The sequence below is a fragment of the Lineus longissimus genome, chromosome 13 (genome assembly GCF_910592395.1).
Source record: "Lineus longissimus chromosome 13, tnLinLong1.2, whole genome shotgun sequence".
Classification (NCBI taxonomy): domain Eukaryota; kingdom Metazoa; phylum Nemertea; class Pilidiophora; order Heteronemertea; family Lineidae; genus Lineus; species Lineus longissimus.
Genome location: NC_088320.1, coordinates 4,725,515 through 4,829,270, shown reverse-complemented (window position 1 = coordinate 4,829,270; position 103,756 = coordinate 4,725,515). Strand labels below are relative to the sequence as shown.

At 40.0% G+C, this 103,756-nt stretch overlaps 9 protein-coding genes and 1 long non-coding RNA gene across 13 annotated transcripts; 7 read left to right on the top strand and 3 right to left on the bottom strand.

Moving 5' to 3' along the window:
• Positions 1-1,905: 1,905 nt before the first annotated feature.
• On the bottom strand, positions 1,906-6,398 carry LOC135497652 (coatomer subunit zeta-1-like). Of its 3 annotated transcripts, none has more exons than XM_064787482.1 (8): positions 6,047-6,398; positions 5,328-5,396; positions 5,042-5,123; positions 4,653-4,744; positions 4,256-4,389; positions 3,978-4,068; positions 3,507-3,527; positions 1,906-2,341 (listed from the first exon to the last, which is right to left on the bottom strand). In XM_064787482.1, exons 1-8 carry the CDS (start codon positions 6,062-6,064, stop codon positions 2,294-2,296), a joined length of 555 nt encoding a protein of 184 aa, XP_064643552.1. In that variant the 5' UTR covers positions 6,065-6,398; the 3' UTR covers positions 1,906-2,293. The 3 variants fall into 3 exon arrangements, with proteins under 3 accessions (XP_064643552.1, XP_064643554.1, XP_064643553.1); XM_064787484.1 differs by lacking the exon at positions 6,047-6,398 and adding an exon at positions 5,728-5,944; XM_064787483.1 differs by lacking the exon at positions 3,507-3,527 and having other exon boundaries at positions 6,047-6,168.
• Positions 6,399-6,620: 222 nt separating this feature from the next.
• Positions 6,621-16,377, top strand: LOC135497651 (SWI/SNF complex subunit SMARCC2-like). Its single transcript, XM_064787481.1, has 20 exons — positions 6,621-6,802; positions 7,337-7,456; positions 7,677-7,762; positions 8,201-8,515; positions 8,867-9,074; positions 9,210-9,435; positions 10,224-10,309; positions 10,456-10,664; positions 10,972-11,085; positions 11,418-11,688; positions 11,877-12,198; positions 12,327-12,500; positions 12,965-13,009; positions 13,294-13,382; positions 13,470-13,613; positions 13,889-14,032; positions 14,193-14,327; positions 14,493-14,625; positions 14,787-14,945; positions 15,094-16,377. The coding sequence occupies exons 1-20, from the start codon at positions 6,668-6,670 to the stop codon at positions 15,195-15,197; spliced, it is 3,219 nt and encodes a 1,072-aa protein (XP_064643551.1). The 5' UTR covers positions 6,621-6,667; the 3' UTR covers positions 15,198-16,377.
• Positions 16,378-17,321: 944 nt separating this feature from the next.
• On the top strand, positions 17,322-25,481 carry LOC135498211 (uncharacterized). The gene is made up of 7 exons (XM_064788415.1): positions 17,322-17,380; positions 17,507-17,680; positions 18,185-18,263; positions 18,760-18,871; positions 19,160-19,309; positions 19,757-19,878; positions 23,804-25,481. Exons 2-7 carry the CDS (start codon positions 17,523-17,525, stop codon positions 24,077-24,079), a joined length of 897 nt encoding a protein of 298 aa, XP_064644485.1. The 5' UTR covers positions 17,322-17,380; positions 17,507-17,522; the 3' UTR covers positions 24,080-25,481.
• LOC135498349 (uncharacterized) lies at positions 24,646-25,563 on the bottom strand. Its single transcript, XM_064788605.1, has one exon. It carries the CDS (start codon positions 25,561-25,563, stop codon positions 24,646-24,648), a length of 918 nt encoding a protein of 305 aa, XP_064644675.1.
• A 2,404-nt stretch (positions 25,564-27,967) lies between these two features.
• On the top strand, positions 27,968-31,429 carry LOC135498055 (uncharacterized). Its single transcript, XM_064788205.1, has 4 exons — positions 27,968-28,209; positions 28,793-28,914; positions 29,446-29,673; positions 29,859-31,429. Exons 1-4 carry the CDS (start codon positions 28,199-28,201, stop codon positions 30,779-30,781), a joined length of 1,284 nt encoding a protein of 427 aa, XP_064644275.1. The 5' UTR covers positions 27,968-28,198; the 3' UTR covers positions 30,782-31,429.
• A 570-nt stretch (positions 31,430-31,999) lies between these two features.
• On the top strand, positions 32,000-36,622 carry LOC135498348 (uncharacterized). The gene is made up of 6 exons (XM_064788604.1): positions 32,000-32,073; positions 34,505-34,577; positions 35,211-35,234; positions 35,596-35,805; positions 36,381-36,392; positions 36,585-36,622. Exons 2-6 carry the CDS (start codon positions 34,514-34,516, stop codon positions 36,620-36,622), a joined length of 348 nt encoding a protein of 115 aa, XP_064644674.1. The 5' UTR covers positions 32,000-32,073; positions 34,505-34,513.
• A 298-nt stretch (positions 36,623-36,920) lies between these two features.
• LOC135497658 (uncharacterized) lies at positions 36,921-38,241 on the top strand. The gene is made up of 3 exons (XR_010448949.1): positions 36,921-37,185; positions 37,448-37,657; positions 38,230-38,241. It is a non-coding gene; the product is annotated as an uncharacterized LOC135497658 (long non-coding RNA).
• On the top strand, positions 38,236-91,436 carry LOC135497657 (uncharacterized). The gene is made up of 96 exons (XM_064787490.1): positions 38,236-38,241; positions 39,578-39,817; positions 40,165-40,227; positions 40,593-40,688; positions 40,938-40,967; positions 41,244-41,276; positions 41,885-41,996; positions 42,333-42,458; positions 42,884-42,999; positions 43,347-44,099; positions 44,506-44,610; positions 44,989-45,018; positions 45,437-45,772; positions 46,292-46,573; positions 46,937-47,054; positions 47,337-47,635; positions 47,903-48,133; positions 48,467-48,748; positions 49,112-49,229; positions 49,512-49,810; positions 50,078-50,308; positions 50,642-50,923; positions 51,287-51,404; positions 51,693-51,991; positions 52,271-52,501; positions 52,835-53,116; positions 53,480-53,597; positions 53,880-54,178; positions 54,446-54,676; positions 55,010-55,291; positions 55,655-55,772; positions 56,061-56,359; positions 56,639-56,869; positions 57,203-57,484; positions 57,848-57,965; positions 58,248-58,546; positions 58,814-59,044; positions 59,378-59,659; positions 60,023-60,140; positions 60,423-60,721; positions 60,989-61,219; positions 61,553-61,834; positions 62,198-62,315; positions 62,598-62,896; positions 63,164-63,394; positions 63,728-64,009; positions 64,373-64,490; positions 64,773-65,071; positions 65,351-65,581; positions 66,017-66,037; positions 66,468-66,491; positions 67,152-67,193; positions 67,520-67,603; positions 67,949-67,978; positions 68,282-68,314; positions 68,631-68,648; positions 69,244-69,360; positions 69,743-69,772; positions 70,019-70,057; positions 70,597-70,665; positions 71,166-71,189; positions 71,420-71,536; positions 71,921-71,950; positions 72,197-72,235; positions 72,768-72,836; positions 73,591-73,707; positions 74,087-74,116; positions 74,357-74,395; positions 74,922-74,990; positions 75,746-75,862; positions 76,243-76,272; positions 76,521-76,559; positions 77,086-77,154; positions 77,914-78,030; positions 78,409-78,438; positions 78,687-78,725; positions 79,251-79,319; positions 79,821-79,844; positions 80,076-80,192; positions 80,573-80,602; positions 80,843-80,881; positions 81,408-81,476; positions 82,233-82,349; positions 82,730-82,759; positions 83,000-83,038; positions 83,564-83,632; positions 83,991-84,128; positions 84,403-84,432; positions 84,861-84,884; positions 85,271-86,127; positions 86,273-86,345; positions 86,638-86,856; positions 87,644-89,119; positions 90,368-90,435; positions 90,699-90,917; positions 91,291-91,436. The coding sequence occupies exons 9-90, from the start codon at positions 42,924-42,926 to the stop codon at positions 85,297-85,299; spliced, it is 11,976 nt and encodes a 3,991-aa protein (XP_064643560.1). The 5' UTR covers positions 38,236-38,241; positions 39,578-39,817; positions 40,165-40,227; positions 40,593-40,688; positions 40,938-40,967; positions 41,244-41,276; positions 41,885-41,996; positions 42,333-42,458; positions 42,884-42,923; the 3' UTR covers positions 85,300-86,127; positions 86,273-86,345; positions 86,638-86,856; positions 87,644-89,119; positions 90,368-90,435; positions 90,699-90,917; positions 91,291-91,436.
• Positions 91,437-92,749: 1,313 nt separating this feature from the next.
• Positions 92,750-97,368, top strand: LOC135497874 (uncharacterized). Its single transcript, XM_064787855.1, has 2 exons — positions 92,750-94,033; positions 95,233-97,368. The coding sequence occupies exons 1-2, from the start codon at positions 93,192-93,194 to the stop codon at positions 95,810-95,812; spliced, it is 1,422 nt and encodes a 473-aa protein (XP_064643925.1). The 5' UTR covers positions 92,750-93,191; the 3' UTR covers positions 95,813-97,368.
• A 1,322-nt stretch (positions 97,369-98,690) lies between these two features.
• On the bottom strand, positions 98,691-103,433 carry LOC135497886 (major facilitator superfamily domain-containing protein 6-A-like). 2 transcript variants are annotated; one of them, XM_064787875.1, is made up of 7 exons: positions 103,377-103,433; positions 102,066-103,126; positions 101,465-101,772; positions 100,761-100,964; positions 100,325-100,444; positions 99,816-99,931; positions 98,691-99,407 (listed from the first exon to the last, which is right to left on the bottom strand). In XM_064787875.1, exons 2-7 carry the CDS (start codon positions 102,869-102,871, stop codon positions 99,282-99,284), a joined length of 1,680 nt encoding a protein of 559 aa, XP_064643945.1. In that variant the 5' UTR covers positions 102,872-103,126; positions 103,377-103,433; the 3' UTR covers positions 98,691-99,281. The 2 variants fall into 2 exon arrangements, with proteins under 2 accessions (XP_064643945.1, XP_064643946.1); XM_064787876.1 differs by lacking the exon at positions 103,377-103,433 and adding an exon at positions 103,255-103,271.
• Between the last annotated feature and the right edge of the window lie 323 nt (positions 103,434-103,756).

The window sequence follows — 103,756 nt, the reverse complement described above, 5'->3', positions numbered from 1 at the left end:
TGATCTACTGCTAACCAGACCGCTAACATTCTATCCTCCCTGATGTCCAGTATGAGCACAATCCAACCAGTTGCCCTGTATAACTGTACGTAAAACCCAGTTATCGGGTGGTATCAGGATTTCACAAGTTACTAAAGTAAGTAGGTTGTCAGGCAAATATCGAGATATCCCTGGTGAGAGGACTGGTCAGTTCAGAGTTGCCATTTGTCCTGCACGACCCAACCAGCTGTCCTCTCATGAGACAACTCGGGTCAGTTCAAAGTTTTGCAAGACCATTTGTCTGACATCAGGTAAAAACCCAACTGGTTGTTTTGTATCAGGTACAACCCAAGAAGTAAATGTACTTCAGAAGCAGAACTTGAAAAGTTGTCAGGCAGATATTCGGACCATCAGTCTCAGAGAACAATGTATCAAGTTGAGTTTGTATGAGGTACAACCCAAGTACAAAGTGTATTTCAGTTGTCATTAAAAAATGGGTTTGCAGTGGTCATTCGTTTCCCATGGGGGAAGAGGCTAACGAGATACACTCCATGTACAGGCGCCAGCAAGACCATTTGTCCAATATCAGGTACCGGTACAACCTAACCAATTGTCTTCTGGTATCACCCGAATGGAACTACTGAAGAGTTGTCGGGCATTGGGAGTTTACCAGTCTCATGTGACAGTTGTGGCCGTTTCTATGTTTGCAAGACTATTCCTTCTGTATCAGGTACAAGCCGAGTAGAGGTCTTGTAGTACATGAAGAGTTGTCAGGCAGATACAATGGGGATTTTAGCAGTCTTTATGAGAGAATTGTGATCACATTTGTCCTGCACATCCCAGCCAGCTGTCTTCTCAATATCTCATGTATGAGGTACAACCCAAGTAGAACTTCAGTAGTCTTTGAATAGTTGACTCGACAGGTAGATATCGGAATCTCAGTGGTCATACTTTTAAGTACATACCCTTGGGGGAAGGGGCTTACAAGATAAAGGCGTCAGCAAGACCATTTGTCCTATATCAGGTACCAGTACAACCAAACTAGTTGTCTTCATGGTTCCAACCTACTGAAGAGTTGTCAGGTAGATACTGGGACTTTACCAGTATCATGAGACGATAGTGGTCACGTCTAAGTTTGTAAGACCATGCTCTGTATCAGGTACAACAGATATCTAGTGTCAGGTACCATCCGAGTAGTACTTGAAGCTAAGAGTTGTTTGGTAGATCATAGGCCCATGAATGCTAATTAGCGGGATTATCGGGCTAAACAATGGGATTAGCTAGGAAATAATATATAGGGAGTTAAAAAAGGTTGCATTTAGGCGATGTCCTCAGGTATCAGGTACAACAGATGTCATGTGTAAAGTACGATCTAATTTGTACTTGAAGAGTTGTTTGGTCGATATGGAGATTTTAGCAGTCTCATGAGAGTATTGGACAGTTTAGAGTCGCCATTTGTCCTGCACGACCCAACCAGCTGTCTTCTCATGAGACAACTCGGGTCAGTTCAAAGTTTGCAAGACCATTGTCTAACATCAGGTAAAAACCCAACTGGTCGTCTTGTATCAGTACCACCAAAGTAGATATTTCAAACAAGACGCATAGGCCAGTGTATTTATGGCATTTATGCCTTGCCAAAAGGCCGCTTGCCCAGCCTCGAGGCCGACACTCCAGTAAGAGATGGGGTGAGTTTTGGTCTGCCATCAGACGTTCTTACAGTGGCCTGGATGCAACGCCTTGCCTCTTCAAATGGGATTTCACCATGTCAGGCAATTCCCAGACGCAAGGGAGGGCCCCATTGCTACGGGGCACAGGGGTTCACAGAGAAGGGTGTCCTGAATTGTGGTTGGGGGCTATCATTTAAGTATGTACGCACAATCTCACAATATTTTCTATCATTACAAAAACAACCTTACTGCCGGTATCTGAATTTTCAATACACATTTATTTTAACATGATCATAACGTACATGTACAGAATATAAATAAACATTTACTGTACAGAAAACCGTGACTTTTTCAACTAAAATTGCATTTACAGCCGAAATTTATTGGTTAATACATCACTGTTGAGCTTTTAGGTTTGCGTTTGACAGTGTATTCGCAAAGAAAATTTAGCAGAACGGATTACTGTGAGCCAGTAGTACGAGTTAACGAATCAGGATTTGTTTGTCCGTTTGAAAACAGTTTATTGTCTTTGACTGATCCAAACTCTGAGGATATGTTATCCAATGAAGATCCTTAATGATGAATTGATGTTTATGATGATAAGTATAGTTGATGATGCTCTCCTCCATTTTGAATTGATGCGTCCCTCACTTCAATAACGACCATTTTAACTGCTCCTTTGCCGACTGTAGAACCTGAAATGATATTGATATAAAGATAAAATAGAAATTTGGAGAATATGAATAAGAGATATTTATGACATGCATAATATCAAACCATGATGTTTTATGTCACGTGAAGATGTTATAAGTTTCGATTAGAACAGCAACCATGAGTTGATAAGTCTCATGCCAAATTTTGTTTTCTTCGATTTCCGAATTTTTTTATTTCACACTCCCAACATCAACCGTTTTGGCATATTTCAACTACATATCTTTAGAAGAAAAGGACGGTGCAACTAAAGATAGTAAGATTGATGATTCCACTATTAGCTGAGCCTACTTTAGGCAAAAGCAAGGCAAAAAGCAAGGCAAAAGCAACTCTTACAGAAAATCGACTATTTTATAATAAAATAATGAATGATGACTGAAGTGCTATGCATAGTTGATGCTACATGATAAAACTTAATGGTCACTCTCAACATTGGAGAACGTAGGAAGAAATGTTTGTTTCCAGGTCAATGGAGTGACGGACCATGTACCAAAAATGAGGTAAGAGGCCAGAAACTCCACAATAGACAAGAGGCTTAGCAGATGACATTACAGAAAAGACACCGTTTTTGATGTCAAAAATTTGCCATTGACCCATGCAACACACTGTTCTTGGCACAAAAATGGCCGTCATTAAGTGTGGTGAATTTAACCAGGATGTTCTTCACACATAGCGCATATTGTTGGCGATATATGCAGGGTCAACAAGAGATGGGGGTAAAAAATTAAAGGCCAACAAATTATACGTCCCCACACCACCTCAATTAGATAGCCCCAGGATATAAAACTGGACCTTTTCCGAGGTGTCACATACCAAGAGGGGAGAGACCAGAGTTAGGAACCACTTCCTGAACAACCAACATATCATTCTTTGGGATGAAAAAGCTCCTGTTTGAATTTAATGTTAAACACCTGATGTTGTCAGTCAGCCAAAATCTCGGAGAAAGTCTAAATGACCAAAAAGGACTTAAGATATTTTTCATTGAGATTTGCCAAGAATTGATCAAGAATAGTCTTTATTAATTCTTGCATTCGCTTATTTGAGGTATCTTATATTTTTGAGTGGGTGATATAGGTCTCGAGTTCCTGATCAAGTTCCAACTGATGTGTTGGTTGTCTATTTCACGTTGGGTAACCACGGATACCATACCTGGAGTTTTTGTTGCAGGTGCTTGAAATATCAAAATTGGCCAAGTTAACGGTATGCTTTCTATTACAGTTGAACCCCTCTATTAAGGACACCCCAAGACTGACAAATACTGTCCCTAATAGATGGGTCATATTGAATGGAAACAAACAATTAGGGACCAGAACTAGTGTCCTTGATAGAGCGGTGTCCGCTGAGGGAGGGTCCACTGTGTATGATAAAATCAACCTGATAATTGGGTAAACTGGGTGCATAATGATTGAGAAATAAAAAGATCCATGCACCCATGATAAATGATTCTACCTATAACAGTGCTGATGTCTGTAAACATTTCATAGCATACCTTCACTTTAAAAAAAAGAGAGGCTAAAAACGTTGAAATGTATCATCATACAAATTGAGTAAACTTCAAAACTGAAAGAAAGCTGCAAAATTGGAAAGCTTTGTTTTTCCGTAAAATTTGGATCAATTTACCTGTGACACAGTCTGTTCGCCTAATGGGACATCGTCCATTCTCACGGCCACTCGAGATGCAACTGCATTGGAGTCTCCCTCCAGAATTATACTGAAAAGAACATTCGAATGAAAATCAAATTTGATACTGAGGGGGGTCATCCTAAACAGCGTCAACTGGTGTCTCTGTTATAAAATCTAGACAGTCGAGGGAGCGCCCAGTCTTGTTTTTCGAACAGAGACCTGCCAGTGCGGCATTGATTCCTTAAACAAATAGAAAGTAAACAAACAACACTTACCCTCCATCACAGATCTCATCGACAGCCAAGAAAACAGCGTCTAAGTTGTCCAACAATGTCCGCCGCTCCACATTTTTGCGTAACATCTGGCTTATGGAATCGTAGAGACAATTTAGTACACTCACCAAGACCAGCTGAAAAGTTAACCGCTGAGGTGTTAATAAAATTGAATCACAATCTTCCCAAGAGGAGGTGTGAAAGCACAACAAATTGTAAACAGTACACTTTTCATGCCTATTTATGAAACAATTCCGGGTTGAGTGTCTTGCTCAAAGACACAAAGACAAAACAGCAGTGAGCTTTCCGAAAGTCAAATCATGACCTCCAGACTATGAGCTCAGGGCTATGCCAGTGGTCTCGTTTTACGTCACATTAAAATGACGAGATTGCGACATACCTCATTTCCCTGTTGACTACCGACAACGTAGAAGTACAAGTCTACATTACTCCTATAGACACATGTTAGACCTTCTAACATTATAATTTCAGCTGAAATGGAAAAAGAAAGTAATGGAAAATCATCAGAGGAAGTCTGAGTTTAGATACATACTGGTTGCATACTGGTTTGTTGTGTTTTAATACTTTTATGAGAGAATTATGGATTCTGATTAGTTTTTTGATAGACGAATTCGAAGAAGACGAATCAGTGCCAAAATAAATCAAATGTGCACACTCAGAACACGTAAGAAGGCCTAAGCTGACTTCGGACAATACCTAGAGACACGGCGATCCTTTGTTCAAATTTAGGTCATAACCACTTTTGAAAAAGCCCGCCTGGAAACTCACCATTAGCTCTGTGTGTTTTGTTGAAAAGATTCTGTTCAAATGCCTTTTCTTCTTTTACCGTAGGGAACGTGTTATCATAGTACTGGAAGAGAAGACTTAAGAATTACCCTGCCTTTTCTCAATTTTCTGTTGTTGCCCTGCCTTATTTCATCCTAATCCAATGCATTTTTCATTTACGGCACTGTAAGTAGGGCACTGCACCCTGCCTTTTTTAGGCTGGGCCCTTGTCTGTCCTGTATTTTTCTTATTTCTGCTGAAACACTACCAATAGTTAAAATCTAGGTACCTTTGTCAATATCCGCTTTCCATCGTTGTCCATGATCATGATAGCCTTCACAGTGTAAAGAGAGGGTTCCTGAAAAGAGGAGAGAGATAGGAGTCTTTTACGCTTGGTATATACTCCAGCTTACCTAAAATCAATCCCAAGTGAATGGAACAAATTAATATCCAGTGTATGTATAGCCAGAGTACAGCATTGCCATTGAAACATGACCAAAGGATACCAGCTACCTCCGGTGTATAGTAGGAAACTATTCTACAGCCTTATTTTGAAGATCATTGACAAAGAGAGAAAGCTCTGGTGTCTCACTGTCCGGTGACTGGTGACTTTAAGTTTATTGAAAAATTCACTTCATCTTTGAATCAGATATAGGCCTATCATGTCTCTTTCATTATGATCTACTTACTTTAAAGAAATCTAGGCCGAAATCTAACACGTCAAAAGCCACGATGTGTCAATTTCAGCTCAAATGCCAATATCATATAGATTGTTGAAGCCATATACAAATGTACAGCTCAATACACAGGAAAATGTACAGGGTGATAGGACAGATTAGACATTCGTGTTTCGATGCATTTTTAAACAACAAGTTCACAAAATATATATCAACATGGAATATATTTAGTTTCGGAAATATAATTTCTTCATTTTCGTCGAATTTAACAAAAATTGGAATTAACTTTTATCCTGAAAAACATGCTTTTGTTCAATAAAATTTTACGTACTGGAATTGGGGCGTCCATCTTGAAATTGACGTGTACCGGGATACTGGGGTGTATTCGACTCCCCGTTGTCGAACCAAGAAGGCGCCGAGAACAGGCGAATACGTTCCCGAGTCTCGAACGGGTAAGTACTGATGTCAAACCCGACCGGCAAGTTCAACAAACAAGGCGCGATAAAATCTATTTTCCGTCTTACGTCTCATCAACTACGTTAAAAATTTAATTCGTACAAGTGTATATTTACATTTTTTAGTTGTAGAGTGGGTTAAAGCTGTTCAAGAAATTGTTTTATTGTTGAAATCGCACAAAAAATAACGTAAAAAGCAGACTGTCCTTGTCCGCCATCTTTGTTCTTCGTTCGTTTCGCTACACCAGCGTGTTCGACTCCTTCGAGAACACCGTGCTTGGATCGAGAGCGGGGAGTCGACTACACCCGGAGTTGTTCCGCACAAAATTTATCGAAATTCTTATTTCGATTATAAACTTCAATTCTAAAATATTTAAAAAAAAGACTTTTATTTCAGGTAATTTTATGAAAATATGTTTTAGAAAAATCTGCTGAAACTTACTGAAATATGATTTTCTAAAAGGTGTTAATTCACCCCGAGGAGCAGCATTTCCAAAATGGTGCATGTTGTGAAAGCGCAACCTTTTCAACGAAAAAAGGACGGTGGGCCAAATGTGAAATATTTCGAGTCTCCTGAGACAATATCTCAAATTGAAGCAGTGCGAGCATGGCTCCAGAAGAATTGCAAGAAAGTACGTGAAGTTTTATGCAATATTCGCTGAGATAGAGGGGTGTTTTTGAGGCCGGTTTTCTATTCCGATTCGGAAAAATAATCGCCTAACTCTTTGTCTTTTCGGCCGACTCTCGGCCCAAATTACCCCTAATTGTGGTGTCATTTTGTTAGTTGTTTTGCGTTAAAGGTGATATTTACTAAATATAGAGTCATATATTGTGTGTAGTATATAGGTTTATGGCGAAATATAGGAAGAAATCGAAGATGGAATAGTGTGCACAAATTTTCAATGGGCGATCGTGGCGCCGCCTTTATTCGGCATGATAAACTGATTATATTAAAGGGTGACTATTGGCAGGAGCAGAGGGGCTAATTTGGCCATCTTCAGGTGACCAGTATACAGTATGGGCCCTGGGTCACGTCAGAAGATAAGTGGAAAGTGTACTTCGTGTGACCTTTTTATTGATACATTATTTTACAAGATTCTATTCTGACTAAAGACTATTCAATTTCTATTCCAATTTTCGTTCAATTTGCTTGTGCTTCATTTCAGTATGTCCAAGCCGAGCCTCCAACCAACAAGTCGATTGCCAGTCTGACCATTCAGCTGCTGCAGTTCCAGGAAGAGGCTTTTGGTAAACAGGTCAACAAGCCAGCTTTCACCAAATTGCCTGTGAGTTAAAAATTACTCTTTCAGTCGAATCTGTACCTATCAAAAGCATAGATTCCCATGCTGGATGAATTTTGCCCCCAAACATGTACTTTTTAAACTGCAGCACCGGTCGATTCTAATGGCCAAGTCACTTTAGTGTCATCTTAACCTAATTGTTATGGTACAGTTAAGATAATTCATAGTCTTACTCCTAGTTCACAGTTTCATTTTTCACCTTCAGATGCGATGTTTCCTTGACTTCAAGAGTGGTGGCGCTCTCTGTCAAATTCTGTACGCTGTCTTCAAATTCAAATCAGACCAAGGATGGTAAGAGCACTGTAACAATCGATGAGTCTGCTTTTGTTATAGGAGTCACTCATGGGTGCTCCTTGACATAGTTGCAGCACCTATGGAAAGAGATGTGATGACATAGGCCTACATATAACTCTTCAAAGCGATGAAGAAGTGGGAACAGGCAACACTGTGTACAGTTTCTTTTAAACCTAAACATTCAAGCGACCTCCAGACATGTTTTGCCTCCTTTATTTTGCATCACATGGACTCATAGATCAGTTGGTCTAGCATGTGAAAGTTTGATGGCTTTGTTCAAGTACCTTTTCTGACGTCACCAGTGACTGCCCTTGTTTTGGCGACGTTACGCTGATAATGCCGTCATCACGAAGCTGGCCTGGGGTGGTTTTGGAACGAATATATTCATAAAACATGCAAGAAAACAATTTTCACTCCAAATTTGTTTATATCCAGGCGCCGATTCGACTTCCAGTCACCGTCTCGTATGGACAGGAATGTCGAAATGTTTATGCAGATCGAAAAGACCCTCGTCAACACAAAGTGTCTGACCCTGCCCTGCGTATTCCTAACACCAGAACTCGACAAAAGCTTGATGGGAAAGCTGAAGGACATCGTGAAACGGCACCAGGGGAGTTTTACTGACGCTATCGAGGACTGTTCGCATGTGGTCTACCCAACACACTCGCCGCCACCAGACGATGAATTGGTGCGACCGGTATTGAAGAGAAATAACGACACCTTGGTACATTTTTGGTACTATCCTGATAGGTGAGGATATATGTAGAAATAAACAGGTCACCGTGTCAAATCGAGTTAATTTGCAAAACCTACAAAAATGGAATGGCTGCAAAATTTGTCGGTTTACCGTATAAAATATTCATCTTCTGCATGTTCTGATTCCAGTTATGACACGGTTTACCGTATGAGATATTCATCTTCTGCATGTTCTGATTCCAGTTATGACACAGTTTACCGTATAAGATATTCATCTTCTGCATGTTCTGATTCCAGTTATGACACGGTTTACCGTATAAGATATTCATCTTCTGCATGTTCTGATTCCAGTTATGACACAGTTTACCGTATAAGATATTCATCTTCTGCATGTTCTGATTCCAGTTATGACACATGGATGATCGACGGCTCTGTCGATTACGATGAATCTCAACGCGATCACTCGCAACCTTGGGAAGTCACGGCAAGATGGCTGCTGGATCTCGATGAGTTTAACGAGTGGATGAATGAAGAAGATTATCTTATCGAGGATGAGAGTGACGGAAAGAAAGCAAAGAAGACTTACAGGGTGCCCAGGATGACTTTGGAGGAGGTGAGACTATTTTGAATAAGTTAAAGGGACAGCTTGGGAGATACATTGGGAGGTGCAAAGAATTAAAATTTATCAAATTAGGTTGTCAACTTTTCGTTTAGGTAATTTGCTTCATTCATGTCACTTCCATCATAGGTTCAAGCTTGCCATGATGCCAGCAGAGGCAAGAATAAGGCAAAGAGGAAACGCTCCCCGACACCTCCCCCTATTGACAGAAAGAAGAGGAAGAGTACTCGCAGTCCGGCCGTCACAACGTTGAAGCGCGGTCGTTCTGCGCGGGAGGAGGAGGACGACTTAACAAAGGATATGGAAGACCCTGCCCCCGAGCCAAATCTACAGGAGGTGCAGATACCAAAACAATGTAAGTGTGATTTTTTTTCTCGACGTCTAGGTCATATTGCATAATTCTTTTCAGCATCTTTTTTCTGATAATTTAAAAAAAGAAAAGTTTTTGGGATCTTTGAAGTTCCAACTTCTTAGTCTTTGTTGGTAATACCAAGAATATATGATCGATCTAATGCTTGTGTTCCAAAAATGATCATATATAATCGATCCAACGCTTGTATTACAAAAATAGTCATATCAACATTAGCTCGGGTTGTAATTTTAGATTTTGATGTGTGAACTTAGGATATGTAACATCCCTAAATGTGTTAATTCATCAAACAAAGTGCTTGTGTAATCATATTTAACACCTCTCCATATGGGATGGTGCGGAGATTACTGCCTTGGAGGCCCTGTAATTAGTTAGATACTGGTTCTTGACAGTTGCAGTGTTAATTTTAATCATGAAGAAGGTATTTGTGTGTCAATATTTTTCAGAAAATGGTAAGTATGTTTCAGTGTGCTGCTTATGTGAACATGTAAGCCTTGCGATTGATCACCTGAAATCGTTTCGTATGTTTGTGAGTCTGATTTTTAGAAGATTTCCACTTTCTACCAGAAGATCTCAGCTTAGAATAAGCCTCACCTCTGTAGAACTCAAAATTTTCAGATGAGACAAAAAATAAGCATTTTGTTGCCTTACTTTGCAAGTTAGGAAAGTTCTAAGGTCAGAAGTTTCCCATGGATATGTTTTCAGTCGTTTTGTTTTGAGCGATGTCACAACCCTATGTACTACATGTAATTCTATAATTCTTCTCACTTCAGCGACGACGTCGAGAAGTCAAAAGGATCACGACATGCAACCAGTGAAGGGTGGGACTCTCATGGACTTGGATGAAGATGAAGAAAAGGTACTTAGTCTCTTGACAATCAGGGGAGGCATCCACTCCTTGAATGATTTGAGGGGCTTTGGGCATGTTCCCTGATGAGACCTGATAGTGGCAATAAAGCAGGTGACACAAAATCTAAAGTTTACATACCCTCTACTCTTTTCTAGGTCGATGACAAAGCAAGTGACACAAGATCTGAAGACACGGCGATGAAGCCAAAGAAGGATGAGTTTGAAGACAACATAACCGAGCAGACGCACCACATAATCGTTCCTAGTTACGCCGCCTGGTATGATTATAGCAGCATTCATGCCATCGAGAGGCGTGCGCTGCCCGAATTTTTCAACGGCAAAAATAAATCGAAAACTCCTGAAGTGTAAGTCATGATATGTCCCCCCAGGATGTCTTTGTTTGGTTGTTAGGGGCCTGGTGCACATGATGGGCACATATTCTTTGCATTGGATTGGTGAGCTGGGAGAACATCATTACATGTACAATCATAGGCTAAAGCATGTACTATGTGACTAAAAAATACTTTTGTTCTTGAATAACTCTCAAAATACAAATTTCATTGTTTTTTTTCCATACCAGACATCAGACCCGTCAAGTGCAGCGGCAGAAGATTGGCTATTGCCTTTTTTTGTGAATTCCTCCTTGATCTGATTCGAATTTCTTATTTCCAGATATCTAGCGTATAGGAATTTCATGATTGACACATATCGCTTGAATCCCCAGGAGTATCTCACTAGTACCGCCTGTCGACGGAATTTGGCTGGTGACGTCTGTGCAATAATGAGGTAAGTGTTAGTGTAGTCTGCCTAAAGTGACTTGGGGATGTTCAAATAACTTCATCAAGTCTCTGACGAAATATATGATGTTATGTTGATAATGTTTCTTGGTGATAGACTCAAAACTAAATCATTACAACAGTTTCGTCCAGCCGCTGAAGGGCCTCATCAGTATTACTAGTAGTGTCACCTGGTGTTGGGCCCGGCCTTTCACCCTTGAGGCAGCCTGGGACCCAGGAGGGAATCGCATGTTGGCGATAGTCTGTTGGAGTCGGTGTCGTCTCGTTACTGCTATTACGTATTATGTATAAGAGTTAAAACTGATGTCAAATTCTTTTCAGGGTGCATGCATTCCTTGAACAGTGGGGCCTAATCAACTATCAGGTCGATGCTGAGAACTGCCCCACTCCAATGGGACCACCCCCGACATCGCATTTCCACGTCCTGGCCGACACGCCCTCAGGCCTCCAGCCAGTGAACCCGCCAAAAACAAACCAGCCCTCGGCGGCACAGACGCTGATGAACTTTGATAAGAAGGAAAAGGAGATTGAAGAAAAGAAGGAGACATTCTTTGGTCTGAGGACGGATCTTTATGCCAAGAAAGCTCTCAAGGTATGTGGGTCAGGGTTTGAACTGGGGCTAAGTCTCTGCCAAGAAAGCTCTTAAGGTAGTTTAATTGGGCAAGTGTTCGGTCTGAGCATGGATCTTCATGCAAAGAAAGCTCTCGAGATGGGTGCACAAAATAATCTTCTGCTATGGACTTTTATGTGTGTCTGACTGAAGTTTGATGTTTTTTTCAGGACAGGGGATCTGCTGCTAGAACCCGCGAATGGACCGATCAGGAAACGCTCCTGTTGCTGGAGGCGTTAGAAATGTACAAGGATGACTGGAACAAAGTCTGTGAGCACGTGGGGAGTCGAACGCAAGACGAGTGTATCCTACAGTTCTTAAGGCTGCCAATAGAGGACCCTTATCTCGAGGAAGCCCCCGGTCATTGTGGTCCGCTTGCGTACCAGCCGGTGCCATTTTCGCAGAGTGGTAACCCGATTATGTCGACAGTTGCGTTCCTGGCGTCTGTTGTTGATCCGAGGGTGGCTGGTGCTGCTGCAAAGTCTGCTCTAGGTGAGTTCAGCTATATTTTTGTTTTCTTTGTTTTAAGATACCAAGGTTTTAGCTTATTAGAAGCTTTAGCGGTTGAAACCAGTTTGATTTAGAGCTACTGACTTATAGAAATGCTGCGTATTTTCCAGAGGAATTCTCGAAGATGAAGGATGAGGTCCCTGCAGCGCTGATCAATGCCCATGTCAAGAACGTCGAGGTTGCAGCCAAAGAGGGCAAGCCGGTTGACGAGAGCTTTGGTCTCGATAAGAGTGGTATCGCAGGAACGGTGCCGCTACCCAGTGAGGAGAAAGAGAAGGAAGAAGGTACTTTCACTTTTTGACGGTAGTGGGCAGAAATTGAGTTGCGCCATTCTAGCAAGTTGTGTTGGATGCCCTGCAAATCATTACCTGGCCACTGAATATTACTTCTTCATAAAATCCAATGTAAATTCTGTTCTCTATGACCAGATGGGTAACGGAATCAGGAAAAACTTGTCAAAAGTCGAAAGTTTTCTAACTCCCCATGCCACCTTCCTCAAGGAGGAATTTGGGACTTCTGATCGGTATTGACCAATCAGAAGACTGCTATCAGACTTGTTTGGCTCAGACAGCATGGGCCATGGAGCTTAACACAGCTTCTGATTGGTGGATAGCGGAAGTCCTACATTCTTGAGGAAAGTGGTGAACAGATTTTACTGAAGATTTTTGGTAGGTGCAGTCTGATTTGAGGTATTTTTTGCTTCTGTCTTTACAATTTTTTTGACCGTGGATTTGTTCTGTTGCTTTAGAATTAAAGAAAAAGGAGGCGGAGGAGACAAAAGAAATCAAAGAAGGTAATGGAGTGGGTAGTGTGTGTGCATGATCACCTGAGATACAACATTAGTTTGAATTGAAAGAGTGGCTTCATGGCTGTCCTGGCATAGGCTCCACACAGTGAAGAAGCTATAAGTTTGATGTTCAGTCAGTAGCTTTACGGCTGATATTACCATAGCACAGTAATTTTCATGCTACATCTCATTACATGTAGGTCTGCTAAAATGAATGGTTTGCAGTATTCACAAAGACAAGTCAACAAGAAGGTATGCTACAGCTCTCACTGTCTTTCTCTTTTTTTCAGAAGGCAAAGAAGAAGAGGAGAAAGAAAAAGAAGATAAAGTCAAAACTGAAGAGCCAATGGAAGAAGTCGAGAAAGAAGTCAAGAAAGAAGTAAGTGTAGATCATCATCATTGTCATAATCATCATCATGGCCACTTTTCTCGCTTTACGGTAAACCATACCTTAATTTTCATTCAGCCTGAGCCAACAGAAAGTGAGAAGCCGAAAGAAGATGCTGAGGCTGAGAAGACCGAAGAGAAGACCGAGAAAAAGGATGACGGTGAAGAAAAGATGGAGACAGACGAGAAAGAAGGAGAGAAAGAGAAACCTGAGACATTGGAGGTAAGGCAAAGTTTTCTTAATTGTTTGGTTTTTGCACAATGCATAAAAAAATACTGAGAAGCATTTCCCATGTTTTGCGATGAAGATATTGACTTACACCCTTCGCTTCTCTGAGAGCAGAGGTGGCCAACAACTTTCCTCCAGTGTCTTCTGCCGCCAGTTTCTTGCCAGGAGTGAAGTATGTTCTTCATGTCACTCTTGAGGTCCCGCTGCCATCCGTTCAAATGCGAGGAAGATAGACTTGCGTTAATCTTTCCTGATTTGTTGTCCTCCAGGAACCCAAAGAGCCAAAAGAAGAGAAGGCTGAGGAGGAAAAAGAGGAGGAGAAGACCGACCTGGTCAAAGAAAAGGTCATCAATGATAAAAATGTGGCAACGGCTGCTGCGTCTGCCCTTGCTTCAGCTGCAGTGAAAGCCAAGGTAAGTAATACCGGTCTTATGACACCATGCAATGTATGTAGGGGCATCACAAAATGCATGATGTCACATCGTTGCCGAGAAGGATGATGTAGAAAGCTAGAGCAAACCTTGTAGCGAAGTGGCCTGGAATTTATCTTACTACCCTTTGTGTTCCTTTCAGCATCTCGCTGCAGTTGAGGAGCGCAAGATACGCAGTCTGGTGGCGATGCTCGTCGAAACGCAGATGAAAAAACTCGAGATCAAATTACGGCATTTCAGCGAATTGGAGACAATCATGGATCGAGAACGTGAAGCGGTAAGTTGCTCTTATGTTCATGAGACTTCCACACATCTGTCAGGTCTACATGTTCTTGATGAACTTAGATTCCAGGTGGAATTTGAGCTATTGTTCATTTCATGCCTATACCCCTGTGTGCTACTAGCTTCAGGTTCTTATTTTCAATTCAACCTTTTATTTCAGCTCGAATATCAGCGCCAACAGCTCCTACAGGAGAGGCAACAATTCCATATGGAGCAGCTGAGAGCAGCCGAATACAAGGCAAGGCAGATTGCAGCCCAACAGCTGCAGTCGGAGAACAAACTACCAGACCAAGGTAATGATAGTTATGATACTTTAGGCCTGAAAAAAGTGGTTGTTAATCATTCCCACCCAAGAAAGAGGCCTACTCCTAAAAGTTTTTAAAATGCTACTTGATAGATACTTGCATTTACCATTCCCTGCAAACTTTCAAATGATGATCATTATACGCTCCAGGCACTTCATTCCCTGCTGGTATTCAGCCCTGTGGTCCATCAGCTGCCAGTCAGAACCCGAACTTGGCCGCAGCAGTGCAGACGCCCGGCCCCGCACCATCACCTGGTCCTGCGGGAGACAAGATCTCGGCTCCACCAACGCCACAACCTGGCCCCGGAGGTAAGAGTCCGAATTTCTATCTTAGTTTGTCAATTTCATTGTTTTGTGTCCACCGACTACAGGGCATTTCCCCCTGTCCCCCCCCACCCCCCCAGCTACGGCCATGCTTGTTTTACTGTCAGCTCACTATCATCCTTAATCATTTCAGCTGGAGGCTCCATACCAATGGACCAGTCGACGCCACAGAAACCAATGTTTGGAGAGCACATGTCGGCAGCATCGCCGGCGGGTGCTGCATCACCCAAGCCTTGAACAAACAAAAAATTAGATAGACATTTTTGACTTGTCACAGCAAAGAAGTGAAGTCCATGAAGATTGTGCCGTATTTATGCGTATTAAGGCGCACTGCACTTATTTTCAGGGTGCGCTTATCTCCCGAATATTAGCGCATGTGCTTAACAATGAGAAAAAATAAAGCGTAGATAACTTACAAAACCTGGGTTGTTTATTGTTCCAAGTACACGAATGCTGGTTATATTTAATCTAATATCTACTGTTTATAATCCAAAACGAACACATGTATGTGTAATAATCCCACAACCTGGTGCCAGGTAAAGCACAGTTGCATCGGCCATACAAGAATCCCACACTTCTGGGACACTGCGCAGTCACATGCACACCACGCAGTATAAGAAACGCATTTACCCCACGCATTTACCCCATTTGCGCCTAAATATGCATAAATACAGTATCAAGACTGCTCCTTGGTTTTCCATCTTTCGGGCATCTACTGGTTTCATACCTGTTGATGAGTGAAATGAGTTGTTGTAGCCACTTACCAAGCCATCTAATACATCAAATCATTTGTCCGTCTCCGTAGCAGTGAAATACTAACACAATTTATCCTTTAAAGTCCTGTTGAATATTTCTTCTACTGCTGCCTTCCTACTAGATAATGTAGAGAACCATTCCAGAGGATGCCAGTCTCTCACAAAGCTAGATATCAGCAGCCTGCTTCTTATTTATGAAACCCTTTTTCCATGTCGTATATAATCAATATTGTCGTTGTATAAAGTGCTTAGTATGTCGGCGCATCATATGATAATAGTTATATAAAAGGCCTAAGCCGTTTGTGTTCATTGCATTATATTGGCTCGGAGAAAAGAGAGATAAACATTGCCGTAGTCCAATTTTATGCAAACAAATTTGTTGAAACTTGGCATTTTTTAGTAGCTGTGTATCAGTCTCTTCATCAGTTTGAAATTGAACAATTTGGTGTCGCTGCCTCATTGTCTACCCAAATTAGCATGTTATTGAATGACCCAAACGACCATATTGTTTATAAGTCTTGCTTGAATTGAGTATTCAGAAATGGTCTTAGATTAGGTAAACTAGAGTATATCAGCAATGAAGAACTTGTTTATTTCTATGTGTTAAGTCTTGAGACGTAGCATAGACATTTTTGTAAAAAATAAAACCATTGGTGTAAAAATATATTTGTTTAAGTCTTCTTTTCCTGCCATGCAAATATTCCTGTAAAGTCTGTTTTTGTGGGCAGTGAGAAAGATGCCTGCTCCTTCTTTCTATTCCTTGAGCACCCTAGAGAATCAGTTTACCAGCTTCGGGAGAATCAGGCTGGCCTCCCCACTTGGCGAGCTGGCCTGTCCTGGTAAGTTTTTCAATTATGTTGGAAAAACTAACTATTGCTAAAGTCCTCAAACAAAATAACGCACGGGATTTCGCACAAGAACGTGTCGGCCTACTTCTTACATTTTCTCGGGCGGTGAAAATGAACCTCATTTCCTCCTGTTCATAAGTCCGTCGCTGATCAGTTAGCGAGATACGGCCTGATGAACATGCGGGCAAAAGGGCCTGCAATAGGTTCTATTCAGATAATCGCGTAAGATTTCATGATGTATTAATTCTCTGATACCTACTGAGGCGCGATATCTCGGGCCGCTATCCAGGGTTAGACTCCCGGTGCAGTCCATTGCATCATCCTAATTTTTTTTGGGGGAGGGGGGGGGTGGCAGAACGAGGTCAGTCCAATACGTCCGGAGTCTACTTGGTAAGTTGAAAGGCCAACCTTGGGTGTTTCTACTACATCCGTGGTATGAGTGAGTTTGTCTCTCCATCTTTGGGCAAAAAAGCCGTTGTTCGGTGAGCCGGGCTTACCAAACAGTCACTCATATACTAACATGTATTCTGGATGAAAACGACATAAAAACAGTTGCAAATGCGTAGACACCACACATCATGGAAGTTGTTTCAAGTAACAATTTAGAAATAATGACTACTCTGATTGCATCGGCATTTTGATATAAATGCTCTGTAATTGACAAAATCGCCTCAAATTGACAAATCAATGTGATTTGGAATGTTGTTCTAGTTTAAAATTAGCCTAAGAATCCAAGGACCGGACCGAAGCGATCAGTCTCGCCAGGTTTATTCGTTGTTTTGTCAAAGAGAGATACGGCAGTTATAGTTGATTTAAGGTAAGTTAACGGGGTACGCCGTTAGTAAAATTTTGTGGTCCAGGAAAATAGAAATTCAGGTCTATACAACACCAGAGTTCAGCGATTATACTTACGAATTTGCTAAATATGCTATTTGCTTTTCAGTTTCACTTCCCGAGCCATGTCACTCGTCCTAGGCCTCGTTTGCATCTTTGGCTCAGTGGTCGCTCTGGTAACTCCCTGCTGCTTTCCCGACCAGGCATCGTTCGATTGGAAGTTGGAATCCAATTCGACTTTCAATAACAAAGACAACACGTACCCGTTTAAGGCTTCAGGAAGGTGATATATGTACTGCATGAGTCGGTTTTCCATTGTTGATTTTTTTTTGTGCGCATCAAGGTTATAAATTTGAAAACATTTAGATTTTTAATGAACCGCAGTTTAGGGATTAAATGCATTATGCGCCTATACGAATCCTCGTTTTGAATGCAGCGGTTATGGTTGGGCTTGACATTTTGAATGGCTTATTAGTAGTTCTCGGATGTCGAGGTTGGACTTTGTCATCGGAGTTTTAAAACTAGAACATGTAAGGTAAAGTGGTACAATGATAGCCCCCCTTCCAACTGCATCCCCTCCTGTGCAGAAAACAGGTGATTGTAGGCCTACACCCTAATTAACTTACTTATATGCTATAAGGTACCGGGAATAGAATTGTACCGGGATATAACTGTAACCCTTTACCTTACCAATAAGTATGAAATGGAATCACTTCAGGGATCGCAGGGCGCCTCACGCATAGCTGATCACGCGAGATGCAACAGCCGCCTCTTGTTATACTTTCAGCCTTGCGTTTGATTTCAAGAACCAATTGTTCGCCATACAATTGGGGGACAGCGAAAAGTATGTGCTCAACTTGGGGAAGGTAATTATTTAAATAATTGCGTTATTCGGCAAGTGCTCAAATCTGATGATTTTCTCCTGCCTCTTGTCGCAAACTAAACTGCCCCTTTTTCGATGTAGGTCTATATATGGCCAAGCGGTGCTAGGAGCAAAGGTTTTGCTGCTCATGACGACAAAACATACGTTTTGGGAAAGGTCAGGCAGTGATTAATTCCAACGTGGACACTCTTCCAATAAAGCTTTTCTAGAAAATCGACCGGTTTTTCGCAAAATGTCTTCCCGTATTTCATAAAGAGAATAATTCCAGCTCTATATAAGAAGCCTTGTAGGCACGAATTAATCGGCTTTATTGAAAGCTGAAAGAGATTCCATATTTTTTCCATGACACCTCCTCTAATATACGCGCCGGGCACCCATCCAGTTCATGACCGGCGCGCGTGCTCAACGCTACTTCACTTCCAGCTATTATCTGGGGCCAACGTGTTAGTGAACGGCCTATCTACAACCTTTTTTTTCAGAAACTCAGCTCTTCTATCAAACAAGAGGTTCGCAAGGGGAAAACGAGGGGGGAAAGCTGCATTGGTACGAGTACCAGCGGAAGTGCTGGAACGCCGTGGAAATGCGTCTTAGGTAAGGTGCATGATGTGAAGCAATTGGCTGCCTTTGCCAATATTACGTCAATATTGGCCATTTCATAACTCGACGACTGTCCTCTGAAGACGATACGTCGAAATCCGATTATAATAAACTTTCTTACTGTACGAAGAGTTAGTTTTAAATATCTTGACCTGTCAACAAAGTCCCACGATGATTTCGGCGACCAACTTCAATGCATCAAATAAACCAATTTTATCATTAAATCATGTAGATGAACAAGTAACACGTTAAAATGATAACAAATAGTAATCTTTTTTTCAGACAATACAAACATTTTCATCGAGATTGAAGGAGAGGCTGGTTATCTTCTTTTTATCCCCGGGTTGATGTATGGGCCAGTCACCATGCAGAAGGACGTGTGCATCCCCCAGTCGGGCGATTTTGAAATAACGATCAATATTGGAAGCCGTTGTAAGATACATATTGCTTCTCCAAGTGTTCAAATTGGGTTGTTGCTGCTGCCGTATAGCTTTTTTCCACGTAACTTTTTTGTGACCACTCTACTTCTTTTACCTTGCTTTCAGTATAAAAACTCATAAATAACGAAAATGACATGAAATAAATGGATTTGAATGGTGATTTCTTACAAAGAAGTCCCCGAGAAAGGGGGGTAAAAATTTAGATGGCAATCCCATAGAAAGGGGGGTCATCTCGGAATAATGGTACGAGCACTGCCCCCCCCTTAAATTTGCCGAGTTGGAGCCGGGGTCAGTCGCGGGCCTGTAATCGAAAAACGTTCAACGTGATTTCTTTTGGCAATTACCGTAGGCCCTGCCGGATGTATATTCTACTAATGGATCGCTATTATTAGTCATATGAGATTTAAATACAGATTATTTTCCCCCTTGATTGCTTTAGACACAATGACCATGACCGTCAAAGTTGAAGTCAGCAATGTGAGTGAGAAGGTCGATCCCTCCATCTTTAAGGCACCTTGTGAACCTGATCCGGCCAGATTCAATCCATCCGACTCTCTTGAGGTAGGTAACATTGCATTTAAGGAATTGACCACCCCCTGGAGGTATTTGTTGTCTCACCAAAACCGCGAGGGTGGAGCTGAAATTTAGACCAAAACCTCGACGTAGAATTTCTATTCTAAGATAACGAATAAGTGCTTTTTGACTGCTTCCATATTTTGCACCAACCCAAGCGGTCATGGTTGCCTAACCATAACCGCTGAATTCAAAACGAGGCTTCGTTGGTGCATAATGCATTTACACTGTAAAGTGCGGTATATTCTAAACCCAGGCAGTATTTTTAACCATATGTTTATAGACGACAGGTTGGGCACCTGCAGCGGCTAACCCACGTGCACGCGTCCTCCGGGTGAAATATCTGTTGCAGCCTGTGTCCATATTCAGCCCTTAGCTCCTTTTTGAACCTCTGAATATTCCCCGGACAACGCGTGCCAGCGGGCAGCTCATTCCAGATGCCCCTAATACGATTGAAATACGACCGACAAAAAGTCTCTGTGCGCACCAGATGAACATTCATGAAAAATGGGTCACCTCTTCTCTCCCTAAATGATACGAAGCGATTGACATCCAAGTCCAGGTTACCTTGGAGACAGTTTTGCAAGAAACACATATCTAGAATTTCCCTACGGTAGGACAAAGGCACCATGTCTAAAACTTCTAGCCTATCCTTGTAATTTATATCTGGGTTTCCAACCATATGTCTAGTTGCTCTCCTCTGTACTTTCTCCAACTTAATCAGATTTTCCTTAGTTAAGGGATCCCACGCCACAGAGTTGTACTCCAGTTTGGATCTCACTAATGCATTAAACAATGTACATGTACGCATCATAGTGGGGTGCCTAGTCCGGTCGAATAATCTCCTTATCATTGCCCATCTCTGATTGGCTTTACCTACAATGTAGTTGATATGTTTATTAAAAGTTAGGTCCTTACTGACTATGATGCCCAGATCCCTTATTTCGTCAACTCTAATCAAGACTTTACCCTGAATGTTATAATAAAAGTTTACAGGATTAAGTTTTCTTGTAATACACATGAACTGGCATTTGATGGGATTTAAGCTCATACCCCATTTGACACACCATCTATCTATCTCCTCAAGATCTGCTTGTGACAAGTAAGTAATTTGTAACATCAGACTATCCTGAACCGTGTTTATCACTCTTGAAATTTTAGAGTCGTCAGCAAATAACGACATAAGGGTGTCTTTGTCGACAACGTTGGGCAGGTCATTTACATACATCAAGAACAAGAGGGGGCCTAGTATTGACCCCTGGGGCACGCCGGAAGTCACATCCCGAGCTTGTGAGCTGACACCATTCATGACAACCTTTTGCTGACGATTTGTAAGATAACACTCAAACCACTTCAACAGTCTACCACTAATGCCAAAACTTTGTAGTTTGTGGACTAAAAGTCTATGTGGAACAACATCAAAAGCACGACTGAAATCCAGATAAATTACATCCACTTGCTTACCCTAGAGCTTCTCCCCACTGATGGAGAACATCAACCATTTATATACCCGTGGAGCGTTTTGCTCGAAACCCGTGATGTGCATCATTCAAAGGATGTAGGATAGCAGGATAAACTTTATTATGAATTAATCTCTCTAGGACCATTGAAACAACAGGTAAAAGTGACACAGTCTGTAATTATTTACCTTGCCCTTATCCTCCTTTTTATGTACTGGAGTTACATTAGCCAGCTTCCATGATGAAGGCATGCTTCCTGACGACATGCTTATATTAAACATAAATGTACATGAGTCAGTAGGTCAAATGCAAAAGACTTTAAAAATTTTGGAGATATATTGTCAGGACCACTGGCCTTGTTTACGTCTAAGGCACTCAAGTACTTATAGACCTCATCGAATTTGAATTCTATTAGCTCAAGAGATGGATCATTGACAATAGGTACATCAGGCAACTCGTAATCAGCAGTCGAAAAAATGGAATGGAAGTAATCATTGAACACGTTAGCCTTGTCAGTGTCGGCTATAGCAGTCACTCCATTGGAGCTTATTCTCCTTGGGATCCTATCAGCTTTGACCTTAGACTGGTAAAACGACCAAAAATGCTTTGGATTATTTTTAACATCCCGACCTAAAGAGCCAATGTACTGTCTATAACTCGCTCTCGTTTAATCCCTCAGCCGATTACGTATCACCTTGTATCTATTCCAAGAGCCCTGCCTACCATCCCGTTTCGCTCTTCTTAAAGCTGAATTGACTTTGTTTGACAAATGCCGGACCTCACCGTTCAACCACCGTGCACGGCTAGACCTTTTAGTCACTCGTTGTGGGACGAAAAGGTTAATGCCATGCCTTATGATATCGTACCAGCTGTTCCAGGCCACCTCAATATTCCGACCCTGATTTAATTATTTAAAACCTGAACCTGGGCCAAGTTGTTCATGAATAAAGTTGCGCAATCCATTTATGTCTGCGCGCCTCCAATCCAGTACTGGCCTTGACATTTGATCTGCCCTATAAGCATGTGCGTCAAACTGAAAAACGATTGGAAAATGGTCAGAACAAAACGCTCCAGGCCAAACGTCGAGTTCATTCACAAGCTCGGGTTTATTTGTTTTTTTTATATTTATTTCCGGCTCTATTGGTAGGTTCATGAACAGCTTGCCACAGCGAAAAATCAAACAATAGATTACAAAAATCTTGCGTAACATCATTTACCGTCAGTGCCATAGCATGCCAATCAATGCTTGGAAAATTGAAGTCACCCATAACACACATAATGTGAAAAATTTTGTGAACATTTTTGAATGACGTCATGCAGGTGGACAACAAAGTCATGCGCAGGCAAAATCTCGTTTGGAGGGCGGTAACACAATACTATTCCAAGCTTTTTGCTGTCACTAAGTCCTACTTCAACAACCAAGCATTCTAACGCATCAGACTCAAATTCCTGCCTCCTGGTGGATGGGATACAGGCTTTAATAGCTAGAAATACTCCACCACCACGCACGTCATTCGGCCTATCCCTTCGATACATTTCATAACTGTCTGGTAAAATTTCACTGTTTAACAAACTAGAATTTAACCATGATTCTGTCATCGCAGCCACATCAAATTCATTACATAACACTAAACTTTGAAAATCCAGAAGTTTGTTTTTCTCATCATCAACTGTCTACTACGGCAGCAGATTAGTGCCATAAAAAATAAAATATTATCTCGTTATTACGAGATCTTTTCTCGTTATTACGAGATGTTATCACGTTATTACGAGATCTTTTCTCGTTATTACGCGATCTTTTCTCGTTATTACGAGATCTTTTCTCGTTATTACGAGATGTTATCACGTTATTACGAGATCTTTTCTCGTTATTACGCGATCTTTTCTCGTTATTGCGCGATCTTTTCTCGTTATTACGAGATGTTATCTCGTTATTACGCGATCTTTTCTATTTATTACGCGATCTTTTCTCGTTATTGCGCGATCTTTTCTCGTTATTACGAGATGTTATCTCGTTATTACGCGATCTTTTCTCGTTATTACGCGATCTTTTCTCGTTATTACGCGATACTGGAATAAACACGTGCACGCATCAGGGAGAGTGGGCAAGTTAGCAAAGATCGCGTAATAACGAGAAAAGATCTCGTAATAACGAGAAAAGATCGCGTAATAACGAGATAACATCTCGTAATAACGAGAAAAGATCGCGTAATAACGAGATTACATCTCGTAATAACGAGAAAAGATCGCGCAATAACGAGAAAAGATCGCGTAATAACGAGAAAAGATCTCGTAATAACGAGATAACATCGCGTAATAACGAGAAAAGATCTCGTAATAACGAGATAATGTTTTATTTTTTATGGCACTGATCTGCTGCCGTAATCCTCTACTGATATAAATATAATCATAGAGAGGCGATGCTATCTGACCTGTTTTTACTCTCTTTTTAGATTTTAACGCCGGATGAGTTGGTTCAGTTGGCTCTCTCTCTATTCAACACTCCCGCGTTTACCACTCCCGCGTTTACCACTCCAACATATACAGGAACCTACGACCCCAGTGGTAACCCTAGTTTTGATACTACCACAACTCAAACACCCGAGACAGAGTCTGATGAGGTTGAAGTTGAACAAGAAAATAATGAGGACGGCGAAGATGAAGTAGAAGACGACGACGATGTAGAAACCGAAAACGAAAACGACGAGGATGACGAGGAGGATGAATAGGAAAACATAGACGAAGAAGACGGAGAGGCCGATTCAACTAAAACCTCTGATGAAACTCGGAGACGAAGGTGTCTATCGTACCTGGAGCAATCACAAATCTGCTATATAGAGGAGTCGTTGACAGAAGTGTCTGCCCAACGAGTCGTACAGCAATTACTTCCTTGACTGTCCGAAGTGTCCTGAACCCATAAGGAAACAGTACGACACATAAGCCATGATTCTGATATTACGATAGTCTGTCCCAGAGCAATTTTTACATGTATAAGGCTGATCGGTTATTTATGTTATCCTCAATCTGTCACAGAACTTCATATTAGAAAGCAAGCCTTTTTAAGTGTATACCTTCATTCAGCAGCCGCCCAATAACTGTTCATGTATTCGTATTGTCCTTGCACCTGCGTCATCTTGTTCATACACTGTATTGTAACTTTGTGTGTTGAAAGCTATAATAGGGTGGATTACTATCCCATTCAATAGGCAGGAACATAAAATTGACTTGCATCAAAGATTCTGTTAGCCTTGTTTCAAGTCGTATATATACTACAGTATACAAAAACCTTGATTTCTTAGTCTTGTTTCAAGTCGTATACTACAGTATACAAAACCCTTGATTTCAGCGTTAATGATTCGTTCACGTTGTTACTATCTGCCAATGTTGTACGGTTTACCATGGCGAAGTACGGCCGGAGTTCATCACAGGGCAGGGTGTGAATATGCCGTTCAGGATGTTCCTGTTTATGATCATACCTGTTGGTGGCGCATTTGGTAAGATCATACAAGCCAAGTATCGCATCTGTCTTTCTTGGAGCATAAAACCAATGCCCCTCAAATGGTCTTTTTGTCAAAGGGAATACCAGGTCTTTTTTGAAGAAGTACTTTTTCCACGTGGTATCGAAGTCGTAAATGAACTCTTTGTCTTCTTTGTAGAAACTGATGTCTATGTAAGGAAAACGAAACTCCCGGTTCGGTATTATTGAATCGTTGGTCCTATAGAACTTCAGTCTCTTGTTGATGTAGTAGACTGTGTAATTAGATCCTAATCGCTGTAAAGCCTTTATGGCCCGTCTTCTCTCGGCATAGGGAATAAACACATCCACATCATCGTCCCAGGGCACGAATCCGTGGTATCTATATGACCCTAAAAGAGTCCCTCCATACAGCATGTAGGTCACGTAACTCTTCACACATGTATCGTGGAATAATTTGAGAAGGAATATGAATGTATCTCGATCTTTCGTCTCCAATTTTCTCTTGAAATGTTTCATCGATCCACCTTTAATTTCCTGATCGTAATTCTTCGCCGTCGGCAGTTTTGGTTCGTCACGTGACCGGAAGTGCAAGCTTGACACGGCATCCTGGATGACTTGCGTGGACGAAAGATACTGCTCGCTGCTGGCTGATATGGTTGGGCTCGAAAGCAGTACCGGCGACCAGTGGATCGGTTTCAATTCTTTCTGTGAATCAGACAGCCGTTGGTTTGGCATGATAGGTGAAACTTTGTTATTTTCCGAGCGAAGACTTGGATGAAATGACAAGATCTGTTTGGAAAAGTCAGTCTTACGTTCCTTGACGGAATGTGCCACCGCTCTGCTGAGTGGTCGGTGAGTAATTCCGAATCGTCTGAAAACACATGTAAAATAAATTATGAAAGCCATGCAGAGAAACACAATTACATATAGTATTCGTGACTGCCATTGTCTTAGTTTGATCGCCGGCATCCTCGCCTCCGTACTCCACCTCAAAAAGTGTACATGTAGATGTCGCACTAACATCAGAATGATCTGCGTGACGATGCTATTCAAAGATAAGTTACTGCACCTGCATGTGATCCATAGGGCTCGTGAAAGAAGTTTCGAGGACCACATGTTTATAAACACTGAAATGTATGACATGTGTGAAAAACCGATATTGAACTGTTTCGGAACTTGAGCTTCAACCAAATGCAGTGAATAGCAAAACGTACCAGTATAAAACTTATTGGATTTCGTGCAATAAACCCAACCAACGCCATGGTCCCTATGTTTTTTCCTATTTATGATACACATCCCGACCCAGTTATCCTTTAGGCCGTGGTTTCAGAACTTTTTTTCATCCAATAATGTACTTTTTGGAAACAATTATTTTGTATTCGAACCCGCATTTTTACTTATCAAACCATCAATTTATTTCCAAACCAGGAAAGCATACACAAATTATTTCCATACCCTAGTATTAGTAGTTGTGAAAATCCATTGTTTGGAAAACACGCAAGGTTGGCGTTTTTATACTTTCAAACCGTGTTGAGTCGCACTGTAATCGTACTGTAATTATTTAAACCACAGAATTTGCTTAAGTTCATCGTTAACAATCAACGAACATCTGGGAAAAAAAACATCATATTCATCCCATGGACAAATGCACCCGCTCCCAACTTATGGTATACATATTATTATTTCTAACGCAGTCACTGCACAGTGGGCTAACAATGTCTTTTCTGGTCTCTACTCTGACTCTATTCATGGGATGAAAACCATGATTTTTGCAACTGTTCCATCGGCCATCATGGGATGCATACCGTAAGCAAAGGCGGTGGTTCGATATAATTACGATGCAACTCCAGACGATTTGAAAGAATGACAACGCCACTTTGTGTTGTTTTGAAACTCTGGATTTGTACAGATGTCTGTGCCATACCTGAGACAATGCCCCAAATCCAACACCCGGTGTAAAAGAAATGCAAGTCCCCCGGAATCTAAGTCCGGTCCTTTTGTTAAAGTGAATAGAGTCGCCGAGTTCCTTTGTTGTAGCTAACCCTAACCAAACCAAACAAAAACTACAGGGGCCAAAAATAATGGTCGCTCCCCCATTTCGCTTGTTTCGTTGCGTTGGACAGACTCCAGTAAGCCTCAGTATAATGCATAAATCAATCTTTGGGCACCGAATGGCAGCTGTAGAAACACAGTAGAAACAGGTCAACAGGACAACTTCAAACAATGATCGAAGTCTTCGTTTTACTATGAAATATGAAACTGTCAGTATTTATTCTGAAACCACTGGGAATTTGAAACCGAACCAATGGGGGGGGGGGGGGGGGGGGGCGAAGTCGAGATTTTGTCCACAGGGACTGTGCACAGAAAAGAGGAAAGGTGAAAATTCGGAAATATGGTTAAAGTTTTTATTCAAAGACAATCCTCTATGAATGTGAACGCATGCTGGGACAGAGCCAAGCTTAAAAGAGCCAAGCCGAAAATTGAATGTTTAGGATTGAGCCTCGAATGGTCTTCAAAAGTGACGAAAAATGTCTGCCTCTTCTAGACACAGGGCCCAATCCAAAATGCATTAGTGGCACATATACAAAATTTGGTAAATCGATGATTTTTGATGCTTCTTACAAGTAACGCTTCGCAGACACAATATACAATAGAACCTCTCTTAGCGGACACCTCTCTATAAAGGACAACCTCTCTATTAAGGACACTAGCTTTGGTCCCAACTTGGTTGTTTCCATTCAATTTGACCTCGCTAATCAGGACACCTCTCTATTAAGGACAGCACTTGTCAGTCCCGAGGGTGTCCTTAATAGAGAAGTTCTACTGTACATGTATGTACAACACGTCATCGGGATGTTTGCATTATTCTGGACGCTTTTTGTCTGTATCCATCCTAGATATAAAAATTAGAAATCAGGAATTCTTTTTCTGAGTAACCCGATAGATACGGTGTTGTCAAATCCTATGAACATGGAAGGTATTGTATTAGCACTCGCGCGGTTGGTTTACACGTCCTTCGTTATTTGCACTGAACAGCTGGTAATAACAACAATCACGCGATAACCTCCGTTAAAATTCGAAATTCAAACAAGCCTTTGAATATAATCCAGCACAGCGTCAAACAGCCATATGTGCTAGGCGCGTCTCGCTGACAGTTGCGGTGAGATTGGAAAGGAAGATATCGCTTCTTAGCTTTAGAATCTCGGGCATAAGTACTGTTTTTACCAGATCAACAAATATAAAGTAGTGGCTTTGGTGTCCTGGGTCGTAGTGGGATACAAAAACTTTGGGTTATGAAAGTAGTTATCGCTATAAGGTGCAAGCGCGAGTTAAAAAACACACACTAATTTCGGACCTAACGTTCTCAGTCATGGAAATGAGGTGAGTTGTCACAATGTCATTAGTACAATTTTTTCTGTTTTGTCCTATGGGAAGCGAACAAATTGTAAAATATGCATGGATGGATTTTGTGCGTGCATCACGGAGTTCCCCGCTGGTTAATTTACCTGAAATTTAGTGCATATGATGACATTTTGTCCATGTTTATACCAGATGGACACAGTTTATTTTAGAAAATTTACCAACGAGCGCACATTTTGGATGTTTTTCTTGCGAGGCAGCTATTATATCTGCCTCAGTTGTGAAGATTATTGCATGGGCTGTGTAGTGTGTAGCGTGTACACTTGCCTCAGAATGTTCTATAAAGGGACGACTCAAAATGCAATTAAGAAGGCAGACTGTCTGCTATGGTTACCAAAACTATCATAACTGTCCGCTATGGTTACATTAGTGAATGGAGATATTATTGCGAAAGTCAGTCGTGAGTTCCATTCACTACAAGTGTCACCGATGCGGACTGTCAGGGCAATGCATAAAGCTTGCTTTCACTCCTAACGTTATCTGAAGACATCCGAGGGCAACACTTCTTAACATGTTAATTCAGAAAAATGCCTTTCCCTGCCAGGAAATTCTCTTTGGTGCAAACCACTTGCAACGATGAAGAAAACAAAAGCGAGGAAAGGATTTTCTGCCAGACGTTACGCCGGAATGGGTGTGGTGGATGGTGCCGCAAATTCTTCTGGCAGGGTAGGTCAGGAAATATGATTTTTTATCTGGATCTTATAACCATGATGCTATATTGAAAATGCTATAATTGTAATGTAATATTAATAGTATTACATACACTACTACGGGAAAAAAGCTTAAATACGTGGTACTTTTGAAAAAGGTCTATAGTTAAGAGGATGATTAAAATGACAATTTTATTATAATGTTATCATAGAAAATCTTGATTACTGAGGGATTGTGAAGGACAGAAGCTTTGTTGCGATTGAGAAAATTTCAAAATTCATCAGATAATAAGCCCAATTAAATTGAGAAATAAGAGCGGATTTTCGGATGATGTATCGGAAATTGTCGTTATTGTAATACAACAAAGAGAGCATATATTTTTGCTAATCTGAACACAAAATAGAATGATCTTAAATCCTGATCAAAGTATTGGAGATAGTATTTCAAAAGTTCACACCGCCCGGCTAATAAAAAGGTTTCTCAAATTTGACAATGCTTTGATTTGTCCACGAAAATAAGGTTCTGATTTTGATGTCATATTTTCAGGTCAGATCCCCAACCAGACACAGGTAGAGGAGCTAAAAAATCTTTCCGATGACCTTCCACTACACCGGAAGTTGCTGTTGAAATACCGCCGATTGATTGCATTTGCGATACCGGCCCTGATTGTCCACTTCTTGTGGTGGGCTACCTTTATCAAGTGGAACATGTGGCACCTCTTTGAGACGGGTTACCCTATGTCAATCACCATGATTGGAGGGTCGATCATTGCAGGTTCGTGCAATTTCAACCATGCGCTGTGAACCTACGCAATCATACTCATCATAGTCATACTCATCATAGTTGAACTTTACCCCTAGAATATGATTTCCACGATGTCATTTAATTTTCATCAAACAACATATTTCCATTATTTATGTGTTGTCTCCACCTAATCACTGCCACATCTTCATTTCCAGGAATGACCAGCGAAGGCGGTGGTTCTGTAGCTTTTCCCGTCATGACCCTAGTCCTCAACGTGAATCCAACCATTGCCCGTGACTTTAGCCTGATGATACAAAGCTTTGGAATGACCTGCGCTGCCTTTAGCATCATTTTCATGCAGATACAACTTGAGTGGTATTCTATCATATTCTGCTCGATAGGTGGCATATTCGGCATGATATTTGGCTTCCATGTTGTTGACGCCGCCATGACAGGTCCACAAAAGAAGATGTACTTCGTCAGTATCTGGTTCGCATTCGCATTTGCACTCTTCCTACTCAACTGGAACTACAAGCGCACAACATTTAAGACAATTCCCAACATGAACTGGTGGAGGATTGAGGTGCTGGTGTGTACGGGTTTCGTTGGCGGGATTTGTTCAGCTTTCTCTGGCAATGGACTCGATGTCAGCAGCTTCTGTGTTCTAACGCTGCTGTTTAGGGTCACAGAAAAAGTGGCAACGCCTACCTCGGTAGTCCTTATGGCGATTGGAACTACTTTTGGTTTTTTCTGGAGAGAAGTTATCATGGATAAAGGGCCCGATATGTTGGCTTGGGACTACCTGGCCGTTTGTATTCCTGTCGTTGTACTCGGTGCGCCGTTTGGCGCCGTACTCGGTAGCCATTTTCACCGCCTGGTTCTCGCCGCTTGGGTCTACGCCTCTGATTTAGTCGCTCTGTTGGGAGGTTTCATACTTGTCAAACAGACCCCCATGCTCGCCGGCGTATCTGCCGGCTTAATTATCGTTGGATTTGGTTTCTTTATTGGCATTACCTTCATAGGCCGGAAGCTTAATGAAGGCGTTGCCGAAGAATCAGAACAACAAGTAGACCATGTAGACCAAGCAAAGGAGGCGGTCAGTGTTGTGGAGGTTACACCAGATAACACCGATTTATAAGTTTTGAGCAGATAGAATTGGCTGAGGGAGAACAATCTAGTATAAACCGAGGCAGTAGATGTTACCTTTTTTGTTACTTGAGAATTATTGAAAATCACCCTCTGTTGGGCCTAGTATGGGATGGGCGGGGTCGAATATCGATTATATACATTTTTGCGCTGCAAGTTTAGAGCATGTCATATGAACTGCTTTTGAGTCGGGTACACCGTCTTCCTTTTGCTAGCTATCGCATTTCCAATGGCTGTCTGGTTCTAGATCGACAAGCTCATCTCCCTCTTCAAGACTGACGGGCATTGCCCTCGAATGGAGGCGTTTCATACGCTAGACCCCGAAGGTAAACAGCTGTATAAAAATATCTTGAGGAACCTGCAGAACTAAAAATCCAGATGGCAGCACCAGTACTAATCAGGGACTTCCTGGGACTCGGGGACAGTATGGACACTGATAATAAAGCAAGGGTAAATACCATTCTAGACTTCCTGTGCACACAATAGATCTCATAAGCACTATCCTATCTTATGGTTACTGGGGGACCGGTTTTTTTAGCACTATTGTAAACATACAAATTATGTTATGCACGTTATTCTTTTTGTGACCTTCCGCTCTTTTGTTATACGCACACCACGATGTAATCGATTATTACATGAATAAAGATGCATAATAAAAAAAGGTACACTTCTGGTACATTTTTCATTGAAATCAAGTTTTGTTAACTCGCTTAGTCGTGAAAAGGTCCTTGCATTACATGATCGATCAACGTTTGCAGAATTGCCCTTCATCGACCTCTCGAAGTTCGGGAAACTCACTGTACTTGCATGCTGTCACTAATAGGCAAGTCGGTTCATCAGCAACTAGATCTAACTCCAGCATTTGCTTATCATTTTTTCGCGATGATTCATATTTTACCAAACAACGATCATATCGAAGTCCTGGTCAGGCGATCGGAACTTAATATGTATTTTTTTCGGTGGTCTTTCCGATTCCAGTCGATAATGAAAGACAACATGGACGAGGAATGCTCATATAGATCTCATAGTCATAATAAGCACAGTACATGGCACCCAACTGGTGTTTATTTTTTTTAAATTGTTTAGCATCGGATACATGCATCACTTAATATACAAAGTTTACATACACGTATATAGGCATCCTGACGTCATAATGCGACTATTATTTATTAATAAAATACTCGTTAAATTATCATTTTGCTCTATAAAATTGATCCGTTACCAATTATTACCTGCACAAGGCCTTTTGCTCCCGAAGAAGGCACAGAGACCAGTTTGATTGGGGTAGGTACCTTTGCATCCATCCATAGATTTTCTAATTTTCGCAGTAGGCAGATTGAGATTTAATTTTCGGGTGTCTCAGCTGGGCGTTTGACACAATTAGTAGAGTAGGATGATAGTTGTACACCTTACCGTACCGATGTCTCCCTGTTTTAAAATGGCTTTATGTAGATGGGAAACTTGAATAGTGTTTTATCATAAAAACAGAAATCTAAAACCACCTAATTTGGGAAGATCAGCACAAAATGAATTTTAATGATAATACCTAAGGGCGTAGCTAGCCTTTTTGGCTCTCAAGGGGCGGAGGCAAAATCACACTTTTCTAAATCTGTCGACCAAAAGCAAGGTCAAAAATACTATTGGGGGGGGGGGGGGGGGGTGAACTCTGCGGGAATTTGCATTTGCAATCTTTAGCCCGAGGGCGTCGTCATGGGTATCACAATGAAGGTCTATGCAAGTATACTGTCGAATAAAACAGTTTTTATCCACCTGTACTGCCCTTGAAGCGCGTAGGAGGGGTCGAAGGTACCATTTTTTCCATTTTTGCCCCTTCCAGGGGGCCCCGGGTTTCGTCAAGGGGGTAGAAATCTATGCCATCTCAAAGTACTATCATATAATTGACGATAATTGTGATACCCATTTTGCCATCATTCGATGGCATCAACATCAAACCTCTACTACCATTTTAAGGCTCCCATTTCGGGTAAAGTAATGTGCAACTTTATGAGCGGGAAAATTTATTTGAGAAATCTGCACCTCTGTATTGCTCAAAAACAACTATTTTCCCATTGCCCACTAGTTTGTCAAACGGAACTTTACAATTTTCATACTTGGCCCACGGCCTAAACGAGGACGAGGAAGGCCACCATATTCGTACGGTAGTATGTCATTGTTGAAACGAGCCAAATGAAATAAGCCGATCTAAACTTTCCAAATAAACGTTTTAAACCTGAAGTGAAAGATCAAGTTTACATGGTATTCATTGCAGGATTCGGTCAAGTTTGTTTATGGCTTAAAATATAATATCATCCACATAGTCCCATTCGATTTGGTTCATTTTAGGTTTCGCATGGTGCACCATGGAACGTTTCATTTACTCGTTTAACTTAAACGTGCGAAGTTAAGTGGGCCTGGGTGAATAAAAGTGCTTTATCATTTCATGCAAATATCAACTTAAACGCTTGACAACATATTACAGCTGAACGTGATCGTCAATTTCATGTTTAGAATGTTTATTTGTTTAATTTTTTTGGCTTGTTTAATTTTTTTGCTCGTTTCAACATTTACATGATACCATTATTCGTACCCAATACTCGAATTGGATACAATACCGACTGTGAGGTATCAAGTCCTATTCTGAAACATCTCAATTTAAATACCGAATAAGGACCCCTGTGGTGAAAACGATTCTATATACATTATCCATTACAAAAAAGAAATATTCTCATTCAGGTGTTTATAATAGCCTACCTACAGTTAGTCGGCGCATTGACATATTCTTATCCACCTGTTGTCAATTGGTATGCTGTCAAGTTAATGAATTTATGCTAATTATCAAATAGACTAGTGCGGCAGATGTTGTGGCAATGTCGGACAGAATATAAAATGATGTGATCTGCCGCAGACATTTTTGTGACATGATAATAATAATGATAATAAAAAATAATACCATATTTCATTTTATTATTACATCACATTATTTACCGGAACATCTTATATCACTATGCGTGCTTTCAAAAAAAAAATTAAATTTGAACTTGAATTTGAAGATTTCTGATAACGTGAACACACATGGAATACGAATTCTACCAATACCGTGGTGTAGACAGATGTACAAAAATAATAATACAGACGATCCCCGGTCGGCGACCACCCCTCTATGACGACAAAGAATCGCCGGTCCCGGCGATTAACATCTCGGCGCAAAGCTCTTGATTGTTATAACACCACGGACATTGGCTATCATGAGAATCCATATGAAAACGTTTGTACCAATAAACTGCATTTTACTGTCGTTTTTTGACTCAATTTATCCCTGTTTTTTTCCATCATTCAGCCCTGTCAGTCTCCGTGGTCAGTATTAGACATGCTGGGTACCGACAGCAAAAAATCATGTGATTTGCATTAAGTTAGGTTGCGTTTATCACCGAACACATTGGAGCATTCTAAAATGTGGAATGTTGAGAAAAAGACGAATGCTGCCATGATTTCTGTTTTGGCTTTGAATTTTTTTCAGAATTTTGAACTTATTAAAAAATTCAAATCTGAAGGATGAGAAAAAATTTCTGAGTCCAAATATTTTGTTAACTTGTTTTTTTCTGCTCAAAATTAAGAAACATCCTCAACCCCCTAAAAATTTGGGAAATGACGTAGTAATTTATAGATAAAACACCTCGGGCAGCGAAGGTGTTAACCCTACATCTATTGTTTTCAGGGTTCTAAAATGGGGACATTTTCGTCTCCAACGTTGTTGATTCTGTGTGTAACAATAGTAGCGGTGAATACAGGTAAGTCAATCACAAATAATTCATTGCGAAATATAATCATAAGGTCGTTAGGAAGATTCGGTAACCAAAGCGGCTGGCAGACGACAGCAAATAAATTGAAAGCACAGGAAGATTAGACCGCGAATATTTCCTGTCTTACTGTCCGAATCCCCACACTGTTGAAGTGGAACGGGGAGTCTGTCCACCGCCGCCGTGGAATCGATTTTTTCACAATTTTTAAAAAATAATCCAAATTCAAATTTACATTTACATAAAATTTACATTCACATGGCAGTTTATGAGGTCATTTTTTCACAATTTAAGAAAAATCATCCGATCCTATTTCAAATTTCTTTCTTCAATATATTCATCTCGTCTGTGAACACCACCTGCAAGTTCCCCATCCTAAACTCTTCTTTTCTCCAGCTGACGTCATTGATGACGTGGTTATGTTAATTCGCCTCTGCCATGTCTGCTGTGGATGCAACTAACTCTCGAAAACATGGTAGTCGGCTTCTCGTCTGCTCTCTTTACGAATAACAATGTCCGTAAACATCTATCAGACATTAAATTTTTGTTACCCTCCAAAAACAGCCTCATCAATTAAAGCAGTCAATTTAATTAAGTGAATGCACTAAATTGTTTTTACTAAAGGTCGGCCATCAACGGTGCAAAGAGGTAAGTTTTCCTTTCATCAAATGAAACATCCTAATATAGCCTTTTGTATCATGAAGAGACCACAACAAAGTGTATTGCTCTTTTCCATACGCAGGCACTGGTAGATCAGGTATCAATGTAAACATTTCCGAATACTTTAGAGAAACACTAAAAATATCTTTTTCATATTTTTCCATGATTTTTCAGGATCCTGCATTAAAAAGAAATAAATTTTTAGACTGTTTACTAGAACTGAATAAATCTCGACTCATTTTTAGAATGCCCAACGCTCTTACTGAATACACTTCTCTGTATAAAAAAAAAAACCAAGACGTATTCAATTCATGCAGAAATGCTTTCTATGTGATGTGCGTTGTTTCAGTTTGCACTTACAAATATGAAAATGCAGACTGCGAGGGAAGAGATCTTAGTCATAGCAAAAAGACCAGAGCAGCTTGTAGAGACGCCTGTACCAAACGACCTGACTGCAAATCCTTCCAACACAGGGGGTACGACTGTTGGCTAAAGAACCGTGTTTGTTCAAAGAAACAGCTAACATTCAGAGGACACCCGGGATTTGCTCAATACACTAGTAAGTTAAAGTGTATTATACCATTAATTCTACCATGCAGATATTCCAGAAAAGTAACTTTATAGATCAAAACCCAGGCGGATAAGATATTATCGATGTGACTCTAATAATCTCTATTCATGCTCGTATACATGTGCAGTTTTCATGATTCTTGTAAGATTACTAGTTACTTTCATCTTGGAGGAATTAAAAACTCCTCCAAGCTTTCATGTAGGATCTTAAAAATCTTACCATGTTTTTGTCAAGATTTCACCTGCGCGTGTAAACGAAAATGAATAAGATCCTTACTAAGAATCGTAAACGAATCTTACCGGGGTTTTCGACCAGGAAGTTGCACCTCCTACATTCGCCAGTCACATGACTCTTTCACGTGAACGCTAACTAGGCACTCAGCAACAAGGTACAATGGAGGTTTTCACTCCTCTATCAAATTCAATGGTCTATGCAAACGCTTCTCATGATCACAAAACAATGTATAAGGTACAGGGTAGGTTAGCCCTTTGATATGGTCTCAATTGTTCAGTACGTATTATCCTACGTACGAAACATTAATTATTGCTATGATTTCTTTGCAGAACATTGTTCAGGTAAGAGACACAAGAACAATATGCAATATCATGCAATTTGATGTTCAAAATAATTTAATATTGGCTAGTGCTCAGTGAAAATGTAGTGTGATTGAATTCTACCTGCATTAAGTAACTTATTGATCTGTTGTAACGAGGATTCTGTTTTCGTAGCATTAGATCCTACACAAAATAGATACAATATGACTTCAGATGAAGCAATAGATGACAAGTTATTGCATTATCAATGAAATTCGATGTGATAAAAGTGTTAACAAAAGTCTACCGAAATCTCAAGATTATAGTCAATTACCTTAATAGACTTAGCAGGGTGACTGAGAACGACTCATCCAAATGGTTTATCGGGTTGGTTATGTCACAAACTAGCTAACTTCAAGGAAGATGATTTAAGTCAGGCGATCATTAATGAGATGATTATATTTCCGCAAAGACAACTTGGCAAGCGATCATGTCGCTCCAGAATTTGTCAAATTTCCCGTTGTAATTCTACTGCTGTTAACCGAGCAGTCCGTCGTATGTCACGTCGTCTTCCTTCGGCTTCCCGCAGTTTACGATTGGAAACTCTACGAAAATCGCATGAGACTTGGCGGGAAAGAAATCGACTGCAGCCGGCATGGACGTACAATGGAAGGTTGCAGGACTACCTGTATCAGGTCAAGGACATGTCACGCCATTACCTGGAACAGAAAGAGACGTGTCTGTAACATATTCAAGTCCGCCATTGGGACGTTGAAGGCTGATAGGAATGTCAATTACTGGGTCCGCGTTGGAGTGGTTGTTCCACGTCATCCCGGTATGTTGATTATAGTGGAATTGATACCGAACTTAAGGGGTGGTAGTACTAAAATTTAGACCAAAACCGAGGCGTGGCTTGGCCAATACAATACCGACAGTGATGCATTAATTTCTATTCTAAAATATCTCAAATTCAATACCGAATGATATGGTTTTAAGAAATAAAAGTATTTTTAAATGCTCCATATTTCACCAACCCAAGCGGTTGTTGCCTAACCATAATCGTACTAAGGCTACATCAAAGGCTTCATACTTTTCAGTCTGTTCATATACCTACCAAAACGCAGATTGCCCAGGACACGATATCCATCACACCAAGCTGAGCAGACCAGCTTGCCGGGCGGCATGTACCTGGAGGGCGGACTGCAAATCGTTCCAGCAGCGGGGTCGAAACTGTTGGCTAAAGGACCACGTGTGCACAAAGAAACAGCTACGCCGCGTTGGGCGTCGTCACTTTGCTCAATTTACTAGTGAGTGCTCGTATCTGAAAAAAAATGTAGTATATCTTTTCTTTTAATTTGAATTCGCAGTCTCGGTATGCTTCTTCCACCACACGACCATCACACCCTTGGTCGGAAATTCCGATAAAATTAATTTAAGCTACAAGATTTAAAGCTTACCTCACAATCTTACAAGTAACTTGTAATGATTTAAGATGAAACATGGATAGAAACTATCAATCATAAGATCTTGAGGTGAAACTGTGACTCTATTTTTCCGATCTAAGAAACACCTGTCGAGAACTCTTTCAAACACCATTAATCGGGCAAGATATTGTTCGGAGACCATGAATGCCAAAAGTGACGAAGTCATCCGAGTGATATATAAATACCTTTACTTTTTGTGGATTTTAGATATCACCAGATAGTCCCTGTGCATAATAACTACAGTCCCAGAGAGCATCATAAAAGAAACTCCCATTTACTAGTACAGTACATGTATGTGATTTGTGATTCCTGTAATCGGCGGTACTCTCCACTGCTTTAGTGCATCATTCGAGAGAGTTATCACAAAACTAATATCACTTAATATTTCTTTCCAGAGCATTGTTCAGGTAGGATTATTTTCAATTAATTTCCTTTAGAGGCAACTTTAATTCTCTATACAGAAACCAATTCGCCCTAAACAAGACGTACACGCTAAACTTAACAGAGATACTACTATGAAGCATCATGACTTTGTATTTTCGTACAGGATTAGGTTATCTAACGTAGATAAACACAATTTTTCTTAATTAAATACCGTAATAATTAATTACAGCTAAGTTTGTTCAGTAATTATTGCGTCGACCACTAAACCCAAGAAAATGAAATCCGAAACTGGTTGCCAGCCCCATCTGCCGGCGGTGACGTATGAAAATGTGCCCACCTTTGCTATCGCCCTGAAGAGGCAAGACCACCATTGATTTTTTAAGCCTATTAGCAGTTCAATTGTCAATGTTTGACCGCGACGAATCAAATACTGCGTGGGGTTGTGAATCTGAAATTTTGATATGATATTCCGGACAGTCGGGCAAGTAAATGGTGAAAAGTAAACTTGTAGTTGACCACGGAAATTTTTTGATAATCGACAAATTAGACAGACATTAATACATGTATTTCCACTCTTTTCAGCAGAAAAATCTCAAAATTACCAAATTAGCAAAATTCGAAATTAATTTTTTCATCAAATAATTTCTATATATCTGTAGACTTGCCACACAAATATTTTTTCAATACCTCTCCAAATATGTACTTGAGAGTTAAAAACATGCACTCGTCTAATTGATAGGCCTCGACCTCCAACCTATGAATATAAGCATGCATTGTGTATTGTAGACGCAGCAAACATGGATGAGTACAGCAGCTGTAGTGATATACGAGATGTCCTCGTGAATAGCGGTAGCCTATCCTTTCTGTACTATAATGGTCGGACCATACATTTCTGAGGTCCACAAAAGGGTACCAGTAGGACTAAGTATAGGCCCTGGTCCCGCCTTTATTGACTAAAAAACCATTAGAAATCCCCGCTCGTGTTGCTTATAGATCTTCAGCCAATGACTGTGACGACCCGTGCTTATAATAACATTTGAATAACACTGTCCATGGAGTATAAATAGCCAATTATAATACATGCGATATATTGCACCCCAAGAGGCCTCTTCAAAATGGCACCCGATACCGATATTCACGAGGACGACCTGTATATCGTAGATTCAATTGGTGACCATGCCTCGGTTGCCTCGTCAATTGTTTCAACTGACAGTCCAAACTATAATTCTGAAACCGTTAGTCACTAACCTTATACCCAAAAGACAAATTGTGGTTGCCGGGTTGCGACCTAGTTTTCGTGTCGGCTTTCTTAAAACAAAGGGATTTAATTGGAATAAGTTGCATCAATTTCTATTATAGTGAATAGCGTTGTTGGCTATACACACCGTTTCGGCAATTGTAACGAAGCACGGTACAATATCGCACATTACCGACGATCATCGAGGGGATATTGCATCGAGCAGTGCAACCGCCGCAGAATCTGCAGGTCTTTGATTTGGGTGGATAGGGGCCGTGACAGCTACTGCTGGCTGAAGAGAATCTCCTGCCATCATCTGGTCAGCACCGGCGACAGAACCTACCACTTCTACACAAAGATAGGTAAAACAATATAGTCATGTCTAAAGGTTTTTTTGTCTCACGCTTCATTATCATTGCCAAGCTGATACATTTCCATTCTTTGATTCATGGCATTTGTAACACCATTTTATCAACAATTTAGTCTGGGATTGAATCCGACTTAATTTAGTTCCAAATGTCTGAGGGGAAAACAACTATGCAATGCAATGCATATAACAGGGTTAACCGTCATCTCACACCACCGCGACCTTTATGATGAAAACGGATCTCTTTTATCTCTTTCCATGGTAGAAAACATTTGTTTTTTGATCAGATTGTCATCATGACGCAATTGTATCCGAAATTATTGCATAACTATTACATTCCAGTCCATCGTCCAAGCAAATCGCTTACGTTCTACATTAGGGACAGGCGATACATATTCAAGCAGGGTAAGAATCATTTGCAGATACATGTATGTATCTATATCAGGTCGATAACAAAACCGCACCCCTTGGAGCTAATAATCGGAGATCTGTATAACTTTGCAGCATTGTTTGGTGGTAATGATGAGTATCGACGTTGGCTCCAACCTTTTGAGATGCTGCTATATCGCCACAATTTTAGAAAGTTGATACAGGATAGTAATTTGGTACATTGCAGAGGAATTTATGCATAGCTAACATAATTAAACAATAGCCCTCCTCATTATCCATACCCTTTGTATAAGATTCTCTCACCCCTGGTTGCAATATGACGAACTAGTTCGTGAGACGTTTTGTAGAAACAATATAATGTCGAGTTACCATTCTTGCAGATCGTGTGTATGAGAAGACGTTATTCCATTGGCGCCATGGATGCCTTCCTGGAAGTAGAAACTTCCCTAACAAAAGGGACGCAAGTCGATGCAAAAGTAAGCAAATAGTTAGGAACCTAACTAATTGATCAAATGACTACAACTGCTAAATTTAACAACGTATTATTAAACTTGCATGCTTCTAATACAATTAATGTAATCTTTTTTAGCATATGAAAAGCCATTGGAGGTTTTTTGGCTAACACAAATATTGCATCCTCTAGGTAAAAGTTGTTTCTTTTGTAAAATAAAAAACGGCTTTTCAGTTTCTTTTTCTGAATTCTGTGTGTTTTCTTCTGATTTTAGTTTTCAAATTCGAATTTCTGCGAAAATGGCGTGAGTATTATAACAGTTGTAACCTGCACCAAATCAAGTCATTATTGATTGTAGTATATTCATTGAAATCACTGAAATAGATTACATGTACATGTATTGAGTAACTTAGCTATACATATCCGGCCGATCGCACTCAACAAAACCTGGTTATAAATACATTATACAATTCTTGTTAACATTAAAATATTTACCAATTCGGTAATATCATTGCCCACAAAAATGATTTCTGGCTGATCATTCTATTAACTATGCCGATTTGACATTTGCCTTTTTCAGTTCTGCGAAATGCTGACAAATTCCGCATTAATTGTAAGTTAATCTCAGTTACTTTCCCATGCAAATACTTACCACGCTCATTGTGTGTCTCGCATCTATAACTTCGATCGATCATAAGAAACTTGGTGTTCAGTATCTTTGAATGAAACTAAAAAGGGTTGGGTCCAAATACTATATTGGTTGCATGATCACGTCTCACGTCTATAAAATAGGGTATTTCGCACCTTTTGACAAAAATCGGTCCAAATTTAATCTTTGGCTTTTGTCTATTTTTGTCGCACTAACTGCACATGGTTCCCTGTCACACGAACAAGCTTCATCCCAAAGCAAAATGTAGTCCCAGTATGAACGAAGACTTTAGACTCCCACTTCCAATAGTCCCGCCTGCCGTATTCAGGGAGTTATGGCTGGCGAGACAAAAAGTACTTATTTTGGAGGCGATGATCGCAATACATCGCAACAGTTACATTGTTAGAATATGCTCCATATAGAAACGTAGGCCAATGTGAAACGCTAAAGGCTGAACATGAAAGAAAATGCCCTTTTTTATCGAAAATTTTTTTTATTCGACCCTTGCTTATTTCATGTTCTCTCTGCGTACGCATTCTTGTATTGACATATTTTCTTATTTTGTGCTGCAGTCATTGGACGATTTAAGTACAGTAGGCAACTGAAATTGAACTTCAAAAGTGGTGGATGGCTAAATCTAAAGTGGTTCCTCACGCTGAAGCGTTGTCCTAGTGGAACAAGAAGGTAGGTTAAAATTTGAAAGGTTTTTCTCCCCCTAGCCTTTTTTCAATGGCCTTTTGACAAATTGCTTGACAGCCCCCCCCCCCCCCAACCCAACACACCATACATACACTGTATAGTGCCAAGTTGCAGCACTCAGAAAGAGAAAAGACTTTCATAGTAAAAATCATATACGCGTTTCATTCAATTTTCCAAAACACTTAATTTAGGTATGATTCTCCATGGGACGGATTTGAACATCTTACTTAATAATTTGAATTTATTTTTACATGCAAGGAATCATGAAAAGTGCTTGTCAACAAATAAATTGTTACCGTCTTAAACTTCTGTATTTTTCAGTTTTGGCAATCGGCACTATTGTAAAGTCACGAATTTTACCCTCTACCGGAACTGGCTGAGGCGTTACGGGTATAGATACGGTATCACCTATGACCGTTTTAAATGGATCCGAGGATACAAATTCAAGTGAGCGTACTACATCTATGGACACAAAGTGCACAATATGTGCATATTTCCAGCGGTTGCGACGATTGCGCGATTACGATTACGATCCGGCAGCAAAAACAAAATCACAAGACGCCGTACCTCCATTTTATTATGTCGTTCATTTGTAGTATACCTGTCAAATGTAGATAGTGATTTGTTCAAATTGAAATCGGTTAGACTGGATGGGGAGGCTGCAGAGTGTCTTTTAGTAGTATTTCAAGCCAGTCTTTTTAGCCATTAAAAAAACCCCATAATGTAGCATTCTTTTTTCGTTTTCGATCTCGATAGCACACGTACGTTTTTTAATCATTTTCGTCGACATGAAGGATTATCTCTTTGCTCATTATTGTCGATGTTTTGCGGAGGATTCGGTAATGTATAACATCGTCTTCGTCTAACTGCAGATTCTACAAGGAAATCAGACATAACTTTAGAAGAGGCGGTATGTTCAGAATCAAGTGGTTCAGAGGCCTGAAACACTGCATGCCTGGTGCTAAAGCATTCGGCAGTAGATGCAAGAGTAAGTGCCAAAGAACTGCAAGCGAGAATGTGTGGTGTTGAAGCTAACTCGACTTATCATTATTAATTTTATCTGGTAAAGATTAATCCATACGTGCTTTTATCAATACTGGTAGTGATAACGATGATGTTAAGAAATATTATTTGTAGAGCACTCCTCGGAACGATCTGTTATTAAAGTCCAACTAATAGCTGGTTTCTTGCAAAAACGTACCTATGATAGCCAATACTTAATATTAATAAGTGTTTCCTAAAATTACAGTTTGTGACATTCTCTAATCAACGACTCATTCGGAAGCTGATTTCTAGTGAGATTTGTTTGAGCAATTTATTATTTTCTTCTACTAGTTATCAACCTGAGACTTGTCAGAGAGTGGATAAGACATCACGCCCGTCGATTCCACATCAACCTGAGGCGTATCGACGGAATCCCGACCCTCATGCACTACTTTAGTTTCGGTGGCCCAGGCCACGGGCGCTGGGCTATTAAACTACACGGCGGAGCAAAGTTCTATAAGAAGAAATATCTCTACTTGCCGGGGACTCGAGGCTCATACGCCACCTTCCGCCGTATACCACTCCATGGCAGCTTCACCATCAGCTTCTACATAAAACCCTTGAGAGTAAGAGGAAGACAGACCGTGATCGGAAGCTGGGCGAAACGACGTTGGCTTTACAAACTCCACCTTGTCAATGGACGGCTCGGTTTCTGGCTGCGTCGCGGGCCAAAACTCGAACAGACTATGGTCAACATACCAGCAGTGGGACATATCAAACCAAACAGGTGGTACAATATTGCTGTCACATGGAACGCAGAAACTAGGTATGCGAGAATCTTCGTCAACGGGAAACAAGTCGGTGCAGAGAAATCTAGGTTTGGTCGAAATGTCAAGTTATATCCAAACCCTGGTCGGACCGCCCTCGGCTATAAACAAGATGGCAATGACGAGAACCTCAAGGCTTACATGGTCGGTCTTCGGATCAGCCAAGGCGTCGTGCCAAAACACAGGTTCGTCATATATGCAAACCGAATCAAGAACTTTAATCTCAAGCTCGGAGGATTCAAATATATCACGCTTTTGAGGGAAAACCTCAGGCATGGTAAGTAAAATGACATGCCATACCTTGGTCACAGTGTAGAATAGTTTTCAGTCCATAATGCGTTAGTCCACGCTGCCGTCTGCAATGGTCTTGGTGAGGCGAATGTACCGCGCCCATCCGAATATCGGAATATTCCTAAATCTATTGTTAAAATTTATCACTAATCAGGTTTAACAAATTAACCTGTCAACGTAAGTTATATGCCGACTTGGCAAAGGAAGCGCAGCCCACACACACAACGAGTCGATACCGTACGGTGAGACCGCTGGGAAGAGTCACAATGGTCACCGGACGGTCCAGTCTCCCAAGATGCTGACAAGGCTAACCTCATTCTAAGTCAAATATTGAGGTAATAAATATAGCTACTTTTTTTTGAACATTTGCTCGAACATTTTCCGTTTTTCAGGCGGACTTATCTTCCTAAAATGGTTCAGACGAGGAAGGAAGAGAATGCACAAGTGTCCGCGGGGAACCCGACGAATAACAGGTCACGGTGGAATTCGGTGCCGAGGTAGGTCATCCTTGTTGGAATTTTAGTTTACCTATCTTCGTCTAAACTATTTCAACTACTGTATGAACAAGTAAACTGGCTATCAGTTGCACCTCATTAGATGGCGTGGAGCACAGCGTCAAAGGCGGTTTGTTTTCAACCTTTCCAATGCCGTGTTGGTTTTTCTGTGCAAATATCGTTATCTGATGAACTGAGATCTGGCTTCTTGGTGGAGACCAATGACTCGGGTTCGCCGGGCTCTTTTAAAATGGGAACTGCCAATCACGGGAGAGATCAAATTACGGATCATTGCCTACTACCACTCGCGTCTAATAATACAATTGATAATTTTATATAAGGGTGATTAATTAACTATGTTACCTTTCTTAACATTTTCAGTTATAAACCTGAGCCTATTTTATCACTGGGGTAAGTAACGACCAGAAGCGCGGAATTCCAACTGTTACGAGCCAGCAATATCTTTACCTGCTATTTCCACGATGGAAGATGACAAGTTGTCATAGGTCGTGGACAAAACGCAGTTGAGAGAGATTGATATTAACTATAGCCAACAGGCACAGCTCAATTGAGGTATGGATATCATAAAGCAAATTAGGGTTATTTTTAGCAGGAACAAATAAAAGAGGCCACCAATCAAACGCTCATTAATCTAATTATGGTTCGCGCAAAATGATCTCGCCAATTCTCTAAATTCGGCAATACTACGAAACTCCTTGTAGACAATGTGTCACTCGAATACATCTTGAAAATTGATCGAATGCATGCATGTTGTAAGTCATGTTTCACTTTTTGACCTGCCAGCATTAACTCTTCTCCCACATTGTAGTACGAAGGCATGGTCCTAGATTCAACATTAACGTGAGCAGACTCCCCAGACCACGCTTCTACCACTTCGCTCCTGGCACGAGTCGTATGCATCTTTACATCGGTTTCAACGCCCGTGGTGGTGTCAAAATCAGGGGAGGATTCACCTCAGCCAAGTGCCGAAACTGGTGTGCACGCGTCAAGTGGTGCCGTGCCGTGGATTATAATGGGCAAAGCCATCGCTGTTACTACCACAGGCGGCCATACAAGAGGATAAGAGCCACCAGGAAAAGCTCGGGGACAAAAGAGGTCTGGAAAATTGCACAATACGCAAAGATATCAAGGAAACGTACCGCAAGTAAGTCATTGGGTCGGCAATCCCTTTAAGATCTTAACAAGATTCTTGTTAGAGCCTGTTTTGAGATATTTTGATGACAAACAAAATCATCAAAACTATTTGCAGAAATATATGTCATACAGTTTGTGTGCTTATATATTATTGACTCGTATTAAGTATTTTACATCTGAATGAAATTTGTTATTTACAGCCAGGGTAGTGGTCATGCAAGAGATATGAATTGCATCACAAAATCATCCTAATCAGGAATATCACTAATGATAATGAGAGAAAACGTTTAAGCTCAGCTGATATAAAGCCATGATAGAATTATTTGAAAATGAAGTAAAGCAGAGGTTGTTCTGTAAAAAAACGAGAAAAAAACGCTCAAACGGTTTGGAGATGGAGATTGTGAAATATTTCAACAGGTTTCACACTTTGCTGAAAACCTCTAAAAGGTGCATATTTGTGTAGTCCTCGGAGTTGTTTGATACAGACTTTGACAGGTAATGTTATTTCCACACCCTGATATCATTTCAGAGTTCTTCGTTCCGGGATTTAGCCAACGCTACGGGGATTGCCCTGGAAAGAACAATATTGCACACTACACCAAGACCAACGTGAAATTCTGTGCCAAACAATGCTGGCGCTTAGCCGATTGCGAGACCTTCATATTTGTGAGTCGTGGTAAAGCCAGCTATTGCCTCCTGAAGAACTCCGCCTGCAAAGGCCTGGTCTACACTAATAACAGAAACTATCACTTCTACAACAAGATAGGTGCTTTCCAATACTCGACGACTCTGAAGCGAAACTTTAGAAAAGGTAGGCTAAACATGACTTACAACATGCATGCATTCGATCAATTTTCAAGATGTATTCGAGTGACACATTGTCTACAAGGAGTTTCGTAGTATTGCCGAATTTAGAGAATTGGCGAGATCATTTTGCGCGAACCATAATTAGATTAATGAGCGTTTGATTGGTGGCCTCTTTTATTTGTTCCTGCTAAAAATAACCCTAATTTGCTTTATGATATCCATACTTAAATAGAGCTGTGCCTGTTCGCTATAGTTAAGGGTAGACTGATTAAAAACTTAAATGTCACGACTAACTATAATGAGAAGATCAAAAAATGAAATTTGTATTTCGCGTATCACAATTGATAATTCACGTTCGTTATTTCAGGTGGTATCATACGCCTCAGATGGTTCCGCCTCAACAAGTGCATGCCTGGAACCAAGAGAATTGGCAAGAGTAAAAATTGCAGAGTTTTCAATGTGAGATTCTTCCGAAAATGGATAAGGTATGCTCTGTCCATCCATCATTGCAACTGCATGCTTGATTACATGTAGTTTTAGAAATAGACTTTGTTTTGGATAATATTATAGTTTGATACTAAATATATAAATGACATGTTTGTGGCCTATTGTAAGTTGGATTTTGTTCCGCCGTCCTCTTTTGGTAATGAAAAATGCTTGCGTCACATGTATATTGCTCTTCCTTCAATCTCCTCGCAAAGATCAAGTTTACTGTATTACAGCAACCGAACGTGTACAGAAATATAACGATTGCTTTTGTGTTGTAGGAGAAATGCTGGCAGATTCAGAATTAACCTGCGCAGCTTCCAGCAAGTCGCAGTTGCGGTACCAAAACATTTGGTCGACTTAGCACTGCATAAACCAGCTATGCAATTTGATACTGCTTATGGTGGTGTAGCTTCTCGGGCCGTTGATGGAGTCATCAATCAAAACTACGGGGCCAGACATTGCACATGCACAAACGTCAATACGAGGGACCGAGTCAACAAAAACTGGTGGGCGGTGGATTTATCGAGAAAATCATCCATCCACACAGTCGTAGTCTACAACAGAGCAGACTGTTGCGGTAAGTTAGGTCTCTGTATAGTTTGTAGAATCACAATGGTTGTGTAGTAGATTGAAGTTAATAAATGTAAACAATATTGCACTAAAACCTCGCAAACGTTTGACCTTCTTTGGAATGAATTAATATAAAGAAACAGTAAGTAGCGAATACATCATAAACAATCTTTAACAGTGTACAGCAACAGTTCTACATCGACAAAGTGTGTAGTAAAGTTTCATTGAGTATCTTCCTAGATTCCGATACTAACAGAAAGTTTGTTGATTGCAGGTAATAGACTGGCAAATTTTGATGTCGTTGTATCCGACAGAAGACCAGCACCAGGAAGAAAGCTCGTGTATAGCAGGTCTGAGGTGTGTGCTCACAAGACTGGTGCTGTGAGACAAGGTGGACATGAGGCATTCAGATGCCAGAGAGACGGCAGATATGTAGCTATTGTTCAATCCAGAGCCAATTACTTGACACTTTGCGAAGTGGAAGTGTTAGGATACCCTTCAACTGGTAAGTTATCAAATGCATTGAGTTGACCCAACAGACGCATTATTATTCAAAGATCAATATTTATTCACAGCCTCACTCTTAGAAGTAAAGGTTTTTAGGTTTCTGAAAAGTGTTTAGATTTATTTTTTGGCCAGCACAACTCTGCCGAGGTTGTTCTGTAAAAAAACGAGAAAAAAACGCTCAAACGGTTTGGAGATGGAGATTGTGAAATATTTCAACAGGTTTCACACTTTGCTGAAAACCTCTAAAAGGTGCATATTTGTGTAGTCCTCGGAGTTGTTTGATACAGACTTTGACAGGTAATGTTATTTCCACACCCTGATATCATTTCAGAGTTCTTCGTTCCGGGATTTAGCCAACGCTACGGGGATTGCCCTGGAAAGAACAATATTGCACACTACACCAAGACCAACGTGAAATTCTGTGCCAAACAATGCTGGCGCTTAGCCGATTGCGAGACCTTCATATTTGTGAGTCGTGGTAAAGCCAGCTATTGCCTCCTGAAGAACTCCGCCTGCAAAGGCCTGGTCTACACTAATAACAGAAACTATCACTTCTACAACAAGATAGGTGCTTTCCAATACTCGACGACTCTGAAGCGAAACTTTAGAAAAGGTAGGCTAAACATGACTTACAACATGCATGCATTCGATCAATTTTCAAGATGTATTCGAGTGACACATTGTCTACAAGGAGTTTCGTAGTATTGCCGAATTTAGAGAATTGGCGAGATCATTTTGCGCGAACCATAATTAGATTAATGAGCGTTTGATTGGTGGCCTCTTTTATTTGTTCCTGCTAAAAATAACCCTAATTTGCTTTATGATATCCATACTTAAATAGAGCTGTGCCTGTTCGCTATAGTTAAGGGTAGACTGATTAAAAACTTAAATGTCACGACTAACTATAATGAGAAGATCAAAAAATGAAATTTGTATTTCGCGTATCACAATTGATAATTCACGTTCGTTATTTCAGGTGGTATCATACGCCTCAGATGGTTCCGCCTCAACAAGTGCATGCCTGGAACCAAGAGAATTGGCAAGAGTAAAAATTGCAGAGTTTTCAATGTGAGATTCTTCCGAAAATGGATAAGGTATGCTCTGTCCATCCATCATTGCAACTGCATGCTTGATTACATGTAGTTTTAGAAATAGACTTTGTTTTGGATAATATTATAGTTTGATACTAAATATATAAATGACATGTTTGTGGCCTATTGTAAGTTGGATTTTGTTCCGCCGTCCTCTTTTGGTAATGAAAAATGCTTGCGTCACATGTATATTGCTCTTCCTTCAATCTCCTCGCAAAGATCAAGTTTACTGTATTACAGCAACCGAACGTGTACAGAAATATAACGATTGCTTTTGTGTTGTAGGAGAAATGCTGGCAGATTCAGAATTAACCTGCGCAGCTTCCAGCAAGTCGCAGTTGCGGTACCAAAACATTTGGTCGACTTAGCACTGCATAAACCAGCTATGCAATTTGATACTGCTTATGGTGGTGTAGCTTCTCGGGTCGTTGATGGAGTCATCAATCAAAACTACGGGGCCAGACATTGCACATGCACAAACGTCAATACGAGGGACCGAGTCAACAAAAACTGGTGGGCGGTGGATTTATCGAGAAAATCATCCATCCACACAGTCGTAGTCTACAACAGAGCAGACTGTTGCGGTAAGTTAGGTCTCTGTATAGTTTGTAGAATCACAATGGTTGTGTAGTAGATTGAAGTTAATAAAGTTAAACAATATTGCACTAAAACCTCGCAAACGTTTGACCTTCTTTGGAATGAATTAATATAAAGAAACAGTAAGTAGCGAATACATCATAAACAATCTTTAACAGTGTACAGCAACAGTTCTACATCGACAAAGTGTGTAGTAAAGTTTCATTGAGTATCTTCCTAGATTCCGATACTAACAGAAAGTTTGTTGATTGCAGGTAATAGACTGGCAAATTTTGATGTCGTTGTATCCGACAGAAGACCAGCACCAGGAAGAAAGCTCGTGTATAGCAGGTCTGAGGTGTGTGCTCACAAGACTGGTGCTGTGAGACAAGGTGGACATGAGGCATTCAGATGCCAGAGAGACGGCAGATATGTAGCTATTGTTCAATCCAGAGCCAATTACTTGACACTTTGCGAAGTGGAAGTGTTAGGATACCCTTCAACTGGTAAGTTATCAAATGCATTGAGTTGACCCAACAGACGCATTATTATTCAAAGATCAATATTTATTCACAGCCTCACTCTTAGAAGTAAAGGTTTTTAGGTTTCTGAAAAGTGTTTAGATTTATTTTTTGGCCAGCACAACTCTGCCGAGGTTGTTCTGTAAAAAAACGAGAAAAAAACGCTCAAACGGTTTGGAGATGGAGATTGTGAAATATTTCAACAGGTTTCACACTTTGCTGAAAACCTCTAAAAGGTGCATATTTGTGTAGTCCTCGGAGTTGTTTGATACAGACTTTGACAGGTAATGTTATTTCCACACCCTGATATCATTTCAGAGTTCTTCGTTCCGGGATTTAGCCAACGCTACGGGGATTGCCCTGGAAAGAACAATATTGCACACTACACCAAGACCAACGTGAAATTCTGTGCCAAACAATGCTGGCGCTTAGCCGATTGCGAGACCTTCATATTTGTGAGTCGTGGTAAAGCCAGCTATTGCCTCCTGAAGAACTCCGCCTGCAAAGGCCTGGTCTACACTAATAACAGAAACTATCACTTCTACAACAAGATAGGTGCTTTCCAATACTCGACGACTCTGAAGCGAAACTTTAGAAAAGGTAGGCTAAACATGACTTACAACATGCATGCATTCGATCAATTTTCAAGATGTATTCGAGTGACACATTGTCTACAAGGAGTTTCGTAGTATTGCCGAATTTAGAGAATTGGCGAGATCATTTTGCGCGAACCATAATTAGATTAATGAGCGTTTGATTGGTGGCCTCTTTTATTTGTTCCTGCTAAAAATAACCCTAATTTGCTTTATGATATCCATACTTAAATAGAGCTGTGCCTGTTCGCTATAGTTAAGGGTAGACTGATTAAAAACTTAAATGTCACGACTAACTATAATGAGAAGATCAAAAAATGAAATTTGTATTTCGCGTATCACAATTGATAATTCACGTTCGTTATTTCAGGTGGTATCATACGCCTCAGATGGTTCCGCCTCAACAAGTGCATGCCTGGAACCAAGAGAATTGGCAAGAGTAAAAATTGCAGAGTTTTCAATGTGAGATTCTTCCGAAAATGGATAAGGTATGCTCTGTCCATCCATCATTGCAACTGCATGCTTGATTACATGTAGTTTTAGAAATAGACTTTGTTTTGGATAATATTATAGTTTGATACTAAATACATGTATATAAATGACATGTTTGTGGCCTATTGTAAGTTGGATTTTGTTCCGCCGTCCTCTTTTGGTAATGAAAAATGCTCGCGTCACATGTATATTGCTCTTCCTTCAATCTCCTCGCAAAGATCAAGTTTGCTGTATTTACAGCAACCGAACGTTACAGAAATATAACGATTGCTTTTGTGTTGTAGGAGAAATGCTGGCAGATTCAGAATTAACCTGCGCAGCTTCCAGCAAGTCGCAGTTGCGGTACCAAAACATTTGGTCGACTTAGCACTGCATAAACCAGCTATGCAATTTGATACTGCTTATGGTGGTGTAGCTTCTCGGGCCGTTGATGGAGTCATCAATCAAAACTACGGGGCGAGACATTGCACATGCACAAACGTCAATACGAGGGACCGAGTCAACAAAAACTGGTGGGCGGTGGATTTATCGAGAAAATCATCCATCCACACAGTCGTAGTCTACAACAGAGCAGACTGTTGCGGTAAGTTAGGTCTCTGTATAGTTTGTAGAATCACAATGGTTGTGTAGTAGATTGAAGTTAATGAAGTTAAACAATATTGCACTAAAACCTCGCAAACGTTTGACCTTCTTTGGAATGAATTAATAAAAAGAAACAGTAAGTAGCGAATACATCATAAACAATCTTTAACAGTGTACAGCAACAGTTCTACATCGACAAAGTGTGTAGTAAAGTTTCATTGAGTTGTTATTAAAGCATCTTCCTAGATTCCGATACTAACAGAAAGTTTGTTGATTGCAGGTAATAGACTGGCAAATTTTGATGTCGTTGTATCCGACAGAAGACCAGCACCAGGAAGAAAGCTCGTGTATAGCAGGTCTGAGGTGTGTGCTCACAAGACTGGTGCTGTGAGACAAGGTGGACATGAGGCATTCAGATGCCAGAGAGACGGCAGATATGTAGCTATTGTTCAATCCAGAGCCAATTACTTGACACTTTGCGAAGTGGAAGTGTTAGGATACCCTTCAACTGGTAAGTTATCAAATGCATTGAGTTGACCCAACAGACGCATTATTATTCAAAGATCAATATTTATTCACAGCCTCACTCTTAGAAGAAAAGGTTTTTAGGTTTCTGAAAAGTGTTTAGATTTATTTTTTGGCCAGCACAACTCTGCCGAGGTTGTTCTGTAAAAAAACGAGAAAAAAACGCTCAAACGGTTTGGAGATGGAGATTGTGAAATATTTCAACAGGTTTCACACTTTGCTGAAAACCTCTAAAAGGTGCATATTTGTGTAGTCCTCGGAGTTGTTTGATACAGACTTTGACAGGTAATGTTATTTCCACACCCTGATATCATTTCAGAGTTCTTCGTTCCGGGATTTAGCCAACGCTACGGGGATTGCCCTGGAAAGAACAATATTGCACACTACACCAAGACCAACGTGAAATTCTGTGCCAAACAATGCTGGCGCTTAGCCGATTGCGAGACCTTCATATTTGTGAGTCGTGGTAAAGCCAGCTATTGCCTCCTGAAGAACTCCGCCTGCAAAGGCCTGGTCTACACTAATAACAGAAACTATCACTTCTACAACAAGATAGGTGCTTTCCAATACTCGACGACTCTGAAGCGAAACTTTAGAAAAGGTAGGCTAAACATGACTTACAACATGCATGCATTCGATCAATTTTCAAGATGTATTCGAGTGACACATTGTCTACAAGGAGTTTCGTAGTATTGCCGAATTTAGAGAATTGGCGAGATCATTTTGCGCGAACCATAATTAGATTAATGAGCGTTTGATTGGTGGCCTCTTTTATTTGTTCCTGCTAAAAATAACCCTAATTTGCTTTATGATATCCATACTTAAATAGAGCTGTGCCTGTTCGCTATAGTTAAGGGTAGACTGATTAAAAACTTAAATGTCACGACTAACTATAATGAGAAGATCAAAAAATGAAATTTGTATTTCGCGTATCACAATTGATAATTCACGTTCGTTATTTCAGGTGGTATCATACGCCTCAGATGGTTCCGCCTCAACAAGTGCATGCCTGGAACCAAGAGAATTGGCAAGAGTAAAAATTGCAGAGTTTTCAATGTGAGATTCTTCCGAAAATGGATAAGGTATGCTCTGTCCATCCATCATTGCAACTGCATGCTTGATTACATGTAGTTTTAGAAATAGACTTTGTTTTGGATAATATTATAGTTTGATACTAAATATATAAATGACATGTTTGTGGCCTATTGTAAGTTGGATTTTGTTCCGCCGTCCTCTTTTGGTAATGAAAAATGCTTGCGTCACATGTATATTGCTCTTCCTTCAATCTCCTCGCAAAGATCAAGTTTACTGTATTACAGCAACCGAACGTGTACAGAAATATAACGATTGCTTTTGTGTTGTAGGAGAAATGCTGGCAGATTCAGAATTAACCTGCGCAGCTTCCAGCAAGTCGCAGTTGCGGTACCAAAACATTTGGTCGACTTAGCACTGCATAAACCAGCTATGCAATTTGATACTGCTTATGGTGGTGTAGCTTCTCGGGCCGTTGATGGAGTCATCAATCAAAACTACGGGGCCAGACATTGCACATGCACAAACGTCAATACGAGGGACCGAGTCAACAAAAACTGGTGGGCGGTGGATTTATCGAGAAAATCATCCATCCACACAGTCGTAGTCTACAACAGAGCAGACTGTTGCGGTAAGTTAGGTCTCTGTATAGTTTGTAGAATCACAATGGTTGTGTAGTAGATTGAAGTTAATAAAGTTAAACAATATTGCACTAAAACCTCGCAAACGTTTGACCTTCTTTGGAATGAATTAATATAAAGAAACAGTAAGTAGCGAATACATCATAAACAATCTTTAACAGTGTACAGCAACAGTTCTACATCGACAAAGTGTGTAGTAAAGTTTCATTGAGTATCTTCCTAGATTCCGATACTAACAGAAAGTTTGTTGATTGCAGGTAATAGACTGGCAAACTTTGATGTCGTTGTATCCGACAGAAGACCAGCACCAGGAAGAAAGCTCGTGTATAGCAGGTCTGAGGTGTGTGCTCACAAGACTGGTGCTGTGAGACAAGGTGGACATGAGGCATTCAGATGCCAGAGAGACGGCAGATATGTAGCTATTGTTCAATCCAGAGCCAATTACTTGACACTTTGCGAAGTGGAAGTGTTAGGATACCCTTCAACTGGTAAGTTATCAAATGCATTGAGTTGACCCAACAGACGCATTATTATTCAAAAATCAATATTTATTCACAGCCTCACTCTTAGAAGTAAAGGTTTTTAGGTTTCTGAAAAGTGTTTAGATTTATTTTTTGGCCAGCACAACTCTGCCGAGGTTGTTCTGTAAAAAAACGAGAAAAAAACGCTCAAACGGTTTGGAGATGGAGATTGTGAAATATTTCAACAGGTTTCACACTTTGCTGAAAACCTCTAAAAGGTGCATATTTGTGTAGTCCTCGGAGTTGTTTGATACAGACTTTGACAGGTAATGTTATTTCCACACCCTGATATCATTTCAGAGTTCTTCGTTCCGGGATTTAGCCAACGCTACGGGGATTGCCCTGGAAAGAACAATATTGCACACTACACCAAGACCAACGTGAAATTCTGTGCCAAACAATGCTGGCGCTTAGCCGATTGCGAGACCTTCATATTTGTGAGTCGTGGTAAAGCCAGCTATTGCCTCCTGAAGAACTCCGCCTGCAAAGGCCTGGTCTACACTAATAACAGAAACTATCACTTCTACAACAAGATAGGTGCTTTCCAATACTCGACGACTCTGAAGCGAAACTTTAGAAAAGGTAGGCTAAACATGACTTACAACATGCATGCATTCGATCAATTTTCAAGATGTATTCGAGTGACACATTGTCTACAAGGAGTTTCGTAGTATTGCCGAATTTAGAGAATTGGCGAGATCATTTTGCGCGAACCATAATTAGATTAATGAGCGTTTGATTGGTGGCCTCTTTTATTTGTTCCTGCTAAAAATAACCCTAATTTGCTTTATGATATCCATACTTAAATAGAGCTGTGCCTGTTCGCTATAGTTAAGGGTAGACTGATTAAAAACTTAAATGTCACGACTAACTATAATGAGAAGATCAAAAAATGAAATTTGTATTTCGCGTATCACAATTGATAATTCACGTTCGTTATTTCAGGTGGTATCATACGCCTCAGATGGTTCCGCCTCAACAAGTGCATGCCTGGAACCAAGAGAATTGGCAAGAGTAAAAATTGCAGAGTTTTCAATGTGAGATTCTTCCGAAAATGGATAAGGTATGCTCTGTCCATCCATCATTGCAACTGCATGCTTGATTACATGTAGTTTTAGAAATAGACTTTGTTTTGGATAATATTATAGTTTGATACTAAATACATGTATATAAATGACATGTTTGTGGCCTATTGTAAGTTGGATTTTGTTCCGCCGTCCTCTTTTGGTAATGAAAAATGCTCGCGTCACATGTATATTGCTCTTCCTTCAATCTCCTCGCAAAGATCAAGTTTGCTGTATTTACAGCAACCGAACGTTACAGAAATATAACGATTGCTTTTGTGTTGTAGGAGAAATGCTGGCAGATTCAGAATTAACCTGCGCAGCTTCCAGCAAGTCGCAGTTGCGGTACCAAAACATTTGGTCGACTTAGCACTGCATAAACCAGCTATGCAATTTGATACTGCTTATGGTGGTGTAGCTTCTCGGGCCGTTGATGGAGTCATCAATCAAAACTACGGGGCGAGACATTGCACATGCACAAACGTCAATACGAGGGACCGAGTCAACAAAAACTGGTGGGCGGTGGATTTATCGAGAAAATCATCCATCCACACAGTCGTAGTCTACAACAGAGCAGACTGTTGCGGTAAGTTAGGTCTCTGTATAGTTTGTAGAATCACAATGGTTGTGTAGTAGATTGAAGTTAATGAAGTTAAACAATATTGCACTAAAACCTCGCAAACGTTTGACCTTCTTTGGAATGAATTAATAAAAAGAAACAGTAAGTAGCGAATACATCATAAACAATCTTTGACAGTGTACAGCAACAGTTCTACATCGACAAAGTGTGTAGTAAAGTTTCATTGAGTTGTTATTAAAGCATCTTCCTAGATTCCGATACTAACAGAAAGTTTGTTGATTGCAGGTAATAGACTGGCAAATTTTGATGTCGTTGTATCCGACAGAAGACCAGCACCAGGAAGAAAGCTCGTGTATAGCAGGTCTGAGGTGTGTGCTCACAAGACTGGTGCTGTGAGACAAGGTGGACATGAGGCATTCAGATGCCAGAGAGACGGCAGATATGTAGCTATTGTTCAATCCAGAGCCAATTACTTGACACTTTGCGAAGTGGAAGTGTTAGGATACCCTTCAACTGGTAAGTTATCAAATGCATTGAGTTGACCCAACAGACGCATTATTATTCAAAGATCAATATTTATTCACAGCCTCACTCTTAGAAGAAAAGGTTTTTAGGTTTCTGAAAAGTGTTTAGATTTATTTTTTGGCCAGCACAACTCTGCCGAGGTTGTTCTGTAAAAAAACGAGAAAAAAACGCTCAAACGGTTTGGAGATGGAGATTGTGAAATATTTCAACAGGTTTCACACTTTGCTGAAAACCTCTAAAAGGTGCATATTTGTGTAGTCCTCGGAGTTGTTTGATACAGACTTTGACAGGTAATGTTATTTCCACACCCTGATATCATTTCAGAGTTCTTCGTTCCGGGATTTAGCCAACGCTACGGGGATTGCCCTGGAAAGAACAATATTGCACACTACACCAAGACCAACGTGAAATTCTGTGCCAAACAATGCTGGCGCTTAGCCGATTGCGAGACCTTCATATTTGTGAGTCGTGGTAAAGCCAGCTATTGCCTCCTGAAGAACTCCGCCTGCAAAGGCCTGGTCTACACTAATAACAGAAACTATCACTTCTACAACAAGATAGGTGCTTTCCAATACTCGACGACTCTGAAGCGAAACTTTAGAAAAGGTAGGCTAAACATGACTTACAACATGCATGCATTCGATCAATTTTCAAGATGTATTCGAGTGACACATTGTCTACAAGGAGTTTCGTAGTATTGCCGAATTTAGAGAATTGGCGAGATCATTTTGCGCGAACCATAATTAGATTAATGAGCGTTTGATTGGTGGCCTCTTTTATTTGTTCCTGCTAAAAATAACCCTAATTTGCTTTATGATATCCATACTTAAATAGAGCTGTGCCTGTTCGCTATAGTTAAGGGTAGACTGATTAAAAACTTAAATGTCACGACTAACTATAATGAGAAGATCAAAAAATGAAATTTGTATTTCGCGTATCACAATTGATAATTCACGTTCGTTATTTCAGGTGGTATCATACGCCTCAGATGGTTCCGCCTCAACAAGTGCATGCCTGGAACCAAGAGAATTGGCAAGAGTAAAAATTGCAGAGTTTTCAATGTGAGATTCTTCCGAAAATGGATAAGGTATGCTCTGTCCATCCATCATTGCAACTGCATGCTTGATTACATGTAGTTTTAGAAATAGACTTTGTTTTGGATAATATTATAGTTTGATACTAAATATATAAATGACATGTTTGTGGCCTATTGTAAGTTGGATTTTGTTCCGCCGTCCTCTTTTGGTAATGAAAAATGCTTGCGTCACATGTATATTGCTCTTCCTTCAATCTCCTCGCAAAGATCAAGTTTACTGTATTACAGCAACCGAACGTGTACAGAAATATAACGATTGCTTTTGTGTTGTAGGAGAAATGCTGGCAGATTCAGAATTAACCTGCGCAGCTTCCAGCAAGTCGCAGTTGCGGTACCAAAACATTTGGTCGACTTAGCACTGCATAAACCAGCTATGCAATTTGATACTGCTTATGGTGGTGTAGCTTCTCGGGCCGTTGATGGAGTCATCAATCAAAACTACGGGGCCAGACATTGCACATGCACAAACGTCAATACGAGGGACCGAGTCAACAAAAACTGGTGGGCGGTGGATTTATCGAAAAAATCATCCATCCACACAGTCGTAGTCTACAACAGAGCAGACTGTTGCGGTAAGTTAGGTCTCTGTATAGTTTGTAGAATCACAATGGTTGTGTAGTAGATTGAAGTTAATAAATGTAAACAATATTGCACTAAAACCTCGCAAACGTTTGACCTTCTTTGGAATGAATTAATATAAAGAAACAGTAAGTAGCGAATACATCATAAACAATCTTTAACAGTGTACAGCAACAGTTCTACATCGACAAAGTGTGTAGTAAAGTTTCATTGAGTATCTTCCTAGATTCCGATACTAACAGAAAGTTTGTTGATTGCAGGTAATAGACTGGCAAATTTTGATGTCGTTGTATCCGACAGAAGACCAGCACCAGGAAGAAAGCTCGTGTATAGCAGGTCTGAGGTGTGTGCTCACAAGACTGGTGCTGTGAGACAAGGTGGACATGAGGCATTCAGATGCCAGAGAGACGGCAGATATGTAGCTATTGTTCAATCCAGAGCCAATTACTTGACACTTTGCGAAGTGGAAGTGTTAGGATACCCTTCAACTGGTAAGTTATCAAATGCATTGAGTTGACCCAACAGACGCATTATTATTCAAAGATCAATATTTATTCACAGCCTCACTCTTAGAAGTAAAGGTTTTTAGGTTTCTGAAAAGTGTTTAGATTTATTTTTTGGCCAGCACAACTCTGCCGAGGTTGTTCTGTAAAAAAACGAGAAAAAAACGCTCAAACGGTTTGGAGATGGAGATTGTGAAATATTTCAACAGGTTTCACACTTTGCTGAAAACCTCTAAAAGGTGCATATTTGTGTAGTCCTCGGAGTTGTTTGATACAGACTTTGACAGGTAATGTTATTTCCACACCCTGATATCATTTCAGAGTTCTTCGTTCCGGGATTTAGCCAACGCTACGGGGATTGCCCTGGAAAGAACAATATTGCACACTACACCAAGACCAACGTGAAATTCTGTGCCAAACAATGCTGGCGCTTAGCCGATTGCGAGACCTTCATATTTGTGAGTCGTGGTAAAGCCAGCTATTGCCTCCTGAAGAACTCCGCCTGCAAAGGCCTGGTCTACACTAATAACAGAAACTATCACTTCTACAACAAGATAGGTGCTTTCCAATACTCGACGACTCTGAAGCGAAACTTTAGAAAAGGTAGGCTAAACATGACTTACAACATGCATGCATTCGATCAATTTTCAAGATGTATTCGAGTGACACATTGTCTACAAGGAGTTTCGTAGTATTGCCGAATTTAGAGAATTGGCGAGATCATTTTGCGCGAACCATAATTAGATTAATGAGCGTTTGATTGGTGGCCTCTTTTATTTGTTCCTGCTAAAAATAACCCTAATTTGCTTTATGATATCCATACTTAAATAGAGCTGTGCCTGTTCGCTATAGTTAAGGGTAGACTGATTAAAAACTTAAATGTCACGACTAACTATAATGAGAAGATCAAAAAATGAAATTTGTATTTCGCGTATCACAATTGATAATTCACGTTCGTTATTTCAGGTGGTATCATACGCCTCAGATGGTTCCGCCTCAACAAGTGCATGCCTGGAACCAAGAGAATTGGCAAGAGTAAAAATTGCAGAGTTTTCAATGTGAGATTCTTCCGAAAATGGATAAGGTATGCTCTGTCCATCCATCATTGCAACTGCATGCTTGATTACATGTAGTTTTAGAAATAGACTTTGTTTTGGATAATATTATAGTTTGATACTAAATATATAAATGACATGTTTGTGGCCTATTGTAAGTTGGATTTTGTTCCGCCGTCCTCTTTTGGTAATGAAAAATGCTTGCGTCACATGTATATTGCTCTTCCTTCAATCTCCTCGCAAAGATCAAGTTTACTGTATTACAGCAACCGAACGTGTACAGAAATATAACGATTGCTTTTGTGTTGTAGGAGAAATGCTGGCAGATTCAGAATTAACCTGCGCAGCTTCCAGCAAGTCGCAGTTGCGGTACCAAAACATTTGGTCGACTTAGCACTGCATAAACCAGCTATGCAATTTGATACTGCTTATGGTGGTGTAGCTTCTCGGGCCGTTGATGGAGTCATCAATCAAAACTACGGGGCCAGACATTGCACATGCACAAACGTCAATACGAGGGACCGAGTCAACAAAAACTGGTGGGCGGTGGATTTATCGAGAAAATCATCCATCCACACAGTCGTAGTCTACAACAGAGCAGACTGTTGCGGTAAGTTAGGTCTCTGTATAGTTTGTAGAATCACAATGGTTGTGTAGTAGATTGAAGTTAATAAATGTAAACAATATTGCACTAAAACCTCGCAAACGTGTGACCTTCTTTGGAATGAATTAATATAAAGAAACAGTAAGTAGCGAATACATCATAAACAATCTTTAACAGTGTACAGCAACAGTTCTACATCGACAAAGTGTGTAGTAAAGTTTCATTGAGTATCTTCCTAGATTCCGATACTAACAGAAAGTTTGTTGATTGCAGGTAATAGACTGGCAAATTTTGATGTCGTTGTATCCGACAGAAGACCAGCACCAGGAAGAAAGCTCGTGTATAGCAGGTCTGAGGTGTGTGCTCACAAGACTGGTGCTGTGAGACAAGGTGGACATGAGGCATTCAGATGCCAGAGAGACGGCAGATATGTAGCTATTGTTCAATCCAGAGCCAATTACTTGACACTTTGCGAAGTGGAAGTGTTAGGATACCCTTCAACTGGTAAGTTATCAAATGCATTGAGTTGACCCAACAGACGCATTATTATTCAAAGATCAATATTTATTCACAGCCTCACTCTTAGAAGTAAAGGTTTTTAGGTTTCTGAAAAGTGTTTAGATTTATTTTTTGGCCAGCACAACTCTGCCGAGGTTGTTCTGTAAAAAAACGAGAAAAAAACGCTCAAACGGTTTGGAGATGGAGATTGTGAAATATTTCAACAGGTTTCACACTTTGCTGAAAACCTCTAAAAGGTGCATATTTGTGTAGTCCTCGGAGTTGTTTGATACAGACTTTGACAGGTAATGTTATTTCCACACCCTGATATCATTTCAGAGTTCTTCGTTCCGGGATTTAGCCAACGCTACGGGGATTGCCCTGGAAAGAACAATATTGCACACTACACCAAGACCAACGTGAAATTCTGTGCCAAACAATGCTGGCGCTTAGCCGATTGCGAGACCTTCATATTTGTGAGTCGTGGTAAAGCCAGCTATTGCCTCCTGAAGAACTCCGCCTGCAAAGGCCTGGTCTACACTAATAACAGAAACTATCACTTCTACAACAAGATAGGTGCTTTCCAATACTCGACGACTCTGAAGCGAAACTTTAGAAAAGGTAGGCTAAACATGACTTACAACATGCATGCATTCGATCAATTTTCAAGATGTATTCGAGTGACACATTGTCTACAAGGAGTTTCGTAGTATTGCCGAATTTAGAGAATTGGCGAGATCATTTTGCGCGAACCATAATTAGATTAATGAGCGTTTGATTGGTGGCCTCTTTTATTTGTTCCTGCTAAAAATAACCCTAATTTGCTTTATGATATCCATACTTAAATAGAGCTGTGCCTGTTCGCTATAGTTAAGGGTAGACTGATTAAAAACTTAAATGTCACGACTAACTATAATGAGAAGATCAAAAAATGAAATTTGTATTTCGCGTATCACAATTGATAATTCACGTTCGTTATTTCAGGTGGTATCATACGCCTCAGATGGTTCCGCCTCAACAAGTGCATGCCTGGAACCAAGAGAATTGGCAAGAGTAAAAATTGCAGAGTTTTCAATGTGAGATTCTTCCGAAAATGGATAAGGTATGCTCTGTCCATCCATCATTGCAACTGCATGCTTGATTACATGTAGTTTTAGAAATAGACTTTGTTTTGGATAATATTATAGTTTGATACTAAATATATAAATGACATGTTTGTGGCCTATTGTAAGTTGGATTTTGTTCCGCCGTCCTCTTTTGGTAATGAAAAATGCTTGCGTCACATGTATATTGCTCTTCCTTCAATCTCCTCGCAAAGATCAAGTTTACTGTATTACAGCAACCGAACGTGTACAGAAATATAACGATTGCTTTTGTGTTGTAGGAGAAATGCTGGCAGATTCAGAATTAACCTGCGCAGCTTCCAGCAAGTCGCAGTTGCGGTACCAAAACATTTGGTCGACTTAGCACTGCATAAACCAGCTATGCAATTTGATACTGCTTATGGTGGTGTAGCTTCTCGGGCCGTTGATGGAGTCATCAATCAAAACTACGGGGCCAGACATTGCACATGCACAAACGTCAATACGAGGGACCGAGTCAACAAAAACTGGTGGGCGGTGGATTTATCGAGAAAATCATCCATCCACACAGTCGTAGTCTACAACAGAGCAGACTGTTGCGGTAAGTTAGGTCTCTGTATAGTTTGTAGAATCACAATGGTTGTGTAGTAGATTGAAGTTAATAAATGTAAACAATATTGCACTAAAACCTCGCAAACGTTTGACCTTCTTTGGAATGAATTAATATAAAGAAACAGTAAGTAGCGAATACATCATAAACAATCTTTAACAGTGTACAGCAACAGTTCTACATCGACAAAGTGTGTAGTAAAGTTTCATTGAGTATCTTCCTAGATTCCGATACTAACAGAAAGTTTGTTGATTGCAGGTAATAGACTGGCAAATTTTGATGTCGTTGTATCCGACAGAAGACCAGCACCAGGAAGAAAGCTCGTGTATAGCAGGTCTGAGGTGTGTGCTCACAAGACTGGTGCTGTGAGACAAGGTGGACATGAGGCATTCAGATGCCAGAGAGACGGCAGATATGTAGCTATTGTTCAATCCAGAGCCAATTACTTGACACTTTGCGAAGTGGAAGTGTTAGGATACCCTTCAACTGGTAAGTTATCAAATGCATTGAGTTGACCCAACAGACGCATTATTATTCAAAGATCAATATTTATTCACAGCCTCACTCTTAGAAGAAAAGGTTTTTAGGTTTCTGAAAAGTGTTTAGATTTATTTTTTGGCCAGCACAACTCTGCCGAGGTTGTTCTGTAAAAAAACGAGAAAAAAACGCTCAAACGGTTTGGAGATGGAGATTGTGAAATATTTCAACAGGTTTCACACTTTGCTGAAAACCTCTAAAAGGTGCATATTTGTGTAGTCCTCGGAGTTGTTTGATACAGACTTTGACAGGTAATGTTATTTCCACACCCTGATATCATTTCAGAGTTCTTCGTTCCGGGATTTAGCCAACGCTACGGGGATTGCCCTGGAAAGAACAATATTGCACACTACACCAAGACCAACGTGAAATTCTGTGCCAAACAATGCTGGCGCTTAGCCGATTGCGAGACCTTCATATTTGTGAGTCGTGGTAAAGCCAGCTATTGCCTCCTGAAGAACTCCGCCTGCAAAGGCCTGGTCTACACTAATAACAGAAACTATCACTTCTACAACAAGATAGGTGCTTTCCAATACTCGACGACTCTGAAGCGAAACTTTAGAAAAGGTAGGCTAAACATGACTTACAACATGCATGCATTCGATCAATTTTCAAGATGTATTCGAGTGACACATTGTCTACAAGGAGTTTCGTAGTATTGCCGAATTTAGAGAATTGGCGAGATCATTTTGCGCGAACCATAATTAGATTAATGAGCGTTTGATTGGTGGCCTCTTTTATTTGTTCCTGCTAAAAATAACCCTAATTTGCTTTATGATATCCATACTTAAATAGAGCTGTGCCTGTTCGCTATAGTTAAGGGTAGACTGATTAAAAACTTAAATGTCACGACTAACTATAATGAGAAGATCAAAAAATGAAATTTGTATTTCGCGTATCACAATTGATAATTCACGTTCGTTATTTCAGGTGGTATCATACGCCTCAGATGGTTCCGCCTCAACAAGTGCATGCCTGGAACCAAGAGAATTGGCAAGAGTAAAAATTGCAGAGTTTTCAATGTGAGATTCTTCCGAAAATGGATAAGGTATGCTCTGTCCATCCATCATTGCAACTGCATGCTTGATTACATGTAGTTTTAGAAATAGACTTTGTTTTGGATAATATTATAGTTTGATACTAAATATATAAATGACATGTTTGTGGCCTATTGTAAGTTGGATTTTGTTCCGCCGTCCTCTTTTGGTAATGAAAAATGCTCGCGTCACATGTATATTGCTCTTCCTTCAATCTCCTCGCAAAGATCAAGTTTGCTGTATTTACAGCAACCGAACGTTACAGAAATATAACGATTGCTTTTGTGTTGTAGGAGAAATGCTGGCAGATTCAGAATTAACCTGCGCAGCTTCCAGCAAGTCGCAGTTGCGGTACCAAAACATTTGGTCGACTTAGCACTGCATAAACCAGCTATGCAATTTGATACTGCTTATGGTGGTGTAGCTTCTCGGGCCGTTGATGGAGTCATCAATCAAAACTACGGGGCGAGACATTGCACATGCACAAACGTCAATACGAGGGACCGAGTCAACAAAAACTGGTGGGCGGTGGATTTATCGAGAAAATCATCCATCCACACAGTCGTAGTCTACAACAGAGCAGACTGTTGCGGTAAGTTAGGTCTCTGTATAGTTTGTAGAATCACAATGGTTGTGTAGTAGATTGAAGTTAATGAAGTTAAACAATATTGCACTAAAACCTCGCAAACGTTTGACCTTCTTTGGAATGAATTAATAAAAAGAAACAGTAAGTAGCGAATACATCATAAACAATCTTTAACAGTGTACAGCAACAGTTCTACATCGACAAAGTGTGTAGTAAAGTTTCATTGAGTTGTTATTAAAGCATCTTCCTAGATTCCGATACTAACAGAAAGTTTGTTGATTGCAGGTAATAGACTGGCAAATTTTGATGTCGTTGTATCCGACAGAAGACCAGCACCAGGAAGAAAGCTCGTGTATAGCAGGTCTGAGGTGTGTGCTCACAAGACTGGTGCTTTGAGACAAGGTGGACATGAGGCATTCAGATGCCAGAGAGACGGCAGATATGTAGCTATTGTTCAATCCAGAGCAAATTACTTGACACTTTGCGAAGTGGAAGTGTTAGGATACCCTTCAACTGGTAAGTTATCAAATGCATTGAGTTGACCCAACAGACGCATTGTTATTCAAAGATCAATATTTATTCACAGCCTCACTCTTAGAAGTAAAGGTTTTTAGGTTTCTGAAAAATCTTTAGATGTTTTTTGGCCAGCACAACTCCGCCGAGGTTGTTCTGTAAAAAAACGAGAAAAAAACGCTCAAACGGTTTGGAGATGGAGATTGTGTAATGTTATTTCAGTATGGCGGCAGAGATTGTCTTTTTGAGACTACTCGTCATAGCCTTCACAGAAAAGAACATCGACTTGCTCTATCGTACTCTTCTTTCATATTTCACAGTGTATCAATCAGCTGAAGATTTTCAAACGAACAAAATGATAATGTCTGTCTTCTATTTCCATCATTATGTCGTCATGATGATACTGATACAGTATCCTAATATCCTTTATATTTTCAGGAATAAATATTCTGCCCAAAGGTAGGCGTGAAAAGGAACATAACATTTTTAGTTTCTTATATAGATATTCTCATTTCCTGCTGAGACCTGCAATGTTGTTGTAATTTTTTAAAAACCACTTAAACTTGTAGTCATTGACGACTTCGAATCTATGATTTTGCAGGTTCTTTTGTACCACATGACATGTAACGTTGAAAACTGGAGTGGCTAACCATAACCCATCCAATGCTTCTTCCAACTCACTATTCATAAAGCTTAATATTCAAGGCTCTGTCTAATCAAGCACACTAACTATGCCTCGAAAAATAGAATTCTCCGGTGTTGAAAAATCCTTCCCAATTAAAAAACAGTGAAATATTTTGTTCGTAGACTTCTGGTGGCAGCATAGTTTATTCGATGACCCTGCCAAAATTTTCCTCATTATTTTGTTTTTTGAATATTTTTTGAATAGTTGAAAATAAACCACCGGCCAAACGTAAGTATCCCGTGCCGACTATAACAGTAAATGTTGAATAAGCCATAAGTAGTGCCCTGCAGCTATACTCTACAGTAAAATAGCGTTTTTTTACGGTTGGAATTCGCAAATTTGTAAATTTAATCTAGTTGCGAACTGTTAGAGCAAGACAGGTTGCGGTAAATAAACATACATGTAGTAAAGAAGACATGTTTCACTCGTATCGATTCTGACATTGTTCAATGGCAATCGTTTAGTAGTTGTCTACAGTCCTCACATCGAGCTTTAAATTTTTGGTTCGAAAAAGTGAAATGAAATATCAAAGGCAGCTAAAACATATTTGTGATCAGTTAATTTCTTCTTGAAATTTTCACGAATCCCAAATATTTTATTAGCTCGATTTTTCACTGTGAAGGAATTTTTAACAAGAAATTTGGCCATCGGGTCCTCGAAACCAATCACATGTAATCATCCTGCTTTCTCCCAATGTCGTAAGATAATGATGAAGTAAGACTGTTAGTAAATATATGGAGTCTTTTAGTCGTACATGCAATGATTTCAAAGACTATATCCAAAAGCAGATCGACAAACCGCGTAAAACACTCAATTCAACACCGGCAGTTCTTTTGTAGTTGTTCTTTTTTAACCTTATAATGTAAATGATGCCTCTTTCCTATCTAGCTACAGCCCCAACGAAACTAACAAAGTCCAACCTTAAGAAAGGTATTTTACTCAATACATAATTCATATTTTTGTGAACAGTCATCTCCCTTTTATCGTGTCTGAAAAAAGGTCACGTTTACATAGTTGTAAGTAATCGATATGTCAGCTCAAGTTTACGAAAACGATGCCGTCAGTGATTATGAAAAATTAGTGCAACTGTGCGAAGTCGCTTTTATCAAACGCTAACTTTCTTATTATTTCACCTATATAGCCATAACATCAATTACTAGCTTTCTCATATCTTAGCTTTCTTAAAATTGGTGTTTTCTGTTTCTATTCTTTTTGTTTTGAACTCACTGTTTATCATGCTAGTTTTATTATTGCAGGGGGTAAATTTGACTTGACATCTGTCTTCAAGGGACTGACATCGTGTCCTAAAGGAACAAAGACAGTTGGAGACGCCTGTGAAAGTGAGTATTAAACATAGTATTGATTTTTGAAATTGAATTATTTCACTGGCAGAATAATATATGAAGTAATGGTTTTTTTGTACTTATTTTCGTGAATTGTCCATTGTTAGCATTCGTCGAGTCATGAGACGATTATAGGTATACACGTTCAAATTAATTGTTGTTGGTGCCAAAAAGTGACCAGATAAAGTGAAACTGACATTTGATAACCAAGGGGGTCTATTAAACTGTCCTTCGATCCACGAGAGAAGCCTCCCGCTAGCCGTAAGTGCATTATGCTACTAGAAAGTTCTGAGAGCAGTACCGCCTGCATGTAATTAACGTCGTAAATGCTTTCAATTGCAGTTACTCACTATCAGTTTTTCATCACTTGGTGTAAGTACAGTGGAATATTTCATTTTCATCGTTTCAGTTCACTGTATTTGGTATTTGACATAGGTTCTTCTCGTTTTGGACATCGATAATCTAATATATATATATAAAAGTTATTTCGTCAATTCCAATGACATTCACGGCGCGGTGTATTCTTTCTATCCTTCACAGGTATTTTTGAACAAATTCGCATGACTTCGTATGCCAGAACTATTTGTATAAGAAACATCCTGGTAGAGACACCAGCTCACCAGGATTATATCAGAGTAACTTCTTTCTAACCATATGTTGATTTCTACTAAACAGTGAAAGAACACGCGAAATCCTACCATATAGACTGTAAGTACAATGAAGCTACCTATATATTCAAGTGAGATGAGTGTCACTCTTTCAAAAGTACGCCCACTCTGGCTGGAACTGCATCCAATAACCCGTACCACCGGAGAACTGACAACTTCCTAGCTCAACATTATCATATCGCATTACCAAACAATCAACGATAAACTATGACCTACTTAAAATGTTCGTAAAAGAAGTCACCATGTATAATTCCCCAAAGGTGAGAACAATAATTGTGTATAGTAATCATGGTAACAATCGAAGTTGCTCTTCAGATGATAATCTGTAAACAAACTTTTCGTGTCGTCATTTTCAGTTGAAAGGCTTCCAATTGGTAAGAAATCCACGACCAAATTGTAACATATTCAGCAATGAATTGTCTTTACGAGAAGCAAAGAAAATAGCAGAGGCATGTGACGAAAGACTGCGTGATAAGCGTTAGGTTTTTACGGTGTAAAAACTTATTGTATAAAATGGTGTTGCCACTTCTTACAACTTTGTTCTAAAGGCCAAGAAAAAATCGTGAAGATTTATAAAGTGTGTTCAATTCCGGGCAAAATTGTAACATCACAGCATGCTACTAAAAACGTTCTAGTGTATTGGTCTATTGATTTAACCAAGTCGACAATCCCAAAACGATTTAGTTCAGACCTTTTTTGTTTCATAAGATTCTTGCAATATCTATGTAAGATTCTTGTATTCTCTCCTTGTAAGAATTCTATAAAATTTTTGTAAGAAAATTTGAAGAGTCTCAGTTAAAATCTAAACCATGAATGTAAAGATTTGTCTCATAAAAATCTCATAAGAATTAACAAAAAGACCTTAGCTAATCCCTCATGAGAATATTATCGATATTTTCGACCTGGGTATGAATGCTTGTCGAGTTTACGCTCAGTCTGTCAATGTTCGAACAAAACATGTATTTTCAGTCACCACCACGACAACGACCACGTCCAACCAATTCTCCGTGGGCCAGCGATTTGGTATTGGTATGTTTAGAGGTCACTGTCCAAGCGGTACCAAGACCGTGGGGAAATTCTGTGAAGGTAAACACCCTAGAACATGCAGCGTGCACACACAGCGTTGTTCCGAACATTAAGTACCACATTGTTAACTAAGGGTATTGAAATACACTCTGAATTCAAACAGTGCTGTTTGGCAATCTCAAATTAACCAAAAAAATTCTACTGGAAATTGGTGGTTAAGATTTTGCTAGTAATAATTGTATGGGTCAATAAAAGATTATATTGTACCAATAGAATCACTCGTAGCATAATGTAAGTCATAATTTCAAAATAACTTTAACAATAAATAATAACTATTCTAACCATCTTTATTTTTATCATCATAACTTTTTGATAGGAATCGCCGATTTTGCTACATAAATGCAATACAACTTATTCAATATTTACTTATCTATATTTTCAGTCAATGATGTCAACAAGTTTCTTGCATGGTGTAAGTAGTTTTAACGAAATCAGTTTTTAATTTTTGATAATTACTCCCAACTCAATGGAGAGAGAAAATATAAAAATGAATATTGCAAACGCGGATACGAATGGTCTGCAATAACTGTCCGCACAGAAGTAAATTATTCATGTGAGTGTATTTTTACGAGGTTTTCATGGTCCTGTGTGCTGGATCAAGTCACTTAGGGTGATAAAATGCCTGCCCCTTAAATATTATTTTGTTTTCTCTCTCCAGTAAAGGTGAACGCCAAGGCTTACGATATTGACTATCAGGGTATGTAAAAGACGACTTTCTTATTCAGTATTCGGTTGTTGTCACCAGAAGGATAATAGATGTATGATGTGTTTCGTAACTGTATCCCGGATGATGGAGGGTCTGAAACGACATTTAATTGGCACTTAACATCTTCAAAAGCAAATACTCGAATCATACGATCCCAAAGAAAAAACAACGTGTGCACACTATAACCTCAAACTGGCCATAATGTATCTTATAAATGAAAGACGAGAAGAAAGATAAAAAGCGATTCTTCAGAAGTACATAGTACATGTACCTACAAATGGCATACTGAACTTCCAGCGGTATTGCCTCTGTTGCCGGCCTTCGCCCATACCACTGAAGAAAAACGTGTTAATTTGCTGTATATCGCATGCCTCACTTTATGGTGCACCACAACGAAATTTGAGCTGATTCTGCCGTATGCAATGTCTAATATCTCTATGCGGTAAATGAAGCAGCATAATATTGTGAAACCGGCTTTATAGTTTGCCAATTTAAGCCTGCCTTCAGTTGATTTTCATTTTTTACCGCAGTTGAGAGTGCTGAGGAACCAGAGAAATCTGAGGAATCTGAGAAATCTGAGGAAATTAAGGAGCCTGCTGGTATGTTTGTATGAACTGTAACGTGATTGGCTTCTTGATTTGTAACTGTACCTGGGACATTCCGCAGCCACAATCAAGCCTTATGAATCACGTTTGACCACCCTGCTATGACGTGCGTACTTTGCATTAGATAGCTAAGCTTTTGGTGGGTAGACCCAAATTCAGACCTCGATCAGCTGATTTTGCACGAACGTTCCGTTGAGGATAATGCTTATTGCCGTTTTTTTCGGGACTATTATGGGCTCATTTTTAGCTTATTCTAAAGCAATGTCTACCCATCTGGGGTGTCAGGATTCTTATTACCTTTTCAAAATAATCTTGTAAACATCGATGTTCCTCTCTGAATCCATGAGTTCTAATAAAGTACTATGCATTTAAGTGCACTTTGCTGGTCCAAGAATAATTCAACGGTTTTATAAGTGGTGTGATGAATTTATCAACTGCATTGCACGTGCCTATCTTTTGTTGTGTTCGCCTGTCAATTTTTCCTTTTATTGCAGTTAAAGGTGGCAATGGAAATTCAGGTGATGAGTTCACGTACATGATGTAAAATAAGTTATACCTGATTTGCCGCGAGTAATTCTTTTATCACAATCATTATATTGTATTCGGTGTGTTAGTGCAAATCATAATTTCACGTTGAGACAGAAGAGGACTCTCACTGACTATATTATCGATATTTTCGACCTGGATATGAATGCTTGTCGAGTTTACGCTCAGTCTGTCAATGTTCGAACAAAACATGTAATTTCAGTCACCACTACGACAACGACCACGTCCAACCAATTCTCCGTGGGCCAGCGATTTGGTATTAGTATGTTTAGAGGTCACTGTCCAAGCGGTACCAAGACCGTGGGAAAATTCTGTGAAGGTAAGCACCCTAGAACATGCAGCGTTCACACACAGCGTTGTTCCGAACATTAAGTACCACATTGTTAACTAAGGGTATTGAAATACACTCTGAATTCAAACAGTGCTGTTTGGCAATCTCAAATTAACCAAAACAATTCTACTGGAAATTGGTGGCTAAGATTTTGCTAGTAATAATTGTATGGGTCAATAAAACATTATATTGTACCAATAGAATCACTCGTAGCATAATGTAAGTCATAATTTCAAAATAACTTTAACAATAAAGAAATAATTAATATTCTAACCATTTATTTTTATCATCATAACTTTTTGATAGGAATCGCCGATTTTGCTACATAAATGCAATACAACTTATTCAATATCTACTTATCTATATTTTCAGTCAATGATGTCGACAAGTTTCTTGCATGGTGTAAGTAGTTTTAACGAAGTCAGTTTTTAATTTTTGATAATTACTCCCAACTCAATGGAGAGAGGAAATATAAAAATGAATATTGCAAACACAGATAAGAATGGTCTGCAATAACTGTCCGCACAGAAATAAATTATTCGTGTGAGTGCATTTTTACGAGGTTTTCATGGTCCTGTGTGCCGGATCAAGTCACTTAGGGTGATAAAATGCCTGCCCCTTAAATATTATTTTGTTTTCTGTCTCCAGTAAAGGTGAACGCCAAGGCTTACGACATTGAGTATCAGGGTATGTAAAAGACGACTTCCTTATTCAGTATTCGGTTGTCGTCACCAGAAGGATAATAGATGTATGATGTGTTTCGTAACTGTATCCCGGATGATGGAGGGTCTGAAACGACATTTAATTGGCACTTAACATCTTCAAAAGCAAATACTCGAATCATACGATCCCAAAGAAAAAACAACGTGTGCACACTATAACCTCAAACTGGCCATAATGTATCTTATAAATGAAAGACGAGAAGAAAGATAAAAAGCGATTCTTCAGAAATACATAGTACATGTACCTACAAATGGCATACTGAACTTCCAGCGGTATTGCCTCCGTTGCCTTCGCCCATACCACTGAAGAAAAACGTGTTAATTTGCTGTATATCGCATGCCTCACTTTATGGTGCACCACAACAAAATTTGAGCTGATTCTTCCGTATGCAATGTCTAATATCTCTATGCGGTAAATGAAGCAGCATATTGTGAAACCGACTTTATAGTTTGCCAATTTAAGCCTGCCTTCAGTTGATTTTCATTTTCTACCGCAGTTGAGAGTGCTGAGGAACCAGAGAAATCTGAGGAATCTGAGAAATCTGAGGAAATTAAGGAGCCTGCTGGTATGTTTGTATGAACTGTAACGTGATTGGCTTCTTGATTTGTAACTGTACCTGGGACATTCCGCAGCCACAATCAAGCCTTATGAATCACGTTTGACCACCCTGCTATGACGTGCGTACTTTGCATTAGATAGCTAAGCTTTTGGTGGGTAGACCCAAATTCAGACCTCGATCAGCTGATTTTGCACGAACGTTCCGTTGAAGATAATGCTTATTGCCGTTTTTTTCGGGACTATTATGGGCTCATTTTTAGCTTATTCTAAAGCAATGTCTACCCATCTGGGGTGTCAGGAATCTTATTACCTTTTCCCAATAATCTTGTAAACATCGATGTTCCTCTTTGAATTGATGAGTTCTAATGAAGTACTATGCATTTAAGTGCACTTTGCTGGTCCAAGAATAATTCAACGGTTTTATAAGTGGTGTGATGAATTTATCAACTGCATTGCACGTGCCTATCTTTTGTTGTGTTCGCCTGTCAATTTTTCATTTTATTGCAGTTAAAGGTGGCAATGGAAATTCAGGTGATGAGTTCACGTACATGATGTAAAATAAGTTATACCTGATTTGCCGAGAGTAATTCTTTGATCACAATCATTATATTGTATTCGGTGTGTTAGTGCAGATCAAAATTTCACGTTGAGACAGAAGAGGACTCTCTCTGACTATATTATCGATATTTTCGACCTGGGTATGAATGCTTGTCGAGTTTACGCTCAGTCGGTCAATATTCGAACAAAACATGTAATTTCAGTCACCACCACGACAACGACCACGTCCAACCAATTCTCCGTGGGTCAGCGATTTGGTATTAGTATGTTTAGAGGTCACTGTCCAAGCGGTACCAAGACCGTGGGGAAATTCTGTGAAGGTAAACACCCTAGAACATGCAGCGTGTGCACACAGCGTTGTTCCGAACATTAAGTACCACATTGTTAACTGAGGGTATTGAAATACACTCTGAATTCAAACAGTGCTGTTTGGCAATCTCAAATTAACCAAAAAAAATCTACTGGAAATTGGTGGCTAAGATTTTGCTAGTAATAATTGTATGGTCAATAAAAGATTATATTGTACCAATAGAATCACTCGTAGCATAATGTAAGTCATAATTTCAAAATAACTTTAACAATAAAGAATAACTATTCTAATCATTTATTTTTATCATCATAACTTTTTGTTAGGAATCGCCGATTTTGCTACATAAATGCAATACAACTTATTCAATATCTACTTATCCATATTTTCAGAAAATGATGTCAACAAGTTTCTTGCATGGTGTAAGCAGTTTTAACGAAGTCAGTTTTTAATTTTTGATAATTACTCCCAACTCAATGGAGAGAGAAAATATAAAAATGAATATTGCAAACACAGGTGGTCTGCAATAATTGTCCGCACAGAAGTAAATTATTCGTGTGAGTGCATTTTTACGAGTATTTCATGGTCCTGTGTGCCGGATCAAGTCACTTAGGGTGATAAAATGCCTGCCCCTTAAATATTATTTTGTTTTCTCTCTCCAGTAAAGGTGAACGCCAAGGCTTACAACATTGAGTATCAGGGTATGTAAAAGACGACTTCCTTATTCAGTATTCGGTTGTCGTCACCAGAAGGATAACAGATGTATGATGTGTTTCGTAACTGTATCCCGGATGATGGAGGGTCTGAAACGACATTTAATTGGCACTTAACATCTTCAAAAGCAAATACTCGAATCATACGATCCCAAAGAAAAAACAACGTGTGCACACTATAACCTCAAACTGGCCATAATGTATCTTATAAATGAAAGACGAGAAGAAAGATAAAAAGTGATTCTTCAGAAATACATAGTACCTACAAATGGCATACTGAAGTTCCAGCGGTATTGCCTCTGTTGCCTTCACCCATACCACTGAAGAAAAACGTGTTAATTTGCTGTATATCGCATGCCTCACTTTACGGTGCACCACAACAAAATTTGAGCTGATTCTGCCGTATGCAATGTCTAATATCTCTATGCGGTAAACGAAGCAGCATATTGTGAAACCGGCTTTATAGTTTGCCAATTTAAGCCTGCCTTCAGTTGATTTTCATTTTTTACCGCAGTTGAGAGTGCTGAGGAACCAGAGAAATCTGAGGAATCTGAGAAATCTGAGGAAATTAAGGAGCCTGCTGGTATGTTTGTATGAACTGTAACGTGATTGGCTTCTTGATTTGTAACTGTACCTGGGATATTCCGCAGCCACAATCAAGCCTTATAAATCACGTTTGACCACCCTGCTATGACGTGCGTACTTTGCATGAGATAGCTAAGCTTTTGGTGGGTGGACCCAAATTCAGACCTCGATCAGCTGATTTTGCACGAACGTTCCGTTGAGGCTAATGCTTATTGCCGTTTTTTTCGGGACTATCATGGGCTAATTTTTAGCTTATTCTAAAGCAATGTCTACCCATCATGGGTGTCAGGATTCTTATTACCTTTTCAAAATAATCTTGTAATCATCGATGTTCCTCTTTGAATTGATGAGTTCTAATAAAGTACTATGCATTTAAGTGCACTTTGCTGGTCCAAGAATAATTCAACGGTTTTATAAGTAGTGTGATGAATTTATCAACTGCATTGCACTTGCCTATCTTTTGTTGTGTTCGCCTGTCAATTTTTCATTTTATTGCAGTTAAAGGTGGCAATGGAAATTCAGGTGATGAGTTCACGTACATGATGTAAAATAAGTTATACCTGATTTGCCGCGAGTAATTCTTTTATCACAATCATTATATTGTATTCGGTGTGTTAGTGCAGATCAAAATTTCACGTTGAGACAGAAGAGGACTCTCACTGACTATATTATTGATATATTTCGACCTGGGTATGAATGCTTGTCGAGTTTACGCTCAGTCTGTCAATGTTCGAACAAAACATGTAATTTCAGTCACCACCACGACAACGACCACGTCCAACCAATTCTCCGTGGGTCAGCGATTTGGTATTAGTATGTTTAGAGGTCACTGTCCAAGCGGTACCAAGACCGTGGGGAAATTCTGTGAAGGTAAACACCCTAGAACATGCAGCGTGCACACACAGCGTTGTTCCGAACATTAAGTACCACATTGTTAACTAAGGGTATTGAAATACACTCTGAATTCAAACAGTGCTGTTTGGCAATCTCAAATTAACCAAAAAAATTCTACTGGAAATTGGTGGCTAAGATTTTGCTAGTAATAATTGTATGGGTCAATAAAAGATTATATTGTACCAATAGAATCACTCGTAGCATTACGTAAGTCATAATTTCAAAATAACTTTAACAATAAAGAATAACTATTCTAACCATTTATTTTTATCATCATAACTTTTTGATAGGAATCGCCGATTTTGCCACATAAATGCTATACAACTTATTCAATATTTACTGATCTATATTTTCAGTCAATGATGTCAACAAGTTTCTTGCATGGTGTAAGTAGTTTTAACGAAGTCAGTTTTTAATTTTTGATAGTTACTCCCAACTCAATGGAGAGAGAAAATATAAAATTGAGTATTGCAAACACAGATAAAAATGGTCTGCAGTAACTGTCCGCACAGAAGTAAATTATTCATGTGAGTGCATTTTTACGAGGTTTTCATGGTCCTGTGTGCCGGATCAAGTCACTTAGGGTGATAAAATGCCTGCCCCTTAAATATTATTTTGTTTTCTATCTCTCCAGTAAAGGTGAACGCCAAGGCTTACGACATTGAGTATCAGGGTATGTAAAAGACGACTTCCTTATTCAGTATTCGGTTGTTGTCACCAGAAGGATAATAGATGTATGATGTGTTTCGTAAATGTATCCCGGATGATGGAGGGTCTGAAACGACATTTAATTGGCACTTAACATCTTCAAAATCAAACACCCGAATCATACGATCCCCAAAAAAACACAACGTGTGCACACTATAACCTCAAACTGGCAATAATGTATCTTATAAATGAAAGACGAGAAGAAATATAAAAAGTGATTCTTCAGAAATACATAGTACCTACAAATGGCATACTGAAGTTCCAGCGGTATTGCCTGTGTTGCCTTCGCCCATACCACTGAAGAAAAACGTGTTAATTTGCTGTATATCGCATGCCTCACTTTACGGTGCACCACAACAAAATTTGAGCTGATTCTGCCGTATGCAATGTCTAATATCTCTATGCGGTAAATGAAGCAGCATATTGTGAAACCGGCTTTATAGTTTGCCAATTTAAGCCTGCCTTCAGTTGATTTTCATTTTTTACCGCAGTTGAGAGTGCTGAGGAACCAGAGAAATCTGAGGAATCTGAGAAATCTGAGGAAATTAAGGAGCCTGCTGGTATGTTTGTATGAACTGTAACGTGATTGGCTTCTTGATTTGTGACTGTACCTGGGACATTCTGCAGCCACAATCAAGCCTTATGAATCACGTTTGACCACCCTGCTATGTCGTGCGTACTTTTCATGAGATAGCAAAGCTTTTGGTGGGTGGACCCAAATTCAGACCTCGATCAGCTGATTTTGCACGAACTGTTCCGTTGAGGCTAATGCTTACTGCCGTTTTTTTTTTCGGGACTATCATGGGCTCATTTTTAGCTTATTCTAAAGCAATGTCTACCCATCAGGGGTGTCAGGATTCTTATTACCTTTTCAAAATAATCTTGTAAACATCGATGTTGCTCTTTGAATTGATGAGTTCTAATGAAGTACTATGCATTTAAGTGCACTTTGCTGGTCCAAGAATAATTCAACGGTTTTATAAGTGGTGTGATGAATTTATCAACTGCATTGCACGTGCCTATCTTTTGTTGTGTTCGCCTGTCAATTTTTCATTTTATTTCAGTTAAAGGTGGCAATGGAACTTCAGGTGATGAGTTCACGTACATGATATAAAATAAGTTATACCTGATTTGCCGCGAGTAATTCTTTTATCACAATCATTATATTGTATTCGGTGTGTTAGTGCAGATCAAAATTTCACGTTGAGACAGAAGAGGACTCTCACTGACTATATTATTGATATATTTCGACCTGGGTATGAATGCTTGTCGAGTTTACGCTCAGTCTGTCAATGTTCGAACAAAACATGTAATTTCAGTCACCACCACGACAACGACCACGTCCAACCAATTCTCCGTGGGTCAGCGATTTGGTATTAGTATGTTTAGAGGTCACTGTCCAAGCGGTACCAAGACCGTGGGGAAATTCTGTGAAGGTAAACACCCTAGAACATGCAGCGTGCACACACAGCGTTGTTCCGAACATTAAGTACCACATTGTTAACTAAGGGTATTGAAATACACTCTGAATTCAAACAGTGCTGTTTGGCAATCTCAAATTAACAAAAAAATTCTACTGGAAATTGGTGGCTAAGATTTTGCTAGTAATAATTGTATGGTCAATAAAAGATTATATTGTACCAATAGAATCACTCGTAGCATAATGTAAGTCATAATTTCAAAATAACTTTAACAATAAAGAATAACTATTCTAACCATTTATTTTTATCATCATAACTTTTTGATAGTAATCGCCGATTTTGCTACATAAATGCAATACAACTTATTCAATATCTACTTATCTATATTTTCAGTCAATGATGTCAACAAGTTTTTTGCATGGTGTAAGTAGTTTTAACGAAGTCAGTTTTTAATTTTTGGTAGTTACTCCCAACTCAATGGAGAGAGAAAATATAAAATTGAGTATTGCAAACACAGATAAAAATGGTCTGCAGTAACTGTCCGCACAGAAGTAAATTATTCATGTGAGTGCATTTTTACGAGGTTTTCGTGGTCCTGTGTGCCGGAACCAGTCACTTAGGGTGATAAGATGCCTGCCCCTTAAATATTATTTTGTTTTCTATCTCTCCAGTAAAGGTGAACGCCAAGGCTTACGACATTGAGTATCAGGGTATGTAAAAGACGACTTCCTTATTCAGTATTTGGTTGTTGTCACCAGAAGGATAATAGATGTATGATGTGTTTCGTAAATGTATCCCGGATGATGGAGGGTCTGAAACTACATTTAATTGGCACTTAACATCTTCAAAATCAAACACCCGAATCATACGATCCCCAAAAAAACACAACGTGTGCACACTATAACCTCAAACTGGCAATAATGTATCTTATAAATGAAAGACGAGAAGAAAGATAAAAAGTGATTCTTCAGAAATACATAGTACCTACAAATGGCATACTGAAGTTCCAGCGGTATTGCCTCTGTTGCCTCCGCCCATACCACTGAAGAAAAACGTGTTAATTTGCTGTATATCGCATGCCTCACTTTACGGTACACCACAACAAAATTTGAGCTGATTCTGCCGTATGCAATGTCTAATATCTCTATGCGGTAAATGAAGCAGCATATTGTGAAACCGGCTTTATAGTTTGCCAATTTAAGCCTGCCTTCAGTTGAATTTCATTTTTACCGCAGTTGAGAGTGCTGAGGAACCAGAGAAATCTGAGGAATCTGAGAAATCTGAGGAAATTAAGGAGCCTGCTGGTATGTTTGTATGAACTGTAACGTGATTGGCTTCTTGATTTGTAACTGTACCTGGGACATTCTGCAGCCACAATCAAGCCTTATGAATCACGTTTGACCACCCTGCTATGACGTGCGTACTTTGCATGAGATAGCTAAGCTTTTGGTGGGTGGACCCAAATTCAGACCTCGATCAGCTGATTTTGCACGAACGGTTCCGTTGAGGCTAATGATTACTGCCGTTTTTTTCGGGACTATTATGGGCTCATTTTTAGCTTATTCTAAAGCAATGTCTACCCATCAGGGGTGTCAGGATTTTTATTACCTTTTCAAAATAATCTTGTAAACATCGATGTTCCTCTTTGAATTGATGAGTTCTAATGAAGTACTATGCATTTAAGTGCACTTTGCTGGTCCAAGAATAATTCAACGGTTTTATAAGTGGTGTGATGAATTTATCAACTGCATTGCACGTGCCTATCTTTTGTTGTGTTCGCCTGTCAATTTTTCCTTTTATTGCAGTTAAAGGTGGCAATGGAAATTCAGGTGATGAGTTCACTTACATGATGTAAAATAAGTTATACTTGATTTGCCGCGAGTAATTCTTTTATCACAATCATTATATTGTATTCGGTGTGTTAGTGCAGATCAAAATTTCACGTTGAGACAGAAGAGGACTCTCACTGACTATATTATTGATATATTTCGACCTGGGTATTAAATCTTGTCGAGTTTACGCTCAGTCTGTCAATGTCCGAACAAAACATGTAATTTCAGTCACCACCACGACAACGACCACGTCCAACCAATTCTCCGTGGGCCAGCGATTTGATATTAGTATGTTTGGAGGTCACTGTCCAAGCGGTACCAAGACCGTGGGGAAATTCTGTGAAGGTAAACACCCTAGAACATGCAGCGTGCACACACAGCGTTGTTCCGAACATTAAGTACCACATTGTTAACTAAGGGTATTGAAATACACTCTGAATTCAAACAGTGCTGTTTGGCAATCTCAAATTAACCCAAAAAATTCTACTGGAAATTGGTGGCTAAGATTTTGCTAGTAATAATTGTATGGATCAATAAAAGATTATATTGTACCAATAGAATCACTCGTAGCATAATGTAAGTCATAATTTCAAAATAACTTTAACAATAAAGAATAACTATTCTAACCATTTATTTTTATCATCATAACTTTTTGATAGGAATCGCCGATTTTGCTACATAAATGCAATACAACTTATTCAATATTTACTTATCTATATTTTCAGTCAATGATGTCAACAAGTTTCTTGCATGGTGTAAGTAGTTTTAACGAAGTCAGTTTTTAATTTTTGATAGTTACTCCCAACTCAATGGAGAGAGAAAATATAAAAATGAATATTGCAAACACAGATGGCCTGCAATAACTGTCCGCACAGAAGTAAATTATTCGTGTGAGTGCATTATTACGAGGTTTTCATGGTCCTGTGTGCCGGATCAAGTCACTTAGGGTGATAAAGTGCCTGCCCCTTAAATATTATTTTGTTTTCTCTCTCCAGTAAAGGTGAACGCCAAGGCTTACAACATTGAGTATCAGGGTATGTAAAAGACGACTTCCTTATTCAGTATTCGGTTGTTGTCACCAGAAGGATAATAGATGTATGATGTGTTTCGTAAATGTATCCCGGATGATGGAGGGTCTGAAACTACATTTAATTGGCACTTAACATCTTCAAAATCAAACACCCGAATCATACGATCCCAAAAAAAACACAACGTGTGCACACTATAACCTCAAACTGGCAATAATGTATCTTATAATTGAAAGACGAGAAGAAAGATAAAAAGTGATTCTTCAGAAATACATAGTACCTACAAATGGCATACTGAAGTTCCAGCGGTATTGCCTGTGTTGCCTTCGCCCATACCACTGAAGAAAAACGTGTTAATTTGCTGTATATCGCATGCCTCACTTTACGGTGCACCACAACAAAATTTGAGCTGATTCTGCCGTATGCAATGTCTAATATCTCTATGCGGTAAATGAAGCAGCATATTGTGAAACCGGCTTTATAGTTTGCAAATTTAAGCCTGCCTTCAGTTTATTTTTATTTTTTACCGCAGTTGAGAGTGCTGAGGAACCAGAGAAACCTGAGGAATCTGAGAAATCTGAGGAAATTAAGGAGCCTGCTGGTATGTTTGTATGAACTGTAACGTGATTGGCTTCTTGATTTGTAACAGTACCTGGGACATTCTGCAGCCACAATCAAGCCTTATGAATCACGTTTGACCACCCTGCTATGTCGTGCGTACTTTGCATGAGATAGCTAAGCTTTTGATGGGTGGACTCAAATTCAGACCTCGATCAGCTGATTTTGCACGAACGTTCCGTTGAGGCTAATGCTTATTGCCGTTTTTTTTCGGTGCAATTCTGGGCTCATTTTTAGCTTATTCTAAAGCAATGTCTACCCATCAGGGGTGTCAGGATTCTTATTACCTTTTCGAAATAATCTTGTAAACATCGATGTTCCTCTTTGAATTGATGAGTTCTAATAAAGTACTATGCATTTAAGTGCACTTTGCTGGTCCAAGAATAATTCAACGGTTTTATAAGTGGTGTGATGAATTTATCAACTGCATTGCACGTGCCTATCTTTTGTTCTGTTCGCCTGTCAATTTTTCATCTTATTGCAGTTAAAGGTGGCAATGGAAATTCAGGTGATGAGTTCACTTACATGATGTAAAATAAGTTATACCTGATTTGCCGCGAGTAATTCTTTTATCACAATCATTATATTGTATTCGGTGTGTTAGTGCAGATCAAAATTTCACGTTGAGACAGAAGAGGACTCTCACTGACTATATTATTGATATATTTCGACCTGGGTATGAATGCTTGTCGAGTTTACGCTCAGTCTGTCAATGTTCGAACAAAACATGTAATTTCAGTCACCACCACGACAACGACCACGTCCAACCAATTCTCCGTGGGTCAGCGATTTGGTATTAGTATGTTTAGAGGTCACTGTCCAAGCGGTACCAAGACCGTGGGGAAATTCTGTGAAGGTAAACACCCTAGAACATGCAGCGTGCACACACAGCGTTGTTCCGAACATTAAGTACCACATTTTTAACTAAGGGTATTGAAATACACTCTGAATTCAAACAGTGCTGTTTGGCAATCTCAAATTAACCAAATAAATTCTACTGGAAATTGGTGGCTAAGATTTTGCTAGTAATAAATGTATGGGTCAATAAAAGATTATATTGTACCAATAGAATCACTCGTAGCATAATGTAAGTCATAATTTCAAAATAACTTTAACAATAAAGAATAACTATTCTAACCATTTATTTTTATCATCATAACTTTTTGATAGGAATCGCCGATTTTGCTACATAAATGCAATACAACTTATTCAATATCTACTTATCTATATTTTCAGTCAATGATGTCAACAAGTTTCTTGCATGGTGTAAGTAGTTTTAACGAAGTTAGTTTTTAATTTTTGATAGTTTCTCCCAACTCAATGGAGAGAGAAAATATAAAAATGAATATTGCAAACACAGATGGTCTGCAATAACTGTCCGCACAGAAGTAAATTATTCATGTGAGTGCATTTTTACGAGGTTTTCATGGTCCTGTGTGCCGGATCAAGTCACTTAGGGTGATAAAATGCCTGCCCCTTAAATATTATTTTGTTTTCTCTCTCCAGTAAAGGTGAACGCCAAGGCTTACGACATTGAGTATCAGGGTATGTGAAAGACAACTTCCTTATTCAGTATTCGGTTGTTGTCACCAGAAGGATAATAGATGTATGATGTGTTTCGTAACTGTATCCCAGATGATGGAGGGTCTGAAACGACATTTAATTGGCACTTAACATCTTCAAAAGCAAACACTCGAATCATACGATCCCAAAGAAAAACAACGTGTGCACACTATAACCTCAAACTGGCAATAATGTATCTTATAAATGAAAGACGAGAAGAAAGATAAAAAGCGATTCTTCAGAAATACATAGTACCTACAAATGGCATACTGAACTTCCAGCGGTATTGCCTCTGTTGCCTTCGCCCATACCACTGAAGAAAAACGTGTTAATTTGCTGTATATCGCATGCCTCACTTTACGGTGCACCACAACTAAATTTGAGCTGATTCTGCCGTATGCAATGTCCCATATCTCTATGCGGTAAATGAAGCAGCATATTGTGAAACCGGCTTTATAGTTTGCCAATTTAAGCCTGCCTTCAGTTGATTTTCATTTTTTACCGCAGTTGAGAGTGCTGAGGAACCAGAGAAATCTGAGGAATCTGAGAAATCTGAGGAAATTGAGGAGCCTGCTGGTATGTTTGTATGAACTGTAACGTGATGGCTTCTTGATTTGAAACTGTACCTGGAACATTCTGCAGCCGCAATCAAGCCTTATGAATCGCGTTTGACAACCCTGCTATGTCGTGCGTACTTTGTATGAGATAGTATGTCCTGATTGATAGGCATATACTTTGGTATATATTTAATCCTGCTTGATAGGCATATACGTCTTTGAAATCGTGTCTGCTCAAATTGAGATGTCAGTCCCGACTATCGTGTCATGTGCATTTCTGTCGGTGATTTCTGGACTCTGTCATGGAGTTGTCATGGTTTATTACCACACAGCGACTTTAGATCAAATATCTAAACAAAATATATTTTTATATCAAGCTGGTTCCACAACATCTTACACTACTACAACCACTACTGAGGGCGGTAGCGGTTTTGCCGTCGGCCAGGACTTCCCCAATACTATGTTCGAGGGAACATGTGTATCCGGCACTGTAGCCAGAGGTAGCAGCTGTGTCGGTACGTTTAACTGCTGAAAGAGTAAAATAAACATTTTAAAAGTTCATTTGAAAATGTTTAGTGTCTAAATGTCCGTTAAACAAAGGAGTATTTCAGGATTCCAACGCAATTGTACAGACCACAGCTCTAATTCAAAATGCAAATCAAGACACTAATGACATGTTTGCAGGTTGGCGAAATAAATAGAAATACAATGAATATGTGTTTAGTAGGTAGGCCTAATATTCACATATCATGAGGTTTCATAAGTTCAATCCCAGGCTTATTTTTTCAGTCAATGATGCTGAGAAATTCACGGCATGGCGTGAGTAGCAATTCGTTCAGATCTCATATTACCTCTCTTTAGTCGATCAAGGTCGTCATTGTTGTCTAACGTCATTAATCATGTTAATTGCCACTAATAACATATCTGAAACCTAGGATTTATAACAGTGCGTGTGATCAGAGCAGGGAAATATGAATTGAAGGTTATGAAATTCCATATAATATTAAACGAATCTTCTAACATGTCTAATAGCCATTTTCTTATTCTTTTTATGGAGAAGTTGTCACGGAAGATAGTGTTTAACGGAATAGTCACGATAGATACCTTAATAGAAGGTGTTCAGTGTATTTCGTATAGCTGCTATACATGAATTTATCCGACTAGATTGTGTCCTTGGCCTAGGAGCCCAGGTGACGAGAGCCTTTGATTTTTGCTTCTCTAATTGCATTCCTCCTTTTAATTTTCAGTAAAGAAAAATGGAGAAAAATACGGTAGTATTTCTTGTCGACATAATAATGTCCTCTTTAGAATGGAAATGTTCATCTTAAATATAGAGAGAACGAATTTCCAAGATGTTTAAAGAAATCATCAAACAGCGTGCATGGTTGATCATTACCAATAAGCAAAGCATTTAAATCAAACGTCAACAGTGACAATGCAGCATTGTTGAAATAAACAGGTCTTAAAATATGCAATTGACCTTATGCTTATTCTAAAAGAAAGTGAGCACTTCTTAAAATTGAGATGTCTTAGATACGACAGATATCTTGCATGCAGATAAAATCAGAGTTTTTTCGGTGTTCTCGTCAAAATTGTAGGAAGATGTAAAGTTGACAATTTATCTTTTCATTAATGGTTTAAACGCATTATTTTCCAGGCATCTCGGTCTCCGAATCGAAGAAGTAAACAAGATTTCGACGCAATGCATAATCTAACAGCCGGATAGGCCGGGACTCGTAACGTGTTTTCTGTAGAATGATATGCAAACATATATAATAAACATAATATTCAAATAACGTCCATTGTTTTTCATGCTATCTCCTTGTATGCGGTTTGTCATGGATTTTATAAACATGCACACTAGGCACGTGGTAGTCTCTTTGTAGAATGTCCCAACTACTCCAACGCTTGGCCAATCTCCTGATACAGGGTCCTGTGGTCTTTATTTAATGCTGTAGAAAATACAAATGATTGCACAAGTCACTTATTTCACTTGTATTGAGTGGCAAAAACACGTTCGTATATTGCATCCGAGCCGAGACACAACCTTTGCGAGAACATGCTGTGCCTTTATACATTTTATGTATCTTACTGCATTTCTCCATACAGTGTGTGTGTATCAGAGGCATAGTCTTGTAGGAAAATGTCAAGTTGACAATTCATCTTTTCATTAATAGTACGTAAACCTGTACGTGAAAGGATAGCACTCTGAATAGATTTGCCCCCTGAACGAAATCGATCAAATAAATTATATGCATCTTGCTGCATTCCCCAAATATTCATGCAGTATTCGGTACATGATTCAGGCTTGCGATGTGCATGTCAGTTGCTCAGTGTACGAGAAGTGTTAGGATGGATCGAATATTCTAAGAGGGAACCACTTCATAGTGCAAATGCAACCACCTGCAACTTTCCAATCTCCATCGAATGCATATATTAATGATCCCCTGGGGGAATTGATCAGATAACTTAAAGAATTACAGATCATCAGACGTGAAAGAAAAAACGGTGCAGGTATGTATATTATCATTATAGAATTTAACCCTAATTCAGAGTCATCGTGAACGAAAATGCCACTAAGTTCCTCGTATGAGATTCTTGTTCCTGATTTACAATGGTTAGAATAATTGTTTTGTAACTTTTTTTCCTTTAAATTTAGAACTACAAGTAAATGCAGGCTCAGACCGGTATCCTGTTGGCGATTGCGTTTGCTGTTTTATCAAGAAAAACAGGTAAGAGCACGTGTATACTGATCAATCAAGCGTTTACGCCACACTTAAATCGGGAGGATCATCCATAAAGTTCAATGTATATCAGATCCCAAACGATTTAATTCGAACCCCCACGTCGTCCTAATCAGAATGAGGGTCTTTTACGGAAGGCACATACTGATTTCAGAAGCACATTGTGTAAGAACGTAAACAATGTCTCAAATTAGTATCTTCATGAGGTCGCCGATCTTGGGTGTGGCTATGAAATTACGACACGGTAAATTTCATGGCTTGTCTTTCTGTTTTATTGCAGCAAACGGATGCGCCAACTGGGACGAACAGCCCAACCACCAATATTTTGGTGGGAAGGAAGAGTCAGGAATCTCCGACGCTGAATCATGTAAAGCAGCTTGTGCAGATGGCTGTGAGGCGGTCGACTTCAACAAAACCTCCAGCAAGTGTTACCTGATCGATACGGTCGCGGGGAAAAAAGACGGAAGTAATAACGATGTCGACTCGTATGTTTGCAGCGGTAAGTTTATGCCTTTTAGCATGCTTAAATATACCTATCCAGCTGTTTGGTTTGAGGAATTGATACCGAACTGTATATATTGGCTGTCTCACCAAAACCGCGAGGGTGGAGCTAAATTGTAGACCAACACTCATCCCTACCCGAGCGGTTTTGGTGAACTCCGGTATTTTGCACCAACTTAAGCGGTTTTGGCTTGCCCAACCAAAACGAGGCTTCCTAGGCGCATAGCGCGTTTACACTGCGAAGTGCGGTTTATTTTAAATCCATGTACATGTACATGGGGTGAGATGATATGGTAACAATCTCAGAATATAGGCCACAAATCAATATAAGATTAATCTTTCAAAGATTTATCAGTTTGTATGGATGAGAAACCAATCTTATCCTCAGTTTTAATTTTAGATTTTTGAAGAGTGTGAGGGTGCAATATAATCTGCATATACATGTATATATACTGCGTCGATGAAATCAAGCCGGTTGAGCGAAGCCTGTACAAAAGGTTCATACATGTAAAAGGCTTAATGTGTAACAGAGGCACCTGCTGTAGGAATACGAATAGGTAGACTGCTGGTGTGTATTATTTCTAATATGCAGTAAGCTGCATGTGCTCATTGAAAGCATCACTTCGTAGTAATCGTTTGTCTTTCTACAAAAAGGAAAAAAGAAAAAGCTGACATAGCTTTTATTTCTAGTAGATGAACTGTCGTTGCGTCCAGTAGATTGATTAAACCTGACGAGTTTTCACAAGCAGATATATTGTTAATGCCAATTCTATTTTACATTTTAGGAGGGGATGACTCGAGCGGCGCTTCAGCAGATGACTCAGCTCCTGCAGATGACTCAGCTCCTGCAGATGATTCTGCCGGAGATGGCACAGACGCTGCTACCGACGACGGGGCGACACCGGCCTAGAGAGTACAAAATATAAATGTTGATGAGCTCCCATTGATTACATGTATTGCGCTCCGAAAAATGAGCTGTAAAAATGTATTATGAAGATAAAAAAGGGCTTTGACATTAACATATCTCGTTGTTATTTGTTTGAAACAACACTGAGGGGCGCGGTATGATGCTTCGAGTGAGTGCGAGTAATGATTCCCGATTCGGTTCCTACTGTCACGTTTCTAAATAACTCAGTGTGGTATCCAAAGTAATGCACTTGTTGCGGGACACCTGGAGTTGATCAAAAACCGGGTCATGTGTAACTGCAAAAAAAATTCCTGCTAGTGTTATTAAGGTAGGAATGGACCTTTTGGGAGTAATGCCTGCCACTCGAAATACAGATATTTTCTTAAAAAATAAAATCTAGATAAAAAAACCCAACACAATAGATTATACTTTAACTATCAGTGCCCATTAAAAAAAATTTTGACACCTCATTAACATTTTAATTACATGTAGGTTGCTAATCTCCAGTAACACCTGTTAAGTCTACGGTTAACTGAACATATTTCATTATAATATACATGTATGCGTCTGGGGTGACTGGGCGTCGGGGGTGGAAAGAAGGTTTCATATCCCTTGGAAAGAATCATTCCTATGCTCTCAGGATGTAAAGTACATGTATCATTTCCTTGTACTCTGAGTATCCATACTGGTCTGTTGAGGACAAAGTCGAAACATTACCGCGTAAATCCTTTTAAAACTACACTGCGAAGGTAAATATCCCAATTAACCAGATGTCCTTGATAGGGGAGTTTCCTTTTTTACCGCAATGGCACTTTTAAACGACTGACTATAGGTTTTGTATACTTATTGCACTTTTAGTGTGGCGGTTTGTCGGAACGACTGAATAAAGAAAGACACGTTTATAATAAATGTATATAAATTTTTCGTCTTCCATCGACCATATGTCACTCTGACGACTAGGCATTGTATACAATGGTCCCAATCACCATAATCTACTTTCGAGACATGTCCATTTGAGAAGGATTCATTAAAATCTATTAAATATAATCAAATGACTATAATTATGTCCCGTTTTATAATAAATGTATATATATTTTTCGTCTTCCATCGACCATATGTCACTCTGACGACTAGGCATTGTTTACACTGGTCCCAATCACCATAATTTACTTTCGAGACATGTCAATTGAAAAAAATTCATTAAAATCTATTAAATGTAATCAATGACTATAATTATATCCCGTTTTTAACAGATGTGGAAATTAATTAGAGATTCGTTATAAACCCTCCTCTCCTCGTCAACGTTATTAGCATTTCGGAACCCGAAAGAGCAACGTCCATAGTCTTCTCTCAGGTAGGTGTAAACAAATTTGTACATTTCAGCAGTACCACACAGGCAGGACCCTGTCGATTTCGGTGAATTTTCAGGCACACAGGCGGTTTTTACTGCCCGGGTTAAATATCAGAGTTTCCCTTCTCCTAAACTGGCTGCTGACCGAGGCTAAGAACGCCAGTCTCCAATCCCCAAGCTTCAAGCTTTGAGCTTTGATCAATCAATTTCTCCTGTCCTTTGCCTCAGGGAATAGGCTCGTCCCCAGCCTGCCAGTCTTAAAGTTAAGGTTGTAGTTATTTCGTCTTACAGCTCGGTCTCTCTCCGGGCACTTGGCATTTTCCCTCTGCCGCTAAGTTCTTCCTATTGCTACAGAACACTTTAACGAAATGGGTTTAGATGTGAAAATGCTGGAAGAGATCACAAGGATCTGGTTACCTTTCACAACATAACACGTTAACTGTTGACACCGAGCGTCGTTCCAACGGAATTCTTCTTCTTCTTCAGCGTTCAACCTGCCTAAGTAAAACTTTATAATAAGGTGCTTTGTATAGGCATTTTAGGTTGTGAATGCGTGCGTACCCGGTTAGACGCCAGTATGGCCGGTGCGCTCCGTCTTCGGTCAGGTTTTATATCGGAGTTTCCGTCTCCTAGTCTGGTTGCCATAACCCGGCTGAAGAGCCTAGACTACCCGGTTACCCCTAGGTGACCAGTCACATGTGTGTCTAGTTACCTGGGAGACATAGTTTCCGCTAGGCAATGCTAGGGGAAACCTAGTCGGCCGTTGACCCTATGACGAGCTCATCCGCCCTGAGTGACTAGTAACCTTGATTTCTAGTCACCCACCTGAGACAGGTGGCACTGGATTACAGGGCTACCAGTGGCAGGTAGCTAGCCTGACCTGACCTGAAATGATAACCGGAATGATAAATCATTGACAAAATATTTGGCGTACCGTATATGCACACACATTTTCAGTGCCAGGGTAACATATTTCGCATTTGGCCCAACTAGGTGAAGTTACAGGAGAAATCAACTTTACGGAACCTTAACATTAACTGTAACGTAGCTATTCGACGCATTTTTATGTCTAGTGCGTTCGAGAGTTAATCATACGCCTGTATTTTAATACATGCCCCAATAAAATTCGAAAAATCTAAAAGGCAAGGCTAAAGAGCTGAGAAGACTTCCTCTTAGACCTGGTACCCACGTCGAACCTCTTCAAATGCAATAAATCGGTTGACTCACTTTCTCTTTTTATTTTCTTGCCAGCCAAGATCTCACCATGAATCGCTTTGCATTGTCTGTCTTCCTGGCAATTGTCCTGATTAGCAACCTGGGTAAGTCACATAGAATTTCCGATTTAACTTCAAGAAATCGCTTTAATTAAATATATTACAAGGGTCTTTTAAGGAAGGTACATACTGATTTCAGAAGCATATTGTATAAGAACTTAAACAAGGTCTCAATCTATTATTTTAAAGAGGTCGTCGACCTTGGGTGTGGCTTTGAAATTACGACAAGGTAAATTGCATGGCTTGTCTTGTGGCTATGAAATTACGACAAGGTAAATTGCATGGCTTGTCTTTCTGTTTCATTGCAGCCAACGGATGCGCCAAATGGGAAAAGAAGCCCAACCACCAATATTTTGGCGGGGTGGAAAAGAAAGGAATCTCCCATGCTAAAGCATGTAAAGCAGCTTGTAAAGCTGGGTGTGGGGCGGTCGACTTCAACAAAACCACCCACAAGTGTTACCTGATCGATACGGTCGCGGGGAAGAGTCAAAGACATAATAAAGATGTCGACTCGTATGTTTGCAGGGGTAAGTTTATGCCTTTTAGCATATACTAGTTCAGCTGTTTGGTTTGAAGAATTGATACCGAACCGGTGGTATTGGTTGTTTCAACAAAACTGCGAGGTTGGAGATAAAACCTAGACCCACACATACCTCTTCCCGAGCGGTTTTGGTGAGATTGTCAATGACGACAGTCATGACAGTGGGTTATCAATATTCTAATCTAAAAAACCCTAATGAATGATGTGATTTTAAGAAAAAAAAACTGACATAGCTTTTATTTCTATAAGATTGAAGACTAAATATGCGGGCACATGAACTGTCGTTGCGTCAAACATAACGAGTTTTTCACAAGCGGATATATTGTTAATGCCAACTGTACATGTATTTTACATTTTAGGAGGCGCCAAAGGTGGCAAACACGGTGCTAAAGCCTAGAGAGTACGAAATAAAAATGTTGATGAGCTCCCATTGATTACATGTATTGCGCTCCAAAAAATGAGCTGTAACAATGTATTATAAAGATAAAAACGGCTTTGACATTAACATATCTCGTTGTTATTTGTTTCAAACAACACTGAGGGGCGCGTTGGATCCCTCGAGTGAGTGCGAGTAATGATTCCCGGTACGGTTCCTGCTGTCACGTTTCTAAATGCTCCACATGCACCAACTCAGTGTGGTAATCCAAAGTAATGCACTTGTAACGAGACACCAGGAAGTGGAGCTTCAGCTAATCTCAAAGAGGTAGTCTCGGAACATCAGTTTTCATTTGGAGGGCTATGGATGTCCCATCTGACGAAATGGTGAGACACCTTCAGATCTCGTCCAAGTTGAGTCTCACATGAATTGGAAGAACAACCACATCAATAGACATCTGGTTGTACACTGCCAGGGCTGTTGTTGTCTGTCATTGGACAATGTCAGGTTGTGCCATTGCACTATTAGTTGGTGTCGTCCAGAAATAAAAAACATGGACAACCACACAGCGACACACCTGGTTGTGACGTTGTCCAATAATGTTGTCCGTCACATCACAAGCGACACCATACGGTGATTCTTGCTCGACCATTGTGTGCGAGAACCACGTGAGGGCTGATGATGCAGGAGGGATTGACGAGTAATAAGCAACTGGAGACTGGGGAATGTGAATGATTAATTAGGTATCAAGCGCGACCCCATTATGCTCTTTTGACATATGCTGATTTCCCCCACCTATTGAGTCAGGAGTGCAATGGAAAATCTTTCTGATCACGTGACTAGCGCGACTGGTGTCGGTGGCGTCGTTGGTGACAGCGCACCGACGAGCACGCCGCCATTTGTGAAGAGACACACTGGAATAAACAACACAAGACAAAGCATCCTCGTCATCAGCATCATGAAAGATGGCTTAACACAGGAGGCAAACACAGATAAAACTGGCGGCTTGTCACAGTCAAAGAATGGTGGGGATGTACCTTTTCATTGTTCGGTCGAATTAGACAATTTTCCTACTATATTCATAACATGACGACCACCAGTGAAGTGTAACCACAGCATGCTCTAGCCGGTAGTCACTATGTAAAAAATACATCCAATGATCGTTGTGACTCTACGTGTGCGTTAGTGCTATGTTGGCCGCACAATTTCAAATGTATAGTATAACTGCGCAATATGATTATAAGGCAATCTACTGTCGTATCCTGTTTCTGCGCATACCTGCTTATCCCCGTCTTCGCCAACTGTTGCTCAGTGCAGGCTTTATCATCTATTGCACACGCTCAGCTGGGTGTTGTCAATTCCATGTAACACGTGGCTTTGCGAATGTGATCAATAAACAACCTCAGCCCAGCGTGTAATCGAAATCATTAAAGTAATCATTAAAGTATTGATTCGGAACGGAGATTTAGCACAGCGGTAAGGTGTTTATACGTACTGGAGCCAAGGTTGACGTGATGATATCATTGTATTGGTTATCAGTTATATGGATTGATCGACATAGATGCGTGGAGGGAGAAAATGTATTTGATGTGAAAACTGTGAACGCCCTATGGATATGTAAACAAGGTAGAATAATGTCATGTAAAGCTGTGGTGTGAGACTATGATTTCAAAGCGGCGATAACATGCAACATGACCATGTAGGGATGTAACTTGAATTTATTCTGTCACGTATTAGACAATACTCGCACTAGTTCACAGCAGTGGAAACTACAAGACCCATTGCTCATACGGATATTCTTTCCACACGCGAAAAAGTAATCGTTATTTTTTTGCGTCGTGGATTATCAGATGCTTTAGAATATCGTCATTTGGATTGGTATGAATGAATATATTCGTTATGGATAAAACAACCGAAATTGTGTGCTGCGTATTCGGTTTAGTGTTAAGTATTGTCATGGTGAGCAGTTCAAATTTCCTCGAAGTATCAAATAAGGACTATCCCATGCACGCTTCGTCCTATAGGCTGAAAAGAGCGATAGAAATAACTCCTAATTCTGGTGTATATCGCTGTAATGAAGACGTCAGCAGGTCGTGTGTTTGTGCTGGATGTCCAAGCATAAGCGGAACTGATCAGTGCTGCATGCATGTGCACAACATGTCGGCAATAGTTCAGGGAGTCGTGGTCAGGCTGCTGCGATTTGACGTAAAGCAGTTTGATGGTGATTTGGAGATAAAATTCCGAAAGGTCGTTCGAGACAATATTATAAACTATTGCAGTTTGAATGCAACTAGATTGACATATTGTGGTTTTGGTGTTAATGACAGCGTGTCAAAAACGGTGCGGCTTGAGGATGTCGTTATCATCGAGGTATACGAATCGGAAAATTACACCGAATCGGTTGATAAGTATAAGATTTTCAGGGATTTAAACGTCGTGGTACTCGTCTACAAAACCACCTCTCCATCTGGTACCAGCCGGCGAAAACGAGCCGCTCAATCAAGTCAAACGCACACCTACGTTTCACAAAATGCCTTAAAAACGTTGATGATCAGTAGCATTAGTTCGATGGAAAGAGAACTTGGCGTAAGAATTGGAGTGATTTGGCTTTGGGACCCAATACCGAAGCCGTTTACACAGACAGAACTTGCAGGGATATCAATCGGAGGGATCTTTGCCTTTCTTTTTCTCATGACATGCTGTTGCTCCATAAAGCGAATTATAACGTAAGTTTATCAATACTGTAAACCAAAAAGAATCAAGCCTTTTTTATTTTTGCTAACAGTCTCTGTTGAAAAACTGATGATTATATTTTTTTCATATCTTATATTTTAATTGACACTATCAGGGCGGAAATTTTAGAAAAGTGCTCTTTTTAGCTAGTCAGGAATGAAAACGAAATTTTTAAGGGAGCAAGCAGTTTAGAAAGGTTTTTTCATCACTCGAGAAAACAACATCAACACCGGATAAGACGATAGAGTTAATATTTTTTTATGCCTTATCATATTTCGACGGATATACATGTAATATGCGTCTTAGCATTGATTAACCCCTTCATGGCCTCATTTATTCATGCTACCAATCAGAGACTACACCAATTTGCGAATTGAAATGATAGAATCACTGAAGTTTGATAAAATTAATAAAAAGATAGACAAATGATGAAATCACCGCCTTCTAGATACCGATTTATTGATTGCTTTGTGGGAAAACTCTTCCTGGAAGTCATTCGCAATCGATACCAATGTGTTTGTAATGCTCCCCGTGATTATCGAAAAAAGGAAAATGTTGACGACCTCGTTCCCAGAAAGTCTCAACGCAACACTAACATCTGGAATCGACAACTAAATTACGTAGTAGTGCGTTAGAGAAATAGGTACTATCTTCCTCATGATATGTCTTAGTTAACGCCCTTCGGCGGATGGATGAACGTTAAGGTATTTTTTAGCAAAGCATTATGTGCTGACGTCCCACGTGTTTTCTCACTTCTTCTTAAATATAATGTTGGATAATAATATAGAGTTAACTTATTTTGATATTTCAAGACAATGTTTGAATATTCGATTATATGTGATGTGATTCTATGACTTACTTGCAGTTAATAACACATGCTTATGGCGTGCAAGCTGCCGTTTCAATGCGATCAATCTGTTCAGACAGTCGTACACATCAAATTGATGAATGCAACTCCTGTTCGTGCTAAACAGTAATTTGCACTGTAAAAAATTTAAAACTGTAAAATTTTGGTATGATAGTGAAAACTGCATTTTTGAAGCCAAACACATATTTTTCCTGTAAATATCAGTCAAATCATCTGAAAATTTTACCCACTCTCTTCTTATCAATATTCTTCGTGACGATGCGTTTGCACGCCTTTTGTTTCATTTGAAAAATACGCCAATGGAATTGTTCCTTATACTTGCAGGGACAGACGACGTATATTGAAGAAGAGGCGCGATCGCAAAGCTATAGAAGAAGCATTGAGAGCCGCATCGTTTGATCAAGAGATGGAGGCAACTGTAAATACCATAAGTAATGGTCGCCTTCAGCATGAGTTATCGGATGACGACGATGGAACACCTGAGGAGCACACCATTGAAGCCACAGTGCACCAAGCGTATTCAGAACACTATGTAAATAACGGTAACTTAATGGGCAAGGGTTCACGGCAGTATAGCAACACAAACTCCAAACGGGACGCCAGTATTACATCAGACCATGACGTCATGAAAAACGGACTCACCAAAAATGGGATTACACGTGCTAATCAGAATGAAAAACCTCGGCTAGGGCCGAGGTTGTCTTATGAATTGGCTGTCAGTAGTTATTTTACAAATGTCAATAATAATAAGGTACCTCAGAAACGGACTCGTTCCCATGACAGAATAATACATCCCGCAGATTACATAGAGGGTGGAGACGAAACATACCATTATTATGATGACGTCACTGATTTCAACGGTGCTGCAGTTAACGCGGGGTTTGAGCACAGCGTGCACGACTGACTGAGGAAGTATGTGAAAGAGACTAAACAGCCTGAACATCCTACTGGTATGACCGAAAGCGAACAAGCCATGTATTTTTGATAATGCAGTGTTTCGTGTGATATTTGTCGCATGCAGCGAAGGTAAACTACTGTGATTTTTGCCTTTGTTAAACCGACATTACGTAATGAGTTTTTGTACATGTAGGACGATATTTTGACTCAAATTTAAGGTAAACCTGGTTAGTGTTGCAGAAGTACCTTGAGCAGTCTTCTGCGGGTGTGGCCTGTTCTCCGTATTCAATGTTATTGTACGAATCACTTAATTTTGCGCATAACTCACAATATTCGGCAAATTGTAACATTTAAATTGTCTTGAAATCACTGTTCGTCTTTTTAAAATCATAGCCAGTTCTCGTCATTTTATAAATAGCTGCCGTTATTTTGCTGCGCTTCCTATTTATCGTACGACCACCTCACAATATTCATAAGTGGCCGAAAACCAGTTGCTTGTGTTGTATTTTGTTCAGGTTGTAAAGCAACTCGGACCCATTGGGCCCAAAACATCAATCGAATTCTTATAGGAATGTAAGATAGGTCTTATTAGTTTCTTATACATGCAGAAGTGTTCAATCTTTACAAAGAATAATATATTGTAAGATTCATTTTAAACTGAAAAATATCTTGACTTATGTAAAGCTGTAAGCATCTTATTTCGACTCAAATGGGCGTCGATTCTGATTTAATGCCGACTCCGGACAGGCATGGTGGTGAACGACGATATGAGGGCATGTAGGTCAGGTTCGGTTGCGTTTACCAACCGACGAAGCACGAAGTACAAAAGTCTGTCAAGTCATCATGTCCTGAGATAATTCACTTCCACGACAATTGGAAGTTATCTTCTATACCTAGTCGTACAGGGAATCGGGGAAATTCGAAATAATGTCGTCGATTACCTAAGTACCTAAGTATATACACATATTTCATACTTCGTCGTTCGTAGCTCACGTAAAGGGTTGCGAAGCGACGACCGAACAATGGTGGGGGCTTCACACAAATGAGGTCATTTAAATACCTATATTTTACAAACGTAGCAATGCACTAGCACTACATATATTGTATTGAGTAAAAAAAGGCATTGTATATAATATGTGGTTAAGATTATATCCAAATTCAACTAAGTCTAAAGTCGTGACGCAGACAGATGTGAGAATCATCGTCGAGAGTAAGTATTGACTAATCGATGGATATCCTATGACACACTATTGAACAGCAATTAGGAATATTCATCATTGATTTCTCCAATCGGTTCAAGTCCAGGTCAGCTTGTACACGACGTGAAATTTAGCGACACCATCGGGGGCATTGTTAAGATTGATGAAAACATAAATACCACGCGTACGTCACTGCCCACCAAGATATTTTATTGGAAATCAGTGCGTGTGCGTGTGGGGGGAGGGCGAGTAATACATCAAGGGAAGATTACTTAGCAAGAGTACTTTAAGCCAATGATTGATTAAGATTATGATTATGCTCACAACTGATAGCCTAACATTGTTGTTACAATAAAGATTTATTGCCGACTGTTACAAATACTGTGTTTTTTTCTTCTTTGTAATTGCAGCGATCACGTTATCTTTATTACCATTCCCATCCCCCGCCCGTATTTACATGTGGGTCATAGATTGAATTACTAATGATTTTGCCGCTTGACCAACAGCTCCAGGGCAGAGGTGATTCAAACAAATATTCTGGTTCCGGTATACATGTATTTCTTTCGCCCCTGAATCTTGGCCAGTTACACAGTCTCCAGTCCCTGGGGATGACAGGATTGGTGTCGGAAAATCTGTTGTTAAGTTAAAGTGATCCTAAACTAATACCGGCTAGCTGCGATTTTGGCCTCCGCGGCAACAACGTACATGCGGCCGAGATAAATCGGTGGACATATTCCTGACCGAATCAGGCAACGAAAATGGTTAACAGAAATATATTTCCTGTTCACAAGTTCCCCGTTACCCACAGTGGTCCTATTCTTTGAGGAAGAGGGAATAGGCCTAGGCCTGGACTGTTGTTGAATATTTGCATGGCGGGGAAAGGACACTTTAACTTTGCAGCACCTGGATATGAAGACGCTAATTGAAAAAAATTCTGGGCTATACTGTCTGAGACATTGTAATGTCATCCAGCTGTAGCGTCTGGAGCGAAAGACGGGGTAAACTTCCGTCGTTAGTAAAAAGAGAGTTAAAAAATTATCTAGGCCAGATCTAAACTAACGTTCGTTCAAAACTAGAGGCCTGGTTCTAAAGCGCCCAGCAATCGAGCGATTTAAATCGCTGCGACCTGCCGTTGCTACGCGTAACAGAAAGTTCCTCGATCATCTGCCACGCGGGTAGAACAGGTTATCGCAATCGCTGGTTGCCACAGGTGCCTATGGCTACGATAACCACCGCAAGCGAGCGGTTTTTGTAGCATCTTTGCAGGGCTACCCTCGGATTTCTCGAAGTGGGCAAAGATATCATATTTTTCTGGAGTGTCACCATCCATCCTATTTTTGATGTGATACCTCTCGAAGAAAATAAAGCACACAAACTTCTAGTAGGTCTTTTCCCAACATCAACAAAGGGAACTCCAGTCAATTTTGAAAAAGTTTTTACTATTAGCTCCAGCTTTTCTTGGTCGTTTCAACAATTTTCCCGAGGGGTCGTTCTCTGTGTATCCCGGAATGATGTAATTCCGTTACCTCCTCTGGTCGAAGACATTTTCAGACTCCTAATAATCACGCAAATGAATCATAAAACAACAGTATAAAGTTTGCCAAGGATGCCTTTTGTTCGATTTCTTTGGTTCCCACAATGTCTGTAGGTCAGCTATTAAAAATAAAGAATGTAATAAAACAAATAAGAAGATGTGCATTTAATTATCTTTACTTCCGAATAGGACGTTCCACGGGCCTACACACATTAGTGAAAATTACCTCAAGAGTCTCGCCACAATAGAGTGGTTGAGATACGCTAGCAGTAAACCTGGGGAATACAAGCTCGCAACGTCACTGGCGTTGATATGCAAGATCAGAACATATTATATGGTCCATTGGCAAAATTACCCGCCCCGCATTGAGGTGCCCGGCAGGCGGCCGGGCATTACGTCTGCTTTGAGGAATGGAAGGCGGCATGATGTTCACATATCACTGTATGACGGTGTGAAAGGAGTATTAGGTCTCAGGAAACGACGTCCTAGGAAAGAACATATACTACGTTTGCTAGACTAAAGTTAATTGGTTTGCACAAACCTTTCATTATTTTGCCCCCCACCTCGCGTTTAAAAGAACTCTTGCCTACCCCAATACATGCACAAAGTCTAATCAAAGGGTCATCATGGGAAATCAAGACAATATTGACCCCACGAAACTGCTCTCATGGAGGTCGATAGGCCTTTAATCGGCAAGGGCAAAGAAACGTAATGGTAGATTCTCCAGCAGCGGATCTCTTGAATCAGCTCTGAGCCCAAATGTTGTCGCTGTCGTCACTATCACCCGTCTCGTGTATCTTTTCCAAGTCTTGGGCCGAGACTGAGAACTCGGCTGGGAAATCGGGCTGGACGAGAGGACGCTTGGTCACCTGGAATGATGGAAAAATGAATCTCATCACCAGGGGTTATGTACATGTACATGTATTCCCCCTCGTGCACTCTTAGAAATAAAGTTTTTGAGTTTCTGAAAAACCTTTGGGGGATCCTTTGGCTCAGGATCCTTTGGCCAAACTTATCCTTAAAGGAGCATTGCAAACCCCAGTCGTCCCCAGACTAACTTATACAGCAGGGCCCTATGGGTGTTAGCTGCTAACGTTGGCGTTATTTTCTCATGCTAATGAAGAAATTACGCCTAGTTGGGCTTACGCTGGAGTTTGTCGCCAAAGCCGATTGGACAACTGGGACCTGAGTAGGTATTGAATGCTGCCAAACCTCGACAGTACGATCAGCGGATTTATCCACCAATAAAAACTATCAAGGAAGTGGTGAGTTCTTACCAAATGTGTGACCAAAAATACTAATAGAACACAGACTGTTGCGAAGGCGAAATAAAGGAACGTCGTCGGAGCTCCGTAGTTGGTAATCAGGAGGCCGGCCAGTTGGCTTCCAATCGCTGGAACGGGAAATATGAAATGTGGATTAAGACAATAGAGGAAGAGCAACTTGGCGTAACCAGTGAAAACCCCTCTACAAGAAAAGCTAAACGAGCACTGTACTCGCATGGTTGGGGCGTCATCAGTATTTGTATACGGTACACGCTGGAAGCAGTGGTGTTGGCCTCTTCCCTTCCCCCAACGGAGAGAGAAAAATATGACGGCGAAATCGGGAACCAACATTTGCTTTAACAGTACAGTAGTTTCCGGGGAATAAATAGAAGTTACCATAGAGGAATCAAAGTAAAGGACTCACTTATGATTCGCCATCTGTGTCCGGTGATTAAGTATATGGGGCATTCTCACAATTAATCATATGATTGATATTATTTTTTGTGATAATCGTTACTCACCTAATCCAAGTCCTGCCAGAATCCCGTACAGGATTCCTGTTATGGAGGCAAGAGCCTTGTTAGCCGTTGATCCGCAAACAGAGAAAGTCGAAGAAGCCCACACCAACGAAAAACTTATCCCTGAAAAACATCAGAATGAACGATTTTGTGAACAAGATCAAAATGACCTTCGCGTTCATGTCATGTTCAACGCTAGGTGGCGGCCACGCCGACTTACCGGCGGTGAACATCAATCCTAAAGTCGATGGCTGACACGCACAACGACGGTAGATCGGCATGGGTGTCTTTTGATGATACTTCCACTTCCACCAACCACGCCTATAGTGTCCCAAATACCTACTTGGGGGCCAAGCATGGTGGCAACGCAGCGGGAAAGCGCAATGTTTTTCCTCTACGTGGAATTAAGCCGATAAAATGTGATGCTTCATTTTCTCACCTTGTAGTAACTCCGTCGGGACAGCCAGCCATGGCTCGGTCAGGTAACCATAGATGATAAACCTTAGACTGTAGCAGCTCAATGCGAGCACCAACATGGCTGCACAGCCATGTTTGGTGATGAGCTTGGAGACGGTCAAGAATCCGATGACTTCCCCGATTGAGGACGCAGCGGTCGCCAAACCAAGCTGGGTATAGGTCGCGCCTGGTTAAGAAACAAATCGTCATTGTGAAATTGAAATCTAGCTTAGTCGGCGACTTCGTGTAACTTGATCCGATCTACCTCGCTCCTACCTACAGATTACCTTTAAGAAATTTCCCCTTTAACAAAATCGTTTCTTTCGTTGATATTGATATTGCAAACACAATGAACGAATCATAAACACATCCTAATTCTTGGCCGTCTAAATATATCAAGAACGTAATGTGGTTTTTTTTGAACTGCCCTACATAATAAAGCTGAAAATACTCTGATGGCAAAAAAGCTATCAGACATTGATTTTTTAGATTTAATTGTATTAATGTGATCGCTAAATTTGAAACAGCAAACGTTTTAAGCAGCTGTATTGCAACTGGATCATTTAATTGGCATTATTTTATTTCAGGAGGTGCAACAATCGAGAGGCCGGTTAACTGCGTCCGGAGTGTAGTCTTTGCGTGCTGGAGCACTGACCAAAGTGCATTAGCGAAGGACTAGGCACTTACCTATGTTGTGCAGGTGCCAATAGAGAAAGGTCCACATACAGCCCATGGCTATTCCAAAATACAGCGCCGTTGCTATGAAGGAGCCATAGGAACAGGAAGCCAACATCTTGGATACCAAGGTCACCTTGTACTCATGGCAACGGAGATCGGTCATGTGAAAGCGGACCTGGGTTGCTACGAGAAAGGCGAGCAACAAGAAGAGTTCTGCCACGCAAAAGGCCGGGAGGTAGCGCTTCAGTTCTGTTCCGATGTGTGCTGGGCCGATAGAGGGAGCGACATGGGTGAGGACAAGGCCTACAAGGGCGCAACTGGAAGACAACGTTGGTCAAATGTATGTACTGATGAGAACGAGTAGGAACATTTAGGAAATTAACAGTATGTAAACCTTAGATTACACCAGCTCATACCAAAAGTTTGTTTTCTAATAAAAGCCCAACGATAAAATAAGCGATGATGTTGCTGCATCCTTCAGTTCCCTCTAAATGTCATAATGTGGTCAGTGTCTCATTTTTGGGGCTAAAATTTCAGTTCAGCTTTAAGGGAATCGACTTCAGTAGGTATATGAACCAACTACATGTATATACGAAAGTATTGTGTTTACCTCATGCCATGGCCAAATGATCCCATGGTCCTCTGTAAACCCCATTGACTGGTGTCCGGGCCAAGCGACTGCAATGCCACCGCGTCAGCAATTGGAAACACGGGTGCAAGCAATATCTGCATGGCGCCAAAACCGATCAAGAGACTGATGAACACGAATCGCCTCTCCTGATTGGACACATTACTTTCAAATATCTCCGACAGTGATTGGTTGACATTGGGTGTCTCCGTTGGCAAGGAAATGTCAGATGGCTGCCATTTTGCTTTGGGACCATATTCCGTATTCCCACCATTCTTTGACTGAGACAAGCTGCCTGTTTTATCTGTGTTTGCCTCCTGTTTTAAGCGATCTTTTATGTGCTGCCGATGAGGATGCTTTGTCTTCTGTTTACTCCAGTGTCTCTTCATAAATGGCGGCGTTCTTGTCGATGCGCTGTCACCAATGACGCCATCGACACCAGTCGCGTTAGTCAGGTGATCAGAATGATTTCCAGCCGAGACTTCGTAGACGTCTGCTATAAGTGGACACAGGAACAGAAACGTAACAAACAAGATCCAACTCAAAATAGAAATCAATGTTATCGATCTCCTGCAGCGGTATTTATCCGCAATCCATCCCCAGACTGGACAGAGTATTGCTGACACTAGGGGGCGCACCCCGATAATGGCGCCAATCTGGTCAGCGCGCATGCCCAGGAACTTGAGGTAGATGCTCAAGAATGGAACCACAGCACCGATGGCGGCATAAAGGAGAAGGTAGAAGGACTTTGAAAGTGTTCGGTGTGATGAAGCAAAGGGGTTAGGCATACTGCTCAAGTCAATGGGTGTTAAAATTTGACTGGGTCAATTACTGAAAACCACCTGTCAATTCATTGAGATCCGAAGAGGTCCTCTTATCCAAACGTCACTGGTTCAGCCGTTTGCCCTAACATCAGAGTGTATCTTCCAAGCTAGAGTGGATTATTCCAATGCGGAATAGCCTTTCACTTTCGATTGCAAGAGGGTCGTCTTAACTGTCACGTAGGGTTAAGGATAACTATCCTTCTTGCGTAATGGTTCCACCTGGGGGATAAAAAGGTTTACATGTAGAGCATACGCTACATCAACACCGGTTCCATTATCTTATCGAAACCAAACAATCGAAGGATAGCGCAAGAAAGGACCGCCATTTGGAAATGTTCCACACTGACATATTCAAGCATTGTTGAGAAAAACCGGGAAGAAATAGCAAAAATTAAGATCCACTGCAGCAGGCCTTTCGCGCAGGGCGTGCGAAAGATCCACTGCAGGCCTTTTTGTTGGGCGAACTTACCCCAATCAGTTTCTTCGACATTCAGTATTTGGTTCTTCAGCTGTGTACATTTGTATATGACGAAGTGTGGAGCAGTGGATCGATACAACGCAACATCTTTTATTGATATCGTTGATGGAAGACCACATATGCGACCCACCTTTTGTTTATTTCATAGATCTTAATATGCAAATGGGCTTCAGACACACAGGTTAAAGACCAACTCCAATCGTTCAAATATTTGAAAACTGAACTTGAATTCGAAGATTTCCAAATGTTTTACGCCATGTATAAAAATCACTTTTAAAAATCCCGTTGCGTAGACCGATATACAAATACTATAAACAATAAGTTTCAGCGCATTTGCGTGTATAATAACTGTAATACGGCAATGTTTATTT

Coding starts and splice junctions, on each gene's coding strand:
- LOC135497652 (XM_064787482.1), bottom strand. Junction 5,124..5,327: donor GAAAGCGGATATTGACAAAG/GTACCTAGATTT, acceptor CTTCTCTTCCAG/TACTATGATAACACGTTCCC. Junction 3,528..3,977: donor GCGAACAGACTGTGTCACAG/GTAAATTGATCC, acceptor TGATATTTCAAG/CACCTGCAACAAAAACTCCA.
- LOC135497651 (XM_064787481.1), top strand. CDS start 6,668: ATGGTGCATGTTGTGAAAGCGCAACCTTTTCAACGAAAAAAGGACGGT. Junction 10,665..10,971: donor AAATCGAAAACTCCTGAAGT/GTAAGTCATGAT, acceptor TCTTATTTCCAG/ATATCTAGCGTATAGGAATT. Junction 11,086..11,417: donor GACGTCTGTGCAATAATGAG/GTAAGTGTTAGT, acceptor AATTCTTTTCAG/GGTGCATGCATTCCTTGAAC.
- LOC135498211 (XM_064788415.1), top strand. CDS start 17,523: ATGTCACTCGTCCTAGGCCTCGTTTGCATCTTTGGCTCAGTGGTCGCT. Junction 17,681..18,184: donor CCGTTTAAGGCTTCAGGAAG/GTGATATATGTA, acceptor TTATACTTTCAG/CCTTGCGTTTGATTTCAAGA. Junction 18,872..19,159: donor GCCGTGGAAATGCGTCTTAG/GTAAGGTGCATG, acceptor TCTTTTTTTCAG/ACAATACAAACATTTTCATC.
- LOC135498349 (XM_064788605.1), bottom strand. CDS start 25,563: ATGCCAAACCAACGGCTGTCTGATTCACAGAAAGAATTGAAACCGATC.
- LOC135498055 (XM_064788205.1), top strand. Junction 28,915..29,445: donor CCGCAAATTCTTCTGGCAGG/GTAGGTCAGGAA, acceptor TCATATTTTCAG/GTCAGATCCCCAACCAGACA. Junction 29,674..29,858: donor TGGAGGGTCGATCATTGCAG/GTTCGTGCAATT, acceptor CTTCATTTCCAG/GAATGACCAGCGAAGGCGGT.
- LOC135498348 (XM_064788604.1), top strand. CDS start 34,514: ATGGGGACATTTTCGTCTCCAACGTTGTTGATTCTGTGTGTAACAATA. Junction 34,578..35,210: donor AATAGTAGCGGTGAATACAG/GTAAGTCAATCA, acceptor TTTTTACTAAAG/GTCGGCCATCAACGGTGCAA. Junction 35,235..35,595: donor GCCATCAACGGTGCAAAGAG/GTAAGTTTTCCT, acceptor GCGTTGTTTCAG/TTTGCACTTACAAATATGAA.
- LOC135497657 (XM_064787490.1), top strand. CDS start 42,924: ATGTTCAGAATCAAGTGGTTCAGAGGCCTGAAACACTGCATGCCTGGT. Junction 54,179..54,445: donor CAACAGAGCAGACTGTTGCG/GTAAGTTAGGTC, acceptor TGTTGATTGCAG/GTAATAGACTGGCAAACTTT. Junction 74,117..74,356: donor CAACAAGTTTCTTGCATGGT/GTAAGCAGTTTT, acceptor TTCTCTCTCCAG/TAAAGGTGAACGCCAAGGCT.
- LOC135497874 (XM_064787855.1), top strand. CDS start 93,192: ATGAATATATTCGTTATGGATAAAACAACCGAAATTGTGTGCTGCGTA. Junction 94,034..95,232: donor TCCATAAAGCGAATTATAAC/GTAAGTTTATCA, acceptor TTATACTTGCAG/GGACAGACGACGTATATTGA.
- LOC135497886 (XM_064787875.1), bottom strand. CDS start 102,871: ATGCCTAACCCCTTTGCTTCATCACACCGAACACTTTCAAAGTCCTTC. Junction 101,773..102,065: donor TCATTTGGCCATGGCATGAG/GTAAACACAATA, acceptor GTTGTCTTCCAG/TTGCGCCCTTGTAGGCCTTG. Junction 100,965..101,464: donor TTGGCACCTGCACAACATAG/GTAAGTGCCTAG, acceptor TTTCTTAACCAG/GCGCGACCTATACCCAGCTT.